Below are 139,679 nucleotides of genomic sequence, written 5' to 3' on the forward strand. Positions count from 1 at the left end.
AACATGTAAACCTAGCCCCAAATAGAAGCCCTGGTGTTCACCATTTCTGCTTACTCTTTGGACTCCTCTGCCCTTCCCTCCTTGGACCTCAGCCAAGTTTTCCAACAGTAACACCACGAATGCCTGCCTCATCCAGAATCCCTCTGCCTCGGCCATCACAACCACGATCCCTGCTACTTCCCTGAACCACCCAGCACCACCCAGTCAATACCTAGGGAAGTGCCAGGCTGCTGATGACACCCTAGACGCCCAGGCTTCTGCTGAGAAGCGCTGCTCATAGAAGGGGCGGTGGGCTGGCCAGGTGGGAAAATCCAAGCCGTCTTGTTCCTACTCCACCCGCCCCCACTGACCCTGCTACAAATTAGAGGACTGACTCCTAGATACATCCAGATCTCTGAAATCCCTTGCCTTCGGCCTGAAGCCCCCCACCTCCTTGGCCACAGACATCCAGCATTCCGGATAGGGAGCCACAGTATGTGTGAGGGATTCTTGGACCGCTCTCCACCAGTGTGGATTCTAGCACCTGGTTCAGGGAGAAAACTGTGGGCCCAAGGGGCATCCATAAGAGCTTGAGTCCAAGGCTGACTCCCATAATGCTTTGTGTCTCACAAGGAGCCAACTTAGCTCCTGCCTCAGCCAATTCAGGGCAGGGTGGTGGTGGGGGGACATCTCAAGGGGGAAGATAGGATCTAGTCCTGTACACTTGCTTTAAGAGAACCATATAAAACAGTAAGCTCTAATACATCTTCATCTTGAACATGCTCTGTTCTAACTCACCTACTATCCTTTATCTCTTCGTTGTACCTGAACAGAACCATCCCACTCCCAAGGCTCCCAAGCCAAGATTTTTGTCCTACTTCGATTTCTATCCCCTCCTTGCCTTTCGTTCAGGGCTTATGGTTCTCCTCCAAGACATCGCTGCCCGCGCCTCCTTGAGCGAAACCCTCTTCTAGTTGGATGTCCCTAGGATTCTCCTCCCTCGGCTTCAGAAGCAGAACAATCCAGAGTCGAGATTCTATAATCCGTGGGGTATCCGCTTCAGATGTAGAGCCAGAGTTTCGGATCCTCTGCCTAGGCCTCCATTTTGGCTGTTTTCTTCCTACAGAAGAGAAGGATGATTGAGCGACTTCGTTGTCTCCTAGGAAATCAGTGCTCAGTGGCACTGGATTTGCTAGCATAAGGGTGCTTTTCAGAATGTCAAGCAGTTATTGATTTCTGAATCTGAGCTAGTGCTTTACAATAAACACCAACTGCTCTTTCTCATTGCTGACATCTCACCTCACAGATCCAGGGCTAGATCGAGCCCTAGAATGGGCTGAGGTCTGACATTATTCCTACAGAACAATATTGTCTACAGAACTGAGCTCCACACCTTGCTGAAGAAGCCCTGACACTTTTTTTTGAAGAAGAAGAATTTTATTCATTTTTTCGACAGAGAGAGAGAGAGAGAGAGAGAGAGAGATCGATCACAAGTAGGCAGAGAGGCAGGCGGAGTTGGGGGGTGGCAGCAGGCTCCCTGCCAAGCAGAAAGCCCGACGCAGGACTTGATCACAGGACTCTGGGATCATGACCTGAGCCAAAGGCAGAGGCTTAACCCACTGAGCCACCCAGGTACCCCATCCCTTGAAGCCCTGACTCTTACTTAACACATGGGTCACGAGAACTTCCCACGATTATTTCGTACTCATCCCAAGGTTTGTTTTTGTTTTGTTTTTTTTTTTAATTTTTTTATTGTTTATAAACATATATTTTTATCCCCAGGGGTACAGGTCTGTGAATCACCAGATTTACACACTTCACAGCACTCACCAAAGCACATACCCTCCGCAGTGTCCATAACCCCACCTCCCTTCTCCCAACCCCCCACCCCCAGCAACCCTGTTTGTTTTGTGAGATTCATCCCAAGGTTTTTTTGCGGGGGCGGAAATCAACTCACATTCTCAATTACCTAGCCACATAAGTCTCCCTGGAGAGTTCTGCTCAGTTGAAGTGACAAAAAGTTTGCCTCTCAGCCATTAAGAGCAATTTCTGATGTTGATTCCCTGAGGGGCTGCTGCTTCCAATTCCATTCTCAGTTATCCACCCTCCCGCCCCACTGGAAATCTGAATGTCAGAAGACCTTCGCAACCTACCTCTCTTCAGGGCGCTTAAAGCCACCAAACGGTGTAGGATTCTCAAACCGGATGGTGTCTTCAACTGGGCTCTTGCCCTATCTCTTTTCCTTCTTTACCAAGTCTTTTGAAAGACGCTTCTGTACTTGCTGTCTCCACTTCACTTACCATTTGTGGTTCGGTTCCACTCCCATTTGGCTTCTGTCCCCACTCCCTACTCCACTGAAACAGTCTTCACCACGGGCACTTTGTGGCTAAATCCAATGGCCCGCCCTCAGAACAAGTCTTACTGCCTCTGATGTGTTTGATTCAGTTGACCACTCCCACCTTGACATTTTCTTCTCCTTTGAGTTTTTTCCCTTTTTATATTTTTATCTTTGCCAATTACACATGGAACACATGTCCTGTATGGAAAAACTGGAAAAAAAATCGCAAGGATGAAAATTACAATAGTCCGTAACAATCACCAGAGATAACAACCTTCACCAACAGGTGTGAAACCTTAGAGTCATTTTCTTTTTTTTTTTTCTTTTTTTAAAGGATTTTATTTTATTTTTTTTTTTTCAGAGAGAGAGAGAAAGTAAGAGAGAGCACAAGCTGGCAAAGGGGCGGAGGGAGAGGAAGGAGCAGACTCCCTGCTGAGCAGAGAGCCCTATGTGGGACTCATCTCAGGACCCTGGGATCATGACCTGAGCCGAAGGCAGATGCTTAACCCACTGAGCCACCCAGGTGCCCCCTTACATGTACTCTCTCTTTTTTTTTTTAAGATTTTATTTATTTATTTGACAGAGAGAGATCACAAGCAGGCAGAGAGGCAGGCAGAGAGGGAGAGAGAGAGGAGGAAGCAGGCTCCCTGCTGAACAGAGAGCCTGATGCGGGGCTCGATCCCAGGACCCTGAGATCACGACCTGAGCCGAAGGCGACAGCTTAACCCACTGAGCCACCCAGGCGCCCCCCCCTTACATGTACTCTTAAAATGCAATTGTCATCAGATGATACATATTTTTATTGAGATATAATGACATATAACATTATATTAGTTTCAGGTGTATGAGATAATGATTTGATATTTGTGTATACTGAGAAGTGATCACCATGATAAGTCTAGTTAACATCTGTCACCATAGATAGAAAAACATTTTTCTTGTGATGAGAAATTTTAATATCTACTCTTTATTATTTTTTAAAGATTTTATTTATTTGACAGAGAGAGAGGGAGAGAGAGAGAGCACAAGTAGGCAGAGCGGCAGGCAGAGGAAGAGGGAGAAGCAGGCTCCGCACTGAGCAGAGAGCCTGATGCAGGGCACGATCCCCCCGACCCTGAGATCATGACCAGAGCCAAAGGCAGACGCTTAACTGACTGAGCCACCCCTAAAATCTACTCTTGTAGCAACTTTCAGATATGTAATTGGCTACAGTTACTATGTTGTACATTACATCTCCATGACTTATTTTATTTTATTTTACAATCCCCTTCACCCATTTCATCCACCCTCCATCTCTTCACCTCTGGCAACCACCAGTCTCTTTTTTGCAAAACATATTATCTTATATTCTCTCTCGTTTGCCATTACAACATGACCATTTAAAAATGTCATTAAAGGGGCACCTGGGTGGCTCAGTGGGTTAAAGCCTCTGCCTTTGGCTCAGGTCATGATCTCAGGGTCCTGGGATCGAACCCCGCATTGGGCTCTCTGCTTGGTGGGGAGCCTGCTTCCTCCTCTCTCTGGGCCTGCCTCTCTGACTACTTGTAATCTCTATCAAATAAATAAATAAAATCTTTTAAAAAATAAAAAATAAAAATGTCATTAAAGGTAGCTCTTTCTGTCCATGTGTCCTGTCCCCATGTCTTAATAAAAACACCTTAGGGGGTGCCTGGGTGGCTCAGTGGGTTAAGCCTCTGCCTTCAGCTCAGGTCATGATCTCAAGGTCCTGGGATCTAGTCCCGCTTTGGGCTCTCTGCTCGGCAGGGAGCCTGCTTCCTCCTCCTCTCTCTCTCTGCTTGCCTCTCTGCCTAATTGTGATCTCCTTCTGTCAAATAAATAAATAAAATCTTTAAAAAAAAAACCCCACACACACCTTAGGAGCCTGGGTGGCTCAGTTGGTTGGACGACCGCCTTCGGCTCAAGTCATGATCCTGGAGTCCCAGGATCGAGTCCCGCATCGGGCTCCCAGCTCCAGGGGGAGTCTGTTTCTCCCTCTGACCTTCTCCTCGCTCATGCTCTCTCTCACTCTCTCTCTCTCAAATAAATAAATAAAATCTTTAAAAAAAAAACACCTTAAAAGACAAAATAAATAAAATAAAAATGTCATTAAAGGGATGCCTTGCTGGCTCAGTCAGTGGAGCATGCTACTCTTGACCTCAGGGTTGTGAGTTCGAGTACCACGTAGGTGTAGAGATAACCTAAAAATAAATTCTTTTAAAAAATAAAAATAGGGGCGCCTGGGTGGCTCAGTGGGTTAAGCCGCTGCCTTCGGCTCAGGTCATGATCTCAGGGTCCTGGGATCGAGTCCCGCATCGGGCTCTCTGCTCAGCAGGGAGCCTGCTTCCCTCTCTCTCTCTCTGCCTGCCTCTCTGTCTACTTGTGATTTCTCTCTGTCAAATAAATAAATAAAATCTTTAAAAAAATAAAAAAATAATAAAAAATAAAAATAAAAATGCCATTAAATATTTCTCTAAAACCTGGTTTATGGCCACATAATGCCCTTTGAATTTTGTCACACTTTACTCTATTGATCTCTCTCCTACCTCTGGCTCCTTCATGCTTTGTTCTTACTCCACTGCATAAAAAATTTTTTTAAAGATTTATTTACTTGAGAGAGAGAGAATAAGGCAGGGAGCGGCAGAGGGAGAAGAAGAAGCAGACTTCCCACTGAACAAGGAGCCTGACACAGGGCTCGAACCCAGGACCCCATGATCATGATCTGAGCTGAAGGCAGACACTAAACCAACTGAGCCATCCAAGCACCCTCCACCAAAATGTTTTTTATTAAGTCAACCCAAAGTGGGGCTTGAACTTACAACCCCAAGATCAAGAGCCACATTCTCTACCAACTGAGCCAGCCAGTGCCCATTATTCCCCTCCTTAAATGTTGGGCTAGTCCTCAGGGTTCTAGTCTCTGTTCTCATCACTCTTGAACATTTCCCCGAGCAGTCTCATCCACTCCCATGGCTTCAGTTACTAACAATTGCAAATCTGTATCTTCAGGCCACACCTCGTTTCTGGTCTCCAAATACATGTATACTGAATGTCAGTCTCACCTCTCCAGCTTTCAAACCTGCTGCTCCTCTAGTGTTTCCTTATCCCATTGAATCCTGTTGTATCCACTCCCTGCCCAAGCCAAGCATCTGGGGAGAAGGTGAGTGTCCCCTTCCTGTTCACTCTCCTATACTCCATATTCAATAAATAACTAAACCCTGTAGGTTTTACCTCCTCATATCTTTTGACTTCTTCTCTTCCTTTTTATTTTACTTCCATTACCCTAGTACAGACTCTGGGATAATGTTACAATCTGATTGGCAAACCAATTTCCTGTCTCCCGACCTCCATTCGTGGCCTCTTCCGATCCATTCTCCAAACATTCTTCAGAGTGAGTGGTCTTTCTGAAATAGATACCTAATCATATCACTTCCCTGTTTAAAACCCTCCATTGGCTCCTTACTGCCTTGGGAAGAAAATCTGCCCGTAACACCTTTTCCCTCTTTCTTTCTTTCTTTCTTTTCTTTCTTTCTTTCTTCTTTCCTTCCTTCTTTCCTCCCTCCCTCCCTCCCTTTCTTCCTCTCTTTTTTTCTTTAACATTTCATTTATCTATTACAGAAAGAGAGCACAGGCAGGTAGAACAGGAGGCAGAGAGAGAAGCAGACTCCTCACTGAGCAGGGAGCCCAACGGGGAACTTGACCTCAGGACCCTGGAATCAGGAGCTGAGCCACGGACAGACACTTAACCAACCGACTAAGCCACCCAGGCGCCCAGCTTTTCCCTGTTTCTTTACAAACTCTTCCTCATTCTCTGAAACTTAGCTCAGATAGCTAATACAATGTGTATGTGTATCTCTGCACATACAAAGACTGAGGAGTGGTTAGAGGTAGCTAGCGGGTTTTTGTGCTACATTCAGGAGTTTAGGTTTTATTCCCTCCACTTTCTCTATCCCCCTGTTTCTCCTCTGCACTGTATTTGTCTGTGATGGCACTTATAAGAATCCCCCATATTGTCCATTTCCCTGTCTGTCTCCTCCATTAGAATAATACTTGTTTAAGGGCAGGGGCCATTCATCTCTGTATCAGAACCTATGTTCCTGGCACACAGTAGGTGTCTGATAAATGACAACTGAATGAATGAATGGAGGTGGCCAACAAGGGAGTGAACTTGAGGCCTGTCTTGAAGCTGCTGTCATGTAATGCAGCCATCTTTCATCTTGGCCATTCCCCAGGCATCACTTCCAGAAATGGAATGAGCTGCACAGCAGCCTTAGCTAAAAGCTGTGTCCAGAATGGCCTGGAGAAGATCCCACCACTGAGAGACCATAAAGGCCTGTCACACATGCCAAGCTACTTGGCCTGCATCATCCATCATGGTTACCCATTCTTCCTAGGGGATTGATGTGACGACCTCAGTCAAGATTCCCTTTCCAGGCAATGGATGATGGTAGCCCCCTTTTATAAATGGCTCTAAAGAGCTCCTGCTTTCACCTCATCAGCACTGGTCACGGCTTTTCACTTAATGGTAATCCACTCACTGCCTCGGGCTGGGGGGTGGGGAGGGTGAGGGTCCTGCATAAACTTCAGCTCACCTTAAAGAATGTAGGGATAAGAAACTTACCTGTCAAGTTGAAAGTTACTGAGACTGTTTCAAAGCACGCTGTTGAGACTTACCAACAAGCTCTCCCAGAATTCTCTTCTCTCAATGTGTCTCTCCATGTTGAGCAACAGGAATTGGTCTTGCTGAATTATTCATGAGGGGGCAGCTCAAGACTTGGCTCCAAGGTTTTTGCTAATTTCATTAAATATTTGTTGTGTCCCAGGAGCTCTGTTAGGGGCTATCCCCAAAGGCGAATGAGAGGAGTCTCACTATTGTTTAAATGACCAGCTCTAATATAAGGTAAGCAGAGGTATAAGCAGTATGTTGTGAGAACACAAGTGAAAAAAAGGAAGAGGGAGATGGGAACTCGGTTTTCTACAAGCCGAATCTATGATGGCAACCCCTGTCACATATATTACCATAGATGTTCATTCGGACTAGGGACCTGAAAAGTCTTCATGCCCTAGGATATTTGAGTTGGCCCTTGAGAAAGAATTTGACAGGAGAAAAATCAAAGTGAGGACACTCAAAGTTCAGAGAACAGTATGTAAAAAGGCAACAGGGCATGAAGGTACATGAGCTGCTCAAGGAACACAGAGTTTGGGCATGGCTGGGCCTTGGGGTATAAAAGATAGTGTGGGTAATGAAGCATGAACAGGTGGGCTGACACCAGATTTTGGAAGAGTTATGATGCCTCGCTTGGACATTTGGATTTTACCTAGTAGGCAACGAGGAACCCCTAAAAGCTCTACAGCGAGGAGAATGACCAGATGGAAATGATGCCAATTAACTTGGCAGGATGAATGGGGGATGGGGTAGATGAGAGGTTGCAAGAGTAGGTAGAGGGGACTGTGTCAATAATCCAGGCACAAGGTGATAAATATCTTATTCGGGAGGTGGCAGTGGTGACAGATCCAATAGAGTAGCGAGAGGCAATACTGATGTAGAACATTCCAGTCCTGACCCCTTTTTGCAGGCTATAGGGATTTACTTTTCAGGGATGCATGTTTCTTTTCTGAAAAAGGTGAAATTTGAAGAAATATGTATATATATATATTTTTTTTCTTTAAAGATTTTATTTATTTATTTGACAGACAGAGCTCACAAGTAGGCAGAGAAGCAGGCAGAGAAAGAGGTGGAAGCAGGCTCCCTGCTGAGCAGACAGCCCGACATGGGGCTCGACCCCAGGACCCCGGGGTCATGACCCGAGCCGAAGGCAGAGGCTTTAACCCACTGAGCCACCCAGGTGCCCCAAGTATGTATATTTTTGAAAAAGATTTTATCTATCGGGGCACCTAGGTGGCTCAGTCAGTTAAGCATCTGCCTTTGGCTCAGGTCATGATCCCAGGGACTTGGGATCAAGTCCCGAATCAGGCTTCTTGCTCAGCGGGGAGCCTGCTTCTCCCTCTCCCTCTGCCGCTCCCCCAGCTTGTGTTCTCTCTCTCTCTTTCTGAAAAATAAATAAAGGGACGCCTGTGTGGCTCAGTCAGTTAAGTGTCTGCCTTCGGCTCAGGTCATGAGCCCAGGGTCCTGGGATTGAGTCCCACGTTGGGCTCCCTGCTCAGTGGAGAGCCTGCTTCTCCCTCTGCCTGTTGTTCCCACTGCTTGTGCTCTCTCTCTCCATCTCTCCATCTCCATCTCCATTTAAAAAGATTATTTTTAAAATCTTTAAAAAATAAATAAAATCTTTTATTGATTATCTTTTAGAAAAAGATTTTATTGATTTATTTATTTGAGAGAGAGGGCGGTGGGGAGAGAGAGAGAGAGAGCAGGGGGAGGGACAAAGGCAGAGGGAGAAACAGAATCCCAAGCAGACTTGACGCTGAGCACAGAGCCTGACTTGGGGCTCAATCTTGTGAGCCTGGGATCATGACCTGAGTCAAAATCGAGTCGATGCCTAAACGACAGAGCCACCCAGGCATCCCCAGAAATATATATCTTTAAGGTCTCTCCTGGTTCTAATGGCCTCTGGTTCAGACTAAGTCACTTACCCAAGGCCACAGAGCCAGGATTTGGTCCCAGGCAGTTCTGTCCCTTAATGGCAGTGTGCTTAACCCCTGCACTATGTGGACATTTATATAGGACTAACCTGTCATATCTGGTAAGGGATTAGCTGGCTAGGAGAATGGAGGTGCCATTAATAGGATGGTGGAGTCAAAGAAGGAAGCTAGCTTCCTTATCTGGAACGATTATGTTTCATATAGCCGAGTGCAAGGTGTTCAGGGAACATCTAGCTAGCTCTTGGAAGGGTGGGAGAGCAGCTCTGGAGAGAGGCAAGGTAGGAGAGTTCAGTTTGGCAACCTAAGACCTGAAAGCTATGGAAACAGATGGGTGTATAGAAGGAGGAAGTGAGTATAGGAGAGCAGAGTGCAAAGGACTGTGGGAAGTGATAAAAAGGGGGAAAAAACAGACAAGGAAGGAACAATTGAGGAAGAAACAACCTCGAATAAGCTACTTCCATTTTCTGGCTCTTTAGTCTCTTCCTTTGTACAATGAAGGGGTTGGAACCAGTAAGCTACACGGCTTGCGGCGGAGACTTTCTAACCGTTATCAGAGAAGGTAGAAGAGAACAGAATGCCATGGAAACTGAACAAGAGAGTTTCTAAAGAAGGGTTTAAGAGGTCACTTGCGTCCAATGCTGCAGAGGTGTCAGGGACTGAGGACTTGGGTGAAGCTGCTGGGTCTGGCAATTTGCAGATCCTCTCTACGGTAAGGACCTCTCCTTCCCTCTTGTGCCTCTAATTTTCTGAACCCTTTCTTTTACCACTTCTCAATACAAACGTTCTGCAAAATTCCATTCTCTGCCCTTCACAGAGGCTCAGTCACTCTCTGAGATCCACTGTTATCTCCACAAGGTGAATCAGAAACCTCTGGTTTAATTTTCCTTTTGCACTTCGGTTCACATTTCCAACTGCCTCTTGGATATTTCTATCAGTTACTGAGACTTAGCGTGCTGTATAAACAATAATACTAAAAATGATAGCTGACATTTTGTGAGTGCTTACTCCGCTTAGTCCTTCCTATATGGTAGGTATTTTCTGAGCCCACTTTGTGGATGAAGAAGCTAAGGCTCGGAGGTGTTAAATAATGTGTCTAAGGTCACACAACTGGGATGTTGCAGAACCAAGATTCTTCCTGGTTTCAGAGCTCAAGAGCTTAATAATTTCACTATGATCAGGCTAAAATCAAGACATCATCCTTATTTCCTAAATTAGCTCAGCTGCCTTACTTCCCTATTTCTGCCTCACTTTCCTCCAACATCTTGCTTCTCCCTTAGCATGGGTTCTTATCCCCTTATGCTCAGACAATTATGGAACTTTCTTAGCTGGTCTCCCCACTTGCAGTTTTCCTCCTTCCAATTCTGGACACATGACTAGCTTTAAGAAATTCAGAAGACTTCCCCTTATCTACGTTAAAGTCCAAACTTGTTAGTATGGCCGAAAGATCCCCTTCACAGTCCAGCCCTGCACTTTATCTGCACCGAACCCCCTGGCATCAACAAACATGACAGAAACATTTAAATCTGTAAGGCTTTGCTTAGGGGTCCCCCTACCTTCACCAGCATTTCCACTAGTCTTTCAAATCCTGGCTCTGATGTCATTTCCTCTGTCAAGACTTCTCAGATTCCCAAACCTTTCTTGTGATAGAAATTATGTTCCCTCCTCTGTGTTCCTAGACAGTGACCATTTGTGGATATAACAGTGCCCATCATTAACATATTAAGCTGAGGTGAATAAATCCAACTAAAGATTTATAGAGACAAGAAAAACGTATTTAAGGGGCACCTGGGTGGCTCAGTGGGTTAAGCCGCTGCCTTCGGCTCAGGTCATGATCTCAGGGTCCTGGGATCGAGTCCCGCATCGGGCTCTCAGCTCGGCAGGGAGCCTGCTTCCTCCTCTCTCTCTGCCTGCCACTCTTCCTACTTGTGATCTCTCTCTGTCAAATAAATAAATAAAATCTTAAAAAAAAAAAAAAGAAAAAAGAAAAACGTATTTAAACAGTCCAGATCCCCCTTTGCTCCCCCCTCAACAATTCCCCATTAATAAACATGTACCCTCTGGGCACCAGGCTGGCTCAGTCCATAGAGCTTGATCTCGGGGCTGTGAGTTCAAGTTCCACGTTAGGTGTAGAGATTACTTAAAAAAAAAAAAAAGTGCCCTGTAGTGAGGTACATAGGAAATGTGGATCTAATGTTTTCTCCTAATTGATCCCCACCCCCATGGAACTCTCATGACTCTTACGGGAGCTCGAATTTATGGATTTTTCAACATCATTCTTTTTTTTTAAGATTTTATTTATTTATTTGACAGAGAGAGAGACCAAAATTAGGCAGAGGCAGGCAGAGAGAGAGGGGGAAGCAGGCTCCCTGCTGAGCAGAGAGCCCGATGCAGGGCTTGATCCCAGGACCCTGAGATCATGACCTGAGCCAAAGGCAGAGGCTTTAACCCACTGAGCCACCCGGGCGCCCTTTTCAACATCATTCTTAACTGCATTTCCATGACTCATCAAGGACTCAACTCATGAGATAGCTATCTGTCACAACATGATTATGTAGAATTTCTTGACAGAAAATATGTTGGTCTCCAGCATGACATCTTCTTCATAGGTTTGGGGGGGGGCGTGGGATGAGCTAAACTATTGTTTCATTTTTTTTAAGATTTTATTTATTTGACAAAGAGTGCGAGAGACAGAGAGAGAGAGAGAGAGAACGAGCACACGCATGAGCAGGAGAAGGAGCAGAGGCAGAGGGAGAAGCAGACTCCTTGCTGAGCAGAGAGTCTGACACGGGGTTCGATCCCAGGACTCTGGGATCCTGACCTGAGCCGAAGACAGATGCTTAACCAACTGAGCCACCCAGTTGCCCTAAACTATTGTTTCTTGGGAGGAAGCAAAAGCATAAAAAGCAGGAGCAGTTGCCTGAAGGGCAATTTAAAGAAAAATGTTGATTAAATAACAATACAAGTGGTCACATGTATCTGGCAAAAATTGTGAAGATCATTCTCAGATGACTAAAGTTTGGGAAATATTGCCACTCATGTGCAAACTGGGCTAAAGTATGTCCTTGGAGAGTCCCGCAAGACACTGTTGCACTGGCTGGCAGAGAAGGTTACATGACAGGGAAGAGGAACTCCAACCTTGAAAGCTCTAGACCCGTGTTTCCAGTGCCCTTCTAAACATCTTGTGGCTGTTCCTCGGGTACCTCTATTGGTATGCTAGAGTTAGCTTCTACTGGCAGCGGGTTGTTAATTTTTTTTTAAGACAAGTTTTAGGTTCATTGAGAGAGAGGTAGAGAGATTTAGCATGTACTCCTGCCCTCCTCCATTATCGACATCTCCCACTGGAGTGGAACATTTGTTATCATTGATGAACATACATTGACACACAATAACCACCCAAAATCCATAGTTTACCTCAGGATTCACTCTTGGCGTAGTACAGTCTATGGGTTTAGACAAATGTATAATGACATATATTCACCATTGTAGTGTCATACTGAGTATTTTCGTTGTCCTCCAAATCCTCTATATTCTACCTATTCATCCCTCCCTCAAGCCCCAACTCCTGTTGGCAATCACTGTTACTCTCTCCATAGTTTTGCCTTTCCCAGAATGTTATATAGTCAGAATCATAAAATAGGTATCCTTTTCAGATCGGCTTCTTTCACTGAATAATAACCATTTAAGCTTCCTCCTTGTCTTGATGGCTCATTTATTTTTATATTTTAATTTTTTTAAGATTATTTATTTATTTATTTGACAGAGAGAGATCACAAGTAGGCAGAGAGGCAGGCAGAGAGAGAGAGAGAGGAGGAAGCAGGCTCCCTGCCGAGCAAAGCGCCCTCGATCCCAGGACCCTGAGATCATGACCTGAGCCGAAGGCAGCGGCTTAACCCACTGCGCCACCCAGGCGCCCTATATTTTAATTTTTAAAAAGGATTTTATTTATGTATTTGACAGAGAGAGAGAGCACACAAGCAGAGGGAACAGCAAAGGGAGAGGGAGAAGCGGACTCCCCACTGAGCAGGGAGCCTGATGCAGGGCTCCATCCAGGATCCTGGGATCTTGACCTGAGCCAAAGGCAGACGCTTCAGCATCTGAGCCACCCAGGCACTTCTCATTTCTTTTTAGCAACAAATATTATCCCATTATTTGGATGTACCACAGCTTATCCATTCACCTACTGAAGGGCATCTTGGTTGGTTCCAAGTTCTGGCAATTCTGAATAAGTCACTGCAAACATATTTGTGCAGTTTTTTTGGACATAGTTTTCAACTCCTTTGGGTTGAAAGGAGTGCAATTTCTGGAGAGTATGGCAAGAATATGTTTAGTTTTATAAATAATCACCAGACTGTCTTCCAAAGTGTCTTCCATTTTGTGTGCCTGTCAGCAATGAATGACAGTTCCTGTTGCCCTATATTTTCCCCACCATTTGGTGTTGTCAGTGCTCTGGGACGCCTGGGTGGCTCAGCTGGCTGGTGTTGTCAGTGCTCTGATTTGGGACAGCTAACAAGTGTGTGGGAGTATCTCATTGCTGTTTTAATTCGCATTTCCCTGATAGCATATAATGTGGAATGTATTTTCATGTGCTTCTTTGCCATTTGTATATCTTCTTTGATGAGGTATCCGTTAAGGTCTTTGGCCCACTTTTAAATCAGGTTGTTTGTTTTCTTTTCTTTCTTTCTTTTTTTTTAAAAAGATTTTATCCATTTATTTGTCAGAGAGAGAGAGAGAGGCAGGCAGAGGGAGAAGCAGGCTCCCTGCTGAGCAAGGAGCCTGATGTGGGACTCGATCCCAGGACCTGACATCATGATCTGAGCTGAAGGCAGACACTTAACCCACTGAGCTACCCAGGCGTCCCAGGTTGTTTGTTTTCTAATTATTGAGCTTTATGGGTTTTTTGTATGCTTTGGATAATAGTTTTTGATCAGATGTGTCTCTTGCAAATATTTTCTCCCAGTCTGTGGTTTGTGTTCTCATTTTCTTGGCACTGTCAACAAGTTTTTTATTTTAATTTTTAGCTTCTCAACTCTTTCTTTCATGGATTGTGCTTTTGCTGTTGAATCTAAAAAGTCATTGCCTTACTCAAGGTCATCCAGGTTTTCTTCTACGCTATCTCCTAGGAGTTTGATAGTTTGGTATTGTACATTTAGCTCTATGATCCATTATGAGTTAATTTTTGTGAAGGGTGTAATATCTCTTTCTAGATTTAAAAAAAATTTTTTTTTTGCATATAGATGTTCACCTGTTCCAGCATCTTTTGTTGAAAACAATATCTCTGCTCCATTGTATTGCCTTTGTTCCTGTGTCAAAGGTCAGTTGACTATATTTATGTGGGTCTATTTCTGGGCCTCCTTTTCTGTTCTACTGATCTCTTTGTCTGTTCTTTTGTCAATGCCACCGGTCTCGATTACTGTAGCTTCATACTAAGTCTTGATATTTGGTGGACTGACAGTCCTCCAAATTAGTTCTTCTCCTTCAGTATTGTGTTAGCTATTCTGGGTCTTTTGCATCTCCATTTAAATTCCATAAAATCAATCTGCTGATAGCTACAAAATAACTTGGTTATTTTGGTTTTTGAGTAGGGTTGCTTTGAATCTCGAGGTCGAGTGGGGAAGAACTGACACCTTGACAATATTGAGTCTTCCAGTTCATGAACATGGAGTATCTATCTATCTAATTCTTCTATGGTTTTGTTATCCTCATACAGATCTTGCACATATTTTGGTAGATTCATACCCAAATATTTCATTTTGGGGGAGTGCTAACATAAATTAGTATTGTGTTTTTGTTTCAAATTTCACTTGTTCATTATTGGCATTGAGGAAAGTAATTGACTTTTATATATTAACCTTATATTCTGCAACCTTGTTATAATTGCTTATTATTTCCAGGAGACTTCTGGTCAGTTCTTTCAGATTTTATAGACAATCATGTTGTTTGCAAACAAAGACAGTTTTATTTATTTCTCCTCAATCTGTATAACCTTTTTTCCCTTTCTTATCTCATTTGTATTAGTTAGATCTTCCCCTACAGTGTTGAAAGGAGTGGTGTGAAGGGGACATCTTTTTTTTAGGATTTTTAAAATTTATTTGACAGACAGAGATCACAAGTAGGCAGAGAGGCAGGCAGAGAGAGAGGAGGAAGCAGGCTCCCTGCTGAGCAGAGAGCCCGATGTGGGGCTCAATCACAGGATCCTGGGATCATGACCTCAGCGGAAGGCAGAGGCTTAACCCACTGAGCCACCCAGGAGCCCCTGAAGAGGGCATCTTTACCTTGCTCCTGATCTTAATGGGAAAGCTTTGAGTTTGTCCCCATTAAACACGATGTCAGCTGTAGTTGGTTTGTTTGTTCTAGAGATTATTTGTCAAGTAGAGGAAATTGCCCTCTATTCCTAGATTACTGAGAGTTTTTATTTTTTTTCATGAATGGGTGTTAGATTTTTATCAAATGCTTTTTCTATATCCATTGATATGATCATGTGATTTTTCTTTGTTAGCCTATTGATGTGATTGATTACATTAATTTATTTTTGAATGTTGTACCAGCCGTGCATATCTGGAATAAACCCCACTTGGTCAAAGCATATAATTCTTTTTATACATTGTTGGAGTTGATTGGCTAATATTTTGTTGAGGATTTTTGGATCTATGTTCATGAGAAATATTGGCCTTAGTTTTCTTGTAATGTCTTTGTCTGGTTTGGGTATTTTAGGGTAATGCTGGCCTCACAGAATGGGTTAGAAAGTATTCCTTTCCCTTCTGTGAAAATCATAGAGAACTGATGTAATTCCTTCCTTAAATTTTTGGTAGAGTTCACCAGTGCATCCCTCTAGGTCCAGCGGTTTCTGTTTTGGAAAGGTTATTGATTCAACTTCATTAATAGATATAGGCCTATTCGGATTTTCTATTTCTTCTTTCAGCTACTTGAATGTTTCAAAGAGTTGGTCCATTTCATCTAGATTATCAAATTTGTGAGCATAGAGTTGTCTGTAGTATTCCATTATTTTCCTCTTAATGTTCATGGATCTATAGTGATTACCCCTCTTTTAATTTATGATATTAGTAATTTGTGTCTTCTTTCTTTTTTTTTCTGTAAGCCTGGGTAGATGCTTATCAATTTTATTGATCTTTTCAAAGACTCAGCTTCTGTTTCATTGATTTTTCTCCATTGATTTCCTGTTTGCAATTTCTTTGATTTCTGTTCTAATTCTTTCTCTTTTTTTTTCTTCTGTTAACTTTGGATTTGATTTGCTCTTTTTTTCCTAGTTTCCTAAGGTGGAAACTTAAGATGTCTGATTTTATACCTTTTCTTCTTTTCTAATACAGGCATTTAATGCTATACATTTTTCTCTAAGCACTGTTTTTGTTGCATCCCACACATTTTGATAAATTTTTATATTTAGTTTTTCTTTCAGTTCTAAATATTTAAAAATTTCTCTTGAGGTTTCTTCTTTGACCTCTGTGTTATTCAGAACTGTGCTGTTTAATCTCCATGTATTTTGTGATTTTTCAGTTATTCTTCTGTTATTGATTCCTATTTTAATTCTGTGGTCTGAGAACAGACATTGTATGATTTCTATTTTTGAATTTGTTAAAATGTGGGGGGGTGGGGTTGGCCCAAAACGTGATCTGTCCTGGTGAATGTTCCATATGAGCTTGAGAAGAATATGTGTTCCACTGTTGTTGAACAAAGTAGTCTATAGATGTTGATTGTATCCAGTTAATTGATGGTGCTGGGGAGTTCAACGATGTTCTTACTGATTTTTTGCCTACTGGATCTGTTCATTTCTGACAGAGGGGTGTTGAAGTCTCTAGTTGTAATAGTGGCTTTATCTATTTCTCCTTGAAGTATTATCAAATTTTGCCTCACATAATGATAAGGAAGATGTTTTCAAGATGGGGGAGAGAGATCAGACTTAACTCTGAATACAAAAAAAAGGCAAGTAGGGATTTATAGCCAGTGAGAAGAAGGAGGGCATCAGTGGGTGAAAAATTACCAAGAGGAGATGTCAAGGATGGAGGATTCTTGTTAAACTGACCTAACAGTCCTGCTAGAGGCAGGCCAAAGACATAGACATCAAATGTGGGGACTGGAGAACTTGATCAGATACCAACAGTGGGAGGATAATTTAGCAGGAGTCTTTGCTAAGACTGGGCTGGCAGGCCAAAGACAGAGTGAGGGCCACAGTTGAGGCCTACTGAAAAGAGGACTCACAGAAGCCTAAAATGTGGTCAAGGGGAGAGTCTCTGTCAATCTCCCCTCCTGTTCAAAGAAAGAAGAGACTTCCTTCTTTCTTCTAAACTATTAAAGTCCATTTATTGTCTCATCACTCTTTTGCTCATTAAGAACCAGTTGTTGAGATTTGGTAGTAGAAGAGATTTGTTGGGTGGTGTGAGCCATCAGGCATTCAGTAAAGGGAATGTCTAAGAAAACAAAAGAAAAAACAAAGAGTAATGGTTAGAGAAAGTTATAAATACAGCTCCTGAGCCTGAAGGGCAGCTAGTCAGAAAATGTCCGTACACTGGGCTCAGAGCATCTTTCAGCGGTGGAACGAGAACAATAGCGGCAACCCTACAGATTTCCTGATTGGCAGTTTTCATGGTCATTTCCTGGGGGAGGGCACGGAAGGTGCAAGTCTCCCAGTGAAAATCCTACGTCGCCCACACAACAGCAGGCACGGGTTGCCCATATGTGTTCTGCCATGGGGATGACTCCTCTGACGTTCACATTAAGTTGTCCAGCTTCAGCTTATAGGGCTTCTTTCGATTCTGGGGGAAATGTCAGCTACAAGACAACCTGGAGTCCCAATAAGGTTCTCGGCAGTCAGGTTTTAGTTCTCAGTGGTACCAAGTCATGAGAGTGGGGGGAAAGTTGGAAATGCCAAGTTAGAGAGTTGTAGCCAGATATCAAAGGAGATGAAAGGAATTAAGAATTAGTAAGGACTGACATAATGTGTAGGATGACAAGATCCAGTCTAATTTACAGAGAGATAGCAAGGTAGTGAGTAAAATGAGTTTACCAAGGGTTGAAAAACAGCTCAAAGACAATGAGTGGGAGGAGAATCTAATAAGCCACAAAGGCATGCTATGGTTTTTAATTGAGACATAAAATTTCTCTCTATAGTCACCCTCACCTTTTTTTTTTAAGATTTTATTTCTTTATTTGACAGAGAGAAATCACAAGTAGGCAGAGAGGCAGGCAGAGAGAGAGAGAGGGAAGCAGGCTCCCCACTGAGCAGAGAGCCCGACGCGGGACTCGATCCCAGGACCCTGAGATCATGACCTGAGCTGATGGCAGCGGCTTAACCCACTGAGCCACCCAGGCGCCCCCACCCTCACCTTTTTGATTCTTGCTTAAAAAATAAGTCTGATCTCATTAGATTTGGCCTGATTATTAACATAAATGTGGCAAGAATGGTAAGTGACCATATAGGCCTTTTAAAGTCTGTTTTGCTGGAACTTTTTTTGGTGGGCGAGGGGCCGAGGGAGCAGGCTCCATACTCAGCATACGGCCGGAAGCAGAGCCCAACTTGGGGCTTGATCTCATACCCCTGAGATCACGAACTGAGCGGAAATCCAGAGACGGATGCGTAACCGACTGAGCCACCCAGCTGTCCCAGCTGGAACTTCTCATAGGAATCTCACATTAGACATTTAAAAGCCTTCTGGAGTCCAGCCAAGAACTTGCCACAAGATTTCATCTGCAATACCTATAGATTTGGGTGAATTCCTCTCTTCTCAAGATTCCCCCTCCTCCCTGAACAGCCTAAGATTCCTGGGCCTGCCTGGAAGTGACCCTCCTTATTCACCTGTAAGGCTAGGAACCCTGGAATCTAGGTATCAGACAGTTTTCTCAAGAGGGCTTTGCAAGCATTGGTTCCATAAAGTCAACCTTAGTTCCTTAAAACTGGTCATATCTGATTCTGTGCACATCATTCTCAAATATGACTTTCCGACTGAAGTTTTGGTTATATAGGCAAGGCTTCCAATTATGTCCTATTAGGAAGAGGACAGATTCTTATTGAACTTATGCAAACAGTTATATTGCCACGGAAATAAAAATACTCAGAGTTTTCAAATTCTGGAGAGATGAGTTAGGGAGAAAAGATTAATGTTTCCTTTCTGTTTACAAAAGAATGATCTACCAGTTGTTACAAGTATAGAAAATTTAGAAGAAAAAAGTGTTCCTTAAATCCAGCAGCAATATTCCAAACAAAAGTCGTAATTATCCTTCAGTTCACTCAGTCCCATGGAATTCATTCTTGATCTGCTTGATCTCTGACTGGCAGTTCTATGAACCCATTTGCTTCTTCACTGGAGTTCTGAAAATCTTTTTTCGTTTTTAAAGTAATCTCTATACCCAAACTTACAACCCTGTGATCAAGAGTCACATGCTTCATCTACTGATCCAGGCTGATGCCCCAAGTTCTGAAAATCTTGACTCAATCCAGTGGTGTGTTCCCAAAATCATTTAAGCAATGCCATCAGAAGCCTGTATCCCAGACTACCTGGGACAGTACTTTCCACAGGTCTTTGAGAAATTTTGCAAGTGGGTGGCTATCACATGGCTGGGGGGCAGAGGGGCATATCTACACCACAGGAATTAGCAAGTAAAGTCTCCCTTCACCACCCAGACCTGGTAGATAAACAGTTACCAGAACACCACCAGGCACTTCTAACTCAGTTTATCCCAGACTGAGCTCCCTATCTCCTCCCATAAAATCTGCTTCTCATTCTAAATTCTCATTCTCTATGCGAATAATGTCACCATAGACCCAGTCGTCAAATTAGAAATCTCTGGAGTTGTCCATGGCTCCTTTCTCCCCAGTCACTGAGTCTTGTCAACTCTCCCTCAGGAACGTTTTCCTGTGCTAATCCTCTCTGTCAGTATCTCAGCTCACACTCCCATCATCTCTTGCCTTCACAACTGCAATAACCTCTTGAGGGATCTGCTTACCCCCAGTGCATCTGGACACTAATTCCCATGTAATCTCCCTAAAACCCCAGTGCAATCCAGTCACTTGCCATCATAGAGACTACAGGTGGCTCCCCCTTACCTGTGGGAGAATGTCTGGGATCTTCAGCATCGCCCACAGAAGCCTGCATAATGTGGCCACGAGTCATCTTCAGACTCACAATCGATATACCCATGATATACCGCTATGATATACCCCACGGTCCAGTATGAACTGCTTCTTGTTCCCCTAGTGTGGCCTACTCCTTCAACACTTTATGTTTTGGCCTATGTTATTCCTTCTGTCTGAAATCCTCTGCACCATTCAGAGCCTGGGAAATTTCTCCTCTTCTTTAAAGATCCAGCTCAGAAGGACACCTGGGTGGCTCAGTGGGTTAAGCTTCTGCATTCAGCTCAGGTCATGATCCCAGGGTCCTGCGATGGAGCCCCACGTTGGGCTCCCTGCTCAGTGGGGAGCCTGCTTCACCTTCTCCCTCTGCCTGTCCTTCCCCTGCTTGTATGCTCGCACTCTCTCTCTCTCTGTCAAATAAATAATAAATTTAAAAAAAAATTTTAAAAAGATCTGGCTCAGAGTTAATATGTTTGGTGAATTCTGCCAAGAAAAGCCAGTCTTCTGCCCCCACCACACACACAGTCTCTTTGTGCCTCTAATACAGAACTGATCACACAGTGTTGTCGATACCTGTTTTAAAGGTCTGACCCCCTCACTATATTGTGTCTTCGCCCCCGGGACTCGCACAGCACTTGCAACACAGTGAGAACATCAAAACTGTTGAAGAATAGATGGGAAGGTGAATGAATGGAGTTGATTCCTAGCCCTAAGAACTGGGCTGTTTCCTGATTTGTTATATAAAAGCCCCAACCTGGGGCACCTGGGGGGCTCAGTCATTAAGTGTCTGCCTTCAGCTCAGGTCATGATCCCAGGGTCCTGGGATGGAGTCCCATATCCGGCTCCCTGCTCATCGGGGAGCCTGCTTCTCCCTCTCCCACACCCCCAACTTGTGTTCCCTCTCTCGCTGTCAAATAAGTAAACCTTAAAAAACAAAAACAAAAAAAGCCCCAACCTTAAGGCCCTACTCTGGTGCTCCCAGCTTCTCGTTCTTACCTTGGTGCCTTGTGTGACACCCTGGTCTTCACAAGTGTCCTGCTTTATCCAGCTCTTGCCAAAACTTTTGATGTATGGCATCCCGCTCTGGAAGCCCAGGCACCACAAAGCCTCCATCACTGGCTGCCGACCACCTGGCTGCCTGGGGCTTCCTCCTAACATCTGCTGCATTCCAGGTGCTTGCTCCACCTGCCCGTTGAAACAGCTGGCTGGGGCCTCTGCCGCTGCTGCTCCTGAGATCTTCTGCTTTTCCCTGATCTGCCCTCAGTTCTTTGGCCATCTCTGTTCTCGCTTCCCCTGCCTAAAAATGGAGGGCCCCCCCTTTTTTACCACTGTCCAACCAGAAGATTAGGTAGAGCAGGCTGATTAAATTCATGGGCTTCAGACTCTAACTGCCTAGATTCAAATCTCACCTCTTGCCCTTACAGCCAACTGCGTCATCTCGGGGCAAGTCACTTCATCTCCTTGAACCACAGTGGGCTTACCTGCAAAGTGGGCATGATAATGATAGCTATATTACAAGGTCACTGTGAGATTCTTTTTGAAAATATTTTATTTATTTGAGAGAGAGAGAGAGCGCGCGAGGGAGAGAGAGAATCTGAAGCAGACTCTGTGCTGAGAGTGCGCCACACGGGGCTCAATCCCAGGACCAATTGTGAGATCACAACCCAAGCCAAAACCAAGACTCAGACCCTTCAACCGATTGCACCCCCCCCCAGGCACCCCAGGTCCATATGAGATTTAAATAGAATGATGTCCTTAACGTGGCACCTGGCACATAGTAAATACTCAATGACTATTTGCTATCATTATTATTTGTATGTTTCCAGTATCTGGGACAGAGCTGGCACTCAATCAACATGAGTGGAGAGGGAAGGAGGAGATAGAATAACAATCACTGGCTCTTCAAGGTTTCCTGATCAAAGTCTGCCGATTCCACCCCCACCTCACGATGTAAATACATTACAGCCATTGGGTTCTGTCACTCAGCTAGTTCTGAAGTCCCCCCTTCTCCAGGAACCCTTTGCAGTGGCAAGCCAACAACAAAGTGCGTCCCCACCCGCCTCGCTCTAAAACTCTCACAAATGCCCACTCCCACTTTTCACTGCACTTACCTGAGTTTATCCTGTAGCCTGACCCCAAGGTGGATCATGGGCGTGAACATCTCTGAACTACACATTATACTACATCTTAGCCCACGTCGCCTGCCTCCCCCATGTGAATGTGCTTTCTGCATTCCCCCATGTCAGTCAGCCCTCTTTGCCTCTGATTGTCAGGACGAAGACTGCGTGTAAACGGAAGAGAACAGCCAGAACCTTGCACAGAGAAATGCTTCAGAATCGTTTCGTGATGAGAAAGAGAAGGTGGAAGCACAAGCTGGGGAGGGGATGGGATTTGTGTTATTCACTTACTTTTCACCCCAGCAGGGGCAGAAAGCATGCCACCTCTTTCCTGCTCATTGGCCGCATTCCTCTCAGAGGCCAGAGGGGCAAGCCTGGACAATGCAAAGGAGCTGTGGATGGGACTTAGCCAAGGGGCCTCCAAAGGGAGAGCAGGGGGGCTGACTAGGAGGGACTAGAAAAGGAAGGTGCTTACGTATTTCTCAGCACCTTCTTTGTTTCCTCAAGCTGCAAGCCCCTCTTTTCTCCTGGAGACACAATACCAAAGCGCAAAAGCTCCCTCCGGAATAGATGGGAATAGATGCCCGAGTCTCAGAGCACTTTGCAGACTTGGTGGTCCCTGAGTGTCTAGCCTTTGGTATGAGACTTGGGCCCCGGCGAATTTGCTGGGCACCCACTATGCACAAAGCCCTGCACAAGGCGGTGTAAAACCTAAGCGGAACTGGAAGCTTTCAATCACAGGCTCTGGCTGTGGCATAAGAGACACAGCAGAGAAGTGGTGATGATTGTGTGAGCATGAAAGAGCAATTGAGCCTACAAGCGCCCAAAGGCAACAAATTCAGCCAGTTCCTTGCCAACTTCCTGCTAGAGATCAACTGGCTTGACTTGACCTTATCCAGGAAAGCATGCTGTGAAGACAGGCACGGGCACAGCACGGCTAGGGGCCCTTGCCCAGGTGAAAGTCCATTCATTCACCTATTTAAGTGGACTGGGTCCAGGACGGCTCCTTAGCTCAGTCTCAGCTCCCCCACTTCCCTCTCCCCACTCATTAACTGCTCCTAGTCTGTTTCCTCTTTAGGGCTTCGGTCCCCAGCAAAGCTGCCACAGGTGCCCAGACCAGATGCTCAAGACCTCACAGAAATACCTGAAAACTCCCCATCCTAATTTTGCCTCCCCGGACTGCTCCCTCGGTGAGGCCGCCTCTTGGAGACATGCAGCCTACTCAGAGCTGCCTGACGTTTGGAAATTGAATGGAAACAGAGGCAGAACCCCTGCTGGCGTCTCTCCTTCACCCACCCCCATCATCTGAAAGGAAGAGCTGGAAGAACAGTGACGGGTTAAGCTCCTTATAAGCAAGTGAACCTCCTCTCTCCTCCTATACAGCAATCGTTTGGGGTTCCTCTATGTTTTAAAGTACACTGCAGAAAACGGTCCCTGCCAGGATTCGCCAAAACCTGTCCCCCACGGGTGGGGGCCAGCTAGGAGCCAAGGGAAAAAGTATGGGCGGGGCGGGGATCAGGAAGGGAACTGAGCGAAGAATTTGAGGGATGAGTCATCAAAAATAAGCTGGGCAAGAGAGCGGAAGTAGTCATGCTAGCTGGGAAGGAGCCGGACATTCATTAGCCGCACTCGCTGTCAATCACACCCGCCCCGCAAATGCCATGAAAGCCTTGGGGGGCCCTCCCCTCCCAGACCGGAATTCGGGTCTCGGTGGGGGCTCTAACGGCTTTGAAATCGGAAAAGACCGAGCGCCGGCGGCCGTCAGAGGAGTCTGATCCGGCACAGGCCGGCTTCTTGGAAAGATGGCGTTTGCTGTCAAGGTCACATGGCCACCTTAGGGGACTAAAGGAAATGCCATCTGAGAATAATAGGCAAGGGCCCCTGGAGGACCCAGATTTTCCCCCTAGTGGACTCCGAAGCACGCTCCTGTTTGTCAGAACACGTGTCCTAAAATGCAACATCAAAACAAGATGAGTGGGGGGCTTCCCGGGCTCTCTCCTGTCTCTAGGAGAATGAAGCGGTTGGGGAGCCCAAGGCGGGGGTAGACTGCAGAACCAGAAGGCATCACCTACGCTCTCCCCAGGGACGGCCAATCTCACCAGTTATCTTTTAGGCTAAAGGCTGAGCTGCTTGGGCTAACCTCTGACTTCTCACCTGTTTTTTTTTTTGTTTTTTTTTTTTGAAAGGTTGCCTTGAACATTACACCAGAGAAGTTCACCTGCAGTTTGGCTTTAGCTGATCCAGGATAGGATAAGAAATGCAAGTTAACCCATAAATTCATCTGTTTGTGTGGTGTTTTGTTAGTATCCTTCTCCCTTAGTTTCCTAGCAGCTGTTACTTTGCAAACATTTGCAACCCTGTTGCAGCTACAGGACAGGATAAAAAGGGATTTGTTAACTTCTGGGCCTGTCCAAATAGGGGGCACCCATCCTGTCCCCCTGTATTGTAGAGACCCGGGAAGAACTGGGGCATATAAAAGGAGTGACCCAAGCGTGGGATCATTCCAGTCTAACAGATTCTTTCCCTTTGCGCTTAGGCCCACAATCCTTCACGCTCCCACCCACAATCCAAACTCCAAACTGAGGGCTGGCCCAGGATTCATCAGCACTCAGAAGGGCCTGAAAAGGCAATGCCCAGAGAGGGTAGCACACAACAGAAAATCAGACCTCGGGGGGATCTGAGAATGGGCTGGCCTTTTCACTGGCTCTGTCTTGTCCTTGCCCAGCTCTGGCCATCCCAGTTCAAGCCACCCCCTCGGTTTACCCTCTGCTGTTGTCCCATCGATGAGGCATCATCAAACCAATCCGGTTTCAGTTTTATTGATAGCTTTGAGTCTATTCAAGAATGGGGTTTGAGGGGAAAAGGAGCCACCATCTCTCCTGTTGTCTGAGGCCCTGGTTCTCCCTTCCTTCCTCTTTCAGAAGGGCTGTAGGAAGCCTAAGTGTAGCCTCAGAGAGTGGAATTCTTTTGGAGGAGCTTGGACTCAGTCATTCTAGAATGGTAGAGCCTACTCGGGGGGAACGGACAGGCAAACCTGAGCGCGTGGAGGAACCCGACCCTTTTACTAGGACTTCCTTGACCACCCTAGGGACACATAACAGTTTCTCGTGGTCAGGTCTGAAAGAGAGCTTCTAGCATCTGTTGCGGATATTGAAGCCATCATGAAAGCGTGTGTGAGTGGGCTGTGGGTGGAGGGAGTGGGGACATGGCAAAATATACATTCCCAGGAGTACTCTGAGGACAAGAGCAACTTTGGTGGTAGAGGAAAGGATGGCCATGAGGCCCAGAGTAGCGCTTTCCCTTCCTCCCTCTTTTCCCTTACCCAGACCCCCAAGTGCCCCTGAATGGTTGGGTCTACCCTAAGGGAAGGAAGCTAACCCCATCCCTAGAATGCCGAGGTGCTGCACAGTGCCCTCAACTTTGGAAGGAAGCTGCTACACTGTGTGCTATATTCTGTCTCTGACACCAGGTGGCACCAAATTATAACTCTGAAGAAACCGTCAGGAAATGGACCTTGAGAGCCCTTGAACTATTTTCCTCTCCCTCTCTGCTTCCCACATGGAATTGAAGAAGGCTTTTGGATACCGTAGCTAGCTCTGCTTCAGTGAAAACACTCGCTTCCCTAAGCGAGAGCCACTGCCAGGTAAAGATTCCTAGAATTTAGATGTGGCCTTGGTCTCTGCCCTTCCTGGAAACCTATGTCTCAACTGCAGATAAGGCAAAAGGTGATTTTCCTGGAATCTTTCCAGACGCCTCCACCCTTCTGCCCAAGAGCTGTTTTTTTCCCAAGGAAGTTAGCTGAAGAATAACAGACGTGAGACCTAGAAGGCTCTGCTCAAATGCTGATCGCCCCCACCCGCCCCGCGCCTGAGGGCTACATGTTCTGTCGTGGGAATGACCATGTCTGTCGAAGTTACCGTGTTGCTGACCAGACCAGCCTCATTGCCTCTCAACGGGCAAACAGGACTGCTTTTGGCGCCTCAGACACACTCCATAAATTCCCACTCCTAGGCTCCTCCACCTAAAATGCTGTCCTCCCGAAGCCATTCCTGTTGGTCGGCTCTGTCCCACTTTTGGAGGTGCAGAGAGACCTCCATGAAGCCTTCCTAGATTTCCTCCAGTCTGAAGAGACCTCCCGCTCTGCTAAGCTGCTGTAATGACTTGGGCCATTTGCCCTACCTATTCTTCTCTTTTATATTATAGATATCTGTGAACATATCTCCCGTACAAAATCATGAGCTCCCCAAGAACAAGGGCTATATCTTGTCTTTTTTTTTTTAAACCCTGTACTGACGAACATGGTAGGCACTCAATAAATAATAATAATAATAGTTTCGTACATTCGTATGGTGCTTACAGTTTACGAAGCACATTTACATCCCTTTTCCCATTTAATCTTCACAAGGGCCCTGTGAGGTAGGTATTACCATTCCTATATTACAGATGAGCAAACAGACTCAGGGAAGTTAAACAACTTTCCCAAAGTCACACAGCTAGGCAGAGGCAGAGATGGGTCTGAATGCACGTTTTCTTTTCTTTTTTTCAGATTTTATTGATTTATTTGTCAGAGAGAGATAGTGAGCACCAGCAGGGGGAGCGGCAGGCTGAGGGAGAAGCAGGCTCCCCGCTGAGCAGAGAGCCCAGTGAGGATGCAGGGCTTGATCCCAGGACCCTGGGATCATGACCTGAGCCAAAGGCAGCCATTTAACAGACAGAGCCACCCAAGCATCTCCGAATGCACGTTTTCTGACCCTAAATTCAGTCTTCAACTTTCTATAGCTGAGCTGAGGGCTGGAAATTGTTTCATGGAGATTGAAGCCACGGGGCTCATCGTGGGGACTGGGGAAATAGGAGATCTAAAGGTCAGACTCCTCTTGTTTCCTTTCTGCTCCCTTCTCTCCTCACTCCATTGTTTCCAAAGAAGATTTCAGAATTCAACCTTATTTTGTTTGAGGATGACCTGGCGTGAGATGTCCTTGTGGAAAATGTGGGGTGAAGACAGGACAGTGAGGTGTATTTGCAGCCGGTGACTAATGCATCTTTGTCAGCCTGGAGGGAGGTCCCTGGTCTGTCCGATAATTTAATTAACAACTTGGATCAGGACATCAATGGCCTGCTGATCAAATTTGTAAATGACAGGAAGCAGGATTCTGGAAGATCCCAGGAGGCCATAATGAGTCAGGAAAATGGAATGTGAAGTTTCACAGTCTAGTTTGTCACAACTGAATACTTGAGGACAAGGTAGGAGAGCCACGCCTTAAGAATAATCTGTGTGAAAAGGTTTCAGGGGTCGGCGGTGCCTGTTAAGCTCATGATGTTTGACGCTAGCTGCCCCACGTGCTTATAGGCCTCAGTGGCTGGGATGCCAGAGCTCACAGCTGGGCTTTCTCCGCCACTCATCAGACCACAGTGGAAGACTGTCTTCCGTCCCAGACGCTACACATGACCAGGGGCATTAGCAGCCTGGAGCATGCATGAGAAACAGACAGACGGACACCAGGAGGGTGGGAGGATGGAAAATCGTCACACGGGAACTACCAGAGCCATTTAGCCTGGAGAAGGGATCCCCAGGATGATGGCGGTGGTTCAGGAACCAGTTTTCAAATATTGGAAAGTTTGTGACACAGAAGAGGGATTTGCCCTGTTTTGTTTCGTAAGAAGGATGCTGTTAAGAAGGAAGGGCGAGTGTTATGGAAAAACATATTTGAACTCACCCCAAGGAAGAACTTTATAAAGGTTTAAGATGCCCAAATATTGTGCAATGGTCTGCTTTCAAAGAACAAGGTTTTCACATCACTGGAGGTATTTAAGCAGAGGCAAGATAACTATTTGTCAAGGAGACTGCAGCAGGGAATCAAGCACTAGATCATAAGGGAGGGGAATTAGGCAACCATTAAGGCTGCCTTTGACACTGTAATTTTGAGGTTGGGGGGGCGGGTGCTGGAAGTGAAAATAGTCTCAGCCTTCAGAGTAGATACCTCTTAACCTGTTCTTATCTCTGTTTCTAGTCTCTCCTCCTCCAGCCTGCCCTGCACCTGGGCTCCAGAAATATTTTCCTAAATACCTTCCCATGAGACCCACCCGCTCAAGCATCATAAAATCTCAGTAACGCTGGTCAGCTGGTTTGAACCTTTATCAGATGCTTTCATTGCCTTTGCACCAACCATATGGAGTGGTTGTCCAGGGGCTGCTCGATTATCTCTGGAGCTGCCTACCTTTTGGGATAGCCCATTCCAATTCCAGAGAGTACTACTAATCATTAAAAAATTCTTACTAAAAACAGCAATGTGCTTATATTGGGATGCTGAGCTTAGGATCTCTTTTCTCCTCTGTTTTTAAAACTGTTGGTAATAAATTCTACAAGGGGCAGGGGGGTGCCCGTGTGGCTCAGTTGGTTAAGTGTCTGCCTTAGGTGCCTAAGGGCTCAGGTCCTGATCTCAGGGTCCCGGGATCAAGCTCCACCTCGGGGCTGGGCTCCTTCCTCAGCAGGGAGCCTTCTTCTCCATCTGCCTATAGCTCCCCCTGCTTGTACTCTCTCTCTCCGTCAAATAAATAATAAATAATAAAAAAATTCTACAAGGACTTCAAGAGGCTGGAGTCATAAGCTGAAACATTTATTATCATTTTTTCATTATAAAAAAAAGAAAAAAAAAGCATCTTCCTTATGTTGAACCCAAATCTGCTTTCCTCTCACTTTTGCCCATTAGATCTTGGAGCCCTTGGAGTCATGCACAGAACATATCTACAGCTTCCTCTTCCCCATGAGCCCGGTCATGATTTGCTGACAGTGAACACATCTCTCGGGATTTGCCAGTTGCCTTGCTGTTCTCACCACTTTTTCTCTGCGTGTACTTTCATTGACATCTCCCTTGGAGTTTGATGCCTGCGCTGAACAGAGAGAGAGGTCTTCAAGTGTGGTCTGACCGGTGCAGAGTAGCACCCGATGATTACCTCCTTCATTCTGGACACTATACCTTTATTAATACAGCCCAAGGTCACAGTACTTTCTGTAGCAACCAAACCATGCTTTTCACTAGTGGCTCATTATGAGCTTTCATTTACTTTAAAACCTTTCAAGCCACATCTCTCACATCCTACATTTGCAATGTTAAATGCAGGACTTCCAATAAGTGACCTTGTCTTTGTCGCTATGAACTTCTGTTTTCCTATAATGAGTCCATCACACCAGCCTCTATTTTTTTTTTTTTCATCACACCAGCCTCTTGATGTCTCTCCGAATCCTGACTGTCATCTCACCTTTTGGCTCTCTCTCCCAGCTGTATGTAATTTTCGAGTTTGATCTGGTGACATGAAAACAGAATCCTGTCATGTGTCATCGGGCAACGGGTTAATAACCCGCCTAGGTTTATCTTTACCCACCCCACATTTTTCCGTGTTGTCCCAAAAGTATCATGAGAGGATGTTTCGATGAACTCCAGGAACGTCTTCTGTATAGCGTTCTCCACCTCTGCCCATACAGGCAGGCACCTTAGCAAAGGAAATGAGCTGAGCCAGGGAGTTACTTGTTTGTCCTGACACCATGCAGGGGCTGAGAGGTCTTTGCTTCCTTTTCTAAGGGCTCACCAGCTATCCTTTTAATCATCTGTCCTAGAATCTTGCCCTCAATCAATATCAAACGTATTGATCTGTAACATCGCTTCCCATTTCTAAGAGTGTGAGTCACGTTTGTCTGTCTCTAAGCTGCAGTGTGCAGCTTCCTCACTCTCCATGGGGTTTTCAGACTTGAGCCACAAGTCCTTGCAATGCCCCTGGGCTTGTTATTGACCCAGACCCTGAGATGGAGTTACCCAGAGCCCCTGAAGGCTCTCTTGGTCTGGACTGTCTTTAGGAGTCTCTCCCTGGTGCTCATTTTGTCCTTTCTACTCTGAATATCCTTCTGCTTGCAGAAGAGAAGGAACAAAAGAGGATCTGGGTGGAGAGGTTCTTATTTTCTCACTCTCAAGACATTTAGCAAAAGGAAAGGGCAGGGTGGTCCTATCACACGTGCGGTGACACTCCAAGTCTGTCATGAAGAACTCCACAACCTGCCCTTTAATCTTGATCTTGATCTCCGGCCCTTTAACTTGAACCCTCTTCTTCGGTCAAGTCAGTCCCCTTGCTGCTCCTCAAGCATGCCAAGACTCCTCGCCACAGTCAGCCGGAAGCTTGTCTCCCACTTTGAAATGCCCACTCTTCCAGCCAACCCCTCAAATCCCGTTGTGGCCTTTTTTGGGACGTCTCCAGCTCCTTTAACCTTTACCATACACTTGAAGTCACATGCTGGATCTGCACTTTGTTCATTTTATTATAGTTCAGTTTTGTATTCCTGACAGTGTGCACCCCAAAGAGGCTGTATTCTATCCCTCATGGTATATAAACTAGCATAGGGCCAGGCTGACAGTCCTGATCATCATACTTCCAGTGGGGAATTCCGCAATGTCCAACCTCTGGCCCTTCACACACACCAAAAGATCCCAAGATAGCTGTGTCCAGCTCCCCAAAGGACTACTATAGAAACCAGATAAATCTAGGGATACCGACTGGACCCGGTCTAGGCATGAATGATTTTTGCAATGTGAAATAAAATCGAAGGGTCTCTCTCCCCCACTCCTCTTCGAACAAGGAGCTGGACTTTCCAGCTGGGGCTCAGAGCTTCGAGGCAGTAATGGGGTGGAGACCCCTCAAGCTAGCTGGGCACAGGACCGACTGTCCATTAGATGGGAAGGTTGCCAGTCTTGCAAGCTACCTTTCTACCTAGGCCTTTCAAAGGTGTGAAAGACTGACTGTAGTTTCCCGTTGATGGGTCCCAAATAGGATTGGATCTGGGTTGGCTACGGCACCTTGAGTTCTTAGAGGAGAGGTGTTGTCTAAATCCTCTGCAAACAGAGAGCCTCCTAATTCAGAGGAATATAGACACACACACACACACACCCAGAAGATGAGGCCGTTTGGGAATATCTGAGATGAAACAATCACAGGATCATAACAACGAAGACCTTGAATCGACCTGAAAAGCTCATGCAATCCAGCGGTCTGTTTGCAGGAAGATGAATAGCAGGGCTTTCCTTACTAGCCAGTTATTCAATTTGGCAACTGTCACTGAGGACTTCCTGAGTATGTAGCGAAATTTTTCCCTGTGTCTGATTTAGTCTTTCCCCTTCTGTCATTTTCAGAAGAAATGGCCAATAGATCATATCTCTGCCCTTACTTAGGAGGTACATTTTTGAGGATGATAGAGCACACTTGGCACACAGTAGGTCTCCACAGCTATTGAATGTTACCTCATCAGCTTCCTCTTTCCTAAATAATAATAATAATAGTAATTTCAAAAGACCTAGTCCTTTGGGACATTGCTTTTGCTCGGCTCCAGAACCTCTCCAGCTTTTCCACATATGCTGAAAATGTGTTGACCAAGGGTAGACCCATGAGTGTTTGAAAAGGCCTAAAAGGAAAAGAACCGGGGCGCTTGGGTGGCTCAGTTGGTTAAGTGTCTGCCTTCGGCTCAAGTCACAAACCTAGGGTCCTGGGATTGAGCCCTGTATCAGGCTCCCTGCCTTCTCCCTCTCCCTCTGCTCCTCCCCTCCACTGTGCTCTCCCATTCTCTCGCTCAAATAAATAAATAAAATCTTTTAAAAAAATAAAAAGAAAAGGACCACGGAAAATGTCATATACGATGGGACAGCATCCTGGGTCTGCTTCTAACAGTAACTGAGGGTTAGAAAATGCTGGGCTTTTCTGGGCCCATTTCCCCAGATATAAAAATAAGTGCGTCAGACTACATGCCCCTGAGGTTACTTCTCGTTCTAAAACTCGGACTCAGATTACTTCCCAGCAGTTCCATCCTATATTTTTGTTATTATATGCTAGTATTCACATCAGTTTTGAAAAGAAAAAGGGAGGGAGGGAAGAAGGAGAGAGAGGAGGAGGGAGGAAGAGGAGGGAGGAGGGTGAATGCCATCTCTACACTATGGACTCATTCAACTTGTGACCCACCCGGTCTCCCTCCTCCTACTTCTTTTTTTCTTTTTTGACCAAACTGTGTCCAACCAGTCATCGCCAACTCTCTTGACCCCACGTACCGTATTAGTATATTAGTTCTCAATTTTGGTCTTTGCACTATCTTGCGTTCATCCCATCTGAACATCATTCTGTTGTGTTGGTTTATCTCCCTCATTTTGTCAGGGTCACTTTGAAGAATTCTATTCCTGGTTTCTGAGGTGTCAGCAACCCTGCCCAACTGTCACACTTGAGGAGCAGACTCCCAGGTTCGGTCCCTCGAGTCGCTGAGAAGAAAGTGAACCACCATAATGCTAAACCTGTGGAGAGCCCATTGAATGCCCCCTCCCCCTTCCCCCCCCCCAAGGAGTTGAGGGGGCAGGGTAAACCCCTAGGAGCCCCTGATTGCAATCCTGGAGAGAAATCACTGCCAGGGCTTCAGTGAGTGTTCTAGTTGTAATTCACAGAACCAGAAAAAAGTATCCCTGGGGAGGAGAGGGCCCCTGCTCTGTCAGTCCCCCAAGACCAGGGGGTCCACCTATCTGATGCCCAACTGGATTTCAATGTGAGAAAGAATTTCAGCCTGTTAGAGGTCATACCTCCTCCCAGCCCCCAGTCCAGGATGGGGGCAGGATGGTGGTGATGGTGGCAGTGGCAGCAGCAGGTGGTGGTGGCCCGGTGGCAGTGGCTGGCTGCGGTGGGGTGGGGGTGGGGGCGGAGGAGGAGGAGGAAGAAGAGGAGGAGGGGGAAGTATTATTTTTTGCCCTTTCATTAGGAGGCCCATGGTGCTGAGAGAAGGCTTCAGCAGCAGGAACCCAGAGCGCTGGGGGGCAGTGCAGGGGGGTAAGGGTAGGGCAACCTGCTTAAGACTGGACAGGCCTGCATGGGGGGGGGCGCAGGGGAGTGTAGCCCAGACTTGTCTCAGTTTAAAGGCACAGGACACAGAGACAGGCTTGATTCCTAGCCCACAGGGGTGCCCTGCTGGGAGGTCTGTTGGGGCAAGGCCTGTGCAAGGGAGGCAGGTTGGGAGTGCTAACTGGATTTTTTTATTTTTATATCAAGACACTGTGTTTAAAATTTTTACAAAGGACAAACTCCATGGGTTTCCGTTAGTGTTTTAAGAACTTTTCTTTAAAAAAAAAAAAAAAGCCAACAACAACAAAAAAACACCGCCTTTTTGAAAGAGAAATGACAGACACGAAAGAGACTTGGTAAAGAAAATGGGGTGAATTTCTGATACCATTACCCCAAGGGCAGAGACAGAACCCAGATTACACCCAGGGGCCCCATAGCAATGACCTCCACCAGAACCTCATTCATCAAATCTAGGGTCCCCTGGTCTAGCCAGGCCAGTGTTCCTGGCCTTTGGGGGAAAGCAGGTCACCCTGCAGTCTCTAGAGCCCTCCACAGGGACACAGAGATAGATGGCTGGAGAGTTCTCCCTTGTGGCCCTCCAACCCCATCCAGCGGTAGTCCCTTCCTCCTTCCACTCCATGGTCTTGCTCAAATCTGTTTCTTTCTTGGGGGGGTCATGTTCCTCGGCCGGATTGTGTGAGCCCTGGGGGTGCCAGAGCCACACAGACATGGGCCTGGAGCCTCCCTTCCAGAGCCTCTTTGCACTCATGGGTTGGAGAGGCATGTGTTCCAAAATTATTTTAAAAATCAACAAAAACAAGACCCAGAAAAAAGACCAAGTCTGGGGGGAGAAAGAGCTACTCTGCTCTTTAAAGCTCCCAAGTCTGGAGTTGGTGGGTGGTGCAGTTCCAAAAGAGGTGGAAGGCGAGCACCAAGGGGGTGTCCAGCTGGTGCTTTCGGGCCCCCAGGAGTGTCTGTGATCAGGCTCAGGGAGCTGGCTTCAGCTGCTGTTCCACAGGTCCTCAGTTTCCCAAGGACTCACTTGCGTCCTCATTTGAAGGGTTTGTTCAGGTTTACTTCCTTATTTGTGTTTTTGTACATGCGAGTGCATGTCCACATCTGTCTATGTTTGTGCAGGTGGGTCTGCTGTCAGGTGTAGGTGCGTGTGTATACATATCTGCGTATACGTGTCTCTGTGTGTGTGTGTGTGCATGCGTGCGTACACGTGTGTCTGTGCGTGTCTGTGGGTGCGTGTGTGTCCATGGATTTGGGCAGGAGGGAGCCAGGAGTTAGGCTGTGCTCTGGGCTGGAGCTATACCCGGGTAGTGGAGTGTGAGTGGGGCAGCCCAGTACTGTTGAACCCTGCGGCAAAGGTGTTGTAGGGGTGCAATGTCTGCAGCCCTACCAGGGAGTTGGGAATCATAGTGATGGTGTTGGGTGTCATGAGTGGGATGTCGTCAGGAGAGCGGCGCAGGGTCAGTGTGTAGTCAGGCAGTGCAGTGAGGCGCAGTGTGTCGTGGGGGGGACCAGCCTCACATTCGTGGTGGGTAGGGCCCAGCTGTAAAGCTGCCAGCTCCTCCTCAGGAGCAGCTCCCAATTCAGGGGCCCCGGCACCCCTCTGAGGACTGGGCTGCCGCAGGGGCTCCTGACGCCGTTTGTCCTTGCGGTAGTAGAGGGCAGCGAAGGCCAGAACGTTAAGGAACAGGAGGGAGGCCCCCACAGCGATGGTGACACTTAACTCAGTGGAGTAGTCACGAGGGTTCTCCACCAGGAGCGGCCCGGCATCCTGGTCCCCGTTCCAGGAGCCCTGGGCATTCTCATTGCTGTAGGCAGGGGAGATGGCTGGCCGCTTGGTGCTCCAGGTCTTGCCGTTGGGCCTGCGGGTGATGTGGGAGCTGTGGGTGGTATCCGGGGGCGGCACTTTGGTGGTTGTGGACGTATAGTGGAACATGTCATGCAGGTTGTATAGGTGGGGCACCAGGTGTTTCCAGAAGGCCACCTTGGTGGCCCGGTAATGATCGCGGACCCTTGGTTTCAGCCCGATGTGAAGGTAGAGCTGGTCTCGGGGATTGTATTTGGACCAGGCCACTTCCTCAAAGCGGTTGGCCTTGGTGTGAATGAACTTGGTGTCCTGGGGGACCGGCTTGTTGGGATCCCTGAAATACCACATGGAAATCTGGGGTCACCACTCTACCTAGGTGAGAAAGGGCCCAGAATTCTTTCTCTCACACCCACATTTCCATTTTTTTCAGGGTCCCTCCCTCTGTCCACACCCCTCCTCCTCCCTGGGGCCTTGAATTCCTATTGCCCACTGTATCATGGAAACTGGTTCATCCTTCCCTGTGCCCATCCTGTAAGGTCATGCTATAGATGCCTTTTCTTCTCACATGCTCCCAAACATCAGCCAATCTTTTCAGCTGCCCAGTTATTCCAAGAACCCTTGAAAGGCTCTTCATGAAGGCATTTTTTTCCCCTCTTCACTCAGCCTCTGACCATCTAACCTTGAATCCCGTGGTTCTCAGTAACTCTCCCTGTGGCTCAGCCCTAATGCTAGCTGAGTTCCAAGCCTCGACAACATGTTGGAAGGAAGAAATGGCATGAAAGACTCAAAAGAAGGAAGTAGGAAGGGAACGAAGAGGGGGCCAAGCAAGATTCTGGGGGAAGGTCTTTTAAAAAGGAGACAAAGGAAGAGGTCTAACCATAGAGGAGTGGAGGGGTAGGCATGCTGGGATCCCAAAGAGCAACCCCCACTTTCTCCTTACCCGGTCTTGGCAAAGTTGGTCCAGTAGGTCATGACGACAGCACTGAGCATGACGTCATTCTTGGAGAAATTGCAGGGGAAGAGGTCGGTGGGGCCTACCATAGGGACACCAAAAACGTAGGGTACTTCATCCCCATGAGCTGCATCTGACCAAGCAGGCTTCATGAGGCTCTGGCAGTGATGGTAGAAGGCGTAGAAGTATGTAGGTGACCCGTAGCGGGCGTGCAGATCAGCGGTCACCACCGAGGGCTCCACCCACTGGTGGTCAGTGAAGAGCGCCACCAGTGTTTTGCGGCGGGTCTCCGGATTGTCACGGTCTGCCCAGTCTGTGTACATGAACTTGATGGTCTCCCGCAGGGTGTCCTTACCCTCAGGATAGCCATACAGATTGTCCACAAAGTTAGAGACTGAGTAGTCAAAATCAGTGCCTGAGACGCCATCCTCAGGGTCCACCACCCCTTCCACGAACTTGAGCCCTTCGCCCTGGTTGACACCTAGCATGATGTCATAGTTGAGGAACTCGCCCTGCTCCATGAGAATCTCAGGGTCATCAGGAATGACGTCGCCATCGATCACAGGGCCAAAGGCCACATGGTAGCGGGCTGGCTGGATGTCCTGCTCTACCAGCTCCTTGGCACTCTTTTGACGAAGACAGTCCACCATGTCCACCGTGTCTAGCACATTACAGCCTACCTTGTCCGCCAGCAGGCTGGTGTACTTCACCGGCTGGTAGTTCACAGCCCAGCTGGACAGGGCAGAACCACTTTGGATGATGGCCCTCTGGAAAAGCCCTGCAGAAGACACGCAGCACCAGCTCAGATCATCATGGCCCCCAGCGCCTAGGCCTCCCTTGCCTTTCCCTGAGGGACAAATTAAACCTCTCCTCACTCCTCTGTCACTGAGGCTGCCCTCTGGGTGCAATGAACTACAAAGGAAGAAGAGACCTTTCAAGAAGAAGAGACCTTTCAGTGGGGATGATGGATTAGGACCAGAAGAGATGTTGCTGGGCCCCTGCATGACCTGGACTGACCCCCTGCCTGCTCCTTGCTTCCTTGTTCTGGAATGAGGGTTGGTAACTTGGGGGTTAAGGAAATGGCAGCGGGAATTAACCCCTTGGGTCCCAGACATCAGCTTCCTTATGCTCCCTCTCTTTATCTCTCCTTGTCTTCCCTCCTTGCTTCCTGCCCAGCTGGGCCCAGTTCTGTGCCAGCACACCACCAGGGAGCTGGCGCTTCCGCCACAAAGGGGTCTTTTTCATGAGAGATGAGAAATGCAGGCAGGAGAGAGCCTCACATTCTGGGAGTTTGGGGAAAGATTCCTGAGGGCAAAGGCCTGGGGATCTCAAAGTCTCCAGGGAGCATGCCCTCACAGCGTGGAGTCTCCACAGAGACTTTCCTTTTCCTGAAGCTACTGATGCCTCAGATCTAGTTTTTCCCCTGGCCAAGAGGGAGCCAGTCCTCCGAACTCAAAAAGTGGATGATTCTTCTCCCTGCTCAAGAAAAAAAAGAGGGGGTATCATGCTGTCCCTGGTCCCAACATTCCCAAGTGAGGAATAATCTGGCCCTCAGACACCCTGTTCCTTTCCACTAAGAGAAAGGTAGTTGGCATGGGTAGAAAGAGAGGGACAGAAATATAGATTACTACATAAGAGAGAGCCTCACTTTTCCAAAGTGAGGATTACTTTTCCACTGATTCTCTGTGGATCAGTCGCAGAAAGACCGAGAGAACAACTCTTTAGGGGAGCCAGGCCCCTCAGGGGACAGAATGTAGTACTACCCCCAAGAAAGGCCTTGTCCTCCCAGGGAAGTTCCCGATCTGAGGAGGCACCAGTCCTCTTTACAGACAGTGGCATCCTCACAATCAGTCATCTCACCCTCCTTTGTGGAGAAAGGGGTCCCTGTTCCCCCTACTATGGTGTGATTCTGATCCCACCCTGGTGTTCCCTCACTGGCGTAGTCCCTGGAGGGATAGAGGCAGGATGTCGAGGTCAGAAAAGGTGATTTTTCTCTCTGAGAGGGATAGGCCTTTTTCAAAGAGGGACTGAAAGTCTTCCTGTGAGAATATCACTCACTCACAGGGTGGATTCCAACAAAAAAAAACCTTGTCCTCTCTCCCAGATTTCCTTTCCTCAGAGGAAGGAAAGGAACCTATTTCAGGAAGGTCTCTTCTACATGAGAAGCTCCTCTTTGCCTCTCAGAGACAGAATGTGCTCTACAGCTCAGAGTTGAAGGGAACTTGCCCTGCTGAGCCACAAAGGGCCTGTTTGGCTCCCTTAATGAGTCACTAGCCAAGCAAGGAGAAATGCTCTCCCCTGGGCTAAGAATGAATCTCCCTTATGGTTGCTCAGCCCAGGAGGAGCTCTGGTGTGGGCTACCAGATTGCCAGCCTCTCAGAAAAAGCCCACCCCACAGGTTAGTGATACTCACTATTCAAACCCATCTCCCCGCTTAAGGACAGATCCTCTCCTGTACAGACTTGTTCTTCAGAGAGAAAGGCAGAAAATGAGTGTTTCTTACACCTAAAAATGAATTCCCACTCTAGATCTCTATCCTGAAGTCACATGTCCTTCCCAAACTGAAAGATTTCCCTTGCCCCCCCAATTAAAAAAAAACCCACTGTCCCTTCAGATAGACATTCTACTCCCACTCACCCAAACTCGACTCCCACACGGAAGGAGGATCTTACTCTCTCAAGATATAAACAGGATTCTCTCTTTCCCTTTCCTGCACTGGGAGAAGGGCTTCTTCCCTGAGAGGAACATTTCCATTCCACTTCTCCCTAAGGGATGCCAAGCTGGTGGAGGAGGGCCAGCTGATTCCCCTGGGTGCTCTGGACCCCAGAAGGCCTAAGGCTCAGGGTGGGCAGCTGGCCCATTGCTAGCTGAGGTTCTGCCCCGAGCACTACTCACCCTCAGAGTGATGTGACAGAGTGAGGAGGCTGACACAGGATGCGCCAATGCCTGAGCCGAAGACGGTAATACGGCGGGGATCGCCACCAAAGAAGGCAATGTTCTCGCTCACCCAGCGGAGGGCCTGGATTTGGTCAAGGAGCCCATAGTTGCCCTTGGCAGCCTGATCGCCAGTGCTCAGGAAACCTGGATTCAACATAGGGCATGAGGACGGTGAAGGCAGAGGGATGGGGGATTGGGGTTAGAATGGCAGGCAGAAGATGGGGACGGAGAGGGTGGGAGGGCATGAGGACAGAGGAAGGGGCATGCGGTGGTGTTCTGTCCACCCAGCTACCATGTACCATTGCTCCTGTAGGCAAGTTCCAGCCCCATCCATATAGGAAGGATCGATCTGCTCCTTGCCTCCCACTCCCATTCTCCAGTGGGGGGGGGTCCCCAGACTATTCGAGGGGACGCCTTCAGCTGGGAGACTTAAGCTGCAAGAACTGCAAATGGCCAGGTCCCTGAGGTACTCTCCAAGACATTACCCTAGCTTCCCAGTGAGATAGATTGGAAAGAACAGGGACCCTGGAGTCAGATGGTCCTCAGTTCGCGTTCTAGCTCTACTGCCTACTGTCCATATAGCCTTGGGCAAGTTATTTAAAATATCTGGGCTATAGTTTCCTCTTCTGTAAAATGGAGATAAAAATACTTCAAAGGGTTGTTGCCAGGATAAATCGAACACAGGCCTCTCTAACATACTCCACACTCTTTAAGTCTGTAATTATTTCTCGTTCCCCTTCCTCCTCTCTCTGAAGGAAGTGAGGCTCCCAAGAGGTAATGGTCCCCAAGCCCTGCTTGCCGCCCATCCTGTCTGGGTTCGTCCACCTGCACACCTCGTTCCAGGGCCTCAGGTGGCTCCTTCCCCTCATCTCGGAGCTGATTCTCATTTCCCCTCCGCCCAAGACCTAATGATTCAGAAACTCGGGGGAGGAGGCCCCGCAATCTGTATTTTTCACCAGCTCTCCAGGTGATCTGGGGCCTGCTAAAGTTAGAAAACCACTGGGTGAGGCCATCTTTTTCATCTGGTGGAGAAATGGGCAAGTCAGCGCTGTGTGTTACCACAGAAACAGGTCTTCCCGCCCGCCCACCCACTGGGATTTGCTGCTGAGGAGACATGTCACCATGGAGACTACCTTCCCACCCACCTGCTGGGATTTGCTGCTGTGGAGACTTGTTGCCATGGAGACTACCTTCCCGCCCACCTGCTGGCTATCCCACAGAGATGTCCTATATTCCCCCCCCACCCTGCATCCATTTCAGACTGATCACACCGCCTCATTTCCTCTCTCTTCCTTGATCCCTGCGCTCCTTGGAAAGCTCCCGTCTTCTCCTGCCCTAGGCTTCTGGAAAGGTTCTTTCCAGGCGGGTAGTCGTGGCGCTCCTACCCGTCGGACACCCCATACCTGGATTGGTTCGTTTTGGACTCCCCATTTGAAAGCACCTTCACAGCACCTGGGATCAGCTTTGTGAGAGGTCATGTTTGAAAAGGCCCCCTCAGCTCGCAGGGAGCTCTCTGGCTATCCTGGCCGGCCATGGGTGGAAGCTGAATTGAAATAGACTCAAGCAGGTGCAAGACCTCATCCCTGTCTTTCTCAGGTCCTCCTGTTTCTAGCTTCTGTGAAAGAGCTCACTTCGCCCTCTTCAAGGGTGCTATTAATTTACATTTGGTACCATTAAGGCCATAAAGTACTTAGTTATTCCTCTCAGGACCCAGTCACAAGCCCTCTTTAGCCCCCAGGTTCCCGGAGAGGAACCGTGAAGGAATCAAAGAAAGCCTGAACGAGGATGAACGGAGGGGCCCTTGTTCCTCCAGAGAAGGGAGCCCGCTTCTCCTCTGCCTGTCCCATTCATACACCGAAGCTGCTGCTGCAAGTCTTAAAAAAGTCTGCTGACCAAGATCCACCCCAGCTGTCCAAGCCCTAGACCCTCCTGCAAGAACCACTCTTTGCTTCTCTTAGCCCTCCCATCCTGTCTCCCTGCCTTTCTCCTTCCTCTGTATTTCCTTTCTCTTTCCTCTTACTGAAGCCATGGTACACCAGGCTTCAGCCCCGGCTGAGGGAGTGTGCCGTGAAATGTGTCAATGCATCTGTCCCAGCAGCGGGAGGAGCCCTGGTGCTTCAAGATAGTCAAGTAGATTTCGCCAACGTGTCTCGATTCCCTGGGCTGGTAACAAAGGCCTGATGGGGCTGGGTGGAGGAGCCAACCACCCCTTTTTGCTCCCTTGGCTTCCACCAAGCCCCGGGATGAGCGGCGCTGAAGCATGCAGATGAGGCCATGTCAACCATCTCTACTACAAGAGTCCTGCGTGAAGTGTTCTATCCACTGGGCCGAGACAGGTGATCCCACAAATGTGACCAAGCAAGAGTGCACAAAGTCTGGCAGCGCAGGAGAGCAAGTCGCTCACTGCTAGGGCCCCAGTAACTCAGCCGTCCACGGAAACCATGGGAGGAGAAGGGCTGAAATACTTCTCCACAGAAACTGTCACAATAAACCTAAGACCGGCTCCCTGGGCCCTGGATTGGCACTCTGTCGTCCATGGTGGGCCCCCCATCAACAGAGAATGAGGGAATCAGGCACACTGCACCCAAACCACAGAGCTCCATCCCTCGAGGCTTGACTTTCACTAGGTTGTCTGTTTGCCCCAAAGGCTGCCTGAGCAGAGATGTATCATCAAATTCTGGAACCCAGATGAAAACCTGGCAAGCCCCTACCTCCTTGGCCTTGGGGGTGTCCATGTCTGCTATCCCTTTGGTGTCTCTTGTGTTGGTCTCAAGTCCCATGGCGGGGACTCCTCAAATAATAAAATGGGATCCATGGACTGGTCTGTGACAGTCTCCATATAAATGGAGTGGCATCAGGGTGGGCAGCTGGCCCATTGCTAGCTGAGGTTCTGCCCCGAGTGTCACAAGAAGCACCTCAGAGTAAACCATATGTCTGAGCTCAGTGCTTCCAGAGAAGCTGAAGGGAGGGTGAATGTGTGCATGCTGCTGGGGGGGTCCCAATCCGGCCCGCCCAATCTGGGATGCTTAAAGACCCAAAACAACCAAGTCACAGCTACACAGCAAAGTCTCCAAGTGCCAGGGACAGATCTATGTTCTACGTCTGGCACCGAGAGACAAAAACATCTTGTAGGTACCCAGAATCCAATCAGTGGCTTATAGACTACATTTGGGTTGCTGAGCAGACTTTAAAGGAGACACAGGAAGTGGTGGGGGGAACTTTGGACCAAATCTCAGTTTGTGACTCCTTCCAAGGTTTGGGTAATATTGTGTTGATCATTAACAGCTGAAGCCCAAAGAATACGACTCTTGCCCCTAGATGTGCTGTTTTGGTTACCCAAATGAGAAGGGGTTGTAAAGCGGGTGGGGTGGGGGTAGGTGCTTAACCTGAGTTTCTAGGATGAGTTTCGGTGATGTCCATGGAAACGTTTCTATAGGTTTGTGTACGTGTGTGCACATTTACCTGGGGGGGCGGGGGGCGGGTAGTGTCCATAGCTTTCATTAGAATCTCAGAGGGGTCTAAGGCTCCCCCAAAAGTTAGGAACTTCTGATGTATAAGCTTCAAGATTAGGGAAGTGGGAGGGTTGTCCAGGAACCAGCACACCGGGTACCATAGAGAACACTCACCGACAACAGGCCCTGTACAGCCCACAGCTGCGAAGAGACACTTCAGATCCTGAATCTCTCTTTCCTGTCTCTTTGCTCGGTGTGATCTTGTCCTCTTTTCTCTCCCCTCTGTCTTTTCCTTCTCTTCCTCAATTCCCAGCCCCCCGCATTCCTCCCCGTTCCTCCACTCTTTCTTTTTCTGCCTCCCTAGCTGTTCCGATCATACGGAACCGAGGCACATTCTTCGTACTCTCTGTGCTTTCCAATAAAACCAACAGAATGGAGTTCTGTGTTTCTGATTTTTAAAAGCAGCCGGGTTGAACATTTTCTATCAGTCTCACTAAGAAAATAAGGTGGTAGGGCTCCTTCTGGCCTTCAGCTACCATAGGCGCGTGGCTGGATATCTGTGTGAGCTTGCTTCTGGAAATTCCTGACTCTTCGGGGACCATGCAGCCCTTGCATGTAGCTTTATGGCCACCTTCTCTTCCCCTTTGCTGTCAGAGACTCAGATCCCCTTCCTCAACAGGACAGATCACTTAAGAGAGCCTCACCAGGACGTCTGGGGCAACTCGGGGAGACAGAGGAGCAGCAGCCAAACCATGAAACCCAAGCCCACCAGATCACCTAGAGACCAGGGAGATGCCTTGCATGCTTCATTCCCCAGGATCCAGAGGCCACTCGAAGGGACACAGGCCCACTGTTTTCGGGGAATATCCTTTCTCCAGTCTGGACCCCAAAAAGGCGTCTTGCTAGCCCACAGAGTGTCAATGGTAAGTCAAGAAAAGGTTGTCTTTCTGGGCTCATGAGCTGTACCAGAAGTGGCATGGAGCACCAGGCCCTCTAGGGTTAGAACTAGCAAGAACAATACACTCAGAAGCAAATCAAGATAAGGTCCTGTCAGCCAAGGGGCCAGGGAAGAAGTCATGCCACAGCTGGTCCAGCACCCAGGCCTCTGGATCTGATGCACAGCCTAGACCCCCACTGCAACCTGGAAGACACCAACCCTTCAGGTCAGTTGTCTTTCTCATGCTATTACAGGGCTACGTGGCTGCACGTGCCCTCGGAGGCCTGGGTGAGCGTCTGAGAGGGAGCAAGACCCTGTACACTGTGTCACCCTCTCTAAGGTACTTGTGTACCTCAGGAACCTGGCCGCGGATAGGCAGTAACAGTCAGCAAGGAAGACACAGCCCAGAGGGGCAGCCTACATCACCAAGCCCAGCCAGTGGCTGGCAGAGGATGTGGGGGGAAAGACTCAGGGGTGCATAAGAGGAGGCATTTGGGAAGGAGGCCTGTACGTGTGAGAGTGTGTTTGTGTGATGGGGTGGGAGTATATGGGGATGTAGACACAGAGAGAGTAGTAGAAATGCGTACGTGTGTCTATACGTGCTACGCAAGTGTGGGGTACTCACACGCATGGGGGTGAGGCGAGGTGTGTGGATCTGGAGGCCAAGCAGGTGTACACAAGTGTGTATGTGTTTGTCGGGCAGGGTAGGGGCAGGGGAAATGTATGTGTGTGTACTGCACATATATACGCAGGGTACGTAGGGGAGGAGTGTCTATGTGCGTGTATGTGTATACGTGTGTGTATGTATCTACGTGGGGATGTGGGTATTCATGTAGGAGGTCTATGGGTGTGTGTACACAGCAGAGAGCTATGTAAGTATAGTGCCTGGGATGGGCATGGAAACATGGAAGGGTGTGTGTGTAGGATTTGTGAGGGGGTGTGGGTGTAGGATTTGCGGATGTGCAGCGTGAGGAGGTGTGGATGGGCAGGTGTGGGTGTATGTGCGTAGGGAGGGGGAATATTGGTTTGCGTTTAGGTGGGGAAGCTGAGGGACATATGCGCACGTGTGGGTGTCCGAGTGGAGGTGGAACTGGGAAGCACGGTGGGGTGTGAGTGTGTGTGTGTAAATGTGGAGGGAATATTTATGTACATTCAAGGTATAGGCATGTGGGGTTTATGTGTAGCGTGGATGTGTACGGTGTGAGTCTTTGTGTAGAGTGTCTGCGTGGGGGTAGAAGGAAGTGTGAGTGTGGGTACGTGTAGTGTGTTATAGGTATAAAAGTGGATACAGAGATGTAGAGGGAGAGATAGACAGGAATGCTGGCGGGGGTTTCCGAGAGATCTGTGTACATATGGGGTATGGATGTGGAGTGGAAAGAGGTATATAGCATGTGGATATGTGTGGGAAAAACCATATGTGTGGAGTGTTTATGGAGGGGTGGAGGAGCATGCATGTGTGTGTGAGAAAGGCGGCCTGTAGATGTGGATGTGGGGGTCTCTATGTGTACGGGTATATGTGTGTATTTGTGGGGTGTGTGAGAAATAATAGTATGCAAGCGGGTGTGTGGTAGGCAATGTGGATGTGCAGTCAGGTGAGGATATGTGATGGGCTAGAAGGACTATCTGTATATGTGTGGGGCTTTGAGGGAGTGGGTCTGGATGGGTAGGGACAGGGGACGGACACTAAAAAGTTCCAGACCCTGCAAAACTCAGCCAAGCAATGGTCTGAAAGCAGCGACCTGGCTTGCGACTTTTAAGAGAAGTTGTGGAGGTTGAATTGAAATTCCAGTGGCAGCTAAACACTCCAGGAAAGGGCCTGGGAACATGGGCAAGCACCCAGCACTTGGTTAGGGACCATGTGATATCACTTGACTTTGGTCACTGGCACCCACTAGAGAACGGAGGCCAGCATTAAATCCCCAGCATTCTTTCCTCCTTCCTTGAGAACCTGGGCCTCCTTCAAGGCAGCTAGCAGAGAACCATACCTAGCACCCCAACCCGATAGTTGAGGGTGATTACGATGACGTTGCCATAGCTGGCGAGGACACTGCCATCAATCATGTTGCCTGTCCCTTCCATGTACGAACCTCCATGGATGTAGACCATGACGGGCTTAGCGCCACTGTCCCGGATGTCTGCAAGGAGAAGGGGTGAGACACAGGCTGGGTAGGATGCCCTTCCTCCCTCACCCCCGCCAGCCCTGGTGGGGGTGTGGACAGCAAAGCTATCCCAGGTGCCAGGACACCACCGCCAGCTCTGGGGGCAGGACTCAAGGGACTGCTGGGCCCGGAGCTTGAGCATCGGCCAGAGACTTAGCCGGAGGTGGACTTCAGCATTGGTTTTAAAGACTCAGGTTTCAGCCTCCCAGCTGAAGGCAGTCAGCCAGGCCTGCTATGGCTGGGCCTAGATAGGGCCACAGGCTGGGCCCTGGGGACGGGGAAGCAGGAGGAAGAGGCAGGGCTGGTCTCTTAGCTGGCTCAAGCGAGTCCCTGCCCCCGGGGCACCCGGAGTCCTGGGACCTGACACGCTTAGGAGAGCAGGGGCTGGGGAGCCTTGAAACCCCCAAGACTAGACCAAGTTACATGGAAGTAAGGCCATTGGCAGCAGCTGGCCCCCCCAGTGCAGACAGAGACAAGAGGAGTGGGAAGAAGGGGGTGGCACAGGGAGAGAACAAGGAAGGATGTGGGTAAAAGGGAGTGAAGGGCAGTGATGGGGTAGAGGGAACCTTAGTGACATGGTCTCTCAGCCATGTGCTCATTTACCCCATTGTCCCCCAGGGGCATCAGGCAGACTTAACTGGAAGCACTGGGGATGGGGGAGAGGTGAGGGGCAGAACTAAGAATGAGAGAGACCCCTCCACCCCACTCTGCAGCCCCTCCCCTCCCATCAGCATTAGGATGAAGATGGAGCCTCCCCAGAGGCCATTCAGTGAGAGACCTTCAAGCGGCCACTCCCAAGCCCAGTGAGCACAGCGGTGGCCTTGGGTCTGGGTAGTCAAGAGAAGGCTCCTGACCTGACCACCTTGACTTGCAGCCTCTCAGTGTGTGAGCTGGACCAACACTCCGCCACACCAGTGCGGCCCTACCAACCACCAGCGGAACCCCCCCACCCCCGCCACCCCCACAGCTGTTTGGCTCCTCCAGGGCTGGAGGGGCAGGGCCAGGGCAAGGAAGGTAGAAGGAAATGCTCTGTGCTGCCTAGCAAACACAACCTGTTTTCCCAAGGAGGAAGGCAGACTGGTTCCACCATCACCTAAGTATCTTATGCCATCTACTGACTGGGCTGGGCGTCCTGGCCTCAGCCTGGCACTTTAGCCCACAGCCTTCCTGGTCCTGTCCCGAGCCAACCACTGCAGTCCGTGGCCCTGAGGCCATATCTCTTTTCCTGGGAGGAGGCCAGGGGGTGGGGGGGTGGACAGTGGTGATTTAGGTGTTGCTAATCTCCAGCCCTTTTGGTTGTCACGGCCTCACTCCTCAGCTCAACGGCCTGCCAGGCCCCTCGCCCAAGAGCCTGTATTCCCGTGAAACACATGTGTCTCCGCAGTGAAACCCAGGTACGTCCTCACCATCCGGTCTCCTTTGTACCTCTCTCTCCGCCCTCCCTCTGCCCTGCTTTCTCTCCACTCTCCCTGCTGATCGGTGGGGGCAGGTGCCCGCTGAACCACGGAAGATGCGGGAGGAAGCTGTTTCTGGCAGTGCCCACTTCTCTACTGTAGGACTCAGGACGAGGGTAGGGGACCGGGGCGAGGAGGCTGCCACCCCCTCCCTCCCAGCTCTACTGGTGGTCCCCTGCTCCCTCCAGCCAGCCGGGTCCATCACCAAGGAACTCCCAGCGGCCCACCAGGCCAAAGATGGATGAACAGCCCAACAGCCTTGTATAGGAACAGAAACACACCAACGGACGGACAGACAGACAGACGGGGCTTCTCCCCATCGAGAAGAGGAGGGGCTCTGTGCCATGCACCAGCCGCCGCGCCCTGCAGCCCCCAAATACCTTCATCTTCATCCCCGTCATTATCCGCTAAGTCCTCGCCCTGTTTCTTAGCGCCGGATCCTGGGGACCAGACACAGGGAGACACAACAGCACAGAACAGAGAACAAAACAGAGAGAGAATTCAAAAACAGCATGACTGCAGTGTGGCCCAGCAAGCCAGCTCTGGGCTTGGGCCCAGGACAGGCAGGAGGGATGGCAAGAACCAAGGGAATGGGTGGGCTGAGGCCCAGACCTTCATTAGCCGATGATGGTGTTGCAGGCCCCTGCTGGACTGGCTTCCTTGCGCCTCCCTGCCCCGCCCCCCAATCCCCACCAGCCCATCTCAGCCAACTCCCTTTCCAGTTGGGAAGGCGGGAGCAGCATATGGGCCAGGGCAGAGAGCCAGAGACCCACTCAGGGAAAGGATTTCTCCCGGGTGGCAGGGGCTGCACGTGTGTACACAGGCAGGCTGAGTTGGAGAGCCAGGGCAGGCGCTGAGGGTGACAGGTGGCCTTGCCAGAATGTTGGATACGGATGCGAGCTATTAGGGCAGAGCCGGGAACTGGGGGCCCCCCTGGCCCTGAGCTACCTGGGCCCGGTGGGAAGGCTCAAGTTGGGCCTCAGCTGACCCTGATTCCCAGAGGAGGAAATGGGAGATGAAGCTTTCCCTCCGGTCTTCCTCGTTGGGGCCCCCTGCTCTGGCTGATGGCAAATGGGGTTCCTGTGAGCAGGAACCCAGCCTAAGAGCAGCAAGCACTGCTCTGAGATCGAGAGAGAGCCAGAGGGGGAGGGAGGGAAAGGAGGAACAGGAGAAGGAGAAAGGGATATGAGAGAGATGGAGAGAGACAGAGAGAGAGGGGGAAACAGAGGAATAATGATAACAGCTCCTACCATAGACCGAGTGTTTACCGTGTGCCACTCTATGTCTGCCATACTGTTTGATCCTCACACCCCAGTGAGGTGGGTACTGTCTCTACTCCTGTTTCACTGATGGGGAAACTGAGGTTCAGATAGGTAAAGTGACTTGCTCAAGATCACACAGCTAGGAAGCGCTAGAGGTAAGATTCAAACCCAGGTCTGCTCCAAAGCCCATGGTCTTTCCACTGCACCATGCCACCTTTCTGGGAACCGGGGAGAGGGAAGGAAAAAAATCAGTGAGAAAAGAGGTGGAGCATGGGGGGCAGGGTGGAGAGAGGGGAGGGAAGGGAAGGAGAGAAAAGAAGGGAACAGAGGAGAGAAGAGAGACATTTAAGGACCTGTGGGTAAGCTGACACCAGCTCTCTTTCCTGTTCTAAGGAGATGAGAAGTGCATCTTGAGCATGGCTGTGGCGACAGAGGGCCTACTGCCTGGATGCTGGGCAGAGTTCGGAGACCAAGGTCATTCTGCCAGCACCCCAGGGCCTACCCTCTGGTCTATGACACCAGATAACTCTCAGCCTGCAGGCAGAAATAGCCCTCTTTTGCAGCTGGTCTGGGCTCTGGTGACTGAAATCCCTCACAGCTATTAATCAAAACAGGAACCGCCCTCATATTACAAAATGGCTTTTCAACTAGGGCAAGAGCCTCCCACCCCTCCCCACCCCTGCCCCCAAGGGGCAGAAATGACCTCCAGCTTCCCGAACTTCCAGTGGCACCTACCGTCTTAACGCCTGCCAGGACTGAGCTCAGAAACTCTGTGGGGCACGGGACAGCATCACCCACATGACGGACAGCCCCCCAAGTGGAAGAAGGGACTTACTCATCCGGAAACATGCATTCCCTCCAACCTGATGGAGGTGGAAGTGGGGGGAGGGGGCAGGTCTTCCTCCCCCTCACCCCCCCCCAGGAAATCCCTCACTTGCATGGGCATGGACTTAGAAGGTGGGACCCTATTGCTCCCCACTCCCCCCACCCACCAAGATAGATGCCTTTTCTCCTTCAGCTGAGCGCTTACAGAACAACTCCTTGTTGTCATGCCCATCACGCAGGCCAGCTCCACCAACCATCCCCTGTCCCAGCACTGGGCTGCTGCAGGGTCCCAGCCGGGGCTGGTCCTGCCTACCCTATACACACCACAAGCCTAATGACCTCGGTGGCTGTCTCTGCTCCAAGAAGCGGGGGTCTGTAAATTCCATTCCAAATGGCCAGCTGGCCCTGGATAGGGAACTAATTTGAACAGTGAAATGACCGAATGCCCTCCCCCACACTGTCAGGGGCTCACTTCACACCTTGGCCTGCGGGGCTTAGCTGAACCCACCAGGTTTCAGTCCTAGGATGGGAGCTTCGTCAGAATGGTGATGAAGCCATGGTTTAGGTCTAAATCTTGCCTCTGCCTCCTAGCCTTCCATGGCCCCACAGTGCCTAGTTCATGGCCTTGCCCACAGTCAACAATCCTGAGAGCTAAATGTCTGCATTTGACCCGAGCTTCCAGTCGGCTCTCTAGCCAAACTCTGGGGACTGGAATGCCCTGGGCTCTCACCGGCACTCTGGGGAGAGCATTCCTCCTGGAAACAGTTAAAGTTCACTGTCAACCTCTCTCCCTGCCCCCCAGCCCCCACCCAAGCAAGTAACCCACCGGAGGAGGTTTAAGAGACCCTTCTCCTGAATTCATTCACAGACTAGTAGAATGTAGGTAAGCTGGCACCAGCTCTCTTTCCTGTTCTAGTAGAATGTTAAGGCCTGAATGGTCCCCTTATCACTAGTAGAATGTTAAGGCCTGAATGGTCCCCTTATCACTAGTAGAATGTTAAGGAGAGCTGGGGCTCAGTTAGGCTTTGGGTTCCCAGCCCCGCTCTCTTTCTGCAACACCACAGTGCTTCTTCACTTGTGCGGGCAAGTGTGTGCTGATCGCCTACTGCCTGTGAGGTCCTGGGCTGGGTGTGGGGATGTGGCAGAACGCTGTCCCCAGAGCCCCAGGCTCCACTCTGTGCTCCAGGGTTACTCAGCACACATAAGCTGTGGATTCCGCCAGAATCTGCCCCCTAGAGATTCCTGCTCAGCAGGGAGCATCCTGGCCCAGGAATCCTGACAACACCACTCACTGTGAGGGGGGCAACCCTGCCCTAGGATTTCAAAGGAAAACGAACTCCAAGCTTGCCAAAAGGTTGTAGGGATCAGGCTGTGATTTTTCCACCTGTTCCTTAAGCTGTTACTGTTTTCCAATTAGACCCAGTCCACCCACTGTTCCACCATTGTTTTCAGAGTCATGAAGGTAGGAATGACCAGATGGGAGCTGCCTCTCTTGCTACAGTGGAAAGAACATGGCCCTGAGGGTCAAGAGACCCGGGTTTGGGTCCCAGCTCTGCTACAGACCAGCGACAGGGCCTCGAGCAGCAGCAAGTCACTCCCCTGGGCCTGTTTCCTCATCCGTAAAATTGGGAAACTGATTCCTGCCTTACAAGCCCCCAGAGACGTGGGGAGGATTTTATGAGCTAAGTATGAAATTGCTTTACAGGACCACAACAGGAGGAATTATTTTTACAAGGGAAGTACATTTCTGGGTAAATGCAAAATTCAGGATGTTGTGTCTCCTTTTCGAGTCCATGGTTCCTAGAGTCCCCCAATGTCTGTCATGGGACTAGCCCAGGGAAAGGGGTGGGGGCGGTCTGGTCACACAGCTATGCTCTGGCTGGGGTGATGGTGGGCCAGGGGTGATTGGCAGGATGACTTGAGTCTAAACTTCAGGGTTGGAGAGTTGAGTCTAGACTTCAACCCCAGGAAAGAGTACCGAGGGGTGAGCTCAGGGCTGCCGCGCCAGGAAGAGGGCAGAGCCTCTGGCTTCATCCTGGGTGCCTGGAGATCCGCCCACCCCCAACGTGAGGTGGCTCAAGAGAGAACCATGGGCTCTGTCTTTGGCACAGGCCTTACGGTGGAATCCCGGGCTGGGAAGATCGGAAGAAATGGGGTTGCTGCAGCTTCTGCCCTGAACCTGCCTTAGGCCACCAAATCGTCCCTGAAGAGCAGCCAGGGCCCTTGGCTAAGGTGGAGCTTAGGCCTGCTCACCGACCGCCCCCTGAGCCTAGGCTACTTGAAGGAAGGCTGGGTCCTCAAGGGCAAGGGCAGGTGGGCAGGCAGCCCTCCCTCTCTCTCTCTCTCCCTCCCCGCCGGCTCGCTACCTACCTCCTTTCCTACAAATTTTCTTGTTGGGCTTTCGGGCGCATTCCTTGGAAATCCGCTTTACTGTAAAATGAATAAAAAACTAAAAAATAACAGGAGGCCTCTGCCCAGGGGCATGCACCCCCCAACCCCCTCCCCAGGCCCCAAGAGCTGCTCTGCAGGTGGCACATGGCAGAGAGCCTGTCCCACCATCTCTTTGTTTCTGTCACTTACCTTAGTGTGAGCCCCACGGGAGGAGGCAGCAGCTAGCCCAAGAGGAGGCACCTAAGCAATGCCCACCAGGCTGGCCCCCACCCCACACACACCCAGGTCCCTTGGCCACACACACCTACTACCTTTCAAAGCAGGCGGAATGGCAACAGGGGGGCCTGGTGGAGCCAGCATCCTCCCACAGGCAGTTGCCCAGCAGGGACCCATACTCCCCCAGGGAACCCCCATCCAGCACTCTGGCCCTAGACCTGTCAAAGCTCTCAGGCCTGGCCAGGCCCCCTCCTGGGAACAGTGTCACTCACACATGGGAGCTCAGACAATGCTGGGTGAAGGGAGAACAGGGAGGAGGAAGGTGGGGAGGAGGCCAAGCAGAGTGATGGTTAGAAGCATCTTCACAGACGGACAGAGGCATGCTGCAGGGCACACGATCACGTGCAAGCCACGAACACCATGGGAGGGGGGAGGGGCAGGGAGGGCACAGCGCCTGGCCATAGCACTCACCATCCTCTGTGGGCACATAGACATTCAGGTAGAGGCAGTCTTCATTGGGCTCCTGGATATAAGTAGCGACAATATCCAAGTTGGCAGTGAACCAGACGGGCAGCATGACTTCGGGCACGGCCGTGTGGATGTTCTGGGGGCACACTGGGGGAAAGTGTGTGGCGTTCCGGATGCCCGACCAGGATGGGGGTGGCTCAGGGGGCAGGAAACGTTTTTCGCCGATGGGGGGAGCTGCATAGGGCACCCCCAGGTACTGGTCCACAGGCCCCAGGATCTCACTGGGCAGTGGCACCCGGGCACCCCTTAGCTTCCCAAAGTGAGTATTGACTGTGGGCGCTGGGGCCTGGGTACTGGCCCTCAGCACCAAGCTGAGGAACCACAGGGTGAGGCACAGGCTCCGGCCAATCGTGGAGGTGGGGCTCAGGGACAGCGAGGGCGGGCCAAGCCGCAGCCACATGTTCCGGGCAGGGGGACTGGCAGGAAAGGCAGACTCCAGGGTCACAGCATCAGCCCGACAGGCAGCCCCTTCATGGCCACACTGACTTGAACCTCTAGACTGAGCTCTCGAGGGACACCTACGGGTGCCCGGCAACGTAGAGAGGTCGTCCAAGCACCACAGCTTCAGAAAGGGGACTCCCTCAGGGCCAGACAGGCCTGTGGAAAGAGGGAAGTAGGCGTCATCTAAGATGGTCAGGGGAGGGCTCCCGAGTCAGGGAAGGGGGTGTTTTGGGGGGCCCCAGTTGGGTGCTGGCTGATTCTCCTACAGGTAGGAGAGGTCTCCAGTGCCTGGGGTTCTGGGGACCAGCTTCTCAGGCCCTGGCTGTGTGCCTGGCCAAGGCTGGAAAATCCTAGGGGACTGACCCAGGGACAGTTGCTGCCACTCCAAGTTTCCAGTCCCCAACTCCAACTCCTCCACCAGTGGAGCTCAGGTGGGCTCAACCAGGGGCCTGAGCAGCATGTGGTCACAGGGGGTGGGGAACACTGGAACCGTATGGACCTCAGGTCCCTGAGCACGCTGGGCTGGACACGAATAGCGGACTCTCTAGACCCCGGGACCTGCTAACCCCACAGGAAGACTTCCCACACCAGGAGAGGGTAGGGTTGTTAACCTCACTCTGGGGTTCCAAGGCATCAGCAGGAAAAGCAGCAGATAGGCACAAAGGCCCACATGGAGACCCCCCTGACCCGTCAACCAGGGCTGGGGGGCAGGGAGGGCAGAATGGCCACTCACCAGAGTCCCCAGAGCCTCCCGTGCCCCTCCTGTACATTTCTCCTCAGCCCTCACCACTCCCGAATTCGGAAGCCTTGGTCCTTTCTGTGGGCTCTCTGTAATTCACACCAAGTACCAAAACTGAGACAGAGACCACTTTGCCTAGAACCCCAGGCATTGTTGATGCTCAGTCAGTGTAAAATACACAACAGAGTGTGAGGGACACCGCACTCAGAGACCCTTGGAGGTAAAGTCGCAAAGACTCAAAAAAGGGAGCAAGAGAGACCAAGCCTGGCTCACAACAGACACTGCGATCACAGAGACGGATATTCCAGACCCATGGAGATCCCTCATATAGTCCCATATTCTGAGACCGAGAGCCTCACTGAGCCAGAGAATCACAGAGAAAGACATTCAGAGACCATGCAGAGACTTACTGGAATATAATCCCACACACACCACATAGGTAAATATCCAGAGACACATGCTGCATAATGGTGACACATAGGTGGAGACAGAAACAGAAATAGCAGCACACTCAAGACACACAGGCTTTCTGACACACAGACAGCCAACACATACAGGCGCACACAGACCCTGCTGCATGACAGACACACACGCTCGCAAGCACACGCGTACACACACACACACACACACACACACACGCACAATTTAGTTTTCCCTATTTCTCCCGCCTTCCAAAATTGCCGGCCTGCTCCTTTAAGAACTGGCTGAAGGGGTGGGGGAGGGAGATTGGGAACGCCCGGCAATGGGCCACCACGAGAGGGGAATGAGAATGTGTGTGAGAGTGAGAGAGAGAGAGAGAGAGAGAGAGAGAGAGGAAGAGAGAGGGAGGGAGAGGGAAGGAAAAGGAGGCAGAGGGAGGGTGAGAGAGATAGAGAGAGAGCTGGAGAGAGAAAAGGAGAAAGAGAGGGAGGGAAGAAGGAAGAGGGAGAGCGTGCAAAGCGACTAAAGGGGTGGGGGCTCAGAGGAAATGGGGAGCAAAGTATGGGGTTGGGGGATGGATCCCAGACGGTGCCCAGAATGCACCCGGGGTTGGGAGGGGGAGGGTAAAGGGAAGGAAGGGGTAGGAGTAGGGAGGTGGGGCAGGAGGGAGTGGGTGTGTGTGTGTATGGGGGGGGATAGTCCGCAGCTGAGTTCACACAATCCCCCCATTCACCGTCTCCATGGCAACTCTGGGGCACAGACCGCTCATTCACACGGCTTCCCCGCCAGCAACCCCCCCACACCATTAACCCCCTCAGTGCCTCCCCTCCCCACAAATTCCATTAACCCCTTCGGGTTGCCTCCTTCTCCAGTAACCCTTCAGTGCCAAATGCCAGTCCCCTTTGAGTCCATTCCCTGCAGCCCCTCCCCCCTGAACACCTAGACAAATCGGCCGACCCCCAAACGCCCTCTGTACCCTAGGACCCACTGTGAGCCCCCAAGGCCAAGATCTCCATCCTGGTCCAACTTGCAATTTGGGAGAAGACAAGGGGAAGTGCCAATGTCGGGGATTAGAGTGGCATCTGGGGTACTTTGGGGGCTGGAGCAGTATTGGGCAAGGGGCATTGTGCAGGAATGGACTGGTATCGAGAACTGCAGTACTGGGGGCCATGCGGGTCTGAATGGTATTGGGGGACAGAGCTGCATTGGAATGGGGGAGGATAGAATAAAAGCCTGGGGGGAGGGGGGCTGCAGAGAGTGGGGGAGGGAGCCTGGCTGGGAGATGCTATGATGGAAGAGGGATGGGGCTGCACTGCGGGGGAGGGGGGACTGGCAATGTGCAATACAGGAATAGGGCCAGGGCCCCTTAGTAGGGGCATTTTGATGAGCATGCGGCCAGGCTGTGGAAATAGAAGGACCATGGGTGGGAGGATGATAGGGATGCGGGATTCAGGGAGGAGGTGGAGAGGAAAAGCTAAGCGGCGGGGGCGGGGGCGAGGGGGTATTGAGGGTCAGGGGTGCCTAAGGAGAACATGGGGTTGAGAAGGATGGGGAGCATTGGTTGGGGAGCGGAGGAGCCCGGGATTGGGAGGGGATAGGATCGGGGCAAGGTATGGGCAGCTAGAGGATGAGAGACCGGGGCAAGCGGCCTCACCTGTTCCCCAGGCTGTTGCGAGCGACTGAACCGGTCCGCGGACCACCCATATCGCCTCCAGGCCAAGGGCTCCGCACCTGAATTCCCGAGATCTGTTCTCCGGCAGCCTGGCTGCTGTGCCCGCGCACCGAGGGGGCGCGCTGCGCGTGCCCGGACACGGGGGGGCGCGGTCCCTGCCATTAACTCCTTTTGTGCCAGAGATGGCTCAAGTCCTGGGGCATGGCCCAGTTCCTCCCCTGCTCTAGCACGCTTGGCTCACCGACTCTCCCTCACACACGCATCCCTCAATCAGGACAGGTGATCTTCCAGGGCAGCTAGCTCTAACTTTACCTGCAAAGCTTGAAACATTGAAACAAAGGGAGAAACTGAGGCACCGCCTGCAGGAGCCCCCAGTCATACTCTACAAAAGACAAGCCTCCACCTTGCTCAGCATCCCTCGCCTCTCCTCTCCCCTCCTCAGCACCGGAGGCAGCATGAGCAGCCAGCAGTGGAGGGTGGGGGCACTTGGCTCTCCTCCTGTCACTCTCCCTAAAGGTCAACGTTGTTCCTTTCTGCTGCTGCTAGGGCATGTCAGACTGAGACTGTCAGCAGGCCAGTTGCCCCACCATTTCAGGCTCTCCCCTCCAGATCCCACTGTCTTTGTGTCTCAGGTTTCTGTGTGTAGTGCACCTGTCCCTTTTGTTTACTCCCTGCTCCCCCACCCCTGAGTCCCTCAGAGTGTCCCTTCTCCCAGCTGTGACCCCAAGCCTGCAGCTCCTCAGAGTGTTTATGTCAGGACAGAACAGATCAGAAGTGAGCTTCGGTCACAGTCACAGCTGCCTGGACCCTGTCTGGGGTTTTGTTCCTTGTGCACACGGCTCCGAAACTTGCTGAGTCCCGTGTGAGCGAGGGTGCCATGGACTTCGAAGTGGGATTTTGCTTTATTTATTCTTTTTTTTTATTTTTTAGAACTTGGGTATTGATCAATGTTTCTGGTTTTACCGGCACACTTGACACTTGCCAGTGACCCAGTGCAGCTATGGCTTGGATGTTCCCCTGAAGTTGTCAGATCGTTACCTTCTTCCACCCAGCCACCAGGCTGAGGCTGGTCCTCTTCCAGCCCCAGCTGCGCATACCAGAAGACTCCTTTGTAGTCAACCGGTTGGCCCTCCTGAACAGCCTTAGATCTAACGCCCCAAACCTGAAGGCAAAGGGGCTGAGAATGACCCTACCGCAATTCCCAATGCGACTCTGGGGCAACGGCTTCACGGCAAGATGGGAGGGAGCAACAGTCATCCTGGGTCACTGCCAAGGTGGGTCATGTGAAAACAAACAGTTCCAGCAACAGGGTGGAGAGAGAAGAAAGGGGTCCTCCCTCTTACTGGGTGTCTCTTTTCCCTAGAACCATACTGGCTTTCCACCACCACCAGTTTGATGGGGACACTTGCCAATGGCAGGCCTGTTTTTCATCCCAAAAATGTGAGTCTCAGGGAAAGTTCTCTAAGATGCCGTTTGGTGCATGACACGGAGCACGCGAGGTGGCAAAAAAGGTAGGCAGTGTCTGTCACAACCTCCATCCTGAAGCCTGTTCAAAACCCAGTGAGTGTGTGGGATGGGTGGCAGAAGAATCAGGTTCTATGGATTTTTTTTCCCCTCAAATCCTCCTGCCTAGGTGCGCCTGGGTGGCTCAGTGGGTTAAAGCCTCTGCCTTCGGCTCAGGTCGTGATCCCAGGGTCCTGGGATCGAGCCCCACATCGGGCTCTCTGCTCAGCAGGGAGCCTGCTTCCTCCTCTTTCTCTCTCTGCCTGCCTCTCTGCCTACTTGTGATCTCCTTCTGTCAAATAAATAAATAAAATCTTTAAAAAAAAATCCTCCTGCCTCACGGACCCTCCCCAACCCCAGCGGTCTAGCCCTCATGGAGAGAAGCTACAAAGAACCTGCAATGTCTAGCTAAAAAGGTAAGCTGCCCTTAAGAAACTCATGGCCCAAACCTATACAAGATGTTGCCAGGCTAGAGAAGAGAGGAGAGTAGCAATCCAACTAACTCAGAAACTGAGTGGATGGAAGGTAAATAGAGGGTTGAATTGGAACGGGATGGGACGGGGATGGGACCTGGGACAAAAGGCTCTGACTGGTTGGTTGCTCCAACCCCCCACACTCTCCCCAGAGCCCACCCTTGCCAGCCATGCAGAAGTCACACACTTCCTTTGCAAAGAAGCTCTGTGTATTGGGTGCAACAGCTCTGGGGTCTCTATATAAATAATATACAAAACCCAACAGCTCAACGCCTCACATTAACAAAAATACTAAAAACTTATTAAAAATGGAGCCTGAGGGAAGAGCCCCAACCACTACTGGTGCTAGCCTGAAAAGGAGACCAGGAATTAAGATGAAGGGGTGGGGCCACATCCAGGGCACAAGCCGTTCTTCCAGGTGGCTCAGTAGCGTCCAAATATGTTGGTACTGGGCTGTGGCTGGGTATCTGCGGAAAACCAGAGATGATCCAGGCTGGGAGACCAAGCAAGGAGGTAGGTATGCAGGGAAAGGCTATTCAGGTACCAAGGGAAGGGATGGGAAGACCTGGGCCTGAGGCAATCACAGGAGCTCCTCCCAGCCCCCACTCCCCACCCCACTATGCAGTCCCTGGGGCTCTCCCCCCGATTGGGGGGGGTGCTGTTGAGGAGGAAGGCAGGCTTACTGGAGAGCTGTTGTTGGAGCTGCCGGACCAAAGCTGCTGTCTGTTGCTGTTGCTGCGTCTGCTGAAGCCCCTGGCGCTGGAACTGAGGCAGAAACCAGAAGTGGAAGACTGACCTTGAACTTTCTGCCTTGTTCTCCATCCTCATCTCCTGAGCCCATTTTCGGGGGCCATGCCTTGCCTCCCACCTTGACCCCCTGCTCCCCAAAAAACTGCCCAACCCGGTTCACTGGCTGTGTGCCCAACCTGGGCAACCGTCCCTGAGCCAGGCTCTGTGCTCCAGTGGCTACCTGGGGCTGGGATTGGGGCTGGGGTTGGGGAGGAGCTGCCTGCTGCTGCTGCTGCTGCTGCTGGTGTGCCTGTTGCTGCTGCTGCTGCTGCTGCTGCTGCTGTTGCTGCTGCTGCTGCTGCTGTTGCTGTTGCTGCTGCTGCTGCGATCAAGAGTGCTGGGCCTCAGAGGGAGGGGACCCCCTCCACCCCCCCCACCATCCCATTGGTGTGGACTCCCCGGGGCACTCCCACAGGCCCCCCTGGAAGCCAGCAGGGGGAAGAGGAGGACAGGAACTTTTAGGGCCTTTACTGAGAGCCAGGGGATACTCCCTGGTGCCGGTGCCACCTCACCCCATCACCTGCATCAGACCCCCAAAGAATACCACCCCGCCCCTCCCGGGTCCCCAGACCCCAGAAGGCCTAGGGCTTCACCCGCAGGATCTGCTGCTGCTGCTGCTGCCGGATGTGGTACTGCTGTTGCTGCTGCTGCTGTTGCTGCTGCTGTTGTTGCTGCTGCTGCTGCTGTTGCTGCTGCTGTTGCTGCTGCTGCTGCTGCTCGGGCAGGATGGACGCCGATCGCACGCCGGCCTGGACGCCCTGCGCGCCCAGCGGAGTCATGGCACCTATCATGGGGGCCTGCTGCAGGGTCTGATGGGAAAACCTGCCAAGACCAGTGGGACGAAGGTCAAGACCCGGCCCCCAGGATGGGGGTGTGGGGGGTGTGGGGTAGGAGGTAGGAAAGTGGGGGTAGGGGGCGTGGGGGGGGAGGAGGAGGAGAAGTCCCCATCCCTGACCTGAAGGAAACTTTGACAAGTCGCTTCACTCACTCCCCCTGGTGCTAACCAGAAGGGCCCGTCTACATTCTGACATATTGCTATGTTGAGGAATAAGGGGCAAAGGCATCACCCCATTTCAAGGGCTCATCACCTTCATGGCAAGACATCTCCCAATTCTGTTTTCACTGCTTTTCTCTTATAAAGAACGAAAATCAGTCTTAGTACAGAGCAGGTGTTCTAGAGTGCACCCACTGAGCTGCTTTCTGCTATTGGTGGAGTGTCCCCGGGGAACATTTCAGAATCGGAAAGACCACGGAGTTCTCCTGCTCTCATGCCTTCCCACATACAGCACAGCAACAGGCTACCTCCCGGCCGGACCCTCCCTCTCAAGTCTTCCGTCTCCTTCCCCACGTGTCCTATCCCTGCATCCCATATTCATCTGTTAACACATCGACTCACAACACGGCCTTTCTGATCAAAAGAGCCCTTTGTGGGACTCTGTCTCAACTCTGCACGGAGCGCTCGAAGCCCTGTATCACCTGCCCGTCCCCCGCCCGTCTCCTACTACTGCACCAGTGTGAATTTTACATGCTACCCATATTTTTCTTCCCATCCCCTGCCCCCATGGCCCCAAGTCACCCTCCTCACTCTGGTCCCGTCTTCGTTCACACTCTGTCATCTACCTGGACTCCCTTTTCTCATCCTCCACACCACCAATCTAAATTACAGCTATCCTTCAAAGGCCAACTCAAATCTCACCTCCTTCATGAAACTTCCTCTAAAGATTCAGGCCCACAACAACATCATACCATACCTTTTCTGAATTCCCATTTACTTCACAGCACACCACTGCCTACCTGATCGTACCTCTCTCCTCACCATGACCCTTAAATGCTCTTCTGTGTGAGTCTCTTCTCCCCGACCGGATGAAAAATTCTCTGTGGTGAGGGGCTCTGTATTTTCTAAAACCTTTTCTCACCCTACCCTGTCCTAGCGGAGTGCTGGCCACACAGTGGGTGGCTGACTGATGCTTCTAAGGAGAGGGCTTTTCTCTGCTCCACTCCCTGGTGTCCTAGAGCCCAAGCCACAGAGCCTCAAGACATGGCTCCCGAGTCCTAAAAGGCCCAATTAGCATTCGGCATGGTAGGACGGCTCAGTGGCTGGTCCGTTCCAGCATGTAACTGCTCTGCTGCCGGCGGGATGACTCCGTACCACACAGTACATCTAAGAGCTCCAGACCTTTCCTTATCATAGTGGGAGGAGTGACCCTCCCCTCTCAGGGCCTCCAAGAAATGTCAGGCAAGGGGACGGAAGCCTACTGGTCACCAGGGTCCCTTCTGGCTCCAGCATTTTGGGGCCAGCTAAGCATTCGTCACATCTCTGAAAGTTCAGACTAGTCCCATCACCTCCTGGCATGGGCTTCCCCCACCCCCACTGGGCGTCCTTGCAGCCCAGTGTGTCTTCACAGCCCCCCCGACCCCCTCCCACACACAGATGCCTTGGGTAATACCTTTGAGCGGAGGTCAGCCCATGTCCGTAGGTTGGGGCCTGCTGGTGCACATAGCCACTGGGCCGCTGTTGCAGGTGGCGAGTGGGATCTACAAGAGTAGGATTGGTAGAAGGGTGGGTGCTCTGATAAGGCTGGCTGGAGTAGCTGGGGGGCACCATGGTACCTGCGGGGCCTGCGTGTTGCTGCAATCCCACATGAGAAACATAAGGAGTATAGCCCTGGAGAGAAGGAAGAGGAGAGAGGGGGTCAGGGCCAAGGCGGCACAGGGTGGCTGGCCTCAAGCCCCTTCCACCCCACCCCCTTCTCACCCTCTCATGCCCTCACCTGGGAGGTCTGCAAACCGTAGGAAGAGCTGGGAGTCATCTGATGGACAGATGACTGTCCCAATATCCCCTGACTCTGCTAGAGGGAAAAAAGGAGACAAACTCAAACTCAGGAAAATACTTCCTGCTGTCTTGGTTCTCATAGCTCCCGCTCTGCCAAGTCCTTGCGAAAATCCCAAGCATCTCCTCAGTCTCATGACCCCCCAAAGCCCCTCTCCCTGACGGCCCTCCCTACTGCCCCTCTCACTATCTTTGCCTGGAGCTGTTGGCGAAGGCGCTGTCCTTGGGGCACCGCGGGCTGCTGCTGTCGGTACACAGAGGTCTTGTACGAGGGTTCAAGTCCCATGACTCCCGTCATGGTTGTGGGCAGCACTCCAGGGTAAGGTGGTCGGGTGGGCAGCTTCTGCATCGGTAACCGCACAGGGCGGTATGGGTCCACACGAGGGCCGCCTGGAAAGGGGAGAAGGCTGACCTCGCCAGGCTCCCCATTACCTGAGTTCCCGCTCAGTGTCCCGGTCATGGGCACATCCTCAGGGATGCAACACTGTCCCTCAGGCAGGAGGGATGCTCAGGTAACTCTCCTTCCTAGGGGCCGGCTCTCACCTGCAGGGAGTGGCTGGTTCTGGGTGTACAGGCCTATGGAGCCCTGCCTGTAGCTCAGATGCGATATGGAACCAGGGTTAGTGTGGTGCAAGAGGTCTGGGGGCACCGTCACACCATAGGGGCCACTCCTTCCCGGGCCCATTCCATAGTCCTGCATGAAGAGCAGAGGAGGAAGGTGAGTGGACTGTAACTTGGGTAGGGGGTGCGGGGGAGAGGTGGGACAAGGTGGGGGACCAGGGCTGCAGAGGAGCTAGACCTATGTGACTCATTTTTGTCATTCTTATGGCACCTCTTCCCCACCTCCCCTTCACTTCCCTCAGAAACCAGAAGCTGCACAGAATTATCAGGTGGGGGCAGAGAGAGAGAGGCTGTGGGAGCATAAAGGGGTGGGGGTTTGGGGGGGCAGCACTAACCTCTGTCTTGGTGGGTGGCTGGCTGCGTTTCTTGCCCTTGGTGGATTTCTTCTTGCGTTCCTCAGTACTGGGTGGAGCGGCCCCAGGTTTGTCAGTTTTGGGGGGCTCTGGAGCCTTCTTCTCAGGCTCTAACAGGGTGGGAGCAGGGGGCTCCTCATCTTCCGGGGGCAGCGGGAGCGGCTCCAGATAATAGGCGCGGGGCCGGGGCCGCAGGTGGGTGTGATACAGCAGCAAGCGCTGCTGTTCCTCTCCTCGAGCCACACGTCGGTCCACCCGGACTGTTCCAAACCAGCCCCAGGACAGTGGCGCGGATGGCTTCAAGCCCTCAAAAAGATCCCAGGGAGAGATCTTTTGTTTGGTAGAAACCTGTAGACCCTGCTCCAGAAAATGACACACAGTGAGCTGCTGAGATTTGGCAAACAGGAGACAGAACTTGAGGGCTTGTAGGAGAGGGGGAAGGATCTGTTGGCAATCAAACGGAGAAAAAAAAAAAACAAAACCCAAAAAACAAAAAACCAAAAACAAACCCAGACCCGGGTCAGTTCCTGGGAGACGGTGAGAGGGACGGACATGAACACACATGTACACCAACAGCATGTACTCTGAGGTACACGCTCAGAGCAGACAGAGTTCAGAGGGGAGAGGGTGATGGGCAGGGACACACAGATGCTGACATTCAAAGGAAGACACAGCAACAGGAAGGCAGGAAGAGACTGAAAGGCAAAAACAGAGAAAGAGACAGAAACAGGAAGAGAGACAAAGAGGTGCACAAAGAGACACAGAGAAGGGCCAAGGGAGAAAGTCAGGCAGAGAGAGAGAGAAAGACTCAGAAAGACAAATGGGCCAGGAAAAGGAGTGAAGACAGAGTACATGTGACTGGGCTGGACTCTAGATTTTAGACTCTGCCTCGTCTTTTTTCCCTCCCCCTCTCAGCTCTCCACAGCCATCCGGGTTACTCAACAAACACTGCAGCTGACAGAGACGAGGGGCAGGGAAAGTTTTGCAGAGATGGGGGAGCTGGCACAGGTGAATGCAGGGTAACAGAAATCCAGCAGCTGGCCAGACAGATGGGTGGGGTGCTGGCCAGGGTGGAGGAGGACAGGGTGCTGAGAAATGGGTTGTCTGTTCAAAGGTGGGTGCAGATGGGGGGAGGTGGGTAGAGGTGAAGAGACAGATGAATGAGGATGAGATTCTCAAGATGGGGTGCAGAAATGTTAAAAAAAAAAGTTCAGTGATCAGCTCCACACCCCAGAGACAGCTGTTGCCAGCAGAGCCCCATGGACTCCCCCGCCTGGTAAGCCAGTCGTAGCAGCAAGGTTCATGCAGGGAGAGCTCTTGCCCAGAGGAGGGAAAAGCTGGGTGTGGGGGGATCGGTGCTGCAATAGGAAAAGGGATGGGAGGAAAAGGGGACGTGCCTCCTTCTTGAAGATGGAATCGAAGCCTGCAATCTTGTTGCCCTTGGTGTCAATGAGGGAGCCCTGCGGCTCACAGGTGATGACATCTCTGGTCGGCTTGGGCAGTGGCAGCAGCTGGAGAACTTTTTCCAGACTGTCTGACTGGCGCTCCCCCAGTTCTTTCTGCAGGCACAGGAAGACAGGCAAGGGTTCAAGGACACAGCAAAGGAGTGATGGGAAGTCTCAAGGGACAGCAGAGAAACAGGCACGACGACAACACTCGGTAAACCCTTGCTGTACAGATAACAAGAAGTGGACAGGGAGGTGGAGGGGAGGCGGCTCTGGCCTGAACGAAGTCGAACGGCGTGTGCAAGGTCAGTGGAGAGGGAGCTGAGGGGCCGGTCCCCATCCCCCGCCACCAGAGCCGTGCCCTCGCTTCCTCTGCTCACCCGCAGCTTCTTCACCAGGTTCATGTAGGCACGTTTATTCTCCTCCATGCTGCCCTGAGAGATGCTAGACATGTCCGCGGCCAGGGTCCCGTTGATGAGCACACTCAGCATGTCCAGCACAGTGGTGAAGAGCTCGCTGTGATGAGAAGACCGGGAGAGAACCAGAGAGGAAAGAGGCTAGGCCAGACAGTGGCTCCGGGGTGGGAGCCAAGTAGGGAGAGCTGCGCCAGCCACAGGGCGTCTTGCACCTGGCATGGGGGAAGGGACTACCTCCCAGGCGCAAGACTGAGGGCAGAGGGTGGGAGTACTTTACTTGTTGGACTGCATGTCCACGGTGCCGCTGATGATGATCTCCAAGAGCAGCATGGCCCACTCGGTGGTCTGCTGGGTGCTGCGCTGCACCGTGTCAAACATGCCCCCCACCTGCCAGGGCCACAACGAGCCTGTCAGATGGCTCAGGGGCCAAGGCTGGCATCTTGGGAAAGCTCACAGCAGAACCCAGCCTGGCTGCCACTTCGCCCAGCTCCCACCACGTGCCAGTCGGACCCAGGATCTGTTATGTGAGTCCAGGCCAATGACTACATTCTTGGCCCCTCTGGGCCTCGGGTTCCTGACTTAGGAACCCATGGGAGCTGGACTAAGGGATGTCCAGGATTCCACTCAACATTCCACAGTGGGTTTCCAGGGTCCCAGCCAGAATCTAGGGTACTGAGGCAGGGTCTCTGCAAGGATCCAGACTTTCAACCACTTTAGGTCCCATGTCTTGAGGAGGGCCAGATCAGTACTCAAAGACCCAGTGGAAATTGGGCCCTCCATCTCAGCACCCTCCGCCGCCACCCCTGGCCAGCGCTGGAGTGGGGAGGCATCTCTATGGAGCAGTTCTAGTCCCACCCACATCTTTTTTCTCCCCGGAGCCCCCCTCACCAGGTTGAGCCGCAGCTTGAGAGCCTCGTGCATGAGCTGCTTTGGTTTGCAATCATCTAAGTACTGGTTGTCCCGCCAGTTATTCACAATCTGAGACAGAAACAAGCATAACGACCAGCTTTCGGCATCTTCTCATTTCCATCCCCAAACACTCAAGGCGTTGACCGTTAAGTACTGGAGGTTCTGGGGACATGGTGGCCTCAGGGGCACCCATTTCTGCCCTCCGGCACAGCTCAGTGGCCCCGGGGCCTGTACCTGGTGCACCTGGCTGTAGAGGGAGGTGAGAAGGCCCTCACGCTGCTCATCCTGCCCTTTCAGACACGTCAGCACCAGGGATAAGAATGGCTGCTGGCTCAACAGGGACATGCTAAAGAAGGGAGGAAGAGGAAAAGAACATGGACAGGACCATGAGATGTGAATTAGGCAGCTGCCCATCTCATCATTCCAAGCCCCAGACTCTACTCTCTCAAGATCTAGCCTCTTGGGGTGCCACAGTCAGGTTAAGCGTCTGCCCTCAGCTGAGGTCATGATTCCTGGGTCCTGGGATGGAGTCCCGCATGGAGCTCCCTGCTCAGCGGGGAGCCTGCTTCTCCCTCTCCTCCCCCACCTTGTGCTCTCTCTCACTATCTCTGTCTCTCTCTCTCAAATAAATAAAATTAACCAAAAAAGATCTAGCCTTCTGCTCAACCGTGTCCACTCTTACCCTCCAATTTTCCACTTTCCTGTGATTTCTCATCCCCACCCGTGTCCCCAATTTTTTTCTTCCCTGGCCCTGCATCCTCTCCTTTCTACCCCTCAATCTTGGTCCCCTCCACAGCCACTCTACCTCTTCTGCTTTTGTCGGTCACGTTCTTTGCGGGAAGAGGAACCCAGGTGCTGACCCTTCTCCAGTTCTTCCCCGGCCGCCTTTAACACATGCCCCTGGACTGAGGTGGGCAGTTTAGCAATGAGGGGGGCCACCAGCCACACACCAGAGCGCTCTAGAGAGCTGGAGGACAGACAGAGCACACAGTGTCCCAAAGGAGCCAGGTCAGGGTGGAAGCACCCCTCCTCCCCTCACCTGACGGACAGACCTAGAACCTCTGTGAGACTGAAATCATTTACGCTAGCAGAACAACTCATAAGGGGTCTGAACACATTTCTTCCCAACCTGAGCACTGGCTTGGTCTTGCTGCTGCTGGGCATGTTGCTGGCAGTGCTTCCAGAAGAAGACCCCGTCTCTGCTGACTGCTGGAAAACCTCAATTGTGGCCTTGGCGATGTTCTCCAAGAGGGAGTTCATCTCCTAGGGCAGGGGGATGAAAGGCACATGAGGTACTAACTAGGTAACTGGGGATGAAGGAAAACAGATGGTAGGAGATGTAGGAAATGAGGGTGGAGAAAGGCATCTGGAGGGTAATGAGAGTGGGGAGAGACAACTCTGCTGGGTGCTGTGCCCTCCAGCACCTCCCCATTTCTCCAATTCCCCACTATCTTCTCCTCGAACACCTCCTCACTGTCATGACCACAGAAACAGCCTCTGCCACCACCACCGCCAACCTTCCCCCACAGCACAGAGCCCCAGCCCACCTCCCTATTCCTCAGCCCCACGCGTCTGCCATCTTCCCGTCCTCTCTTCTCTCTCAGCCCAAGAACCCAAGGGCAGGACATGGGTTTTTCTGTGGTGACCCACCCTCGTGAGGCATGTGGAGCTGGAAGCGGGCACGGGAAAGAGAGGGCCGGGCACCACTCACATTGTTAGGGGTCTGCTTGATCATGAGCTGCAGCTCCAAAGATGACTGGCGCATGGTCCACTGGTCCAAGTTCTGTGACAGAGACACCACTCCCAAGCTCATCATCAACATGCACCCCGGCCCCAGCCACTCACCACCCCAAGACCAGTTCCTGACCTCTTGCAACCTTGAAACACATAAGCCTACAGGTCTGAAAGGAACCTCCATGTCCCTCTCCTTAGGAAAGCCTCCACCGACACGACCCAAAAGGGCTGAAAATCCACCCTATTTTAAAAGCGGTTCAGGAAACGCCTGGGTGGCCCAGTTGGTTAAGCGGCTGCCTTCGGCTCAGGTCATGATCCCAACATCCTGGGATTGAGTCCCACCTCAGGCTCCTTGCTCGGCAGGGAGCCTGCTTCACCCTCTGCCTCCGCCTGCCACTCTGTCTGCCTGTGCTCACTCTCTCACTCTCTCTCTCTGACAAATAAATAAATAAAATCTTTTTTATTTTATTTTATTTTTTTAAAAAGATTTTATTTATTTATTTGACAGAAAGATCACAAGTAGGCAGAGAAGCAGGCAGAGAGAGAGAGAGAGAGAGGAGGAAGCAGGCTCCCTGCCAAGCAGAGAGCCCGATGCGGGGCTCAATCCCAGGACCCTGAGATCATAACCTGAGCCGAAGACAGAGGCTAAACCCACTGAGCCACCCAGGCGCCCCATAAAATCTTTTTTAAAAAAATAAATAAAAGCGGTTCAGGAAAACTTCACCTTCCCCTGGTCTCCTGTTCCACAGCCTCACATTCCTTTGCAGAGGTGAGTTCTCCCTAATGCTTACCCTAAATCCTTGATGTTCAAGTTGAAGCCTGCTTCTCCTATTTTAAACCAGCTCCTCAAAGTCCGTTCCAAATCTGAAGGCTACTACTGTGAGTTAATCTCTCTGTGACATTATCTCCTCTGGGCTGAGAAGACCTCATTCCTGTAGCTCTTCCAGATGGCTCTCTTTCTCCACCCTCCCTCCAGTTACCCTAATGTCTGAAGCAGCTTGGCCAAGTGGGGACGGAGTAGGGGATGCGGGGGTGGGGGCGCATAGCACAGGCCCACCTGGGTTCACATGCTGACTCTTAAGCTTACTAGCTATGTAACCTTGGGAAAGTCACTTATGCTCTTCAAGCCTGGGAGTCCTTGTTGGTCAAACACAGACACCCCTACTTCCTTTACAGGGCTGGACAGTCTAAATAGGTGGACAAACACAGAGTGCTGTGCACAACACTCAGCACAAAGCGGATGCTCTATAACTGGGAGCTATTGGGTACTCCCGCCATTGGGGACTGAGCAGGGAGCAAATGCCCAATAAGCAAGGCCCAGAACTAGGCTTCCCAGATGTTGGGCCTTGCGCTGTTGAGCTGCAGTTCCACTCCTAACAGCCGCACCCTCAGCCACTGGCTGACTCTAGGGTCTAGACCATGTTGGCATGACTTCTAAACCCACGTCCGAGCTGTTTCCCTCATCACCTTTTGCCCACATCCTTGTCTGTCTTCTTCCTTGACCATCCTCCTCTCCTTCTCTCAGGGTTCCTATGGTTTCACCCCAGGCCTTAGGGCCCCCCTGGCCCCTGGTTCCTCCAAGACCCCCGTCACCTTGGCCTACCTGGAGAATGCGCTTAATGCGCTGCCGCTGGGGGTTCTCCCCATCCTCATTGTCCAGCAGGCGGTACGGGTAGCAGATGAGCTGCATGAGGCGCTGGGCCTGGGCACTGCTCAGCACAGGGTCTTGCAGGTCGTTGCTGTCCTCACACAGTGATTTAAGGCAACGCTCTCCTACCCATTCCTGAGGAAGCTGGTCATCAGGGCACTGGGGCAACCGGTGAGCAGGGTGAGGGAAAAGGGGGACGGGCTGGGGGTTGACGAAGGCCATGATGTATAGGGGAAAGGTGGCGTGATCATGGCTGAAAACAGGACTATGCTCTAGAAAGGCACCGAGGAGGCCTGAGGGGGGAAGGTGAGACTGACCTGTTGGCAGATGCTGCGCAGCACGTACTTGGCATAGACGTCCAGACTGGCTGTCTCCACAGAGATGTTGCGGCCACCCTGCCTCCGACCGCCACTGCCACCTCCTCCCTCCTCCTCTGGAAGTTCTTCTGTTCCTCCTGTCACAGTGAAGCCTGAACCCTTCAGTTCCGCATCCCCTGTGGTTCAAGGGTGGCAGATAGGGAAGGGCAGAGTGAGATCTGAACACAGTGGACAGACCCAGCCCGGACCCACAGAGGCAGCAACTCCCCAAATCCGGCCCTAGGGGACAGAAATACACTTCCCTCCCGCCTCTCCTCCCCAGAGGTCCGAGAGACCACCTTCAGGAGGGAGAAAGACTGTCCTCTGTAGCTCGGCTGGTACTCCACCCCACACACACTTTTGGCACTGCTCCCTTCCTATCCCATACCAAGTACAAACACAGCCTTGAGAACAGCAAACACAGCTCCATCCACTATGCGGTTCTGGGAGGCAGCCAGCAGGTGGCGGTCACAGGAGGAACGGATTCCTACTGTAGGCTTGTCTGGGGAGGGAGCTGAAGTCAGGGGAAGCAAAAGTAGAAACGGGGCGGGGGGTGGGGGTGGGCGGTGGCAGTGGTAGCCACATTTTCTACTGCTGGCTGGCCCAGATCAGGGTCACTTACTTCCGTCCGACTGGCAAGGGTTGAGTTGTGGCGTCTTGAAAAGGTGGAGGAGGATGCGGCAGGTAAGCCGGGCCCCCGGCTCAGAGTCCTGTTCACTGCAAGCTTAAAAAAAATATATTGGACAGGGCGAAGGGACACGGTGTTGGCAAAGGGCTGCAAGGGAAGGCAAAGTCAGGCAAAAGGAAATATGACAAGATAATGCCCAAGGAGAGGTGGGGCAACCAACTGTCTTACAGTGCAAGGGGAGTCCCTTGGAGGGTCAAAACATGGAAAGATCGAAAGATCGGGGCCACCAATGGCAGGTTAGAATGAGGCCACTCCCAGAGGGAGGCACACCACCGGACCAGCCTCTGGTGGTACTGGGGAGCCTCACACTGAACAGTGAGTGTGTGGCCATCGGGTATCTAGTCAAACTTAGGGTACAGAAATTCTAGGGATTATGGATTGGCAGTTCACCGGCATTAAGGAGCGAAGGGATGGCAGCACAGCGAATCAGATCCTCAAGGAGCAGACACTGCCGAGCGATGAGGATGGCAACAAAAGTAGCCAGGGAGTCATGAAAAGACAGGTCACTGACCTGGAGAAAAAAGCAGCCAAGATATCCCACCTCTGCGCAGAGAGGCTGCCAACTCAAAGCGGTCGGCCTCCGCTCTATGGGCCTCTGTCCCTCTGTAACCTTGACGACCAGGACAAACCCCCTCCCGAAAAAGCCCTGGGAACTGTCCCACGCCCCAGCGGGACCCGGCAGAAGTCTCACATCTACGTTGCAAAGAAGGTCGTTGAAACCACAAGTGCCATTGTTAGACGAGCAGCACAAGGCCTTCAGGACCCCTAGCCATTCGGCACTCAGTGACTTGCAATAGCCTGTCAGCTCCGCACAAAGGATTGCGATGTCATTCACCCTGGGGAGAAGTACAAATGCCCTCAGGAAAAACCTTGTTCCACAAAACCTCAGACTCATTAACTTTTCATCTCCACCCCAGCAGTAACCAAGTTTGCCATACCTCCCGGGCATCTCATCCCTCCCAAACTCAGGCAGGAGCGCCGTTCCCCACTCAGTACGCCCCATACCTATCGGGATCATGGTGCCCCACACAGACGTGCATAAGGGCATTGCAGACAAAGCTGTAGCGGTTAGCAGGGTTCTCACTAAGACTCTTGCCTAGCCCCGTGTAGGTGAAGGTGTGAGCTGCGGGGTTCTCCAGAGTGTCAATCATGAACTCGGGTGCCCAGCGCATGTTGGATTCTGAGGGCTCCACATTGCAGTAGATGGTGTTTTTCACCTTGGAACAGAAGTCGCTGCAGGGGTGGGAGAAGGGACACGGCAATGTCGGGGATGATCTGGCAAGGCAGAGGGATGGTTGGGAAGGGGGAGAGGAGGGGAAAAAAGGGAGGCACCAGGGACCCTGAGACAAGCAAAAGGGAGATGGGACCAAGCCGATTGGGCGGGACAGGGACCCAGTGAGAACAAGGTACGGGAGGCCTCTGGAGGCTGAGAGTAGGAGTGTGGGCCCTTTGGAGATGGGCTGGAGGCCAGGCTGATAAGGAGGCAGGCCTACTCTCCAGAACCAAGAACACATGAAGGGCAGAGTTCCCAGATGGCCAGACAGAGACAGCGGGGTCCTAGGCTGTGCCCTGCTCCTGAGTTGAGCGGTAATGGGAAGGAGATGGGCCAAGGTCCCACTCTCTACTCTCACCTCCCACCTCTCTTACCTGAAGAGCTCCCCAAATTTGCTCTTTAAATGGCTACAGGAGGTGTACAGATCATAGAGATAAGCAAGGATACAGCGTTCCGCCGAGGAGCCATCTGACCGGTTCATCCCATGCTTCACTACGCCACACAGCCTGTCACGAGGGTGCAAGGTTGAGATGGTCCGTAAGCCATGTGCACAGCCAAGGCATGAAGGTCCCCGGACACAGGCTCATGGCTCTTGGTACTAGTCTTCCCTGCCTGCCCAAATGGCAGGGGCTTGGCCATGGCGAGAGCCCCGTGTCCTTCAGGGGCCCGCTTCCACTGGCACTAGCCAGAGCCCCGAGCCACCCAGTTATTTCGCGGCCCCCACTTACCCCTCGAAGACCTGGGCCATCTGGTCCTGGTTGAGGATGAGGCAGGCATGGTAGTGCCGCAGGACGGCCACGATGCACAGGCACAGGCTGGTAGTGTAGCTGCCCACCAGATCTGAGGACTTGAGAAGCAACTCGGCCTCGACTACGCTTAGTTCATTCAGGAGCTGGCAGAGCAAGTATGTGTGTGTTGGGGGGTGGTGAGAGATGAGAAGAGGCCCCTGTGTGCCATATAACCTCCCTTCCCGTGAGGCAACTGCCCAGACAGGCCCGAGCCCCTTCCCACTGCAGCTGCCTCAGTCTAGAAGGACCCTGTTGCCATATGCCACTGTCCTTTATTCTATTAACGCCACAAGCCACATTGACAATCTAACCCATCTCTAGGATACAGTTTTATGAACTCCACCGCAGGAGGACAGTCCGTACCCAATGCTCTCATCTATCTCTTGGGCCTCCCTGTGGAGCATGTGAGCTGCTAGTCTGGCCTTCTTAGCTCGTGTTCCACCTGACCCTCCAGCCCCCAACGGGCTGGCTTTCCTGCCCATCCCAAGTAGCCCAGGACACAGGCTTGAGGCCCGATTCTTGACCTCGGGACCCCATACAGCACAAAAACCTTCTTCCACCCTCATCTCCCCAACTTCCCCACCTGAATGGCAAAGTCGATGAGGCCACTGATGCTGAGTGAATATTCCATGAGGTCGAAGATGAACTGCACATGCTGCACCAGAGGCAAATGGTATGACATGCCAAGGGCAAAGCTTGTGATCTGTTCCAGAACATTCCGGGAGACCTAATAAGGGCAGTGGGAGTGAGACGGGAGTGGAGAGACGCAGAAAGAACCAGGGAAGCAAGAAAAGGAAGATGGCAGACAGGGATGAGACCAGGAGGCTTAGCCTGCCTAGTGGGGAGAGAAGGAGGAGGAAAGGAAAACAGGGCAGGCTGGCAGAATGTTGGGAAAAGGGCAGGACCTAGGCCCACACCTGAGCCGTGACCTGGTGCTGGTCATAATGTGAAAGATGCTGGAACTTAGCAAAGATATCTTCAGCAGTGGGGAAGGCTTCAGGCCGGTTGCGTCGTCGCTTCTGCCCATCCTCCCCACCTGAGGGGACAGTGGAAAGGGAGCAGTCAGATGGGGAAGAGAACTAGTTGACTGGGGGGTCGGGAGGGGGGTATGGAGAGAAGGCTATGGGTGGGGGGGGGGACCAGGGTAGGAAGGCAGGGAGGAAGGGTGGGAGGGAGAAGGGGAGAAGGGAAGGGAGGGTTGAGGAGGGGGTGGGGGAGGGATGAAGGGAAGGGGTCAGTGAAGCAAAGGTTTGGAGGACCACAGACTACATGGACCTCGGAGGAATACGTACAGGGAGGTGCTAGGTCGGGGGAGAGGAGGGGGAAGGGCGGGCAGTATGGGGCTTACTGTGAGGTACCTAAGAATGTCAGGTCTCCAGGATTCAGAGGCACAATAGGAGCAAGCTGGTCTGCAGAGGGGGGGAATGAGGGGGGAAGTTTCAAAAGGACTAGAGCTCTCAGGAGACTCCAAGAGACAGGACATGGGGACATGACTGGGGGTTCCCTGTGCTGGGGAAGGGGACACTGACTAGGGCACTCCTAGGGGGAGATCTGTTTCAGGAGCCTCAAACCCACCAGTTTCTGCTGTCCCCTTGCGGTTCAGAACCTTCAGGATATCCTTGGTAATTTTCTTGATGGCATGGCGGGCATCATCTCGCTGCTTTCCCACCCCAAACAGTACGACCAACCGCTGATTGCACTCATGGCTGCATGATTCCTCCTGCATGCCAGCAGCACCATCAGACGCTGGCATGGGTCTCGCTCCCTCCTCCTCTCAAAAGCATGCTCCATGACCCTCAGCATCCCAGTTCTCAGGCCCTTCCCAGCATACCACACCCACAAGCACAGCTCCAACCCCACAGCACAATCCTTGGACAGAAACCTCGGCTCAAAACCGAGGTCTCAAGGAGCTGGGGGACAGTACCTGGGGGATGGGAAAGTGTGTGGCATACTGCACGTGCCGCGGCTGATCATAAAGAACCCCAAGGGTCCCTTCTATCTTCTCCTTGGGAGGGGGCTTCACATCCTTCTCAACATCTGGTTTCTCAGGGGATGGACTGCCCTTCCCCTCACAGGGCATGGTAGGGGAGAACAACTAAGAAAAGGTGAAAGGGCAGAACATTTAGAGGGTGAAAAGGGGGTCAGGGGCATAAAGAAATTCCCCAGAGAGGCAAAACAGGAGGACCTCAGGAGCTGGATTCTTTCTTCCACGCTGGGATCAAACTTACTGAGAAATCAGGCTTCTCCATGTCCTCGAAGAGCACGCTGGAACTAGGGTCAATGTCCATAGACTCCGAGAGCCCTGGGTCCTAAGGGCACAGAATATAAGCCAAGTCACTTTAGCCCCACGGAGCTGCTCCCCACCACCTAGAAAGGTGGACGGCGAAGTCAGTGGGGAGACCACGTTGGGAAAAGCATCAGATCTGGAGTCAAGCTTTAAACAGTCACATACCCACCTTGCACCTCATTCCCTTCAGCTTCAAGGAGGGGGATCAGAGCCCCTCATCCCATTGTGAGGAGCAAATGCCAACAAGGGATGTGAGAGGGCTGGGCCAGCCCCGAAGCGCCAAGCCCATACCAGCCCCTTATCGGGGAAGGGATATCTGGAGGTCTCTGAGAGCCAGGAGTCTGGGAATGTCTGAAGGAGGTAGCGAGGGCAAGACGAGGCCTGCTCACCTCAAGCTTGCTACTGCTGCTGCCCTCAGCCTCCTTGCGCTCCGAGTCATCAGCCGGGTCGTCAAAGGGAGATGGGGGCCGGGGGCCGGGGGCTCCAAAGGCGAGGTCCCCTCGGGAGATGAGGGTGCAAGTGTACATGTTGTGGGAGAAAACGTCATGTCGGATCAGTTCACAGAACAACAGGACCAAGTTAAAGAACTCCACTCGCTCACTCTCACTTCGGGGGTCCGCTGCATGGAGGGAATGAGAAAAGAGGGTTTAAGAGAGCACGGGACACAGGCAGCAAAGGAGAGAAGCACACCTGAGGCACAGTGCTCCTAGAGTACCTGAGGTGGGCAAGACGAGGAACAACTCCCCAAACCCAAACCCGAGGGACAGAGTACAGTCAGTTCACCCTCCTCCTGCCCCACACCCCATCTCGGAAAGGAAGAGAGCATCCTTGCTGCTATTTATGTGTGAGAACGCTTCTGGCATGGGTTCTTCTCCTTATTCCTTTATTCTATTCAACCATAAGATGATCAGAGGCTGGAATTATACCCCAAACTCAGTCTGCATAGAGCCCAAGACAGAAATAGACACCAGAAAGCCCTTCACTACACTTCTCAGGGGCAGTGGCACGTAACTGAGTCTCCGCGGAGAGAGGCGGAGTGGGGCAGGGGTCCATACTCAGCATAGGAGCCTGGGTATCCAGAAACTGCAGGAGGACATCCTGGAAAATGGGAGCACTAGGAGCAGAAAGGGAGCCAGAGGCAATGGAACCCTTCTCATCTGCGGCTTCTGATTCTCCACAGCGCTACAAGATGAGAGAAGAAACCCCAGCATCGGTCTGGGCCGGCCTCTTCACCTCTCCACGCATGATGCTTCAAATGCCCCCTGCTTCGCCTCCACCGCCAAGCCCTTCACTTCCATCCCCACTCTGACCTCTGTTTTCTTTACCGCCTCCCAACTGAAGCCCTGCCTGCCTCCCTAACTCCAACACTGACATACTCCTTCCTACTGTTGCCTTAGGTCTTCAACTTTCCCTTTAGGGTCCGTACCCCTTCTGTATTCTCCTAACTTGAACTTGGGATCCGCTACTCAGCTCCATCCTTCTCCAACCCCAGCCGTCACTGCCCCACTGGCCAACCACATTCTCTTATCTCTGCCCCCTGACCTCGGCCTCAATCTCAGCCTGTCTCTTCTCCAGCAGCTTGGCCACCACCATAGCGCGATGCCGACCGGAACGCTTGCAGCTCACTGCCCATTCACACAGTAGTGACACCACAGCGTCATCATCCGAGGAGATCTGGAGACCCAAGGAAGATGGGGGTGAGCAGGATAGGGTTGGAGATAAAGTACCACGCTCTGCTTTCTTCAAGACTGGGGCCCATCTTAAAACAGCCCAGGCCCAGGAAGATCGTCTCTTCACACATCTCCAGTGTCCATGCCTTGCCACGCCTTCCCCTCACGTGTACTGTTGCTCTTGCCATGTTTTTGGCTCCTTCTGTTCCCCTTCTTGCTTACCTCGTGCCCGTCCTTGCTAGGGCCCAATCCAAAGATCCGGTTACAAAGGGAGTCAAGAGAGTTGCTGAAGTCAGAGCGCTCAAAACTGTGGCTGTCCAACACTTCCAAAGTATGGAGCACCCGTCCAATGGTGAAGCCTCAGGAGGAAAAGCGGGAAAGGGTACTTAACAGGAAGCCCAGTGCGTTCCGACTTGCAGATCGCTAGGTCCTTACCATCCCTTCTTCAAACACCCTTCTTACTCTCTGTCCTCTGGCACCCACCTGCAGTAGCTTCCTGGCACTTATCAAAAGACCAGCGAACCTCAACTGCCTGTCCTCGCTCCTTGATCTGCTGCTCAATCTCGCGCAACTTTGCACGGACCTGCGGTACGGGAAAAGGGGGAGTGCTTTAATTAAGGATAACCAAGGCGTACAGAAGTCCAGGGCTTAGGCACAAAGGACTGTACCAGACCCCAAGTCACTATTTCCTTTTCTTCTTTCTTGACAGAGAGAGGGAGAGAGTGCGAGCCTACAGGAGAGGCAGAGGAAGAGGGAGAAGCAGACTCCTTGCTGAGCAGAAGCTCAGGCACGGGGCTCCATCCAGGAACCCTGGGGTCACGACCTGAGCCTAAGGCAGACATGTAACTGACTGAGCCACCCAGGCGCCCGTCTAAGTCGCTATTTCTGAAAAAGCAGTCCAGCTTCCCATCTCAATCCAGGGGCACCAGGCTGGCTCCTCGTGGGACTTACCTGCTGAGTAAAGGCACTGTTGCCCTCTGGCATGGGCAGGTTGGAGGGGGCAATAGGCAGGTGGTCGAGTGGTGAGCCGGTCTTAATGCGGCTATCGGTCAGTGAGTAGTGCCAAACCAGGGCGCTGGGACAGCACAGGAGGATGGTCTGCCACATAGGAACAGCTGGGTCAGGCTCTGTTCCCATGGCTCCCTCTCTAGAACCCCACTGTAAGACCCCAGCCTGAGCTTTCTGGTCTAACGTCATTCTGAGTCCCTGGTGTAGCACCACTCTGTCTCTGAGCTCTGAGCCTCTCCCCTCATCCCCTCCTTTTGCTCTGGGCCTACTCAAGTCCTAGAAAGGAACTAATGCCCCAGGAGTGAGAAGCAACAATCTCCAAGCAAGTACTCAGTGCCTGCTCCCACCTCCCACTGAGAATCACCCCCATTCTCCAGGATGGGCATCCAAGCCTTCTCTGGATGCTTCTTAATGCTTCCCTGGGTCCAGCCAGTACCCACCTGAAGGATACAGCTGAGGCCAAAAACCAGGGGCCGGTGCTGAGGGCACATCAGCAGGTCACTAAAGGGTGTAGAGGTTGTGCTGCTGGTTGGGGGCTGGGGAGCCGGGGTGGTGGGGAGTGTGCTTGTCGACTGAGTGGACATAACGTGAGATGAGTGACTGCTCACGCCATCCAGTTGCAAAGCCAGTCTCCGGGTACAGAAGTAGGCAAGGCGGCGGGAGAGGTATGCAGACTGAACGAATTCCCCCGAGTACTGTGAAGACATGCCCATCAAGACACCCAGTTCTCCCCACTTCTTTCTCCTCTGATCCTCCCTAGAGCCCCCCACCCTTCGCCCCCCACAAACCCCAGGCCTTACTCGCAGCAGCAGGGGCAGCAGCAGTTTAAGCAACTCATCCTCTCCAGGGCGGATTTTCTCAAAACACTCAAGGACCCAGGTCAGGAACTCATGTCTATCCAGCATTCCATCCTATGGGTCCAAGGAGGTGGGAAGAGTGTTAGTTTCCTTGGGGACTATAAGCAATAAGGTTAAATCAAAGGAGGAAGAGAAACACAGCTGGGGCAAGCTGGCAGGTGGATTCTGTCCTGTACTGGCGGAATGTGAGACCAGGCGCCACCTGGGTGTCACATCCCATGGCCCTTCTTCCTACCTGAAACATGAACATGGCCAGCTTTTCGTTGTAGTCCCACTGCCGGATTGCCACCTCTACGTCATGGGGCAAGGGCCCTATGGTGGAACCACAGCCCCCGCTGCCTGCGGGCCCTGGCCGGTAGTATTCAGCCATCTTTTGCAGCTGCTCCCATAAGTATTTGGTGATAATCTGAGTCCACTCTAGGGGAAAGGTGAGGAAAGGTCTATTTTACACCATCCCTCAGCTTAGAACATCTTCTGTCCCCACCCCACGCCTACACCCCCCATCACCATCCTTCTAAATCCTATTCATCCTCTCAAGCTCTGGTCCAATGCCACCTGCCCATGGCCTTCCCAGGTGTCCCCAAATAATTCTGTCCGCTCAAGTCTTTCACCATCTCTTCTGATACACACACACACATGCATACACATACTTTCTCTAATTATGTGATTCATACATATGCCTTAGCATCCCTATTGGATTATAAGCATCCTAAGGGTGGGAATAAGGGACCAGTCACCTTGACAGCCCCGTACATGCACACAGTAGATACTCAAGACACGCAATGTTTGCCAACGGAGTGAATGCAAGATATAAGCAGAAACAAGGAACACAGACAAGGAAGGAGAGTAAGTCCAAGGGTCTCTGTATCACTCCTTGATGCAATCAGTGCTGGGACCCCTGGTATCAGGAGTTACTCACCCATGAAGGGGTCAATGACATGTCTCTTCTTCACCTTGGTCTCACTGATTGCTGCATAGTAGGCACAGGTCATCTTAATGAGCCAGGCGGCCCGCATCACAGGCACTGTGTATTTGGCTAAGTACCCAAATACTTCTTCCTTTTTACTGAAAATGGGGACCTGTACAGACATCACAAATAGTGAGACTTCTACCACTGCCACGAGCTGGCACCCATGTAGCCTCATCCAGGGATAGCAGGGTACTTCATACCCATGTTCCCCACCTTGGCCTGGAGACCAGGAAGCAGCACCTCACCTTTTTGGCGAGTTGCGTGAGTGGCTTGGTGCCAGCCAGGTCAGTGAACCAGGTGTTAATGGCACTCTGGGATCGTGCAGTCACCAGCCAGAAGTTGTCCTTCTGGTTCACTTGGGGCTTCCTGCGACCGGTGTCAGGGAGGGTGTTACAACGTAACTTCTCCGCGATAATGCTGCTGAAGTTGGAACTGATCTGAGGGAAGAGAACTATACACCTCAGGATGGGAAGAAGAGGCAGAGAGGTGGTCGTGCCTCTGAAGGGCTAATACCAGTGTGGCAGCACTGGGTTATGAAGGAAAACTCAAGCCATTCAGGTCGTCACTTTAGGTCTTCCCAACCCAGGGCCTTTGCTCCCTCTCAGTCTTCCAGCCTTTTCCTTCAGCCTGGCAGGGTTGTCTCACCTTGGCAGGATTGAAGTTGACGTTCTTGGCACTGCCATGTTCATCCCCAGAGACAGCAGGCTGGTTATTGAAACCTTGTTTTACATTCAAGGCCGTCAGTTCATCCTGAGGCAGGAAAACGACATTTTAGCTCCCCACCCCATCCAGGGGTGGTGGTGGTGGGAGAGGAGGACAGAAGAGAAGAGAACAACGCAGGGGTGGGGGGAGAAGGGGGGCAGAGGGGGAGAGGTAGGAGGAGGATTCTGAGTAGAACAGATTGTTATTTAAAAGCTAGGCCCTTATATTCATTTGGACCCCACCCTCACCCCCACAGTCACTAAGATATCCAGCCACCCAGAGCTCATTCAACATCACTCTTCCTTACAAGCTCACAAGCAGCCGCAGCTCACCAAGCTGCCTCAGACAACTTTCTGAGGTGTGTGTGTGCGTGTGTGTGGAGAGGGGCGCCTCCAGCGTGGCCCCTACATCATTCCCTATTCACACCCGGGAAGCCCCCTCCCCCCAGGTCCCACTCTCCCACACCAGCCCACTTTATTCTTACCCCTTTTGGGACTTTGGCTCCTACCAAACCGCCCCGCCCCCCCCCACCAAACCATCAGTGCTTCCTCGTCTGCGGATCGCTTGCCTCAGGCCCCTTGAGAACCCCGATATTTTGAACGCACCTCTTTCTGTTTGGGATCTTGAGGGTACACATCAGGAGGGCCCAGCCGCGGCCGCTTCAGGGGCCGGTGTTCGTAGCTCAAGATCCCGAAGGCCGCCATCTTGCCCAGCCCGTAGCGCCAGAGGCGCCAGCCGGGGCCGGCTGAGGGGGGAGGGGGAGAGGGAACCGACAAGGGGGGTGGCGGTTGAGAGGACGGCAGCCGAGAGACAACAGGGAGCACGTTAGAAACTCTCGATCGTTGCCGGAAACTACCGAGGGGAACCGAGGGACGCCGGGAACCGTCGGACAATACCGACCGCAGCGGGGGCGGGGCCGAGCCCGGCGTGGGGCGGAGCTCCGCGGCCGCCCAGCGTTAGGGCCCGCGCGGCTTCCGAAGAACGATTTCGCTTGCCAAGTGTCTACGAAACGTCCTCAAGCGGACCGTGTGGCCAGGGGATGGGTGGTGGGTGCGACCCCGCGAGGCGGGAAGTAGCCGCGGCGCCGAGCGCTAAGCTGAAACTGGGTCCCCAGTGGCTGGCTCGATTCTTGGGCTGGAATCGGGGCTCAAGGGTATTTGCCTCGGTTAGGTACTCTGCCTTTTACCCTAAACTGCTTCTCGCTTTCTGAGTTTCTGCATCTGAAAAATGGGTGTACTGTCACCTCCTTCAAAGGGCTATTGTGAAGATTAGAAATGGTCTGCATAAGAAAGCACCCATTAACCCCTGAAAGGCCAGCCCTAGTAATCCCTCAAGGTCTTTACGGTCTGGCGCGAAGGTTCGTAACCTTTTTTCCATTCACAGTCCCTTTAAGATGCTGATAGGCGTTATGGGCCTTCCCGGGAAAGTTACAGAGGCAAACAAAATGGGAAATTCTTAGAGCCCCTAAAGGTCAACAGTATATCCCCTAAGTGTCCATGAACTCCCACTTGGAAAGAGGCACCTAAGTGTCAGATGCTTTCCAGACATCACCTCCTTTAACCTGCAAACAGCCCCATGAGTTAGAGATTATAATCATCTCCATTTTGTGGATGAGGAAGCTGATTTTCAGAGTGGAAATTCACTTGCCCCATGTCATTCAGGTACTAAGAAACAGAGCTGAGGCTAAGATTTTTTTTTCTGGATTCAAGGGCCAGTACACTTTCTGTGATGCCATTGCTCTTCAGAGAAATTTCTCTAATTTCTCTTTAGAGAAAAGATGGAGTGCTGTAATAAAAGTTAACAGATGATGATAAATTAAAAACTAATCAAATTAGCAAATGGCAAAAATAACACTGACAAAATGCTATTGAATCACAGTGGGAAGACAGATTAATTCTGATTGGGGAGAGGAAAACATTGGAGAAGGTAACATTTGAGCCAACCCTAAGGAACTGTAACCCACAGAACATTAGGGCGGGTTAAAACATAAGCACAGTGCCTGACACATATTTAAAACTCAGTAAATGTTTGCCGAATAAACAATTTTTACAAAGTGTCTCCAATTGGCTCTGTGTTTGGGGAAAGATAAATCTGGCAATAAGACAAAGAATGGGTTAGAGACCAGGGGCCTTTAGAAAGGAAGGCCTGGGGCTCCTGGGTGACTCAGTAGGTTAAGCGTCTGCCTTCGGCTCAGGTCATGATCCCAGGTCCCAGGACTAATCCCTGAGTCGGGCTCACTGCTCAGCGGGCAAGTCTTCTCCTTCTCCCTCTGTCCCTTCCTCCTCTCCCTGCCCACACTCTTGCTCTCCCTCTCTCTAAAATAAATAAATAAAATATAAGAAAGAAAGACTGGCCAGGGGACGCCTGGATGGCTCAGTCGGTTAAGCATCTTACTCTTGGTTTTGGCTCAGGTCAGGATCTCAGGATCGTGAAAAAATTCTCTCTCTGCTCCCCGTCTCTCAAGGAAAGACAGAAAAAAAGAAAGGCCAGTTAGTGGGTTCAAGGAATAATCATGACTAGAGGGAATGAAAGGCTGATTTAGCACAGTGGCTGTGCTGATGGAAAGGAGGACACTGCTGAGAGAAACACCACAGACTAGAACTGATTGGATTCTCAGGAATGAGAGAGAGGGAGAAATTGATGAGGACTTTGAGGTTTCAAGTCTGGGTGACCAAAAGGGTGATGACACGTTAACTGAGATAGGGAACACAGGAAGAGAAGCAGATTTAGGGGAAGATGAGGAGTTTGAAGCCAGTGTGTTTGTTCCTCCATTTCCAGAATCTACTTCTAAGTCAGACCTCCTCACCAGTCTCAACAGGGACCCAGCTCAGGCAGCAGCTAAGAGTGGATATTTGGGTTTGGATTAGATCAGAAGAAAGACAGCTATATGTGTGCCCACAGGAGTCAAGACTGTACTTTCCACCCGAGACAGTAGGGCTTTCACAGAGGTTTCAGGGTGACTGAGCACAGGAAGGGTAGGGAGTCCAGACCCTCCACTCTACGGGATAAAATGGCTTAGATGAGAGGGTGGTTTGTAGGGAGTGGTGATGGTTGTGGTGGCAATGGGGAACAGATCCTTCCCGGGATCCGGGTGGTCTGAGGATTCTCGAGTCCATGACAGTCTGGTGTGCCCAGCCTAACAGCACTTTCAGTGGTGGTGTTACACCTACGGATTAGATTAACACTTAATCTCCCGGAGGATTTGGCCTGTGTCACAGCATGCATTTGCCACACCCTCTGTAAAGCCCTGGTTTCTAAGGTTCTTTCCACCGGAAGCTATGACAGAAGGAAATGTGTGGGTGGGGAGGGGTAATGGGTGAGGGGCCCAGGTTCCTGACAGTCTACACCCAGGGAACGAAGAGCAAGCGCCATGTTGAAGCCACCATTGCCACTCAGATCCTTCTTATTCCTGCAGCTGCCTCTACTGGGGGTGGGGCTGAACCCAACGGTCCCCATGCCCAATGGGAATGAAGACGTCACAGCTGGTGGGAAACGTGGGACTGGAGGGGGTTGGGGAGAGGGGAGACTGTGGGAAGGGGCTGTACAGAAATGTCCAACCTGCCATGGGAGATTAGAAGGATGCGGGCAGAATTTAAGAGTACTGTGGAGAAGGAAAGGGGAAGGGTTCTCTGCCTCATGCTGCTGCTTCTTCTGACCATCATTTCTGGTCTTCCCCTCCCCCTCTTCGTCTTCTCTCCAACCTAGGTTTCTTCCCAACTGCTACACCTCCTAGGACCCTCAGTGTTTCCACCCTGCCCCTCCCAGAGGTCCAGTGTTTTGTGTTCAATGTTGAGTACATGAATTGCACTTGGGACAGCAGCTCTGAGCCCCAGCCCAGCAACCTGACTCTGCACTACTGGTATGAGAAGGGAAGAGGGAACAGCACAAGGGAGTCAGAGGGGGGTGGGCTGGATGTGAGGGACTTCATGGGGACCAAGAAAGTGGGTAGCCATTGTCTGATCAGGCCTCCCCACTATTTTCTCACGGTAGTAAGTCAGTTCAAAGGAGACGAGGCTGGGCTGTGGTATCTGTAGTACCCAAGTTTATGCCACCGTTCCTCTTTCTCCCAACCCTTCTCTAGGTACAAGAACTCCGATGATGATAAAGTCCAGGAGTGTGGCCACTATCTGTTCTCTGGAGGGACCACTGCTGGCTGTTGGCTGCAAAAGGAGGAGATCCATCTCTACGAAACATTTGTGGTCCAGCTCCAGGACCCACAGGAACCCAGGAGACAGTCCATTCGGACACTAAAACTACAGAATCTGGGTAATTTGGAAAGGGCACCAAGAGTCCAGGGATGTATTATGGGGGCACTGGGATATATGGAGTGGTGTTCTTTCACCTTAAGTGTACTTAGGCAAGAAGGAGGAGCTGAGGGGTCTGGGTAGGGAGGGGTGGAGGGATCAGGGACACTGCCTTCAGGATCCTAACTCGTCTAGGCCAGGGGAATGACCACACACACACCCCACCCCACCCCCACACATACACATCTCTCCAGTGATCCCCTGGGCCCCGGAGAACCTGACCCTTCGCAACCTGAGTGAATCCCAGCTAGAACTGAGCTGGAGCAACAGACACTTGGACCACTGTCTGGAGCACCTGGTGCAGTACCGGAGTGACTGGGACCGCAGCTGGACTGTGAGTGATGGGGGCAGGACTGCAGCAGCTCAGGCCGAGCAGATGGGGATAAAGGAGTCAAACAGCCAAGTAGGAGGGCGCAATCTCGAGCTCCTGTTCTCTGCCATCACCACCTGCGCCCCCACCTCCCCGCCTCACCACCCAGTTCCTTTGCTTTGTCTCTCCTCTCATCCAGCTCCTTTCCCTATCATCACCAGTGACTTTCCATGGACGTTTCCTTACCTATACCTGATAGGCAAGTAAACAAAAGGGAGCCTTCAAGGGCATCTGGCGAGGAGGCCTTGAATTCTAGTCTGTGAAGGGAGCAGTGCAGCTCGAGTCAAGACAGGAGAAAAGAGCCAGGAAGAACACGATGACCGGGAGGAAGGGCAGAAGTTTTCATTCTCCCTTCTCTTTTAGACACCCATCTCTCCCTCACCCTCTTTCTCCCCAAGGAACAATCGGTGGACCACCGAAATAGCTTCTCTCTGCCTAGCGTGGATGGGCAGAAATTCTACACGTTCCGTGTCCGGAGCCGCTATAATCCGCTCTGCGGAAGCGCTCAGCGTTGGAGTGAATGGAGCCGCCCAGTCCACTGGGGCAGCAACACTTCCAAGGGTAAAATGGGCCTAAGGCCTCACTGTGACCCATGAGCCCAGCACCCCAACCCATTCTAGCATCTCTCTCTTTTGCTGTACCTCTTGACCCCTAAGGCCCCCAGATTTGGTGGCCTGTCTCCCCTCACTGTTCAACCTTAACCCCCAGGTCGCAGGTTTTTTCTGTGTAGGGTTGGGTCACTATGTTGTTAGAGTTGGGGGGGGGCATTGTCAAGAAGGAGGCAGAAAAGATATATAATGTTTAAGATTCCCCTACAGCATTCCTGGAAAGCCTGCGTGGTAAAGATGGCTTTGGAGCCAGACCGATATAGGGTTTTAAACCTGGCTCTGCTTGTTACTCCCTCTTTGACCTCGGGCACATCACTAACCTCTTTGATTCTGTTTTCTCATCTGTAAAATGGAGATAATGATTGTTCCCCCCACCCCCAACCCCACTTTCAAGAGCTGTGAGGATTAAAGATATGGAAAGTGTCTAGCACTGTGCCTGGTACCAAAGTTGGGACACTACAGACATCAGGGCTCTTTCTCTTTCTCCTTCTCCTCCTTATCCTCCTCCTCCTCCTCCTCCTCCTTCTTCTTTTTTTTTTTTTTTTTGTAGAGAATCCTTTGTTGTTTGCGTTGGAAGCTGTGCTTATCCCCCTTGGCTCCATGGGATTGATTATTAGCCTTATCTGTGTGTACTGCTGGCTGGAACGGTGAGATTTCAGATATCCCAGGAAAATGAGGTGGGGTAGCTGGGAAGAAATAGTACTGGAGGGTTGTCGCAGGGTCTCCAGGAGTAGAGAGCGGGACAGTAAGGAACAAGGGATCACTCAAGGGGGCATGGTGATGGAAGGAAGCTGCAGGCCCAGGGAACACAGAATCCCTTCGTTCTGTCTGGGAGAGCTGGGAGAAGGGCCATAAAACAGCGTAACCGACATGCTCCTGCTCCCTCTTTCTTCTCCACCAGGACGATTCCCCGAATTCCTACCCTCAAGAACCTAGAGGATCTGGTTACCGAATACCATGGAAATTTTTCGGTGAGAACATTGTCACAGGCAGACTGCAGTTTGCCAGCTACCGCCTGCCTCTGTCTGCAAGTCAGACAGAGCATGGGGGTGGGCAGAGGAGAGGGGAGGGGGCCTGCACTAACGGTCAGGATGTGGCCAGTGAGTGGGGGGAGGGGCTAGATGGGAGAGATGCACAGAAGAACGGATTATATAGATTGGGTGGGGCAGAGGGAAACCGTGGTATGGGCACCCCCTCCCTGGGAGTCTGTGTGTGCCTTCTGTAATCCCAGGAGTTGCAGATCTTGCAAGAGCTCCCTTGGTCCAGAGCCTGGGTCTTTGAGTCCCTGCCCCTAATTGACCCTTGACCTGGAGATATCTGTCTTTAGGCCTGGAGTGGAGTGTCCAAGGGCCTGGCGGAGAGCTTGCAGCCAGACTACAGTGAATGGCTTTGCCACGTCAGTGAGATTCCCCCAAAAGGAGGGGCTCCAGGGGAGGGGCCTGGGGGCTCCCCCTGTAGCCAGCATAGCCCCTACTGGGCTCCCCCATGTTACACCCTGAAACCTGAAACCAGAGCCCTGATACCCTGACTGAACCCCCAGAGTCCTGGAGTCCTAAGTTGTACTAACTTCCCCTCCTCTAACCAGCCTGGGTCCAATGCTCACCTCGCCCCCCTGTGGCTGATTCTGAATTTTATGCCCCCTATAATTTCCCTCTGCCTCCACCCCCACCCCATTCAACATTTCCTGTGGTCCAATTGCCCCTTTTGCCCTGTACATGCATCTGGTCTTCCCTGCTCCAGCCACTCCTCCTCCTCCTTGCAGGATTCTTTCTCCCGCAGGCCCTCCGTCCTTCCCTCCCTCTTTCCATCTAACCTTCAATTATGTTCCAAGCAATGAGAAATAAAGCTTCTGTTGATAATCGTCAAGAATGTCTGTTGTTGGGGCGGGGAGCAAGGGAAATGTGGGGTGCAAGGAGGGTGTGAGGCATGGGGCTGACAGTAGGAAAAAGGAGTAGTAGATGAAATAATGTGGAAGCAGTAGTACCACAAACTAACTAGAGAAGAGTGGTGTTCGAGAAACTTGACTTTTCTCTAGGTCTCCTGCAGTTCTATTAGCATACATTTTATTTCATTTCATCTTATTTATTTATTTGTTTGTTTATTCTTAAAAGATTTTGTGTATTTATTTGACAGAGAGATAGGGCCAGAGGGCACAAGCAGGGGGAATGGCAGAGGGAGAGGGAGAAGAAGCAGGCTCCCCGCCAAGCAGGGAGCCTGATACAGGGCTTGATCCCAGGCTCCCAGGATCATGACTTGAGCCAAAGGCAGACCGCCTTCCCCAACTGACTGAGCCACCCATGCACCCCTTATTTTATTTTTTAAACGATTTTATTTATTTATTGGGGGTGGGGAGGAGCAGAGGGAGAGGACAAGCTGACTCTGCACTGAGTGTGGAGGAGCGCAATGTGCAGTGCTTGATCCCAGGACCCTGAGCTCTCCATCTGAGCCGAAACCTAGAGTCAGATGCTTACCCCAGTGATGGCACCCCGCAGGATGCATTTTCAAATGAGATTTACCTTGTTGCCCCCAACCCCAGCAAATCTGTCACAGACCCCACCCAGGTTCTTCTCTCCCTATCCTTACTCCACCTTCTGCCACTTATACCACTTCTGACCTCATAATCCCTCAACTGCGGCCTCAGGCCCCACCCCCTAGGGATGCTGGTTATCCACAACTGCCAATAGCTCTCTCCTGCCTGCCCAGTCTGGGGCCTCTTCAGCCTATGTGATCCACCGACCTCTCCAGACCCCCAGCCCTATGGGCCTACTTGCCCCCACTCCCAGGACCTCTAGAACACTCTTGCTCCAAATGACTCATCAGGCCTCTGTCTGAAGAGTAAGAAGATCCTGAGAGCATGTTTATTTTCATCAAACATGGAGGTGAGGGGTATCACAGAGCTGAAGTCTGTATGTGGGCCTTGTGGGGGGTTGAGGGCAGTGGGGGATGGTCACAGGGATGGTATAACTAGAGAAGGGCCGTGTGCCCCATCCCATGTCTTCTCAGATAATCAGCAGTTTCTGGTCAATACCAATTGCTCTGTCCTTCTGTTGCTGCATTACACCCGCAGTAAAGTAGGGTTGCCTAAAACAGGTGAGGAGTTGGGGGAGGGGACGAAAGGCCAAGGGTTAGAAAGTCCGCAGGGTCTTTTCCAGCCCCCAAGCTCTCCGACTGGCAAGAAAAGAGCTCTTGGAATCCAACAGCTTCTTCCAACCCATTCAGGATAGGATCAGTGCCCTTTCTGCTCCCACTCTCCTTCCTCAGGGCCTCATTTACCCTGCGGTCTCCCTCCAGACACCATCGATTTGTGTGATGAAACAGGGACAATGAAGTTGCTTTTCCTGACGAAGACCCCTGGAGACTATGCCAGCAAATTCCTTACAGCTCGCAACACCTACTACATTTGTAAGGTGGAGCGTGGAGCACCAGGTAGAGGTTTGGGAGCATTCCTGAGAGACAGGGTGGGGCCCTCAAAATGAATTGTGAACCTTGTCCAAAATGGGTTGTGAACCTTGACCCTCACCCAGGTCCTAACTGACCATCTCCAGTCAGCCCAAGAAAGAGCATTGCCTCTATGACAATAGGGTAGGTTGACGCATATTAGCCCCTCCCCAGCACCTGATCCTAGGCTTGGGCGTGGCGGGGGGGATTCGGGTACATCAGGTCACAGTGACCTCGAGTGTTAGGTTCCGGAAATCTCTGTCTTTGGAAGGGTGGAGATGGGGTGACAGGGAATAGCACACTGCTGTGTCCACAGGAACCCGACTAGAGAATGCCTACAGAGCTTTTGTGCCTCTCCTGAAGAATCCAGAACCTGAGCTAATTGGTAAGGAGCAGGATGGAGGAAGGACGGTACATAGCCAGGAGACAGAGTACATTCTCTTTGTGGAGTGGGAGTGGTGTAATAAAGCAGGATCCTAGGAAAAGGGGAACAAGGCCTAGGTCCACTTAAGGATGGATGTTTCACTCAAACCGGCCAGAGTGGCGTGTGTCACTCACCCTTACTCTTCTCCCCATTTCTTGGGCACTGTCTTGATATATTCTCCCTATCCCCACCCTGTCGTTTTCATCTTCACCTGTGGCGTGTGTCACTCACCCTTACTCTTCTCCCCATTTCTTGGGCACTGTCTTGATATATTCTCCCTATCCCCACCCTGTCGTTTTCATCTTCACCTTCATCCTTTTTTCTTGCAGTCTTGGTGTCCCAGTTCCCACTGAAAAGAGCAAAACTTAGGCATCTTCAGACCACTCTTCCACCTAGCCTTGGGCCCAGTCACTCACAGTGATGGCTGGAATGATGGGAGGGATGGAATGGGTAGGTAAGGCTTCTAGTCCTCAGAGGTGGGGGCGCCTTTTTCTCGTTTTCAGATGCCTTGCGCACACAATGCGACATCCTGGAGAGGAGCCGAGTGAAATTGCTTAGAAGCCAAGAAGCCAAGAAAGTTGTTCCTATTGAATCCTCCATGAACCTCCCAGTAAGACTCCCCAAATGTGGTCTTTCCTTGCACCCCCCTTTCCCCACCAGCCAACCCAAGGCTCCCATACCCATTCTCCCCTCCATGAATTTCCTTTCCAAATCCAACATCCACGCCCAAGACCTGCCTCCAACCTCTCTCCGCCTGGCCTGCCACTGGCCCCAGTTTGTAGAAAGCTTCCCTGAGGGTCCTCTTTATCTACTCATGGACCCTTTCCTTTTCTAGTCCAAATCAACCGGAAGATCAGATGAAGAGGGGCCCACTCGCAGGGGTCCAACCTTTAGGACCAGAGCGGACTTTTTCAGTAGGAGGGATAAACATCGTTAACTAAATAAAGTGACCAAGTGAGAGCAGTAATACGAGGTATGAAATTACTGGAATTCAACCTGAGGCCCCTTCTTCAAGAAAAACTCCTTCCCCCCCATCAGCACCAAGGTTTAAGTGTGGCCCTGGCACCATGAAAGCTCTGAGGGTGGGTGGAAGTGGCAGGAGAGGGCTGGGGTGAGCACATGGGTGGGAGTGAGGCAAGACTGTGAAGTCTGGTACAATGAGCCTTTGAGGGACAGAGTAGGGGGAGGGGTCGTCTCCAACCAGACTACCTCCCCTTGAGAGGCCTATCACAGCCCGCCCACTACTGCTGGGGTTCAGTGACGGATGGGTATCCTCCCTCCCCCCACCCCAATCCACTAACTCCCCAGGCTGAAATCTCCCCACCCCACACCTCTCCACCTCTGAGTAGTCCCTCCCGCCAGTTCTCTGTCTTCCCCCTTGCCCCACCCTCCCCCTTATCGGAGGGGAGCACCAAGGCAGCAGAAACCAGAGCTGGTTATAGGCATTTATTGAATTTATTCATTTATTGATTTGACACACTTCCCCACTCCAATCTAGCACATGATACAATCTGGGTAGGCCAGGCGCTGACACAGGAAATGATGGGAACCCACAGCAGGGGTGGGGGAGGGGACAACGCAAAGGGGACTGGGGGAGGGGCTGCTTTGGGGGCTGGGGTGGAGAAGGAGTCCCAGATGGCCACCCTGGCAGGTGCTAGTAAACCTGATCCACATTCCCCTCCATCCCTGCTCATTTCCCAGACCCTCAGCCAAGCTCCCCAGCTCCCCATTCCCTGTTACACACACACACACACACACACACACACACACACACCGCCTGCCACCGCACACACTACCACATAACCCCAGTAGTCAGGCAAGGGGAAGAAGGGCAGGGACAGCTGTCAGGGGCCTGGAACAGGGAGGTCTCTGTGCCTAACTTTACCACCCTAAATCCTTCCCTCCTCTTCTTCCGCACCCCTCCCACCCCTTTCCAGGCCACAAACTAATTCCAGGCCTTCCATGCACTCTCCCACCATAGTGCTAATCAGCAGTGGGTCATGCTGGAGTGTGACTGCGCCCCCAACACCACACACTCCCAGACACAAGTTGAACAAGGGGGCCTGGCTTAGCCTTTTCCACAGGGAATCTCTAAGCCAGGTACATGCAGACCTTGTTATGGGCATCTCCCAGAGCTTTCCCCTCGCTGGGTACTGCTGTCCACTGCTGCACCCCTGCCCCTCTGCTCTGTGGCAGCCTGGAGCTCTCCCCCCCACCATTTCCTGTGTTTCCCCAAGTAATGTCTGTAGTGTTTGCATCGTGTCACTATGACAAAGCCTTCAGAAAGAAAAAAAAAAAGCATTCTCCCCATCACTAGCACCTTGCCACTGTTAAAAATCTCTATATTTGTGTTTATATGTCTTTAAAAGTTTACAAAAAGCCTTTCTGTTATCTGCAGCCTTCCAAGGGTGATTTGGCCCAGTGAGCCCCTCCGGTGCTCAGACCTTGGCCCTTCCAGGTCCCTACTAACCCACCCTACCCACCCCACCCCACTGGCCTAGGGGGCCACTGAATAAAAATCCCAGGCTTAAGCCAGCCTGGACCAGCTCAGATAAGACTACAAAAGATCCTGCTCCCAAAGGCAGGGGTAAGGCCACTGGTGACTTCACATTTCCAACAGCATTGCCCACCCCTGATGTAAAACCTAGCGGGGTGGGAATGGAGGGAGCCAAGGATGGCTCCCAAGAGGGGGCCTCACCCCCTAATTGGCACAGTGAGAAGAAACCCTTTCCCTTTCCCCCACCCGCTTCCCTCCCTCCATAGTTCCCATATGGGGCAGCTTTATCTTTGTAATTTCCTTAACACCCATGGGAGCAGACCCCACCCTAGCTCTAAAGCAGGGTCCCGAATTCCCAGGGAGGGGTCAAGGGTAAAGAGTGGCTAAAGAGGCACGCCTGGCCCCACCACCGAAGCAGGGGAGGACAAAGCTTCCAGCCATGGCTCAGGGATCTGTGGGAAGGAGAGATGGGAGACAAGGTAAGAAGCTCATCTGGGGCATGACAACTCTCCACCATTAAGGTCAATGCCCCACCAAAAAAAAAAAAAAAAAAAAAGAGAGAGAGCCCTTCCCCCATCTATCCTATGCTGCTACTAGGGGAGGGCACTGCTAAGGGGTGCCCCCTCTCATAGGACACCCTCCCTCCCATTCCCCAGGGGCTCCCGCCACCCCCCACCAAACTGTCCTAAAGCCCCCTCTGGCTCAGATCATGGCACAAGCTGGGCACCTAGGAGTGGCTGCAGCCCATGAGATGCTACTGTGGACAAAGAGGTGTCCTACCTGGCTCGAAGTTGAAGTCCAGTCCCTCGCCCCCATCCATGAGGTCGCTGATGATGTTATCCATGTCGCACTCCAGGTTCTCCATATACATGTCAAGATCTAGATCCTGAGGCATTCGGTCTTGGCCTGCAGCTTCAGTACTGGGTGTGAGCACAGGAGCCCCCAGCGGTTTGGGGATGGGAGCCCCTGCCATGACTGAAGGTGGTGCTATCATAGACAGGGTGGGAACCAGACCACTGGGGCCCGGGGCCTCTAGTGGCTTGGGACAGAGGCCGACTCCCGTGGCTAGCTTGCTGGAGGAAGGCAGCCCCCCCAGCAGCAGAAGTGTCGGAGCCTGGGACAGAATGGGGTCTACCTGGGTCATGAGCACATCAGAGGGGGGTGGTGGTGTATCGGAGGTGAGCAGGGCCTCCAGAGACTGGGAGCTTGCGAAGCACCCTTCTCCAGCTGCCAGGGGCCCCTCTGCTGGGCTGAAGAGGGAGGTGCTGTAGGTGTGCAAGGGCCCCGTCCCCCCAGGATGCTGCAAAGAGAAGCCAGAGAGACTACTCCGAGAGAGCAGGGAATGGGACGATGTGAGATTGAGCCCATCTAACAGCTCGAGATCTTCATTTAGGGTGGGAGGGACACCTCCAGCATAGCTGCTAACTGAGGCTGGCATCTCCCCCTCCGCAAGCACCTCTGACTCTGGCCTCATGGGGGAGTGCCGAGTGCTGACGGTGCTGGCGTTGGAACTGCTTCGTGGACGGAAGGTGGTCCACACATCGGCTTCTTCACGGTTTCGCGAGCAAGGGCTCCCTGACCACTTGGCGAAGTGGCCGACCGGGCTCGTTGGAGTGGCACCTTCGGGTGGAGCTGGCAGCACGGCAGGTTTCTTCTTGGGGGCCTTGCTGCGGCCCCGAAGCAGCTTGCTGCTGCTATCCATGGAGGCTGCCCGGCGGCGGGGAGCCTTGCCGCTCTTGCCTCCTTCAGGATTCAGCATCCACCAGGAGCTCTTGCCAGTAGCCTCGTTGTGAACCTTGATGAACTTGCTGTGCAGGGACAGGTTGTGGCGGATGGAGTTCTGGAGGGGGCAGAGGCAGTGGGAAAGGGGGCATGAGGTACGTGCAGGGAGGCCAGTGGCCAGCGGCTCCACCTCAAAGCACGCTGGGACAGAGCAGGGGCATTCCTGGAAACCCAGAGCTATCAACCCCGCGGCAAGGGTGGGGGGTGGAAGCCAGCAAAGGTAGGGATGGGGGTGGGGGAATGGGGGGGGCGGGGAGACCATACACAGTTCCCACCCAAAGACAAGATGTTTGGCCTCTGCTGCTCCGGACTTTGCTGCACAAGGGCCCAGGAGACAAGCTGAGTTAACAACCTACTGCTGAGGGCACTGGGCCCGCTCTGGAAAAGCTCACAGCAATGCATTCCTCCCAGGTCTCTGGGAGAGCTGTCTGGCGCTGGTGGGCATTTACTGGGGAGACATGCTCCTGATTCTGCAAGAACTGGGATTAGATGGGAAAGAATTCCACGGCTACAACCTCCTTCCTTGAGCGTAGGCTCATTTGGAGTTCTGGGACAGTGGCCTAACACTAGCCCAAGACTGACCCACCCTGTCTCCAGCCGTCTTGAGCCAGTTCTCTGAATAGACTGATGGGCTGGAACCCCAGGTGAGCGGGCACTCTACTTCCCATGGGGCATTTGAGCCCCAGCTCTCCACAGGATTTGAAGATCCTCCCCCCGCCCTTTTTTTTCCTCATTCCTCCCAGTCCTTGGGCAGATGGGCTCAACTACATTCAGGTCAGGCTCCTCTCTGTGCCTCAGATACACAAGGCACGGTCCCTTTTCCCTCCCTCCTCATCCCAGGAAGGGTCTCCCTTCTATAAATTCTGCTCCTTCCTCCAGACCAAGCATAAGTCCCCTCTCTTCTGTTAAGTGGTTGCTTGGCTTCTGCAGCCAAATCTCTCGCATGGTATTTTTAATCTGTTTCCCACAATCTTACCCAACCTATATTGTATTATTTTCAATTTCACATAATTAGTCTCATGGAGTATATGCGCCCGCGGCACAGATGATGTTGTCCAGTCCGGCAGCCCTCAACAGCGTGTGCTCGGAGTGCCAGTTTCCCAGCACATAATCAGCACCTTGTTGCCTTATTGGAGGGTGGCCCTTGGGTGACAATAGTGAGCCTCCCCTTGAGGCTCTATCAGCTTTGGAGAGCCTTGGGTATTGGAAGCACCTTCTCCCTCCCTCCTTCCCTCTCCTCTGTTCTCCCTTCCTCCCTCACTGCTGATATTCTGCTAGAGATAAAGTTTTTTTTTCCCAGGGGCCCAGGGAGCTGAGATTGGCAGCTTCTTGAGCCCCCATAGCAGCTTCTTTCTACTGGTTGCCCCAGGCTAGTTACACCATCCTTTTGTGCCCCCCCCAACCTTCCTTCTCTGTCCCACCTCCTTTCCCCTAGTTCTCCTCAGGAATTTGTGCCTAAGATCTCCAACCTTAGGGGCATTTGACCTCCCACATGGAGCTCTTTGGTGTTTAGAAACTTGGGAGGAGCCCAGAAGGGCTTGGAGCTACTAGAGGCTGAGGCTCTGACTCGTGCTCTAGATAAGGAGACCCTCTGCCTGGGGAGAGATGCTGAAGTAGCTTCATGTTCCAGAGTTCTGTAGCCAAAGAACTCCTTGTCTCTCTGGGACACTTCAGGAACGGCTACTACCCCGGCTGCAATGGTACTCCTTGTTCCTTGAAGGAACAGACACTTGTCCATCTAGACATTAACCGTCCAGCCTCAGTAACCGAGCACCCCCGTGACTTCTGGCACTGGGACCTCCCCCCTTTTTGTCCTTCAGCTGTGGCTCTACTGAGAAGATCCATTCCTCTCTCTACACTCGGTACCCATGAGGCCCATTTGTTTAACCCCTCTTCTTTAGACCTCAGAACTAGTCCATAGTACATCCTCCTACCTGGAGAGGTCAGCTCCCTAGAAGCCTAGAATTCTTACCTGTTGGAAGTGGGGTTGGGGAGGGGACTCCTGATTGTTCCCCCAAGCCACCTAAACAAAGCTTTCTTGTTTGAAGTGAGGGCCACCCCCTGGTGGGCTTGTAATAATCTTGGCACTTCACCAGAGGAGCCAGTTCAGGCCCCATTACCCCTTGGGGTGGGGAGGCAATGAGGAGGGGTCAGAGGCTGGGAGGCCCCAACCTCAGCCTGATTTGGCTTTGCCATTATTCCAATGAAGAGAATTTGGGCCTCACGAACTAGCAGAAAGACGATATGATTTCTAGTTAGACCTGAGTTCAGGTCCTTGCTCTACTGATATCAGGCAAGTTTTCTGACCTTTCTATACCTTAGTTTCCCCATATGTAAAATGTGGAATCTCAGAACTGCTGTGAAGATTAATAAAAAACAAACAAAACAAAACGTAAAAACTACTTTGTAAACTAAAAATCCGCCAATCAGTGAACATTATAAGGAAGGACTACACTCCCACAGCATAACTAACATCTCATGATTATTTCTTCTACCCGGGAAAATGAACCTAAGGGAAGAGAAAAAACAGCTGTGTAGGCTGGGTCCAAGGAGGGGAGCTCTTTAGGAGCTGAGACTGTGGCGTGGCAGTCTACCCAGAAATAGTGCCAAGGGTCTCAGTCAGCTGTCCTGTTTTGTGTCCAGCCCATCTCCTAGGGATAGTGCAGATCTGATCCCTTGATCTCCTATACCTAGGGGAGGACCCTCGGCTCATTCAACCTTCTCTACTTCCCTTGTACGCTGATCTCACCAGCTATGGGGGTGCAAGATGCCAAGGGGCCGAAGCTCCCCATTTCGTGATTAAGAGTCCCATATTCCTCCAGACAAATTTTCCAAGCATCTAGCAAGATCTACCCTCACAGTTTCTTCGTGGAAGGTCAAGTGAACGCCCAACCTTGTGCTTTCAGGTCAGGACCCTATCTCTTTTTTTTCATAACTAGTATTCCTCAACGGTAAATTAAAAATCTCCCTCCCGCCCCCGCCACCCCAGACTTAGATAACCCCTTACTAGGGAGAGTTTCCTAGCACTATGGGGTAAACCAAGGCAGGTAGCAGCTCATGGCCCTTTTTTTCTGCTCCTGGTCCATAAGAGCAGCCACTTTACCTCATGAGTATCACCTTTTCACCCAGGCCACTCAACCCCCTCTTCCTGGGTAGAGGCATTCTACAACAGTACCTCTACCCTGAGGTACTGAGAGGCAATTGGGGGAATCCAGGTAATCCCACAGGAATGGGAGAAAAGGTGTTGGGGTAGGAGGTGGTGGAGGAGGGAAGGCTAGGTTCATGTGGGGAATCCACACAGTTCCTGCTGTACATAGGATAAAGACTTCTCTGTGGGAATAAGTGTCTGGGGCAGCTCAAGCCAAAGTGCTGGGAGTGTTGAGCAGCAAGCTGAGAATTCAATTTTCTCCAAGGCAAGGACAGTGTCTTATTCATCTGCGATCCTCCAGCATCAAGCCCTGAGCAGCGGCATATACTATGTCCTAAGTAAATGTTTGTGTAATTGAGGATTTGAAGGCGGCTCCCTGGGGTGGGGGCATAAAAGGGGCCCCAGAATGGCAGTAAGGAGGCTAGGGGGCCCAAGGGCAGATGGTATTGGGACCAAGGTAAGGGGGTCATAGTTACCTTCCATCCTGCGGAGCTGTTGCTGTCACCCTTGTCCTTGAAGTAGGGCACAGTGCGGACCATCCACTCATAGATCTGGGCGAGTGTCAGTCGCTTCTCGGGGGCGCTTTCAATGGCCTGGCTGATGAGTTCTGCATATGACTGATTTCCCCAGGCATTCCGGCGGGAGCCTCCCTTCCGAGGACCTGTTACAGCCCCCAGGATCCCGGGCTGGGGGCCCCCTGCCGGCTCTGGGAGCTGGGAGGGCAACAGGGTCGGCTCTGAGTGCCCCTCCGTGAGTACCTTGTCTCCCAGACCTGCCTCCACCTCGGGCGGCTCAGGCGGCTCAGCTGTCTCAGTAGAGATCTCTGGTCGGGGAAGGGGCCAGGTGCAGGAGCGAGGACGGCTCTGGGGTTCGAAGTCGGGATCGAGGTCTATGATCGAGGCAGCCTCTGTGGCTGAATTCTCATTCCTTGGATCCATACGTGGAGTTGGACCTCCGCCGCTCAGCGTTCAGAGGAGTCTGCCACCGTCCCTCGCGATGCCTCCCCCCAGGGGGGAAGCACCGAGGGCCAGGAGGCACATTCCTGCCAGTCCTCAGAAAGTCGCGAACTTCCCCCCTCGCCCCAGGACGCTAGCCCCCAAGCTGTCCCTTCCACACAGTTTTCCGATCGTCTTCTCGACTACAAGCGGACAGCCTCGGAGCTCTTTCCGAGACACCACCTGTAACCTCCGCCTAGCGAAGACACTTTTTCTCCAACCTCTCAGCTTCCTGCTCTTTTAAACCTGAGGCACCGTATCCCCTCATACATTGCGCTCCCATCACCGAACGTCTTCTTAGCCGCAGTTCCCTCCCCCTTTTAAGTTGCTGCCCCCCGGACACTCCTCCCAAATTTCCTCCACCCGGATCACTGCCCTCCCCAACGCCCCGCTCCCCCGCGTCACTCGCCCCTCCCCTAGCTGCCCCTCCCCCCCGCCTCTTCCTTGCCCTCCACTCTTAATAGGGCCCGCGGCCCCGCGGCCCCAGCCTCTCTGCCGCACCAATTCCCCAATCAGCCCCCCCCCCCCACCCCCGGGTTCCCTTTTTGTTTTGCTCGGAGCAGCAGCCCCCGCCTGACGTCTCTGTTTACCACTCGCCCGGGCAGCCATCTGCGCACGCGCCTCGAGAGGCGGTTGGGAAACCGAGTTCTTCAGTCGTGCCACCCTGGTCAGCCTTAGGGGACTACATTTCCCGTCTTACTTCGCGGCCAGGAGCCCGATAAGGGCAGCTGGAGAGCGGCGTGGCAGGATATAGGGAGGTGGAACCTTAATTATTAGAGGTCGTCGCGGACTTTTTCTTTTCTTTAAAAGTCATTTTCCTCCTTCCCCCCCTTCCCACCTCCTCCCGTGTGACTCCGGGTCGCCTAGGTGACCGTGTTGCGAGGCGCTAGACCTTTCCCTCTTTCCGTGAACAGAGGGCAGGAGGAGAAAAAAAAAATGCGTTCTCTACGAGAATCAGAAAACCCAGAGGCAAGAAGCCGAGAAAGGACCAGAAAATGGGCTGTATGCTTGTTCGGTAGTTGGGTGAAGGACTAGTGCAACTTAAATGCTGGCGATAGTGTCTCCTCTACCCTCCTCCCCACACCCCCCACACCCCGTATGCAATTCACGGTGACGGTGTGATCGCTGACCAATCCTTTTTCTCCACTGGTTCTTCTGGCCTCCCCTGAAATACTGATATTCTGCAGGTTCCCGTCTTGGGCGGCTTCACTTCTCATTCAACAGGTCCCAAACGGAACGCTTTATCTGCTCTTGCACCCACACCCCTATACTCTGGCTACTCTTATCTCTGAAGTTGGTTAACAGTTGTCCTGATCTGCCCAGTGTTCCAAACTAGACTTCCGTCTCACCTTTTCATCTCTTTAACTTATCCCGTCCAGATCCCAGTTCCAGACCTTAATTGTCGTTGGATTAAATTGCAATATCATTTTTTTCCAGCATAATAGTATTCCTTGTTTTTTGCACCACACCCAGTGCTCCATGCAATCCGTGCCCTCTGTAATACCCACCACCTGGTTCCCCCAACCTCCCACCCCCAGCAATATCATCTTAATCGGACCTCCTGCCATCAGTCTTTTCCCCCACTGTGGTTTATGTTCCATGCTGCCAACAAAAGTTATCCTTCTAAGAAACACTCCCAGTAATAATAGCTAAAACGTATGGAGCACTTACTATGTGCGCGGCGTAGCGCTGATTGCTTTACATACATTAGCTCATGTGCTCCTCAAATCAACCGTGTAAACTAGGTACTGCTATCAACCCCATTTTGTACATGAAAACACGAATGCTCGGAAATTCAGTGCCATTCCCAGAATCACAGCCAGGAGGCAGGAGAACTGAGATCATGGCACTTAAATGTGACCAGAGAATTTCCCTGCTTGACGCGTCCTTTGATTTTCCCTATTGCCTCTGTGATAAAGTTCAAACTCTCTAGCAAGGTACACGCCTTTCTTCAGGTTCAGGCCACTTCCCACCTTCCCTGCTCTATCCTTCACTAGGCACACTAAGTTCCAACCAGTCAGGGTTTTTTATACTATTACCTGGAAATGCGTGTCCTTTTCTACCTTTCCCTCCACCTCCTGGGATGTCCTCCCTCTCATCATACCCTCCCCAAGTCTCTTATTTTGGAAAATCCCTATTCAACCTTTCTTGTTCCCCTTAGGTGGACTTCTACCTTTTCTGCATTTCCAAGTACTTTGTGCAGGCTTGTGTTTTACAGCATAATCCATATGGTACAGTAATGATTTCTTTACCTGTATATCTCCTTCATTCAACGGAACTCCTTTAGGATGGAGGCAAGGTTTATGTATCTCAGTGACCCCAGTCCAAGGTTCCATTTGAGAAATGCTGGTAGAATGAATGAGACCAGGAACTGAAGGGCATTACATTTGTACATCTGAACAACTTTTTAATGTATCGTGGGGACTTTCTGTCCAGCTGTGTCTCAGTTTTCCTGTTAAGACAGCAAACTCCTAGGGGCAGGGACTATAATTTAACTCATCTGTGTAGTGCCTAGCAGTGTGGCTTGATATGTGCTGATCCTGCAGAGCTGCTGAGACAGGGAAATGACAGGGTGGGGCGGGCACCTGTCCTTGCTTGAATGATATCTTACATTGTCTCCCTTGTGCGTTTCTTTCAAAAGGTCCACCTCTCCACCATCTCATGTCCATCACCTCCTTGAATTTCCAATTCAAATCTCAAAACTGAGGTGCTCTTGGAAGCTCTCCCTGCCTAGCCCAACCTGACAGATCACTCATCTGCTTTCCGTCTCTTGAACCTCTGTGAACTGTTTATATTCTTTAATTTTGGGCTTGCGGTTACATAGCTTTTCATTTCGTGAGGGTGTATTACTTCCCCAGCTAGATTATAAACTCTGAAATCAATCAACAAATACTTACTGAGTCTTTAGTGTTGGGATAAGAGTATACCTTGAAATCCTGGAAAGATGAAAATGACCATAATCTATAGGAGATGACTTACGAGGGTGAGTTAAAGGATCTGTGGAATAGTAAAAACACTGCTACTTGAAAACACGTATCTGGAGAGGTCAAGGTTATTCACCTTATTACTGTGGATGTCTTGGAATATACATTAGTCAAGGGACAGAGTTAGCCAGGTAGCCTCAGAAAATAGAAAAGGCATTGGTCAGAGAAGAGGACTAACTGGAGGACCCCTCAAAACCACCACAGTAATAACTTATGAACAGATATGGCAGGATATGGGTGGGGTGAGGGCGGCAGGCCTTTTCCCCAGTTGCAACCTCAGAGTTCATGGTCTCAGCTGGCTTCCCATTCACAATTTTTTTTCCTTCCTCAAGATCGTAGAGGGGGGTCTGATTCTCTTGCCTCCTTCACTGCTACCACCCACTTTTCTACCTGGGTGCCACCCCCCAACCCTGTTTCCAAATCAGCTTAATTAATTTGAATCGGGATAGATATTTCGCCACTTTTTTCTTATCCTGCCCAGCTCTGAAAAATCACCCACCCCCACCTCAGGTTTGTATAGGAGTTTTTGCTAGTAACTATGGGGAAAGACGAAAGGGTTAATAAAAGTGACAACGAGAATGTTCCAGGAATCTCAGAGAGTACCACCTCTACTTGTCTCTGGCCTTCGCAGACATGCATGGAATGTACATAGTTTTGGTAGCCCTTTTCCCTAAGTCCTTCTTTATGTGACTCTGTGAAAGATTTCTAGTCCTCTTAGAAGCCTTAGAAGCCTCTCTTAGAAGCCAGCACCACCCTCCCAACCCTGTCGTTGTTTTACGAGACTTCTCAGTTAACAAACCTTTCTTAAGAGTCTACTGTCATAGGGGTGCCTGGGTGGCTCAGTCGGTAAAGCGTCTGCCTTCGGCTCAGGTCATGATCCCGTGGTCCTGGGATTGAGCTGGGGTCCTGGGATCCAGCCAGGGTCCTGGGGCAGAGCCCTGAGTCCCATGGAGTGGCAGGCTCCCTGCTCAGCAGGGAGTCTGCTTCTCTCTCTTCCTCTGCAGCTCCCCCTGCTTGTGCTCTTTTTCTCTCTGCCAAATAAATAAAATCTTTTAAAAAAGTGTACTGTTTTCCAGACACTGGGCTAGGTGCTTTGACATAAAGTGGACCCCAGACTTAAGTCGTCAGGTTTAGCCGCAAGTTGCTACCCCAACTAAGTGGTCCTGGGTCCAATTAAGTTCAAGGCAACTTTCAACCTTTTCTGGACCCTGAAAGTTAGTTCAATACCGTGAGAAGAGCACTAGCTTGCATCAGGAGATCTGGGACCTTGTCATAGCTCTGTCACTAGCTAGTTCAATCATGCTAATACTTACAGTACTATCAAAAAGTAACATTTATTGAGTTTTTATCATATGTTAGGCACTGTGCTAAGTGCTTTTTGTAGATTATCTGATTTGATCCACACAAGAAGCATGTAAGTTAAATGCTGGATTTTCCTTTCATAGAGGAAAAGGAGACGCAGAGAGGGTAAAGGCATCTACTTATGGTCTGGTGTTATTAAGTAGCAGAGAAGAGGGACAAATCCAGGCCTTCTGACTCCAGAGCCTACACAAGTCAATTTGTCTCCTCTGGCTTTAGTTTCTGCAGTTGTAAATGAGCCTATTATATTAGATGATAGCTAATGTCTGTCCTAGTTCTAAAATCCTATTTCCTGTGATCTCCAATCTGGGTACAAGACCCCAGATTGCCCTTCTCGCCTTAGGCTTCCCTGAGGTTGCACTTCAAACCCATGCAATTCGGTTCTGCAGCACTCCCCCCCCACCATACCCCATCTTCGGAATAAGGTCCACAGAGCTTTATCTCTTAGGTTTTGGGCTCACCTGAACTGATTTTCCAGCTTCGTCTTTTTTTTTTTTTTAAGATTTTATTTATTTACTTGACAGAAAGAGAGACAGCTAGAAAGGGAACATAAGCAGGCTCCCCCGCTGAACAAGGAGCCCTACATGGGCTGGATCCCAGGACCTTGGGATCATGACCTAGCTGAACCAAAGACAGATGCCTAATGACTGAGCCACCCAGGCGCCCCATACAACTTCATCTTTAACCCTTCCTGCAGGCCTCAATGGTTCCAAACTTTGTAAGAGGGAGAAAGAAAGAGAGGAAGAAAGAGAGGGAGGGATGGATGGAGGGAAGGAGGAAGGAAGGGAGGGAGGAAAAAAGGAAGGGAAAGACAGAGAAAAAAGAAAGGTGGGAGGGAGGGAAGAAGGGAGGGAGGGAGGAAAAAAGAAAGTCCCACTGGCATGATATTTACTGGGGTTTTCAACAAGAAGTGTTTCCAGTATAAGAAAACATGCTTTTATTTTATTTTATTTTATTTTATCTTTTACATGCTTATAATTTAGAATTACATGAAAAGAGCAGGATGTGATACTTCATATGCTATATGCTCATAATTTTGTTTTAAATACATTGAGAGGGACGCCTGGGTAGTTCAGTTCATTAGGCATCTCCCTTCAACTCAAGTCATGATCCCAGGGTCCTGGGATTGAGCCCTGTGTCAGGCTACTTGATCAGCAGGGATCCTGCTTCTCCCTCTCCTACTGTTCCCCCTGCTTGTGCTCTCTGCCAAATAAATAAATACAGTCTTAAGAAAATAAAATAAAATAAAATACTTTGAGGAAAAAAGGGAAGAAATGCCAAAAACTGTTAAGAGTAGTTATCTTTTTTGTTTTTACTTTCTTACATATTTCCAGTTTACTATGACTGTATATAACTTTTATATTTTTTTGTGGAGCCCAATGTGGGGCTCGATCCCAGGACCCTGGGATCATGACCTGAGCTGAAGGCAGATGCCCAACGACTGAGCCACCCAGGCATGCCCTATGACTGTGTATAACTTTTAAAGTGGGAAAAATGTTTTATATTTTGCCGTTTTCTCCAAGGGATTTGGGGGCACTTTGCCCCCTCCAAAAAAGTACAAATGTCATAAAATTATAAAAACAGAACATCAGAGGCATGGCAAGGAAGGAGGAGCTAATGTGCAAGTCCACCTTTTGGGGCAGCCAGGAGAAAGGGGGAACATGACAATTTTCGTTACCAGAAAGAAAGACACATAGCAAGTCCTCAAGAGGGACAGAGATTTCCCTGTCACTAAATTCTTTTTTTCTCCCAGTTGAAAACACAGGGCTACAGCAAACAAACATTTTTGAAAAAGCAAAACATCTATAATCCCATTGCCCTCATACAATTTCCATCTCTATCTATCAGCTTTCAGTCCTCACCCACAGACACAAATATTTTACATGGCTGCAATGAGAATCTATATAGCCTTTAGTGTTCTTGTTTTTTTCAATGAACATATCATAAACACACTTTCGTATTTAGTCTTCCAGAATCATAATTCTTAACAGCTACATAATGGTTCATTGCTGACACTAAATTCCATAAGAAATCTCTCAGGCGGGATTAACATAAAAGACAATGTCCTCAGTAACAGTTTCACAACACACACAGAAGAGATTTTCATATTCCTTGCTTGTAACTACCCTGGCTAAAAGCCAAGGGTGTAACATTAAAGCATTTCTGCAGGGGCTCAGCTAATATGGTTCAGGCATGTAACCTTCTGGCACTTTAACTTGATCTGGGCACACAACTTAAAATGCCACCTAAAGGAGTGGATGGATAGAATGTCCCCTACAATATATTCCTTAAATAACTCTGCTTGCAGCCAGCCTTTTGACAGGACCTCAGAGGCTGGCTGTAATTCTCTGGTGAAGGCCAGAAGTGTTGGTATGTTCCGTTGTCGATGGAGGCAGATCCATATGTTTTGGAAGCCAGATGAACAGGTGGTTGGGTTTACATTCTGGCTTGAGAGTCGGGAAGGCTGACCAGCACTGTTGCTCGCGTGAAGGTTCACCTCGTGTGTCTTCCTGGAGGTAGGGCGCAGGTGAAGCCGGGCTGTTTGTAGGAAGCGGCTTTTCAAGCTGCACTGCACACCACAGAGGAGGGATTTTTGTGATTGGAACAGTTTTCAAAGCCCATAACCAACCAGTCAGGCGGCCTGGGCATACGAAGGGAAGTCTCATAAATAATCCGATGGAACCCATGGTTTTAGGAACTGAAGGGTCCCCGTGTGCCTGCCACTATGGATTTGCTGCATAATGGGGTTTTATGTTGACCAATTGAGTTTTGGAGACTGCCACCTAGGACAATTAAATTTTGTTACATAAATGATGTTGAGCCATTATTTCTGACTCTAATTATGTACCAGAGCCAGTTGCCTCTTTTTTTTTTTTTTTTTTTTTTTAAGATTTGTTTATTTATTTGACAGAGAGAAATCACAAGTAGACGGAGAGGCAGGCAGAGAGAGAGCGGGAAGCATGCTCCCCGCTGAGCGGAGAGCCCGATGCGGGACTCGATTCCAGGACCCTGAGATCATGACCCGAGCCGAAGGCAGCGGCTTAACCCACTGAGCCACCCAGGCGCCCGCCAGTTGCCTCTTAAGAGCTACACCTGAGGGGTGCCTGGGTGGCTCAGTGGGTTGAGCGCCTGCCTTTGGCTGGGGTCATGATCCCAGCGTCCTGGGATCAAGTTCCCACAACGGGCTCCCTGCTCCGTGGGGAGCCTGCTTCTCCCTCTCTCTCTGCCCCTCCCCTGCTTGGATTTTGTCTCTCTCAAATAAATATGTAAAATCTTAAAAAAAAAAAAAAAGAGCTATACCTGATGCATTATAATACTCTGTCTGCACCATAAGAGTGGACTCATTTTTTATTTAAAAATTTTTTTTGTATTAACATTACAGCCACAAGACAAAAAAACTTGTTAAAAATAGAGAAATAGAGGGGGGAGGGGGGTTGGGAGAAGGGGGTAGGGTTATGGACATTGGGGAGGGTATGTGCTTTTGGGTAAATTGGAAGGGGAGGTGAACCATGAGAGACTATGGACTCTGAAAAACAATCTGAGGGGTTTGAAGTGGCGGGGGGGTGGTGGGTATTATAGAGGGCACAGCTTGCATGGAGCACTGGGTGTGGTGAAAAAATAATGAATACTGTTTTTCTGAAAATAAATAAATTGGAAAAAAATAGAGAAATAGAGGCACCTGGGTGGCTCAGTGGCTTAAGCCTCTGCCTTCAAATCAGGTCATGATCTCAGGGTCCTGGGATCGAGCCCCATATCAGGCTCTCTCCTCAGCGGGGAGCCTGCTTCCTCCTCTCTCTCTGCCTGCCTCTCTGCCTACTTAGGATCTCTCTGTCAAATGAGCAAATAAAATCTCTTTTAAAAATAGAGAAATAGAAGAAAATAATTACCCACAATCCCAACACAATTAGCATTAGAGTTTTGTGTACTTCCCTTATTATTTTTATGACCATGTGTTTACATATTTCTATTCATTTTTTGTACATAAATCCATGTCCTGTTTTAATAAGTGTAATTACACAAGTAGTACATGAATGTTTTCCTTTAAAAATTTAGAATATCATAGGGGCCCCTGGTTGGCTGTCAGTAGAGCATGGAACTCTTAATCTTGGGGTTGTAAGTTTGAGTCCCATGTTGCCTGTAGAGATTACTTAAAATCTTCAAAAAAACATTCAGAATGTTACAGAAACAGTTAAAAGTTCCTTTGATTCCTTAATTCCATTTACCCCTACCCCTCCCTGAAGTTACCACTGTCATGAGTTTGACATATATTCTTCCTGATCTTAAAAAAAAAATGCCCCTTCTGTAGGAAAAATGTAGTATTGTTTTGTGTGCAGGAAATGGTTATGTTCAGCAACTGGCTTTTTTTCACACGAAAAAAGTTTTTGAGATTCATCCTTATTGACACATGGAGTTTATTCCCTCTATCTGTTGTATGCTATTCCATTTAATGACTGTGCCACATTTATTTAGCCATTCCCTAAAGGAGAATTCTCATCTGTGTGTGTGTGTGTGTGTGTAGTGTGTGTAAAGAGGGCTAACAACTCTGCTAAACTGCCCCAACTTCCCTAGTTACTCTGAGCATATCAATGCAAAGAGTCAACCTGAAGTAAGAAAACATAAGTCACTTGACCTGCTTGGTCCCCAAGTATTCTGTGAGCCTCAATTCACAGTGCTGTCCAGTAGATCTCCCCGGGATGATAGAAATATTCTATCTCTGCACTGTCCAATATGTTAGCCTATTCAACGTTTGAAATGTGGCCAAGAAACTAAGGAGCTGAGTTTTAATTTTATTTAACTTTAATTTAAACATCACATGTGGCTAGTGGGGACTGTATTGGATGGTACAACACTCTTGCCTAGGATAATGGAAGCCACAATCTTTTATACTACAAACTACATGATCAGGAGCTCTAAGACAATTGCATCCACTCTCCAAAGGTCAATGGATGATGCTAAGATCTTGTATTGGTCCTTCTTTTAAGGTTAAGTCTCCATGTTCCTAGTTCCCAGATGGGTTACAAGATGGATTATCAGACGGAAAAAACAAGGTTGCCAGAAAGTCTGCCTTTCTGGGAATGATTATACTCGTGCCAAACCATGTAGAAATTCATTTCTAATCTTAACACCCTCACTTGACATTTAATAAGCTAAAATACCCCAGCAGTCATTCCACTAGCCCAGTAAAAACTTCAAAAATGACAGAAGTAATACACAGAAATCAACAGACGAGTACAAACATCTTACAAAAACAGTCTTGGCTATGAGCCAGCGTTGTCAATTAGTTGAGCTGTGTGTCATAAATGGGGTTTAGACCCAGAGAGAACTGATCTACTTTCTTGTTTTCCACAAATGCCTCTGGGATACCATGAATCCCCATCCAGATCTCCTTTATCAACCAGAAGGTTCCTGACTGTCCCATAGAGCTTGCTAAATCTATAAGCTCACATAGATAGGCACGTCATTATGCAATTTGCTCTCAGAGTAGGCTCCAGAATGTCCAGATCTAGCGTCTAGCTGATCTTCCCTGGCAGCATCAGGCAGATATGACAGCACGTTGTGGGGTGAAGAAATACACAGCCTGACCCTGGAAGGAATAGTGAGGCACAAAGCACAAATACACAAACTTTTAACACAGACAACAATAAACATGAAAATTTGCTAGCTATGCCTGTCATAAAGATCCACCATGAACTCCTCTTTTTCATATGGATGCCAATGTATGAAAGTATACCTAGCGTCTTGTTTTTCCCTTCCCCCTTCCGTTTCCTGTTCTTTTATGTTTACTTTCTCTGATCTCTTTGCTTAGTCTCTTTCTCCTGTCTCTGGCAGTTTCCACTGTTGATCCCCTTTCTGCTTTTCCTGGGGCCAGTCTTAGAGCATCCTTCAATAAGGTCATGCACTCAGTTAATCTGTAAGTGGTATCAGGCCATTAAGATAGAAGTTAAAGAGAAGGAAGGCTTAAACCCAGTCCTGTTTTCCTTGTGATTGCGGTCTGGTGTACCAGGGGACTTCTCCCTCCCTTGAGACTCTCCCACCCACTATGTAAGTAATGCTTGTTTATTCCAGAAAAATGGTAAACTACAGAGAAAAATATCTCAAGTACCCATAGTTCCATCACCCAGTGAAAATTACAGTAATTTTTGCTATATGTCTTTCCAGTGTTATTTATTTCCTTCTACATAGATTTTTTTAAAGATTTTTATTTATTTATTTGACAGAGAGAGATCACAAGTAGGCAGAGAGGCAGGCAGAGAGAGAGAGGAGGAAGCAGGCTCCCTGCTGAGCAGAGAGCCCATGTGGGACTCCATCCCAGGACCCTGAGATCATGACCCGAGCCGAAGGCAGCGGCTTAACCAACTGAGCCACCCAGGTGCCCCTACATAGATTTTTTTTTAAAAAGACACATTTATTCAGCATCATGATCAGACTATTACATTTAGCAATTACAGCATGGGTGCAAAAGAAAAATCCACATTAAAACTCTTTGTTGGAATGCTTTACACTTTCCGCAGAACAGAAACTAAAATAACCTGTTATACAATTAGTCACAAACCCAGTCCTCAAGTTTTTTTGCCCATACACATGAGTACTGTCTAAAACATATCTTCTCTGTAGCAGCTAGGCCCTGCCACCACTGTGCTTGGCTGAGTTCACAAATCTGTTGTAACCTGTGGCTTCCCTGTCACTTCTCTGGCTCTCTTCTCCTGCTAAGCTTTGTTTCCTGGCAGTAATTAAAACCTTCTGCCACTTCCATAACTACCGCTGCTGCTGGAACCGCCATAACACCTTGGTTTCATGGTTTGGCCAAGTATTGGCGTCTGCCATCACAGGAACCTGAGCTTCTTCCTTCAAAATTTCTTCCTTTCATGGGTCCAAAATTTGAGGATTGATTGTTGTAATTGCCAAAATCATTATAGCTTCCACCACCTCCAAAGTTGCTTCCATCATTACCAAATCTGTTACAGCCATCCCCACTGCCACCGTAACCACCACGGCCCCGACTGCCACCAAAGCCACCTCGCCCACTGAAGTTCCCTCCACCATCAAATTTGTCATCCACACCAAAATTACCTCCATCACCGCCACTGAAGTTTCCAGAACCACTTCACCCTCTCTGGCTGGATGAAGCACTAGCCATCTCTTGCTTAGATAGGGCTTTCCTTACTTCATAGTTGTGGCCATTCACAGTATGGTATTTTTGAATGACAATCTTGTCTACAGAGTCATGGTCATCAAATGTTACAAAAGCAAAACCTCTCTTTTTGCCATTGCCTTGGTCAGTCATGATCTCAATCACTTCGATTTTCCCCTACTGTTCAAAAGAATCTCTTAGATGATGTTCTTCAGTGTCTTCCTTAATACCACCAACAAAAATCTTGTCCACAATTAAGTGGGCACCAGGTCTGTGAGAATCTTCTCTTGAGACAGCCCTCTCTGGTTCCACAACTCTTCCATCCACCTTGTGTGGTCTTGCATTCATGGCTGCCTCTACCTCCTACACAGGGGCATACGTGACAAACCCAAAGTCTCTGGAGCGCTTGGTGTTCGGATCTCTCATTACCACACAGTCCGTAAGTGTTCCCCATCGCTCAAAGTGGCTCCTCAGACTCTCATCGGTCGTTTCAAGGCTCAAACATCGAATGAAGAGCTTTCACAGCAGTTCGGGCTCTTTGCGAGGCTCTGACTTAGAACATGATGGCAGTGGGAGAGGAGATTTTAACCATACTTACTTCCTGGCATCCAAGGGCAGAAAGCCATAGATTTTTTTTTAAAGTAAATTCTACTGTCAATGTGGGGCTCGAAATCAGGACCCCAAGATCAAGAGTTGCACACTCTACTGACTAAGCCAGTCAGGTGCCCCATTCTATGTAGATTTTTTAAAAAAAGATATTGTCATAATCACACTATACATATAATTTTGTATTTTGGCCTTTCACCCCCCCCACCTAACATATAAGGATATATTTTTTTAAAGATTTTATTTATTTATTTGACACAGAGAGAGACATAGCTAGAGAGGGAACACAAGCAGGGGGAGTGGGAGAGGGAGAAGCAGGTTTCCTGTGGAGCAGGGAGCCCGATGCGGGGCTCGATTCCAGGACCCTGGGATCATGACCTGAGCTGAAGGCAGACGCTTAATGACTGAGCCACCCAGGCGACCCATATATAAGGATATTTTCAAATGATTACATAGGTTGATAAATATGATTTTATAATCTGCATAATATTCTTTCAGTTGGATGTACCAAAGTTTAATCATGTCCATATTGCCAGCCATTTGTTGAAGTAGTATTAAAACAAGGATTTTCGCAAGCATTCATTGCCAAGGATCTATGTTAAGTACATATAGATTGTCCTCAAACAGTGACTGCCCATGTAATGATAAGCTAATGATAGTTCAATGAGAGCTGCCGTTTTTCAGAGAAAGTATATTTCCCTGTAAAGTTTAAGAAAGTATAGTAAGTGAATCTGATAGTAAGTAGTGTCAGGATGTTTCTCTCCATGATAACAGCCTCGTGTGGTAGAAAGGAAAAAATACTTTGGAATCAGACATTTTTTCCCCTTTAGTCAGTAAATACTCATTGAGGGCCTATTCCATACCAGGGATAGAAAAACAAAATGCTTGCCCTCACAAAGCACGTAGTCTAGTGGAGTTCATGGGTACTTAAACAAGTAATTACATACCGCAGGATAAATACTAAGATTGTGGAAATATGAGGGGCTATCAGTGTATAAAAGAGGAGCATCAAACTTGGACTTGGGAATTAGGATGGATTCTATGAGGCAAGCTGAAGATAGGGAAGGGACTGGAGCAGAAACGGTGTGTGCTAAACATAGGGAACACCAAGAATAAAGGCTTATAAACATGAGACAGACTCTTTTTTACCTGAAGATGTCTTTATTTTGCCTTTGCTCTTGAAGAATATTTTTACTGAACATAGAATTCTGGCTGACAGTGATGCTCCCCCCAGCAACTTACACACATTTTCTACTGTCTTTTAGCATCCATAGTTTATGGGGAGAAGTCCATTGCTATTGGAATCATAACAGAGATTATGTCCATTGCTCTTGGAATCATTATAATGATTAAAGTATGCATTTTTTTCCTCTCTCACTGCTCTCAAGATTTTCTCTTGATCTTTGGTTATCAGCAGCTTGACTATGTTGCACATATGTGCAGTCTTCTCCATATTTATCCTGCTTGGGCTTTGCTGAGCTTGAATCTGTAAATGTATGTGGGCCTTTTTGTTTTTGTTCTGTTTTGCAAAATTTGGGAATTGTTCAACCATTATTTCTTCTAATAAGGTTTCTGACCCCATTCTCTCTTTCCCCTTCTTCAGGGAATCTAACCTTTTATGTTGTTCCACAACATAATTTGAAATCTCGTATATTGTCCCACAGGTCTTCAAGATTCCATGCACTTTTTTAAAAAAGACTTTATTTATTCATTTGAGAGAAAGAGAGAATAAGAGAGAGCAAGCATGAGGCGGGGAAGGTCAGAGGTAGAAGCAGACTCCCTGCTCAGTGACTCAGGACTTGATCCCGGGACTCTAGGATCATGACCTGAGCCAAAGGTAGTTGCTTAACCAGCTGAGCCACCCAGGCACCCTCTGTGCACTTTTTTCAATCCCCTCTCATCTTCAGGTTAGATACTTTCTATTACTATATCTTCAAGTTCACAGACTCCTTCCTCTGCAATCTAACTCTGCTTTTAAGTCCATCTAGTTGATTTTTTATTTCAGATATTGTTTTTCAGTTCTAAAATTTCTATTTAGTTCTTTTTAATATTTTCTATCTTTCTGCTGAAGTTTCCTATCTTTTCATTCATCACTGGGATATTTTTCTCTCCTCATCAAGCATCATCATCTCAGGGTAAGCTTACAACAATTGTCCTTGCCCTAATAATGGGTCACATTTTCCTGATTCTTTATATATTGAGTAATTTTACAGGGCTTCCAGGACTTTGTGAATGTTATGTTGTGGAGACTCTGAATGTTGTTATGTTGTTACATTCCTCTGAAGAGTGTGGATGTATTTGTTTCCGTAGGCGATTAGATTGGTTAGAGCCTAACTGAAATCTCTGCCTTGCCTGTCATGGGTGGCAGCTTAAGTATCAGTTCTGTTTGTTTTAGTCGTGGATGGAAGTTGCTTTGAGCCTGCCCTATCTATGCATGTGTGGTTCAGGATAAATCTTGGAAAGAATTCATACAGATAATTTAGTGTTCCTTTTCTCATGATCTCTTTCTGAAATATTCCCTCACTTCCTAGACACTGTGATTGCCTCAGGCCCAGTTCTCTGGTTCTTCAGGGTAGAAAGATGAGGTTCTCCTAATGTAGTTTTAGTGGTGTAGCTGGTGACTGCTGTCTGCCCTTAGGCTAAAGCCATAAAAATGGGAAACTTGTCCTAAGCTATTCCCTTGTTCCAACCTCCTCCAATAACTACCTGCTTTTATTCACTGTCTGGAATTTTCAGGGGTGTGTGCATGCATGTGTGCATGCGTGTGCATTCGTGTGTGTGTGTGTGTGTGTGTATTTTATTCAGAGTTTATAGTTGCTATCTGTTTACTCCATCAGACTGAGAGTGGAACCTGTGAGAGATTCTTAGATGAGCTTACTTCATATTTTGGGGGGAAAATCATAGCCCTCAACTTCTGTCTTTTTCACCATAACATTTCTCTAAATTATCACTCATCTTCTCTTTAGGTAAAAAAAGGGTAACTTGTTTACTTTTTCCCTTTTCCCCATCACCTCCTGTTTTTGGCTGGAACTACAATTCATCCATCTATTCATTTGGTTATTCAACAAGTATGCATTAAGCCAGGCATTGTGCCAGACATTAGAGGCAACAAGAGTTAAGTAAAAATAGAACCTACTTCACTTAGACTGCTCTCTTTAGGGTTATCAAAGGTCTGTCATTGTCTTCTTCTTCTTCTTCTCCTTTTTTAAAGATTTATTTGACAGACAGAGAGGGAGAGAAAGCACAAGCAGGGGGAGCAGTAGGCAAAAGGAGAGGGAGTCCCTGCCAAGCAGGGAGCCAGTCGCTGGTCACATGGCTTGCTCCCAGGACCCTGGAATCATGACCTGAGCTGAAGGCAGATGTTTAAAAGACTTAGCCACCCAGGTGCCCCAAAGGTCTGTCTTCTTAATTACCAGATCAAATAAATGTATCAGTCTTATCCTCTCCAACTTCACTGCTCCATCCTCCTTTGACTCTGGTGACCAGTCTCTCCTTACAACTCCCTCATTTGTCTTCCAGTTCTTCCACCTCATTGATTTTTTTCCCCTCATTTTCCGGGTAGAAGCATTCTCAGAGACTTTGTCCTTGGTGGCTTTCTTCTCTTGTCCTTGGCAGTCTTACTCAATCTTAGTGTTTCAACTGCAACATACATGCATGCCAAGACTCCTAAATCTCTATCTTCAGCCCTGACCTCTCTCCTGAGATTGAGACTTGAATTTCAGCTATTTGTCTCTACCTGGTTGCCTAACAATCTCATTAAACTGCACGTAGTCAAAAACCCAACTCATTATCTAGCCCCTGAAACTGATCTTTCTTCTGTGTTTCCTATATAGGTTAATTCCTGATACTGGGAGCATACAATTAAATAAAAGCTGGATCAGGGCTGTTGCAAAAGGGATTCTTGTGCTGGATGGGAAATTTGACAATAGAGAAAGCTCTAATGTCCCTTTCAATTCTATGATTCTGTTATATTCCCAGCACAGTGTTATACATTTCCTTCAAGGAGCTCACAATTAAATTGGGGGGGGACATCAAGTGAATGATTGCTAATCCTGATTTCAAATGCAGCAAGAATTCAGAGAAGGAAGACAGTATGCATTGATATAATAAGAGAAAACTAATCTAAACTCTTCAAAGGTAGAGGCTGTGTTCATTTATTTCATTTCTATCCTCATGGCACTGTTCTCTAGATACTGTAGAAACTCCGTAAAGACTTCTTGAATGATTTTGTAATCATTGTTAATGTTTACTGAGTACACATTAAGTGCATAGTTCTTCACTAAATGGTGCATAGGTTAACCAAGATTTGATACAGACTCTGACATTTTTCAATCATTCGGTCAACCAACAAATATTTACTCTGTCTATTAGTTGCAAGACACTGTGTTAGGCATTATGGGGGATGCAAGATGCAAGAGAAATAGAAGTTTTAGTCTCTTCCCTTAGGGAGTTTACAGTATGTTTGGTAAGATGAGACATAAATGGACACAAGGCTAATTAAGAATGCAACTCAGAGCCAAATGGACATTACAGACAATGAGTCTATAAAAAAATAAGTCTGTAACAACTTTAAAATTTACTGTAGACTGGATAGATACAGAGACTTTATGGAGGAGGTAGGATATGCAGTTGGCTTTGAAGGATGGGCAGGTATTAAATAGACTTGAAGTTCTCATAGTTATAAGAAAATAGAATTCAACATAAAAACTTTCAAGCTAAAGACCAAGCAGATGAAGAACAACAGAAGTAGGAGCTTACATCAGAATGTTACTGAGCAGTTATTAGTGACATTCTAGCCCTTCCCACCGTATGCACTTTTTCTCTTTCTCTCCTTTTTCCTTTTCTAATTTTTTTTCATATTATTCCCTTTGTGGTGCCATACAGGGCTAGAAGATTCTTTTTCGAGAGGCTGGTTAAAGACCTGGGCTCCAAAACCAGGCTATCTGGGTACAAATCCTTACTCTACCACTTATTAGCTTATTATCTACCACAATATTAGCTGTGTGATTTGGGGGCAAGTTACTTAATCTGTCTGGGCATCATAAATGAAATGCAGATATAAAGATAGTACTTATGTCATAGGCTTGTTTTGAGGATTATAAGAGTTAAAATATCTAAAATACTTTAAAAAGAGTGCCTGGCACTTAAGTGCTCGATAAATGTTAGCGTTTATTAAGGGAAGAAGGCTAACTAACAGCAACATGATTATCTTTCCAGGCCTTATTGTTGCTGGATAATTCATTATATGATTAGCAAACATCTGTACAGAAGCTGGAGGACAGACCCATGCTGGCTAAAGCATTGTCTTTGGCAACCTTGGATAAACCTGTCAGATGCTCACACACTGAGGCCTCCTCATTTTCCCCCAAACTGCCCTCACCCCTAGGTGATCCAGAGAGACTTTAGTAAAATAAATAAAATCACCAACTTAAGTAGACAAGCTGAGTATTTCAAGAACACTTTGTCAACATAGCGAGGAAACTGACAACTCTCAGAAGGGATTTAAAGTAGAGACTTATGGGGCGCCTGCGTGGTTCAGTGGGTTAAGCTTCTGCCTTCGGCTCAGGTCATGGTCTCAGGGTCCTGGTATCGAGCCTCACATCAGGTTCTCTGCTCAGCAGAGCCTGCATCCCCCTCTCCCTCTGCCTGCCTCTCTGCCTACTTGTGATCTTGCTCTCTTTGTCAAATAAATAAATAAATAATCTTAAAAAAAAAACCTAAAGATAAATAAATAAAGTAGAGACTTAGCCCATAGGGAGGCGCCAGGTGAACTTAGGGCTAAATGAACATCTGGAGGGGGAGAAGTCAATAATGTTAGTGGACAGCTAGATAGGTGTGTGTGGAAAGAGAGCAGGGCTCTACAGAAAGGCGGCTAAACTCTGGATCCACATTCCCCGAAGTACAAATTGTGCGTCATGAGTGCTGTTCTCTGGTTTTCTTCACTGCATTGCTTCTTTTCCACTCAGGCGTTCCCCCTACGCCCTCCTTGCAGTTCCAGACCCGTGTTCCCAAGAACACAAACACCCCGAATTATAAGGGCTTTTGATTTGCTGTTTCCTTGGGACAGTCTGAATAAAGACTAGAGAGAACTTCTTGTCAGTATGATTGCATAATACAGACTTGGAGATTGTGCAATCTCCCTTTGGAAAAATTTATGAGCAGAAACATGGATAGGCATTTGATTAAGGTACAATAATGGGCAGGAGGATGAACAAATAAGATTTCTTCCAATTTAAGGATCCTAAATCTCTGTCCTTTGTGTCCCCCACCCCCACCCCAGTCTGCCCTCCTGGCGAAACCCGAAAGAGAGAAAAATGGATATTGCTCACATTGAGTTTTTTTTTTTTTAAGATTTTATTTATTTATTTGACAGAGAGAAATCACAAGTAGATGGAGAGGCAGGCAGAGAGAGAGAAGCAGGCTTCCTGCTGAGCAGAGAGCCCGATGCGGGCCTCGATCCCAGGACCCTGAGATCATGACCTGAGCCGAAGGCAGCGGCTTAACCCACTGAGCCACCCAGGCGCCCTCACATTGAGTTTTGATGTCACCTGCTTGCCAAGACATTTGACTGGGCTATTTCTTTTTCTTGGTGTGATGATTAAGGTACAGAGGATAACTGTGCCTTGTTCAACATCACTTGGTAACTGTGAAGCTCTGTGCCTCTCATGAAAAGCAAAAAAAATGTGTGTGTTTGTGTGTGCATGTGCTCGTGCGCCAGCTGGTAACAGCTGTTATCTGTTATTACTGCACAGGATTTAATTAGCCCAGTACCTTCTACTCTCCCCCCACCATCAAGTCTTTCTCTTTAGAGAAAAGACCATGTATTTACACCTTATTATGAATTTAACTTGTACAAGTTTCCTAAGACTGTTTGATTTTAAGCCTTCACTTACCTGTATATTCAACTTCCCACTTTGTATGAAATCCCTCTCCCCCAGCTGTTAAACATATTCAAGTCTCTTCTCCCTTTAAATAAACAAACCGTTTTTTAACAGCGCATTGCCCTCTAGCTACCACATTTCCTTCTTAGCCAGCTTCTCAAAAGAATAGTCTCTACTAAACATTTCCACTTCTCCAGCTCTGATCGGATTCTCAGTCCACAGGCATCTGGGCTCTATCCCTCATGCTCCACTGAAACTGCTCTCATTTAAGCAGTTGTCAAATGTAGTGGACGGTTCCCAGGCCTTATATTACTTGACCGTTGCACTGTATTAAACACTGTAACTACCTACTTGCTTGCTCCTTTTGGAAAATTCCTTATCCCTCCCCTTAAGATCACTATTGTCACCTGGTTCTCATTCTGCTTCTCAGATTATTTCTTCCTGGTCTCCTTCACAAGTTTCTCTTCCTGTGCCTACACTTTAATATTTTTTTGCAAATGGAAATTCTTTTTTCTGATTAAAAAAATATATGTTCATATTTAAAAATCAGACCCTTTAGAAAATTATAAATAAAAACATAAATTCCAACTGAAACCTCACCACAAAGAGATAACCACTACTAACCTTTTGATTTATATCCTTCCAGTCTTTAAGAATTATATATATTGGGGCACCTGGGTGGCTCAGTGGGTTAAAGCCTCTGCCTTCAGCTCATGATTTCAGGGTCCTGGGATCGAGTCCCACATTGGGCTGTCTGCTTAGCAGGGAGCCTGCTTCCCCCGCTTCCCCCTCTCTCTCTCTGCTTGCCTCTCTGCCTACTTGTGATCTCTCTGTCAAATAAATAAAATCTTTAAAAAAGAACTATATATATATCATATCCGGTGGTCTCACATCACAATATATACTACCAGTTTTTTTTTCCCTTTTTCGTGGGCATCATTCCATATCAGTGAGTAAAAAACATCATTTTAAATGGCTATAAAAGAGAACCCTGAATTTGGCCATTTATACAAAAGACTGTTTTATATAGGAAGTGACTGAGATACAAAGTCTGTAAAATATAGGACCCACTACTCCTATGTGAGACTCACCATATAAACCCATTTGCAAGCTAGAAAAAAAATGGCTACAAAATTATTCCAGGGGTGCCTGGGTGGCTCAGTGGGTTAAAGCCTCTGCTTTCGGCTCAGGTCATGATCCCAGGGTCCTGGGATCGAGCCCCACATCGGGCTCTCTGCTCAGCGGGGAGCCTGCTTCCCCCTCTCTCTCTGCCTGCCTCTCTGCCTACTTGTGATCTCTGTCAAATAAATAAATAAAATCTTTAAAAAAAATTCCATTACGTAAAAATGACAATTATGCACTCTTAAAGACAAGCTCCATATATTGGTATCTTTATGTGACTGATTATTTTCTCAGGATAAATGATTGGAAGTGAAATTTTTGAGTCATCAGTTTCTGTAAATAACATTAAAAATTTTCTTTAAATACAAAAATACTTAAACACAAATGCAATGAAAATGAAAAACAACTCTCCCACCATCCCTGACTCCTATTCTCCAGAGACAACCAGTATTACAAGTTTCTTGAGGTCAAAGTTTTTTTCAATTCATACTGCCAATTTGCCTCCTAGAAAAACTGCATGGATTTACACTCTCATCAACACTGCCTGCTTTCACCAATTAAAAAAAAAACATTTTATTTATTTATTTGAGAGAAAGAAAGAGCGAGCACAAGTCGGGGAGAAGGGGCAGAGGGAGAAACAGACTCCCTGCTGAGTGGGGAGCATGATGTGGGACTTGATTCCAGGACCCTGGGATCATGACCAGAGCCAAAGACAGACGCTTAACTGACTGAGACACCCAGACACTCCTGCTTCACCAATTTTCAAATCTTCTGCTCTTGCCTCTTCACATTTTTCTTTCTGCACTGTATGCTAACGACTCCCAAATCTCTTTCTCTTACCCTTCCCCCACCCTCAAGCTCCAGGCCAGTATTTCCAGCGGCTTGCTAGACATCTCCAACCTGGGAATGTACAGACACCCCAGATTTTTCTTTTCTTTTTTTTTAAAGATTTTATTTATTTCACAGATAGAGCTCACAAGTCAGACAGAGATCACAAGCAGGCAGAGAGGCAGGCAGAGAGAGGAGGAAGCAGGATCCCCACTGACAGCTTGTTGTGGGGCTCGATCCCAGGACCCTTGGATCATGGCCTGAGCTGAAGGCAGAGGTTTAACCCACTGAGCCAGCCAGCCACCCCACCCCAGATTTTTCTTAATGGAACTCATAGTCTTTCCTCCCAAAATTACTCTTCTTTGAGTAACTCCAATTTTGACCGGTGGTACCAGCATCCAACTAGTTACCTAAATCAGAAATCTAGGAGTCATTTTCATTTTCTTTCCTCTCCCCTCAAATAGTAATAACAGCTAATAGTTACTGAGCACTTACTATTCGCACATATTTTGTTTCATTTAATTCTCACAAAAGCCCCAAAGGTGGCTTTAAGTCTTATCATTTCTATTTTACAGATGAGGAAAACTGGGTAACTTGCTCAAGGCCATAGAGCTAGGAAGCAGGGATTCAAACCCCAGGCAGCTTAAGTCCCTAGCTCACATACATGCTTAAGCAGTATTCTCTACTAGTACCATATTTTTTTTAAAGATTTTATTTATTTATTTGACAGAGAGAGATCACAAGCAGGCAGAGAGGCAGGCAGAGAGAGGAGGAAGCAGGCTCCCTGCTGAGCAGAGAGCCTGATGCGGGACTCGATCCCAGGACCCTGAGATCATGACCTGAGCCGAAGGCAGCAGCTTAACCCACTGAGCCACCCAGGCGCCCTACTAGTACCATATTTAATCAGATGAGTTTTACCTGTTTCCTCAATCTCAGTCCTGTCTCTTTCCTTTTCTTCATTCCCACTATCACCACCTGATTCCAACTCATATTGTCGATACTCTCATAATCAGTTTCATTCAATTCAAATACATCTTTCATGTTGCCTGAAAAACAATGCTTCTAACACAAAAATTTGATGATCATGTCTCTTTTTCTCAGTTTTTATTTATTTATTTGTCAGAAAGAGAGCTGCAGGCAGAGGGAAAAGCAGACTCCCCGCTGAGCAAGGATTTTTTTCCCCCACAGGGACTCCGTAGGGCACTGGGATCATGACCTGAGCCAAAGGCAGACGCTTAACTGACTGAGCCACCCAGGAATTCCTGATCGTGTCTTTTTTCCTGTTAAAAATCCTTCAGTGTCGGGGTGCCTGCATGGCTAAGTTCGTTAAGCATGTCTTCGGCTCAGGTCACAATTCCAGGGTCCTGGGATCGAGTCTCACGTGGGGCTCCCTGTTCACTGAGGATCCTGCTTGTCCCTCTCCTTCTGCCTCTTGCCTCCCACTTGTACTTGTGCATGTTCTCACTCTCAGATAAATAAAACCTTTAAAAAAATCCTTCAGTGGCTTCCTATCACATACTTCATAAAGCCGGAGATTCTTTGCTTAATAAAAAAGGATCACCCTCATTGCCTGTCCCCAGACAGTGTGCCTCTCCAAGCACTTTCTTTTTTTTTTTTTTTTTTTTTAAGATTTTATTTATTTATTTGACAGACAGAGATCACAAACAGGCAGAGGCAGGCAGAGAGAGAGGAGGAAGCAGGCTCCCCGCTGAGCAGAGAGCCCTATGCGGGACTCGATCCCAGGACCCCGAGATCATGACCTGAGCGGAAGGCAGCGGCTTAACCCACTGAGCCACCCAGGCGCCCTCCAAGCACTTTCTTTACGCAATGGGAATGGGTAACACTTGCCTAAAAATATGCTGTTTTTTATAGTGATGGCTTTGCACACGCTATTCCCTCTGCAAGAAATTGCCTTTTCCCGTTTCCACGTCTTTTCACATCTCAAGTCAGATGTTTCCTCCTCCAGAAGACTTCCCTAATTCCTCCAATTATTTATGTCCTATGTGCTGCTTTGAACACTCACTTATTTTGTATTTGTCATTAGTTTTATTTACTTGTCTCCCATTCTTTCAGTAAAGAATGTTAGCTCTTTGAGGGCAGAGACCCCATTATTCAACTCTAGGTTGTTAGGTTGTTAGTGTTAGCTCGGTGCCTGGAACGTAAGAAGTGGTTGCTTGGTAGATATCGTTAAATTGAATTAAGTAACTGTGAAATTAGAGGGCCTTGTATTCTGTCCAAAGGATTTCAGGCATCAGTGACATGGGAAATAGCAGAAGAGACAGGTGCAGGAAAGAGAAAGGATGACCTAAAATCACCACCCTTCATGTGGGCTATGTGTAAATTAGTCACATAAACACCAACATGTCTATAGATATTTTCTCATTTAGACACATATTCTCTCTCCATTTGGGCAAGCAACCTCCGAGCAGTGTCAAGTCTGTGGAGTTCTGCAGAGACAGAGGTATGAGATAAATGCCCTTAATTTGCTAATATAATATCTGAGCACACCTGGGGTTAGCTTTATGTGGTAACAAGTGGAGGATGAAGATATGCCCCAATTTTCCTGAAAAGTGAGAAAGAGCAATCACATTTACCCCACCCTCAGTGCTTCCCTGGCACCATAGTGCTGAATGCTTTGCTACATGTGGAGCGAACTGAAACCACCAGCGGCCCAAGTGGCAGAGCTGCGTTTTAGATTCATAGTGTTATTGTTGGAACCCCACCCTCTGGAGAACACCCTTCTATTTTCGCGCAAAACCTTGACTTATTCAGGTCACGGGGCTTCGGCCTACCACTGCAAGGTCCCAGTTTGCGGGGCACTGCCCGCAGCCGATAGATACACGGTACGAGACCTGGTTCTTGAGTTGGGGAGCAGCGATTGGCGGACTCGGCCTGTAGGGCTTCCCAGGATACAAGGTGCCGAGTATCAGAAATGCAGGTTCCCGGGTGGCCGCAAACACCACCCGGAAGCCTGAATGAGGTCTCCGACGACCGGGACTCACAGCCCTCAGCGTGGTCGCTATTCAGGGTGCGGGGCCTGAGGCCAAGGGACGTGCGCGTGCGTGCGTGCGTGCGTGGGCGCGCGTGCGCGGCGCCGTCGTTTGTGGGTTGGCTGGTTATTTTGCAAACGGGAGGGGCTGTGCGCGCTCCTGCCTCCGGCCTCTGTTCCCCCCACCCCTTTCCCCGGTCCCGGTCTCTCCTTCGGAAAGATGTCGGACACGGCAGTGGCTGACACTCGGCGCCTTAACTCGAAGCCGCAGGACCTGACCGACGCTTACGGACCGCCAAGTAACTTCCTGGAGATCGACATCTTTAATCCACAGACGGTGGGCGTGGGCCGCGCGCGCTTCACCACCTATGAGGTTCGCATGCGGGTGAGTCACGGGGTGAGGGAGACAGCTGAGGGAGGACCTGGCGGCTGGGCGGGGAGGGCGCGGAGGACGGAGGGGGGCTGCCATGGGGACGACTAACGTGGGCCAAGACGCTTGGAGGGGGTCATTTGGGGGTTAGGGGCTTCCTAGGTTTGGAGAGAGGTCTCCAGACTAGGTTGTGGCCCTAGGATACGGAAAACTCCTGAGGGGGACATCGGAGTGGGGTGCGGCAAAATAAGTACCTAGTGAGCAAGAAGTGAAGTATGGCTGGATAGGGTGGGGACGATGGAGAAGATTGCAGTGAGGAATAAAAGGAAATAGGAATCCTGACTGTAGCGACAGAAGGAGGGAAGGAAGAGTGGCAGAGGGCTGGGGGGATGGAAAGCCAAGGTGATATATCGCTGGGTCCCATAACTGAACTAGGTTGTGGGAAGTCAGTCTGAAGAGGGAGGGCAGGACGCCCGATTTCTTCCTAATGAGGTCTCCCTGAGATGATGGAGTTAGGCAAATTCCGGATCATAGGGAAGGTAGACTCCAGGAAAGGGAGACAGTGGGCTTGGTAGAGCAGAAATAAGGGGAGTCTCTTTGAGTTTGAGTGCTCCCCAGACTTGTGTAGAATTAGCATCTGAAGGAGAGAAATGTTTTGTGTTTAAGTTTTCTCAGGTACCCCATGCTGTGTCTCATGGTGAAGCCTGGCGTTGCACTGGCATTGGTGGATTGTCAGTTGGTGCTCTCCTCCTGTGCTGATCCTTTAGATTTGAAGTATCCAGGATGTTTGTTTCAGTATTGATTCTCATTTGGGCTTTCTATATACATATGGCCATTTGCCCTTTCTGTTCTAGATTAACTTTTTGGGTTAAGACCGTGGTCTGTGGTTAATGTAATATACGACATTTCAGGACTGCCCCAGGAGTGGCTTCTTCCAATGTGCACTGCAGAGGACTTTATTCTCTAGTTCTTAGTCCACACTGCAAGGATGGAATGTGCAGATACAGTAGTGGCAAGCTTTTTTGCCCAGTTGAAGTGGTTACAGGCAAAAAAAGTTGGAGAACCATTTTCTAATTTTCCTTATGTTTTTTTTTTCTCAGACTAGAGGGCCAGAATATTCTCTATGGACAGCATGCTGCTCAAACAGCATTTGAAGACCTAAAAGAGTGTATGTGCTTTCATTTTTGAATGAATGAATTAATTAAATGAGAGAGTGTGTCTCCTGCCTTGGCTTTGAAATTTAATTGAGAAATGATGATCTCCAAATTCCAAGTTTGGCAAAGTCCAAACTGAAGAAAGAAAATCGAAGCAAAAACTGAGAAAAACTTGCCTTTATCTATATTTGGGGAAGAATGGAAGTGAGATCCCTGAAAATATAATAAAAGCTGGAAACTGTTAGTAGTAGAAAACTTAATGACCTGAGGAAGCCTGGGCATAACTTGTTCAGTGTAAGGATTCTCTACTGTGGGATTTTAGAGACAATGTCTCCATGTATTACCCAAGAGCCTTAGGGACTATGAATGAAATAGCTTTCTTTATTTAGATTTATTTATCTGAGAGAGAGAGAGAGAGAGATGTACATGTGGGTGCCTAGTGGGGAGGGGAAGAGGGAAAGGAAGAAGAGAGTCCCAAGCAGATTCCACACTGATTGTGGAGCCCAACCTGGGGCTTGATCTCAAGACCCTGAGATCATGACCTGAGCCAAAGTCAAGAATCGGACACTTAACCAACAGAGCCACCCAGGCGCCCTGAAATAGCTCTTTTCTTAAGGCATTCTAATAACAACACAGACTGTTCATGTAGTGCCTATTATGTGCCAGGCACTGAACCAGGTTTTACTTTCTACATCTTAGAAAAAAATGACATTTTACAGGTAGGAAACTGAGGAGGAATGCAGTTTTAGTAACTTTCCAAGTACCTATAGCTAATAAGTGAGGCTGGGATTTGAACCCATGTCTGTCTGACCCCAAAGCTCATCATACTCTTATCCCTACACTTTAGTCTCTTTGGCAGTGCTTAGTTGCAAAACAGTAGTGTGCAATTTTTTTTTACCCATTAAGCTTATAATCTGTCCTTTTCACAGTTTTTATTTAATTGTACAATGATAATAGGGTTGATGGCAGTTCCTAGTTCTGTGGGTTTGAGTTATTTTGTATTGTTGATGTTAATTTGTTTGGCTATCTAGGCTTTTTCACTGAATTCAGTTTTGGAGAAAAGTTGAAATAACTGGTTTTTAATTGCCATTTTAGGTGTTCCATCATAGTAGGCATTATAGGAAGCATGAGACTCAACGAATGGGCTTTGGGAGTTAGGCATTGTGTATGGTAGAAACAGATGGCACTGACTTTTTTCCTTCTTTGTATAATAGGTAAATATTTCTGAAGCTGTTCTCTTTTATTTTGCTCAGGAAAGAATTCCCCCCTCCTACCCTCCCAAGAAATGAGGAGTCTGGAGAGGTTTCCTGGTGGCTTCACATGATGTGTGTGGAACTTTCAAATGTCAGCTGTCCTATGGACTTGAACTTTGTTTCTTTCTCTCCTTTCCCTTGACTTTGTGTTGATCAGTGCTAAAGGACTCTCTGTATCCTGTACTACACAATCCTCTCTACCTCATATGATTTATAGGTTGGGCCTGGGAGACTTACTTAGTACACACTAGCCCCTTCCTTAGATGGCTAGGTGCTGAGATAAAAGGTCATTATTGTCATCATCCTGTGGGGCTAGAGGAAGAATAGGATTTTTGTGAGTCAAAGGAGGAAGTCCACAAAATGGCAGTGGGTGGTTTCACTGTGTCTTGGAAGAATCTACTCAGCATTTTTCCTCTTTTCTTTGGTCCTTCTGTTGGCTTCTGTACTAGTTAAGGTTCTACCATTTGGGGATCACAGTATTTGTAATGAAGTCTGGTGGAAACCTAGAATCACGTGATACCAAAGCACTTTTTTTTTTCTTGCAGGATGATGCTACCCTCCCAGCTTTATTGAGAAGTTATTGACATAAAATATTGTATAAGTTTAAGGTGTACCATGTGATGATTTAATACCCATGCAGATTTCTTGCAGGATTCTGAGAATGCTCTCTATAATGGTTTGTTTTGAATGGTTCATACATGCACATGGTATGAAATTCAAAAGATACCCAAAAAAATATACTGTAAAAACTAAGCCTTCCTCTCTTTCTCTGCCCCTCCAGAGGTTCCTTTTTTCTAAAGAAACCACTGTTTCCAGGTTTTTTTTTTATTCTCCAAAAGAATAGATTGTAATAAAATACTTAATTGTATCTCACTCTCCTTCAACTTACTGATATCCTGGGACTTGATCTTGGGTAGAGTTGTAACTAATATAAGTTGGTTAGTTATTTAGCTTTTGATTACCTCTACCTAGAACTGGACCCTGAAAAGACAATTTCCAGACATGAGGACTACAAAAGCATGATGTAGTGAGGACTATGTGAAGCACTAGCATAGCTAGAAGATACTCTTTTCCTGCCCTGAGGCAGTTGTAGAGAAAGGAGAGAACCTAGTTCTTTTTATTTCCATCTGCTGATACAAATTGGCTGGTGGAAATATAGTCAGTATTAATACGTGTGGTTGGTGGTTGGCCATTTCTATTTAGAACTTGTAGACAGGAGGTGAGGATCGGGGCTTTTTGTTTGTTGGTAGTTCATGTTGCCATTAGAGCCTTGGGAAAATTAGCAATGAATAAGATGTAGGAATACGCTGATTTATGTCAGGGAGCAGGTGATGATAAGGCAACTTAATGTGATTGCTACTTTTGCTTACTTTCTAGACAAAGAGAGGGTAAACAGATACATAGGGCCTCTATTAATAGAGTATTACTGAGTAACTTGCACAGTCTGCATTTAGGGCAATGCAAAAGTAGTCACAGCTCCTGATTTCAGTGAGATTAGAGTTTAGTTAAGTAGCAAAACTAACATGACGCATAAAACAATAGTGCATCAGGCACTACTTATATAAATGTCATAGGAGTGTAGAGGAGAGGGAGACCAGTAAATTAAGCTGTTGTTCTCAGGAAAGATTTCCTAGGTGAAATGGGTCTTGATCTGGGACTTGTAGAATGGAGAGGATTTGGATGGGAAAAGCTGAGGAAGGCATACCTTGGAGGTGCTTTTCTCTTGTTCTTTACAGGGAACTTAAATTCACGTTTCAGTTGAAAATGTGATACATGCATGTGATAAATTCAAATTGTTCAGTGAAAAATGTGGCCCTCCCACCCATTCCAGTTGTTTAGTCTTATACTCCAAAATCAATCACTATTATTATGAATAAACATTTTATTCATAAATATGAATATATACACATATATATAACCCCCCTTTTTAAAGATTTTATTTATTTATTTGACAGACAGAGATCACAAGTAGGCAGAGAGGCAGGCAGAGAGAGAGGAGGAAGCAGGCCCCCTGCTGAGCAGAGAGCCCGATGCGGGGCTCGATCCCAGGACCCTGGGATCATGATCTGAGCCGAAGGCCGAGGCTTTAACCCACTGAGCCACCCAGGCGCCCCATAACCCCCCTTTTTAAAGCAGGCTCCACACCCAGCGTGGAGCCCAACATGGGGCTGAAACTCAAAACTGTGAGATCAAGACCTGAGCCAAGATCAGGAGTCCGATGTTCAACTGAGCCACACAGGTGCCCCACAATATCCCCTTTTTAACTGAAGTATAGTTGACACAATTACATTAGTTTCAGGTATTCAGCATAGTGATTTGGCAGGTTTATACACGACACTATCCTCACCACAAGTATAGCTAGCATCTGTCCCCATTCCCTACTGTTATAATACCATTGACTATATTCCCTATGCTGTTATTCTTCTGACTTAACTCATTTCATAACTGGAAGCCTGTATTTCCCACTCCCTTTTACCCATTTTGCCCTTAGCTCCACCCACCTCCCCTCTGGCAACCTACAGTTTATCCTCTGTATTCATGGGTCTGTTTCTGCCTTTTGTTATTTAGATTACACATATAAATGAATTAAATGGTATTTGTCTTTCTCTGTCCGACTCATTTCACTGAGTGTAATACCCTCTAGGTCTATCCATGTTGCTGCAAGTGGCAAGATCTCACTGTTTTTATGGCTGAGTAGTGTGTGTGTGTGTGTGTAGCACATCTTTATCCATTCATCTTTTGATGGACACTTGGGTTGCTTCCTTATTTTGGCTATTGTAAGTAATGCTTCAGTAAATGAAGGGTTGCATACATTTTTTGAATTAGTGTTTTTATTTTCTTTGGGTAAATATACATATCCCTTTTTAAAACCAAGCAGAAAAAAAAAATAGAGGCAAGCTGTATGTACTATTCTGTACCTTGATTTTTAATGCTTAATATGTTTCCAGACTGGCTGATATATTTCACAGTCTTTTCATAGCTGTACAATAGTTCCACTGTATAGGCATATCATAATATATGTCACCAATTACCTATTGATGGACATTGATTAATTATTATAAGTAACGTACAGTGAAACCCCTTGTGGATACATATTTGCATACAACTTCAAATCTATTTATAGGATAAATTCTTTTTTTTTCTTTTTTTTTCCAATTTATTTATTTTCAGAAAAACAGTATTCATTATTTTTTCACCACACCCAGTGCTCCATGCAAGCTGTGCCCTCTATAATACCCACCACCTGGTACCCCAACCTCCCACCCCCCCGCCACTTCAAACCCCTCAGATTGTTTTTCAGAGTCCATAGTCTCTCATGGTATAGGATAAATTCTAAACAGCAAGGGACTTCTAATCACCAACTGTGACAAGGCTGGATGTGGTAAGGATTGGTATTTACCTGGTGGTATTTCAAAGGAGTTCTAGGAACACGGTTCACAGGAGTTATCTCTTCATTGGGACCTGTCAAAGTGGTTCTGATCATTGGGACCTGTCAAAGTGGTTCTGACAGGTGGCTACCACCAGCTGAACATGAGTTACCATCTCTCTTCTCTCACTTTTCCTTCCCTATAGACAAACCTACCCATCTTCAAGCTGAAGGAGTCCTGTGTCCGGCGGCGCTACAGTGACTTTGAGTGGTTAAAAAATGAGCTGGAGCGAGATAGTAAGGTATGACCCCATTCCCTGTGTGGGATCCTTGGAGAAGGAGATCGGCATGGGCTGAGAGGGCACAAGATCATAATCTATATATAATGTCAAAGGCAGTGGAACCACTGAGCACTAGCCAATCCCAAAACACTGGATCTGGGTGATACTCTTGGAAACCTGAAAGTGGTAAGTTTCAGGACAAATTTTAAAGAAAAAGGATCACTTGAATTAGTGGCTAGTGTAAGTCATACAACTTACCTCCTCTGGGTGCTGGAACCATAAAGTATAGTGTTAGGAAAGGCCTCGCTACTGGATACTGGTGGATTGTGAAAGAAAGTGGGGAATATTTGGGGTTCATTTCCTTTGCTTTTGAGGTGGGAAACCTGTCCTTCCATAGAATCGGTTGGGTTTCCTTTTGACCTGAGTCAGCTTGACTGTCCTTATGGCCTCAGTTCGTGCAGGTTGCTGGCAGTGGGAGAAGACAGGCCCTCCCTGATGGGAAATGGGTTATACAGTGGTTCACCCTCTCATTCCCTCTTCACCCTCTCTAACGTGGCTGCTATTTTGCATCTGCCTGCAGATTGTAGTACCACCACTGCCTGGGAAAGCCTTGAAGCGGCAGCTCCCTTTTCGAGGAGATGAGGGGATCTTTGAGGAGTCCTTCATTGAAGAAAGGAGGCAGGGCCTCGAACAGTTTATTAATAAGTAAGCCAAGTCCCTGGGTACTCTTCTTGCTGCTTTTGCCATCACTGTCTTTCTGTGCTTTTGTCTCTCTCTTCTGGAGTGAGATGTGATGCCAGCTGTGCCGTGAGCTGACCGGACAGTAAAACTCAATTCTACTGAGCAGCATTCTGATCCCATGCCTTGCGGCCTGGGAAAGCATCGCATGTTGGCTGTGTTCGGCAATTTCCCCCTACCGTACCCTTCTCCCCTGCTTCTCCTCAGTAATGTTGGTGTTGGAATGGTGCCTTGTTGCTGTCCTCTAGTTGCTTGAACCTCTGGAAGAGCTGACCTGGCCCTTCCTCCCCTGTCCACGCCCCCATTGCTTCGAGACTTCTCTCTGATCCCAAATACTACTGATAACCATCTTGGTCTCTTTATAGAATTGCTGGGCACCCACTGGCTCAGAACGAACGCTGCCTACACATGTTCCTGCAGGAGGAGGCAATTGACAGGAACTACGTCCCTGGGAAGGTGCGCCAGTAGGAGCCCCTCTCACCACTTGCCCTCTACTTTCCTGCTGAAAATGACATTGGTTTTTACACTAAGCCTCTCTCTCTCTCTTTGATCTGAAGTTGACTGCCCATCCCTTGGCCCGATAGACTGGCTGGCATTGTGTTCCTTGGTACCTGACTACACCGTGGGCACTCTGCTAGGATCCTCTTCTCTAAGGAGAGGTGGGAACCACAGGCAGATGCCCTTTGCTTGGGGTGCGGGTGGGGGGATTGGACTGGAAGGTAATTTCTTGGGCATTTACCCATGCCAGAAGGCTAATCTTATGGGGGGGGCGGGTCTTGTGCTGGTGGGGCACTTGGACACATACTGATGCTGCAAGTCCAGGGGATTTTCTTACTCTTAGGTTTAACCAGGAACGCTGAGCAGGGACAGCCCTGCATTTCCTACCTGCATGAACTTTTTCCTTTTTGGGAAGGTGGTAGAGACTCAGACGTTCTCCTTGTTTTCTCTAGGCCTGCTCCCAGTTTTCTCAACAGTTTCTTTTGTTTCTTTCTCTCTCCCTCGTTGCTTTCCATGGCAGTAAATCCTCCTAGAGTCTAAGCAGTCTGTTGTGTGGAGCAAGGTGTGTGGGTGTTCTGGGCCCTTCATCATGGCTCCTTCAGAGTCAGAAGAAAGCCATAGGGCAGTAGGAGAACTCTTGTTGTCTAGCCCCTCTCTTTTGTGGCTCCCCACTCTGGCTGCCTGTTCTGCTCATCAGCAGGTGAGTCAGTGTGGGCCAGCAGTTCTCCCTCCCCAAGCCCTTGCTACCTTATAGGTTGGCTTTGCAGGTTTGGTGGCTTGAGGGGTGGGGGCAACTCACCACTGCCAGGTAACTCCCTAAAGGGTGGGAGTGGATCATTTTCTAGGTACCTCCCAGCTGTGGGGAAGGGCATTACTACCCTCCCCGTTCCATTCTCCCTCCACCCCCCATCCCATTTAGCGCTGCCATAAGGCAGAAGCACATGAACAAACCACACAGTCTCTGACTTCTAAGCACTTTGAGCTGTTGAATGGGGCCCAGGGGCAAGAGTTGTCACTGCCCTCCACAGCTTGGTCACAGGGTTATTGAACTGCCTGCACTCCTTGCCCGTGGAACTCCAGCTTTCTCCCCAGAATCTGAGCTAGCGATAGCAGCTGGGTATGAATGTCCCAAATCTGAGAGAGAGTCTGAAGCGGCTTTCCTGGGCTTCTGTTTGGAAGATAGTGGTTTGTTTGCTGGGGCCTGATACCCATCTCCAGTGGTGGGATGGGAGCAAGTTAACTGCTGTCATGTCAAAAGTGGGGACACTGCTTAGACTCTCCATCATGGAAGGATTGGCGTTCTCTATACAGGGTCTTGGGGAAAAGGTTATGGAGTCTGACAAGACCCTGGTCAGAGAGATTAAGATTGCATTTTGACATGGGATTTGGAGTCCTTCTGAATGTTGAAGTTCCCTGAGGCAGATCAGCTCTCCAGCTGCTGAGCCTGTACCAGGGGCTGAGCAGCCCCTAAAGAGAGGCTCTGCTCCCTTTCCCACCTCCCCAATGTTGGTGTTGTTGCTGCCTTTTTGATTTGTATCCTCTGTTACTGACTTTTTTAAGAGTTCTTCCTTCATTGTGCACAAATGCTGAAAGCCTGAGGCCCCATTTCTGCTGTGTATATATCCTGACTCGGGGCTTTTATTCAGCATACAATGTTCATTCTTCTGTCAGACAATGTCATATTCAACTGTTCATATTAAACCACTGTGAAGCAAGCCTCTGTTTTCCTGCTTAAGTTGTAAATATAGTATTTTTTTAGTGTCTAGTATGTTCTTGGTATTGTGCAGAAATCTTACAACATGGTCAGTGTCCTGAGGTGATAAGTTTTACATTTAAGTTAAAAAAAAAAAGAAAAAGAAAAACAGATCCTAGCTGCCTGTAGTGATATTTACCTATCCTTGCAACTCCCAGTTGACTTGGTCACAGAAGTAATGCAACTGCTTATAGGAAGTAGCCATAGGGCTTAATACCTGTGGTTTGGGTCAGATTTAGCAGATTTGGTTTTTAAGCTCATGGGTTTCTGCTAATTTGGGCAGAATGTAGTATGTGTGTGAATACATATATATGCATATGCTGTGTGTGTACATAAACACGTGTTTGCATGCACTCATCCTCCAACATACCATCTATGAACACTATTTCTTTCATAGGTTTTATACCTCAGTTGAGGTATATTCTCTTTTTTAAAGATTTTTTACTTAAGACTTTCTTTTTTTTAATTGGACAGACAGAGATCACAAGTAGGCAGAGAGGCAGGCAGAGAGAGAGGAGGAAGCAGGCTTTCCGCTGAGCAGAGAGCCCGATGAGGGGCCCAATCCCAGGACCCTGGGATCATGACCTGAGCCAAAGGCAGAGGCTTTAACCCACTGAGCCACCCAGGTGCCCCAAGAATTTTTACTTATTTATTTGAGAGAGCAGAGTGAGTGAGGGAGAACAGGAGTTGAGGGGAGGGGCAGAGGGAGAGGGAGAAGCAGACTCCACGCTGAGCAGGGAGTCCTATGATGTATGTGATGTGGGGCTCCATCCCCAAACCCTGGGATCACAACCTCAGCCCAAGGCAGATGCTTAATTGCCTGAGTCACCCAGGCACCCTGAGAGTATTTTCTTTCAAAAAGATGTGATGCAGGCAGAGAGGTGAATGAACTCAGAACTTTTTTTTCCTTAACTCTAAGAATTTTCAATCGTTGGGTATTTTCATCTGACCGATGTGTTCTGAAATGGCTTCCTACACAAAGTGGGTTTTAGTAAAGGCTTGGAGTAAGAGGAGTGTAGGAGTCTTGTTATTTGGGAAGTCAAAGCTAGTTTTAATCATGTAGTTGAGCATGAAAAGAAGGTATAGAAAGTGATGTGGTCAAAACACTATGAATTAAGGTGACAGCCGTGTACTTGGGTTTAAGTAGAAGAGTGGGGGTTAAATTGAGGAAGTTAAGAGGTTTTGGTAGTTCAGGAATTAGATGACTAAAGATATCTGAGGGGACGGGGAAGATTACAAGTTTCTCTGAGATAAGAGGAAGAGTAATGAGACGAGTGCAACCTTCACAGGTCGTGGCATTGAAGAATGAATTAGAGAATAACTAGAAAAAGCAACTAGAGGATAAAGTATCAGAATTTTGGACACGTGGTATTCATTTAACAAGCACCAATTCTTAGCCTTCTGTGTGCCCAGCCTTATGCTAAAAGCTGGACTGGGGTGGGGTGGGGTGATTGTGGTACAAGGAAAACATGATTACATTCTCTTTATTCACAGACTCTATGCCTATTCATTATTGCAGGAGATGTTTAAGACAAAATGCTAGAGCAAAATTAGAGGTCCAGTTTTTCTTTTTCTAGTTGTCCAGTTTTTCTTTTTCTTTTTAATATCAGGTCAGGTAAATTCCCTCTTTGGAGTCAAGTGGGTCATGTTAGCACAGTAACTGGGTCCCGAAAGAACCCCAAATCCAAGCCCTCTTACCCATCAACACTGAGGAGAAGCATTCTTCTATAAGGAATTCAAATTATGTATGCATCTAGGTATTTATTACTAATTAATCCCTTTTATCCATACCACAGAAGCAGCTCAAGCTTACACTGGGTCCTGGGGTCAGAGGCTAACAAAAAATTTTAAACAAAGTAGTCTAAATCTTCACATTCTGGAGATGACTGATCTACCCTTTGACCCATTCTTAGAGATGAGGAGTTGAGCTAGTAAAGGGTGAGAGAGGTGAACAGCATTCAGGCTTCACTGGAGTTTTTGTTTAGTAAGACATCCTAGGTGAGACACTTCTGTCTTCAAATACGTACTGTCAGAATTTAAATAAAATTTCTGCTGTGTAAGTGCAGACCAACTGTTCACTGAAATGGGTATTTCTTCATATCCTGAGGACTTTTGAGTCATCCCTGGTCTTCTCTTCTTAGACAATTCTAATTTTTCCTCACTTGGCTCATTTTTTTACCCTTTTACCTTTATTATTCTGAAATCTCTCCAAGGTCCTTACATATTCCTAAGTCATAGAGTCTAAAACTGGACACCACTTTAATTATAGCCTGCAGGTTAGGTGGTTGTTAGTCCATTTAAAAATCGCAGTATTCAAGTTTACTTTTAAAATATAAACACTTTGTGACTAATTTAGCTTGTGGTTCTCTGCGGCTCCCTACCCGACCACCCACCACCTTTCATTCCTCCTATCTTTTGTTTTGCTTTCCTTGTCTAAAAAAATAATTGTTCCCTATTTTAATTTTCTCTCTCGCTCCTGCCTATCTGTCTGTCCATCCTTACACCCATCCTCTTAAGGAACAGAAAACTCATTCCTTACAGAACAAATTGGGGTAATTATTAACATTACACAGAACAAAGGATTCTTTCAATTACAGCAGATTTTCTTTAGGTGTTTCCTGCAGTGGTTTTAAATGTATATAGATCGTCATCTACATGATATAGAGAAGCTGAAGGTAAAGGATTAAGAGGCACTTCCAGTTGAAGATCAATGAGAAATTAGGTAAAACAGGAGTGTTTTTTGTTTTGTTTTAAAGATTTTATTTATTTGACAGAGAGACAGAGAGGGAACACAAGCAGGGGGAGTGGGAGAGGGAGAAGCAGGCTTCCCGCCTAGCAGGGAGCCAAATATGGGCTTGGATCCCAGCATTCTGGGATCATGACCTGAGCCGAAGGCAGACGCTTAACAACTGAGCCACCCAGGCGCCAAGTAGTTTTTTTTTTTAAGATTTTATTTATTTGTGGGGACGCCTGGGTGGCGCAGTTGGTTAAACGACTGCCTCCGGCTCAGGGCGTGATCCTGGAGTCCTGGGATCGAGTCCCACATCAGGCTCCCAGCTCCATGGGGAGTCTGCTTTGCTCTCTGACCTTCTCCTCTCTCATTCTCTCTCCCACTGTCTCTCTCTCTCTCAAATAAATAAAATAAAATCTTAAAAAAAAAGATTTTATTTATTTGTTTGACAAAGAGAGATCATAAGTAGGCAGAGAGGCAGGCAGAGAGGCAGGCAGAGAGAAAGGGGAAGCAGGCTCCCTGTTGAGCAGAGAGCCCAATGGGGGACTCAATCCCTAGACCCTGAGATTGTAACCTGAGCCCAAGGTGGAGGCTTAACCCACTGAGCCATCTAGGCGCTCCAACAATAGTTTTTTTTTTTAAAGATACATTTAATTTAGTTGAAAGAGAGCACTAGAGACAGAGCATGAGCTGGTGGGAGGGGCAGAGGAGAGGCAGAGGAGAGGCAGAAGCAGAAGCAGACTCCCTGCTGAGCCAGCAACCCTCCCACCATGTTGGGCTCCATCCTTGGACGGAGGATCATGACCTGAGCCAAAGGCAGATGATTAACCAACTGAGACATCCAGGCACCCCAAAACAATAGTTCTTAAGTGAACTGTAAAATATAGTTAGAGGCACAGAAATTTTATATATTACTTTTCAAGAAAATAGTATTTTACAAATAATGTTTTTTATCCAAATACAGCCAACTTTTGATCATCTGTGCTAATAGCTTTTTCTTTTGCTATGCATTTTATTCTATAATTTGAATATAGGGGAGTCTAATATTCATAAGACTTTAAAATATTTCCTAACATGTCATCAGAAGGAAGACTAAGGAAGATCTGAGAATTAGAAAGGAATAGTAGGCCTGGAATAGAAATCTGGATTCCAGAGCTGGCTGTGCTATTTAGCTGGTTATAGCACCTACAGGCAGATTGCTTCACCAATCTGGGCCTGTTTTCTCAACTGTAAAATGAGGGGATTTGACTGAATGATATCTGAGGTATCTTAAATCTCTAATTCTTACGATTTTCAACCCTTGCCCTAAGGAGCTGAGTAAACCCTGGAGGTGATGCTACCAAAAAGGTGAAAGCAAAGTTTTTTCCCATTGGATGGCGTTTGCCATAGTGCAGTTTTCTCTCCCAGAAATGAATGACTCTTCACTTGTCCTGATTAGATTTTGTTTGCCCACATCCTGTTGTATCAAGTCATGAGTACCACACTTAAGTTCAGTGTTGAGTTGATTTACAGTTATCCTAATTTTGCCCTAAGTCCTCCAGCTGAAATTTTTGAATGAAATAGTCACCTCATTCCTGTCTGGAATTATTATTTAAATGTAGAAATGAGGGGCACCTGGGTGGCTCAGTGGGTTAAAGCCCCAAAACGGAGCTGCCTGCTCAGCGGGGAGCCTGCTTCCTCCTTTCTCTCTGCCTGCCTCTCTGCCTACTTGTGATCTGTCAAATAAAGAAATAAAATCTTTTAAAAAATGGAGAAATGATAGTTTTGCTGATTGTCCCTATTACAAAAGTGCCTATTTTGTTAAACTTTTATTGTGGTGATAAAAATTCAAAAGTAGTTAATGCTAGTTGACAAAATTCAAACAGAACGTAAATGTGTATGTTTGTGTTTATTCCCTCTCCCTGTGTCCATTCTCCAAGAATAACTTAATTTGGTATGTGTCTTCCCAGAACTTTTTCTATGCATAGATATGTGTATGTGAATATATATATGTGTATGTATGAATATGCACATACTCATTTACATGTGTTCTTGTATGAATACCCACACACTTGTATGTAGGTTTTTTTTTTTAACAAAATGAGGTATTTTTTTTAAGATTTTATTTATTTATTTGATAGAGATCACAAGTAGGCAGAGAGGCAGGCAGAGAGAGAGAGGAGGAAGCAGGCTCCCCGCTGAGCAGAGAGCCCGATTCGGGACTCCATCCCAGGACCCTGAGATCATGACCTGAGCTGAAGGCAGTGGCTCAACCCACTGAGCCACCCAGGTGCCCCGTATTATGTGCACTATTTTGCAACTTAATTTTTTTTTTTAAGATTTTTTATTTATTTATTTGTCAGGGAGAGAGAGAGAGAGCACAGGCAGAAAGAGAGGCAGGCAGAGGCAGAGGGAGAAGCAGGCTCCCTGCCGAGCAAGGAGCCCGATGCGGGACTCGATCCCAGGACGCTGAGATCATGACCTGAGCCGAAGGCAGCTGCTTAACCAACTGAGCCACCCAGGCGTCCCTGCAACTTAATTTTTATACTTTGCAATGTACTATGGACTTCCTTTCACATTAGTATATGGAAACTTAACTCATTTTTTTAAGATTTTATTTATTTATTTGACACAGAGAGAGATCAGAAGTAGGCAGAGAGGCAGGCAGAGAGAGGAGGAAGCAGGCTCCCTGCTGAGCAGAGAGCCTGAGGGGGGCTTGATCCCAGAACCCTGGGATCATGACCTGAGCCAAAGGCAGAGGCTTTAACCCACTGAGCCACCCAGGTGCCCCACTTAACTCATTTTTTTTAAAATGGAGGCATAACATTTCATGGTATGGCTGTAAAACGATGTAGTGATTCCAGTTTGTCTCCAATCTTTCAGTGTTACAAGTAATGCTACATATAACTTGCTCATGTGTTTAGGTATTTCTGTAGGATAGATTTTGAGAGAAGGAATTGCTGGATCAAAGGATGTGTAATACATTTTGATAGGTACTATTAAGTAAGTCACCCTCTTAAAGTGTGCAGTTTAGGCTCCTGCTTACAGCAAATGAAAATGTCTTGTTTTCTTACCAAAAGTGGAAAAATTGCCATCCCGCACTGCCAACAGTTTCTTTGCCCAAAATGGCACAATATTGAACAACTGATAATTATTCAAAGTATTTGGTGGAAATGGTATTTGTTAGTTTTTATTAGCATTAGCATTTTTTTAGCATTAGCATTTAATAATACCTTTAGTTGTAATGATACCGCTGTCGGGTTTTTAAAAATTTCCCCGCAAATTTTTATTTTAGTCATTCTAGAAGCAGTATTTATTGCTGCTAATTGAGCATCCCTAACACTCCTCACGGTAGATAAACCATCACTTAATTAAAGGCCCGGATGTTCCTAGGATTCTTCCCACTATCCCACCTCGGGGGATAAGTGGAGCAGTTAGCGTGGCTGCAAAGCAACAGTGTCTGAGGCCCTCTCTCCACTGATACTTTCCTCGGGTGCGTGCTACTCGAGGCCAACCCCAGAGTAGCACTGACACCTCAGCTACAAAATCATTGGACCTCAGAGCCAACCAGACTCTGAGAAGTAGTACTTTGCCTCTTGGGCCACCATTTCTCCAGCGTGGGCCTCCTTTTCGCTTATTTCTCTCAGATCCCAACCTTAGATTCCAGCCACGGACAACACAAGGACAAGGCCCTAGATCGAGATGATGACTGCAGAAGGAGGCCGAATTGCCAGGCCTCGGCTCCTCTGGTTGGCTCTCCAGCACGTCAGTCAGAAGTGAACAAGCTTTTAATTGGTCTTATGCAATGGGAAACAAAACACTCCTCTGATTGGCCTCTTCGCTGAGGGGCGGGCCATAGGGAGAGCGGTTTGTTTGGGCTGGAATGGAAGACCAATGGGAGCGCCGCGGCGCTGCTTTCGAAAGCGAGGCCTGCCCAACAGCACCTGGAAGAGTCCGCCGGTTGTCTCGGAGATCCTGTGGCTTGTTTGGTAACCGCGTCCTCCCGCAACGTAGCCACTGGCTACCCTGGGCCTCCTGTCCCTCGGTCACGCTTTTGGTGTCCCAGTGTCTTCGGGTGTGCCGCGGCGATTCAGGCTGCAGTCAGCGTAGCCTGCCCAGAGCTCTTCCTCTGATGTGGCCGCCGAGGTCCTAGGGCCGGGGAAGTGGGGTTGGGGGGGCCGGGAATAGGGTAAGAACTGGCAGGCATGGGGCAAGATTCATGATGGCGGAAGCGGGAAAGGCTGACCTCTGCGGCCGTGAAGGCCTTCTTTGTATTAAATCCCAGGGAGGAAGTGGGAGGTGTCTGACCCAGAAAGTTGTGCCATCCTGGTGGCCATCACCATTTCAGCCAACCATACCGTCAGTCGCCTGATTTCACCCCTCGTGGCTCCTTCCTAGACTCCACAGCTACAGAAGCGCTGCAGCAAATACACTGGGTCCTCTCAGCCTGGACTCAAAGCAGGTCCCCTTCCTTAATGTCTGAGCTTGACCCTTTTGCTTTATTCACCTTTTCCTTATTTTTAATTGCATTAGTACAGTCTCCTTGTTAACAACAACAACAACAAACCTCTCAAAACATGACACATGGATGGGGCTGAAGTATACTTTGGTCATTACCCACAATGCTAGTCTTCCTTTCCCTCCCGAAAGGGAGATGCTCTTCAAAGTTTGCTGTGTATCCTGGTAGCTTTCCAGATCTTAGTTGTTTATTTGTTAGGAAAACACATTGTGTTGTGTTTTCATTTCTACAAAACCTATACCATACTGTACATATCCTGCAAATTTTTAGTTAAATATTTGGGAAACATTTTTATTTCACTACATCTAAGTTTACTTCATTTTTAAGTGGCATAATATGCCATAGTATGGCTATAAACTGGCTTATTTAGCCATTCCTTATTGATAGACTGCTAGATTTTTCCAGTTTCTTGCTTTTATGAGTTTTACTACTGTGAACATTCCTGATCACAACTCATTAGAGTTTCTCTAGGGCAGTGGTTCTCAAACTTTTGGATTTCAGGACCCCTTTATACTCCTAAGACAACTTGTTCGTGTAGATTTATATCTACCACTATTTAATGTATTAGAAATTAGAAGAAGAAAATTAACTATTCATTAAACACAACAGCAGTAAACCCATTACATGGTAACATAAATGTATTTTAAAATGAAAAATAACTTCTCCAAAGCAGAAAATATTAGAACAGTAAAATTGCATTACATTTTCTGTAAGTCTCTTTAATAGGCTTAATAGGAGACCTCTGGGTTCTCATACCTGCTTCTGGATTTGATCTATCACGATGTTTTGAGTGAAGTATATGTCACACAGATGTGTAATTAGAAAGACAGGAACAGTTTAATAGCCTTTTCAGGTAATTGTGGATATTTTTTTCATTGGTCCTCAACAAGTGGTAGTTTCTTAAAGATTTACTTTTAATGTGAATTTAGAAACCATATCAATCATATAAATAAACTTTTCATACTTTGTTACATTTAAAATCCATTGGTCTGCCTTGTACTTTAACATGTTTTTTGACCTGTGCAGGATTTTATAACATAATGCATTGGTAATTTGGAAACTATTCATTCACTGAGTTATGCAGATCTGTCAAATGTTGACACAATTCATCATACAGTGTCAAAAATTACATTAATTACTATCACCACTGCTCTTATCAGAAAAGTCTTAAAAGTATTGGACAACTGCCAAGCCTGTGATGGAGGTGCAAGTTTTCTAAAGTTCTAATTTTTGCTTGCAAGTTCATTTTACCACTAGCACCAGATACTATCAGTTGTTTTTCTTGAAGTGACAGGCTCGCTTTGTTTATTTCTGAGAAAGTGCCTACCAGATATCTAAGTCTGAATAGCCATAGTTTATCAGTCAGTAATTATTTCAAGAAAAATGGTGTTCCATGAAAAAAGTGACTTCGGCTCACAACTCAATCTGACAAGTGCTTTTCCTTGGGACAAACTTTGTAGTCTAGTATGCAGCAGAAGTGCTTTATCTGTACTTCCTGTTGTGTTATATAGAATATTAGAAAGCCATGTATTTAGGCATGAAGATTTTAATAACTTTTACTGCTTTATCAAGGACATTCTTGAGTGTATGATGATGAAAAAAATACAGTGACACAGTACAGTTTGGTGCCACTCTAAGGTATGAGCAGTTTTACACACCCTTGCTTTTTTTCCCCCTCCCACCTTTCCTTTTACATTAACCATGTAAATGTTAACACAGTAAAAAAAAAAAAAAGCAACAGCTTTAAAAATTATTTATTTATTTATTTTTAGAGAGGGAGAATGAGTGCAAGTGTAGGGGTGGGGTGGGGTGGGGAGAGGGGATCTTGAACATACTCCCTTCTGAGCAGAGAGACTGATCTCACAACCCTGAGATCATGACCTGGGCGGAATAAAAGAGAAAGATGCTTAACACCCTGAGCCGCCCAGGAGCCCCAAAAGGCAAACAACATCCTTTTTTAATGTAAAGATTTTATTTATTTATTTGACAAAGAATGACACAGCGAGAGAGGGAACAAAGCAGGGGGAGCGGGAGAGGGAGAAGCAGTCTTCCCGCTAAGCAGGGAGCCCAGTGCAGGGCTCCATCCCAGGACCCTGGGATCATGACCTGAGCTGAAGGGAGACACTTAACGACTGAGCCACCCAGGCACCCTGGCAAACAACATCTTAATACTATTATGAAGATAGTTTTGAATTTCATAGGCCCCTTGAAAGGGTCTTGGGAACCCCCAGGAAACTATACACTACGTTCTGAGAACATCTGAGCATCTTCTGTAGGGCATATGCCTGGGAGTGGTGTCGTAAACTGTGTGCATTTGTGATCCTAGTAGGTGCTGCCCGGTGCCCCTCCAGCACGGCTGTACTAGTTTGTGTTCTCCCCAGCAGGTTGGAAGGTCTCATTTCTCCTTACTCTTCCCAACACTAAATGTTATCAAACTTTAAATTTTGCAAATGTGGTAGGTAGGAGATAGAATCTCATTGTTTCATTTTTAGTACTCGGATGAATAGAGAAGTTGAGCATCCATTCCTATGTTTACCGGCCATTTGTGTTTTTTCTATAATATGCTTGCTCATATCCTTTACCTGTTTTTCTGTGTTGGTTGTCTCTTAGCCAGGATAATTAAGGGAAAGTAGTAGTCATTTGCGGATGCCTGGATGGCTCAGTCAGTTAAGCATCTGCCACGTCGGGCTTCCTGTTTAGCAGGGGAGTCTGCTTCTCCCTCTTCTGCCCCTGCTCATGTGCTTTCTCTCTCTTGCTCTCTCTCTCTCTCTCTCTCTCAAATAAATAAATAAATAAATCTTTAAAAAAGGAAAATATTAGTCTTTTGTTTTACATATTGCACATTGCACATATTTTCTCCTAGTCTATCTCTTGCTTTTTAATTTTGTTTATGGTATATTGTTGAATAGAAGTTTTAAGTTTTGAGGTCAGATTGATCAGATTAATTTTTTGGCTTTTGATTTTTGTGTTTTATTTAATAAGGTCTTCCACATGCCAAGGTCATAAGCATGCTTCTCTGTTTTCAAATACTTGTATGGTAGTTTCTGTGTGTTTGCTTACATTTGCAATGCAGCTAGAAT

At 49.0% G+C, this 139,679-nt stretch overlaps 6 protein-coding genes and 1 pseudogene across 13 annotated transcripts; 3 read left to right on the plus strand and 4 right to left on the minus strand.

The window, feature by feature from the left end:
• Positions 1–32,829: 32,829 nt before the first annotated feature.
• NLGN3 (neuroligin 3) lies at positions 32,830–55,262 on the minus strand. 7 transcript variants are annotated; one of them, XM_044235326.1, is made up of 9 exons: positions 55,229–55,262; positions 52,420–52,494; positions 51,841–51,984; positions 51,133–51,192; positions 47,056–47,115; positions 45,048–45,197; positions 38,632–38,817; positions 35,725–36,514; positions 32,830–35,118 (listed from the first exon to the last, which is right to left on the minus strand). In XM_044235326.1, exons 3-9 carry the CDS (start codon positions 51,944–51,946, stop codon positions 34,275–34,277), a joined length of 2,196 nt encoding a protein of 731 aa, XP_044091261.1. In that variant the 5' UTR covers positions 51,947–51,984; positions 52,420–52,494; positions 55,229–55,262; the 3' UTR covers positions 32,830–34,274. The 7 variants fall into 7 exon arrangements, with proteins under 7 accessions (XP_044091261.1, XP_044091262.1, XP_044091257.1 ...); XM_044235327.1 differs by having other exon boundaries at positions 55,152–55,262; XM_044235322.1 differs by having other exon boundaries at positions 51,841–52,494.
• A 2,070-nt stretch (positions 55,263–57,332) lies between these two features.
• On the minus strand, positions 57,333–79,341 carry MED12 (mediator complex subunit 12). Its single transcript, XM_044235877.1, has 45 exons — positions 79,095–79,341; positions 78,433–78,537; positions 78,033–78,224; positions 77,737–77,896; positions 77,053–77,234; positions 76,761–76,871; positions 76,401–76,655; positions 75,904–76,050; positions 75,436–75,535; positions 75,175–75,311; positions 74,825–74,956; positions 74,338–74,464; positions 73,672–73,901; positions 73,224–73,304; positions 72,920–73,090; positions 72,571–72,715; positions 72,354–72,404; positions 71,913–72,031; positions 71,579–71,722; positions 70,936–71,099; positions 70,582–70,713; positions 69,940–70,167; positions 69,626–69,770; positions 69,325–69,445; positions 68,869–68,970; positions 68,635–68,748; positions 68,208–68,383; positions 67,846–68,025; positions 66,220–66,291; positions 65,638–65,771; positions 65,314–65,475; positions 64,743–64,854; positions 64,488–64,577; positions 63,877–63,986; positions 63,564–63,699; positions 63,136–63,297; positions 61,721–62,095; positions 61,308–61,458; positions 60,961–61,154; positions 60,706–60,783; positions 60,382–60,599; positions 58,528–58,756; positions 58,116–58,256; positions 57,829–57,910; positions 57,333–57,612 (listed from the first exon to the last, which is right to left on the minus strand). The coding sequence occupies exons 1-45, from the start codon at positions 79,191–79,193 to the stop codon at positions 57,569–57,571; spliced, it is 6,540 nt and encodes a 2,179-aa protein (XP_044091812.1). The 5' UTR covers positions 79,194–79,341; the 3' UTR covers positions 57,333–57,568.
• A 2,468-nt stretch (positions 79,342–81,809) lies between these two features.
• On the plus strand, positions 81,810–85,637 carry IL2RG (interleukin 2 receptor subunit gamma). The gene is made up of 8 exons (XM_044234459.1): positions 81,810–81,974; positions 82,195–82,348; positions 82,571–82,755; positions 82,988–83,127; positions 83,562–83,724; positions 84,322–84,418; positions 84,673–84,742; positions 85,099–85,637. Exons 1-8 carry the CDS (start codon positions 81,860–81,862, stop codon positions 85,297–85,299), a joined length of 1,125 nt encoding a protein of 374 aa, XP_044090394.1. The 5' UTR covers positions 81,810–81,859; the 3' UTR covers positions 85,300–85,637.
• An 834-nt stretch (positions 85,638–86,471) lies between these two features.
• On the plus strand, positions 86,472–88,591 carry CXHXorf65 (chromosome X CXorf65 homolog). Of its 2 annotated transcripts, none has more exons than XM_044235050.1 (6): positions 86,472–86,650; positions 86,775–86,861; positions 87,033–87,197; positions 87,526–87,594; positions 88,137–88,243; positions 88,469–88,591. In XM_044235050.1, exons 1-6 carry the CDS (start codon positions 86,626–86,628, stop codon positions 88,568–88,570), a joined length of 555 nt encoding a protein of 184 aa, XP_044090985.1. In that variant the 5' UTR covers positions 86,472–86,625; the 3' UTR covers positions 88,571–88,591. The 2 variants fall into 2 exon arrangements, with proteins under 2 accessions (XP_044090985.1, XP_044090986.1); XM_044235051.1 differs by having other exon boundaries at positions 87,063–87,197.
• Positions 88,592–89,064: 473 nt separating this feature from the next.
• On the minus strand, positions 89,065–96,447 carry FOXO4 (forkhead box O4). The gene is made up of 3 exons (XM_044235190.1): positions 95,537–96,447; positions 90,911–91,970; positions 89,065–90,582 (listed from the first exon to the last, which is right to left on the minus strand). Exons 1-3 carry the CDS (start codon positions 95,996–95,998, stop codon positions 90,575–90,577), a joined length of 1,530 nt encoding a protein of 509 aa, XP_044091125.1. The 5' UTR covers positions 95,999–96,447; the 3' UTR covers positions 89,065–90,574.
• Positions 96,448–107,129: 10,682 nt separating this feature from the next.
• Positions 107,130–118,008, minus strand: LOC122896612 (annotated as a pseudogene).
• Positions 118,009–120,061: 2,053 nt separating this feature from the next.
• SNX12 (sorting nexin 12) lies at positions 120,062–129,332 on the plus strand. The gene is made up of 4 exons (XM_044235117.1): positions 120,062–120,341; positions 126,307–126,402; positions 126,962–127,086; positions 127,485–129,332. The coding sequence occupies exons 1-4, from the start codon at positions 120,177–120,179 to the stop codon at positions 127,585–127,587; spliced, it is 489 nt and encodes a 162-aa protein (XP_044091052.1). The 5' UTR covers positions 120,062–120,176; the 3' UTR covers positions 127,588–129,332.
• Positions 129,333–139,679: the final 10,347 nt, after the last annotated feature.

The sequence above is a fragment of the Neovison vison genome, chromosome X, assembly GCF_020171115.1.
Source record: "Neovison vison isolate M4711 chromosome X, ASM_NN_V1, whole genome shotgun sequence".
Lineage (NCBI taxonomy): Eukaryota > Metazoa > Chordata > Mammalia > Carnivora > Mustelidae > Neogale > Neogale vison.

Coding starts and splice junctions, on each gene's coding strand:
- IL2RG (XM_044234459.1), top strand. CDS start 81,860: ATGTTGAAGCCACCATTGCCACTCAGATCCTTCTTATTCCTGCAGCTG. Junction 82,349..82,570: donor AACCTGACTCTGCACTACTG/GTATGAGAAGGG, acceptor ACCCTTCTCTAG/GTACAAGAACTCCGATGATG. Junction 82,756..82,987: donor ACTAAAACTACAGAATCTGG/GTAATTTGGAAA, acceptor ACATCTCTCCAG/TGATCCCCTGGGCCCCGGAG.
- SNX12 (XM_044235117.1), top strand. CDS start 120,177: ATGTCGGACACGGCAGTGGCTGACACTCGGCGCCTTAACTCGAAGCCG. Junction 120,342..126,306: donor CCTATGAGGTTCGCATGCGG/GTGAGTCACGGG, acceptor CCTTCCCTATAG/ACAAACCTACCCATCTTCAA. Junction 126,403..126,961: donor AGCTGGAGCGAGATAGTAAG/GTATGACCCCAT, acceptor ATCTGCCTGCAG/ATTGTAGTACCACCACTGCC.
- MED12 (XM_044235877.1), bottom strand. CDS start 79,193: ATGGCGGCCTTCGGGATCTTGAGCTACGAACACCGGCCCCTGAAGCGG. Junction 73,091..73,223: donor TGGAGAAGCCTGATTTCTCA/GTAAGTTTGATC, acceptor ACCTTTTCTTAG/TTGTTCTCCCCTACCATGCC. Junction 60,784..60,960: donor GCCTTCGCCAACAGCTCCAG/GCAAAGATAGTG, acceptor TTTTCCCTCTAG/CAGAGTCAGGGGATATTGGG.
- FOXO4 (XM_044235190.1), bottom strand. CDS start 95,998: ATGGATCCAAGGAATGAGAATTCAGCCACAGAGGCTGCCTCGATCATA. Junction 91,971..95,536: donor ACAGCTCCGCAGGATGGAAG/GTAACTATGACC, acceptor TGCCCCCTCCAG/AACTCCATCCGCCACAACCT.
- CXHXorf65 (XM_044235050.1), top strand. CDS start 86,626: ATGTTTATTTTCATCAAACATGGAG. Junction 87,198..87,525: donor GGTGGAGCGTGGAGCACCAG/GTAGAGGTTTGG, acceptor CTGTGTCCACAG/GAACCCGACTAGAGAATGCC. Junction 88,244..88,468: donor AATCCTCCATGAACCTCCCA/GTAAGACTCCCC, acceptor TTCCTTTTCTAG/TCCAAATCAACCGGAAGATC.
- NLGN3 (XM_044235322.1), bottom strand. CDS start 52,297: ATGTGGCTGCGGCTTGGCCCGCCCTCGCTGTCCCTGAGCCCCACCTCC. Junction 51,193..51,840: donor CTATGTGCCCACAGAGGATG/GTGAGTGCTATG, acceptor TTCATTTTACAG/TAAAGCGGATTTCCAAGGAA. Junction 38,818..45,047: donor CTATCGGGTTGGGGTGCTAG/GTATGGTTCTCT, acceptor TGTTGAATCCAG/GTTTCCTGAGCACTGGCGAT.